General features: G+C 40.5%; 4 protein-coding genes, 1 long non-coding RNA gene and 1 pseudogene across 11 annotated transcripts; 3 read left to right on the forward strand and 3 right to left on the reverse strand.

Annotated features, from left to right (window-relative positions):
• Positions 1-318: 318 nt before the first annotated feature.
• Positions 319-59215, reverse strand: SPATA6L (spermatogenesis associated 6 like). 4 transcript variants are annotated; one of them, XM_030803318.1, is made up of 13 exons: positions 58582-59215; positions 58359-58403; positions 54036-54173; positions 47875-47923; positions 38288-38329; positions 27157-27281; positions 20494-20571; positions 16728-16967; positions 13501-13603; positions 9951-9985; positions 9027-9214; positions 2187-2280; positions 319-1154 (listed from the first exon to the last, which is right to left on the reverse strand). In XM_030803318.1, exons 2-13 carry the CDS (start codon positions 58395-58397, stop codon positions 1065-1067), a joined length of 1221 nt encoding a protein of 406 aa, XP_030659178.1. In that variant the 5' UTR covers positions 58398-58403; positions 58582-59215; the 3' UTR covers positions 319-1064. The 4 variants fall into 4 exon arrangements, with proteins under 4 accessions (XP_030659178.1, XP_030660170.1, XP_030659597.1 ...); XM_030804310.1 differs by lacking the exons at positions 58359-58403; positions 58582-59215 and adding an exon at positions 54301-54372; XM_030803737.1 differs by lacking the exon at positions 20494-20571 and having other exon boundaries at positions 58359-59215.
• Positions 24911-25648, forward strand: LOC100587201 (annotated as a pseudogene).
• PLPP6 (phospholipid phosphatase 6) lies at positions 54335-57397 on the forward strand. The gene has a single exon (XM_030805545.1). It carries the CDS (start codon positions 54426-54428, stop codon positions 55398-55400), a length of 975 nt encoding a protein of 324 aa, XP_030661405.1. The 5' UTR covers positions 54335-54425; the 3' UTR covers positions 55401-57397.
• Positions 59216-68603: 9388 nt separating the features above from the next.
• Positions 68604-71660, reverse strand: LOC115833547. Its single transcript, XR_004028981.1, has 4 exons — positions 71521-71660; positions 71171-71299; positions 70090-70194; positions 68604-68952 (listed from the first exon to the last, which is right to left on the reverse strand). It is a non-coding gene; the product is annotated as an uncharacterized LOC115833547 (long non-coding RNA).
• Positions 71661-71685: 25 nt separating this feature from the next.
• CDC37L1 (cell division cycle 37 like 1) lies at positions 71686-100465 on the forward strand. Of its 2 annotated transcripts, XM_030807464.1 has the most exons (7): positions 71686-72032; positions 76917-77198; positions 80525-80618; positions 89494-89609; positions 90151-90273; positions 94274-94438; positions 98081-100465. In XM_030807464.1, the coding sequence occupies exons 1-7, from the start codon at positions 71901-71903 to the stop codon at positions 98180-98182; spliced, it is 1014 nt and encodes a 337-aa protein (XP_030663324.1). In that variant the 5' UTR covers positions 71686-71900; the 3' UTR covers positions 98183-100465. The 2 variants fall into 2 exon arrangements, with proteins under 2 accessions (XP_030663324.1, XP_030662882.1); XM_030807022.1 differs by lacking the exon at positions 98081-100465 and having other exon boundaries at positions 94274-94853.
• Positions 100466-103218: 2753 nt separating this feature from the next.
• Positions 103219-133930, reverse strand: AK3 (adenylate kinase 3). 3 transcript variants are annotated; one of them, XM_003273880.4, is made up of 5 exons: positions 133580-133930; positions 114678-114797; positions 111304-111476; positions 110236-110354; positions 103219-105164 (listed from the first exon to the last, which is right to left on the reverse strand). In XM_003273880.4, exons 1-5 carry the CDS (start codon positions 133728-133730, stop codon positions 105044-105046), a joined length of 684 nt encoding a protein of 227 aa, XP_003273928.2. In that variant the 5' UTR covers positions 133731-133930; the 3' UTR covers positions 103219-105043. The 3 variants fall into 3 exon arrangements, with proteins under 3 accessions (XP_003273928.2, XP_003273929.1, XP_030664797.1); XM_003273881.4 differs by lacking the exon at positions 133580-133930 and adding an exon at positions 118610-120176; XM_030808937.1 differs by lacking the exon at positions 133580-133930 and adding an exon at positions 116509-116617.
• Positions 133931-144179: the final 10249 nt, after the last annotated feature.

Here is a 144179-nt window from a genome sequence, read left to right on the forward strand (position 1 = left end):
ATATTCAACATACATTTATAAAAACTCTTTACTGCGACCAGGCGCGGTGGCTCACGCCTGTAATCCCACCACTTTGGGAGGCCAAGGCAGGCAGATCATGAGGTCAGGAGTTTGAGACCAGCCTGACCAACATGGTGAAACGCCGTCTCTCCTAAAAATACAAAAATTAGCTGGGTGTGGTTGTGCGCACCTGTAATCCTAGCTACTCAGGAGGCTGAGGCAGGAGAATCGCTTGAATCCGGGTGGTGGAGGTTGCAGTGAACCAAGATTGCGCCATTGCACTCTAGCCTGGGTGACAGAGCTCCATGTCAAAACAAAAACAAAAACAAAAAACCCTCTTTACTGAGCAGTAACCTTTGTGGAGGGTCAGGTGATACAGGGACAGCAGCAGGGTGGAGGTGGGTAGGCAGGTTCTTGTTCAGTGCACACACCTATTACATGTGTTTGAAAAGTTAAATGTGATTCCACTGTACGGCACCAAATACTGGGTATAAAGCAGTGAGCAACAGAGACAGATTCTCTGATCTCATAAAGGTTTCATTCCAGTAGAAGAGACAGATTTTAAACAATCAGCCCAGTTAAAAATATAATAAGAAACTGTGTCATAATTTATGAAGGAAAAATGCCGTGTACTAAAGGGTACACATCACAGAGAGAGGGAGTGTCGTATCATAGAAAATCAAGAGCCTGGAAGGACAAATAGAAGTTATCCAGGCAAAGTCAGGAAGACATATTCCAGATGGAGAAAACAACATGTGCAGAGACCTCATGGCAGGAAAGAGCTCCGTGTTCAAGAAGCTGAAAGAAGGCCAGAAAGTTTATTAGATAAAGGGTGATGTTGCGGGCAGGGGAGATGATTATAAGAGGCAGCAAGAGAGCTGGAAGGCACGTGCATTGCCGTTATCATACACAGCAAGGGAAGAACGCGGTTCTCGGGTCTCCTCCAAGTCTCCTGTCCTCCACACTTTCTAGTTACTTCATATTGATAGGAGGAAACTGAAATTCTTTTAGCAAACCAAGATAAGGAGAAGCACTTAAGCTGCTTACTTACATAAGACAGTAGCTTAAAAATATCTCTGTTCATGCAGTGGGTATTTCTTCAGAGGGTAGCTTGGTCTTTCAATGATATAATTTACTTCAGAGGTAGCATCTTCCTACAATAAAAACAAATCCAGCAATTATGTTACCCATAACATAATAGAGACGGATGATAGCCAGATGTGTAGTTTTGCATGTAGGAGGTCTGTGCATCCCATTTATGCCGTTATATGGGGCTCACTATATATGTGTGTATATAGAATCTTTCTTTTTTTGTAGAGACGAGGTCTCATTATCTTGCCAGGCTGGTCTTGAACCTCCTGGCCTCAAGGGATTCTCCCTCCTCAGCCTCCCAAAGTACTAGGATTATAGATTTGAGCCCCAAACCAGGCCTTTGTTAAAGCCAATGACTTTGCAGAAAAGAAGTAAAGTAATTCACTACCCTTATGGTTAGGGCAAACAACATTTAGTTTTAAGTGTCATCCTGCAAATCTAGCATATGCCGGTATTTAATAAGTCAAGATGACTAATTCAACTACATGGCATCATTAAATTCAGCCACTGGGGGCACTGTTGTCCTATGTTTGAATTCTTTTGAGCTGGTGAACGGCCACTTAGCTGTGTGTCTGAAGCAGGGACAAAGCACTGGGAATACCTACCAATGGATCAGAAGCACTCCCCACACCCCTGTAAAAGTCATACAGCCAAAACCACCTTATTAAATCTTAGAACAACTTTCTTCCATGTTGTGGCCTTACATAGCTCACACACACAACTGTATTCTTCCCTGGATTGGGATTCATGTGTGCAGGGGAAAGGAATGCTCTGTGGGCCAGTTAGCCTGTCTTCTCTCAGTCCTTTGAAAGGACCTCTGCTTGATGAGTGCTGTGCACCAAATTAGCTGCTACTTCTCCATTGGATCCAAGCCCCACTGTCTCATCCTCAGGAAGCCAGCCCTGACTCCCAGCCATGTCAAATATCCGCTACCATTCACCCTCAGGACAAGAGGTAATCTCCTTGGTAAGCCTCACAATTTTCCACTTATTTCTGTGGTTATTTGATTAATGTCTGTCTCCCCGACTAGACTGTAGGTCCCTGTTCCCATATTATTTAGTGAGCAAAGATCTAGTTTTATAAGAAAGTCTAACCTTGTTTTGGTGCTGCTGCGCTCTGTGGGCTGTTAGAAGACTGCATACCCTCTCATGGATATTCTTCCATGTGGACTGAGAACCAGGATGGAACCTGCTCAACAGATGGAACAGGGTAGAATATTAAGCAGCTACTAAAAAGGACACTTAAAGCACATGACCATATGGATTGATATTTAAAACTTAATTATAATAAAAAACAGCAGCATGCAAAATGGTAAACATAGTGTGATTTCAATGTCTTTCTTAAACCTACCCATAGGAAAAGCACTGGCGAATAAAAACTGCTCAGATGTTAAAAATTTTTTGTGTTTCTATATGTGGCTATGAGTGATTCTTTTCTTCTTTGTACTTTCCTGTGTTTTTCAGATATTTCTCCCATGAACAAACCCTACTTTTACATTTAAAATTTTAATCCAAAAATTTTTAATATAAAATTTAAATCCAAAAAATTTTAATATAAAATTTAATCCCAGTAGTTGTTGTTTTAGGGAGAGATTATCACCCAGGCTAACGTACAATTGCATGATCATAGCTCACTGCAACCTTGAACTCTTGGACTTAAGCAATCCTCCAACTTCAGCCTCCCAGGTAGGGAGGACCAACTAGGTACATGTTGCCATGCCTGGCTATTTTTTTTTCTTTAACAGATAGGGTCTTGCTACCCAGGCTGGTCTCAAACTCCTGGGTTCAAGGGATCCTCCCACCTCAATCTCCCAAATAGCTGGGACTACAGGTATGCACCACCATGCAGAGCTAACTTTTAAATATTTTGTAGAGACAGGGTCTCCCTATGCTGTCCAGGCTGGTCTCAAACTCCTGTACTCCAGTGATCCTCCTGCCTCAGCCTCCCAAAGTGCTGGGATTACAGGTGTGAGCCACTACACCCAGCCTCCAATCCTGGTTGTTTCCTACCACCAGGACTTTATCTTATATCTCATTTACTTTAGGCCACCCAGACTCCAAACTGAACCATAGGTTTGACAGTCTCTTTCAGTTCCCCAAACATAGAGCATTTTCTACCTTCCATAGGCATTTGGCAACACTGTTCCCTCTTCTACCTCCCAACCCTAGGGGCTCACTACTCTTATTAACTCCTACCCACCCTTCAGAGTTCAGTTCAATTGTTGAGTTCTCAGCAAAGTCCTTTCTGAGCCCTCTCCTGTAGAGGAGGTCAGCTGCTCTGTTATATGCACTTGCAGTTTCATTTATCTATACCTCATTAATACCATTTGCACCACTGGACATTTTGTCATTATTTGGTTAATGGCGGTCTTTATTCCTAGAGTGAAATTGAGACTGAGACTCTTTGTTTAATAGCTCATCCCAAGGCAGAGTAGGAACTGAATAGCACAGTAAGCAGCTAATAAATATTTCTTGAGTGATTGAACTCATTCTCTCATTCATTCATTCATTCATCCATCCATTCATATTCAGGAGGGGGATGGTTACCAGATCCTAAAGTCTGAGGTATAACTAAGCTAAAAGTGTACATAGCAATTTGATAATGAAAGGCACAGATACAGTTTTCTAAAAACACGCAAAGAATTATAGCCACTTGGGGCCAGGCGCAGTGGCTCACACCTATAATCCCAGCAGTTTGGAAGGCTGAGGCGGGCGGATCATTGAGGCCAAGAGTTCCAGACCAGCCTGGCTAACATAGTGAAACCCCATCTCTACTAAAAATACAAAAAATTAGCCAGGTGTGGTGGTGGTACATCTGTAGTCCCAGATACTGGGAGACTGAGGCATGAAAATTGCTTAAACCTGGGAGGTGGAGGTTGCAGTGACCTGAGATGGGGCCACTGTACTCCAGCCTGGACAACATAGCAAGACTCTATCTCAAAAAAAAAAAGAAAAAGAAAAAATGATTCTCTTTAATTAATGTATGGTAAACACTGGAAATAACAGGAACATCTGGAAATCTAGTTGTTACTATGGCTACCATATGAATGACCGCCCTGTGCAGTTGCCCTTCTGCTTGGCTGGTTCCAGCCCACATCCAGGCCTCCATTCCACCTCTCTCTGTGACAAGCATGTCCCACAGGTTTTTCCAGGGAGACAAGACCAACAGTATGAATGGATCTACACAAATCCATTGCCAACCCAAGAAAACAACTCATAGTAAATGGATGCACCACCTAAACCACTGCCCATGTTTAAGACTACAAACATTATTTCTATGCTTCTCTAAGAACTTTTTTTTTTTTTTTGACCCAGAGTCTCATTCTGTTGCCCAGGCTGGAGTGCAGTGGAGCTACCTCTGCTCACTGCAACCTCTGCCTCCCATGTTCAAGCAATTCTCCTGCCTCAGCCTCCCAAGTAGCTGAGACTACAGGCATACGCCACCAAGCCCAACGAATTTTTGTATTTTTCATAGAGAGGGGGTTTCGTCATGTTGGCCAGGCTGGTCTTGAATTCCTGACCTCAAGTGATCCACCCCCCTCACTTCCCTAAGTGCAGGGATTCCAGGTGTGAGCCACCACGCTTGGCCCTTCTCTAAGAATGTTTAAGAGGAAGGAATAGAAATATGTTGAAGCTATAAATGAAGCTAGCATTTAAAAACAGCCACCAGCTAGATACTATAAATTCTTTTTCATAGGTCTAGAGTAACCAGTACCAAAGCAACTCTTACATTTGTTACCATTATTGTTACATGCAATTTATTTTACATTTGAAGATCTCGGAGAATGATGAGTCAACAGATGGGAGCAGCGCTGTGCCTTTACTACAGCCTTCTCCATGGGATCTACCTTCTCCTCGAGTAATGTGGAGACAGAAGATGTGCTGAAGGAGCATGACACTATTCAGATGGTGGATAGAGGGAACAGGCTTGGCAGTGTTTCTCCCTCCTTTAGTACTCCCATTGTTCACTCTTATAAAGTGTTTTCTACCTTGTCTATTAAAACCTTGGGTTGACTCTCACTCCAAAATTTGTCTCCCACCTCATCCTTATGACCTTGATCCTTACTGACTTCAGTACTAAGTTAGCAGAAACGCAACAGGTATTCTCATGCACCCTTGTGAACTGGACACAGAGAAAGAGTGGTCCTGATATTGCTGGTGTGAAAAGAACACTGAGTGAGTGGAGACACAGTGCTGGCAACCCCCAGTGTCCCAGGAATCTGCCGTGGTGATCACTCTAAAGCCAACGGGCAATGTGTTCTGCAAGGATATGAAGGGCATATCGCTCATTCAAAAGAACTGTTTTTAAAATATTATCTTCAGAGCCACTTCTCTAGTGTGAAGGTGACCAGCTGTCTTGGTTTACCTGGGGCTGAGGTGTTTCCCAGGATGCAAACTTTTGGTACTAAAACCAGGACAGCCATGGGCAAACTGGATGGCCTTTCTGTGGCTGTATTGTTCTTTGTCGCTGATAATCACGGCCTTATTTACAAACTCATAGTCCAACTAGGTCCCAAGTTACCAGTTTAGACAGACTTTGGGCACAAAGAATTTGCTGTCTCATCAGAGATGGCCAATAAAACTCTGGTCTGCAGCTAAGACTCATCTTTCTAAAGTCACTTGTGCCAACTCCCGTGACTAACGTCACAGAGCTCCTCACTCCTTCCAAGCAAAGCCCAAACTCCTTAGGTCAGCCAACAAAGGTCCCCCTCAAACCTTTGAGTCCTGGCACCAACTTTCTCCCAAACTCCTCTAACTGCTAGAAGCTGACAGTGCCCCTGCCTCCCACCTCCCATCACTCACCTCTATGAACCCCATCATAATCCAATCTTCTCCCCTCACGGCCACATGAAAGCATCATCTCCTCCATAAAACACTCCAGAAGTACTACCCTTCTTCTTTATACTCCAGTAACTTTTGGTCCACACTATTCACAAAGTGCTGCTTTGTAGAAAGCTCTTTGCATACTTCTTTATTATTATTATTATTATTATTTATATCCTCTGCTAGGTTGCAAGTTTTCAGAGATCAGGAGAAATGTCTTAAATGTTAGTGTTCCCATTCCAGGCCTAGAAGATTGAGTATCAATCCTGCTTTCCTTCTTAACCACAGATTTCATGTGCTCCCCACCCACATACTCAATTCCAATCCCAATTGATTTTGACTCAGTAAACACGAGGCAATTCTTCTGTTGGCCAGAGTTGAGAATTGCTGGCTTGCTACATAAAGACACTCAGGAAAGGCTGGCTGAATGAATGCATAAACCATCTCACACGTATTTAAAGAGAAAAGGGATCTCTCTCCTGATGGAATTGATTTCCTCCCACTATGTCTTTCCCCTGCATTTGGATTGTACTTCTGTTAGGTGCCTACCACAATCTATCTCGTATTCAGTGACATGGGGGTATGTCTGCCTTCCTGTCTAGTATGTGAGCCAGTGGAAAGCAGAGACATGTCATGATGGTGTCCATTGCCCACACCAGTTGCCCAATAACGGCATGCGCAATACAGTCTCTCACAAAAGCTTGCTGTACTGATTTTAAGGAGTTTGGGAGGTGTTATAGATACCAGGCACAGAGACAAAAACCATGGGTTTTCCCCAGTTCTGGCAGCTGAGAAGCACTTTGTGGCTGTATGCAGATGGATCTTTGATCATCACACCCATTTTAAAGATGAGGAAACTGAGGTTTAAAAGGTTGAAGCCAGGCACAGTGGCTCATGCCTATACCCAGCACTTTGGGAGGCCAAGACAATTGCTTGAGCCCAGGAGTTTGAGAAGAGCCTGGGCAACACAGTGAGACCCCATCTCTACAAAAATAAAAATATGAAAATTAGCCAGGCATGTCGGTGTGCACCTGTAGTCCCAGCTACTCAGGAGGCTGAGGCAGGAGGATTGCTTGGGTTGGGGAGGTCAAGCCCGCAGTAAGCTGTGATTGTGCCACTGCACTCCAGCCTGGATGACAAAGCAAGACCCCACCTCAAAAAAAAATTAATTAATTAAAAAAAAATAGGTTGAGTAGCTGTGTGAAATCACCTAGCACTTAGAGACACATGAGCGCTAGAACCCACATCTCCTGACCACTGCCAACTGAAAGTTCTTTCCACTCTTCATTCGAAATCAATCCTCTACAAGTCTTTAAATCCAGGATAACCTCCTGTGCTTTGCCAGCCTGCTGAATTCCAGGCTGGTGGCAAAAGCATAAGACAGGAGGGGATGGAGGCCAGGCACAGAGAGGTATAAGTGTGTCTCTGACCACCTGTCTCTGTGTGCCAGAGCCAGTTTTTGTTTGCTTGTTTGTTTGTTTGTTTGTTTTAAACAGAATTTCGCTCTCGTTGCCCAGGCTGGAGTGCAATGGTACCATCTCGGCTCACCGCACCCTCCGCCTTCCGGGTTCAAGCAATTCTCCTGCCTCAGCCTCCTGAGCAGCTGGGATTACAGGCATGTGCCACCATGCCTGACTAATTTTATATTTTTAGTAGAGACAGGCTTTCTCCATGTTGGTCAGGCTGGTCTCAAACTCCAGACCTCAGGTGATCCACCCGCCTTGGCCTCCCAGAGTTCTGGGATTATAGGCAGGAGCCACTGCGCCCAGCCCAGAGCCAGTTTTTTAAAAATCTATGTTGTATTATTTTTTTCTAATAAAGTAACTAATCAAAAGCTTGCCATACATTAATGGATTTTATTAAAATATTTGATCTGACTTCCTCAAATCCATGATTTAACATTTGAATATAGAGTTATTATGTCATTTCTGAAAAACACTGAGAATGGATCGCCACTTTCTTAGTCTACCTAAAGTTAATATAATTCCTGTAAACATTTCAGGGCCACTGTAGTTCTGGGATCTATTTACTCTGAGTGCCTTTGTAAGTAAATGTGTTATCTTGGTATGCAGAGTTGGCTTCTTATTCTCGTCACTAATAATGCAGAGAAAAGCAGATTGGCATATCCTTCATTCAAACAACAATCTTACAAATATTCTTTTCAGTGCCACTTCCCCGAAGTCAAAGTAACCAACTGTCCTGGTTTGCCTAAGACTCAAGGAATTCCCAGAATGCAGGACTTTCAGGTCTAAAATCAGGCAGACCCAAGCGAACCAGTGGTTACTCACCCTACTAGAGAGTGCCGTCTGGCAAATAAAGGCTTCTGCTCTTCCTCTCTGGCCTGCTCTCCAGACATATGCAAATGTATTTCTATTGTTTGTGAAAATAATGTAAACAAAGAAGTCATGTCTAGAAAAAGAATATATGCCCATATGTTCACATTTGTCTTTGAGTGGTGGGACTGGGGGTAATTTTTTTCCACTTTTTTTTCTGTAATTTTCAAACTTTCTGTGGTGAACATTTTTATACTGGTAAAATAAAAAGGTTTAGTTTTTTTTTGTTTTTTTGTTTTTTGTTTTTTTGAGACAGAGTCTCGCTCTGTCGCCCAGGCTGGAGTGCAGTGGCGCAATCTCGGCTCACTGCAAGCTCCGCCTCCCGGGTTCACGCCATTCTCCTGCCTCAGCCTCCCAAGTAGCTGGGACTACAGGCGCCCGCCACCACGCCCGGCTAATTTTTTGTATTTTTAGTAGAGACGGGGTTTCACCGTGGTCTCGATCTCCTGACCTTGTGATCCGCCCGCCTCGGCCTCCCAAAGTGCTGGGATTACAAGCGTGAGCCACCGCGCCCGGCCTAGTTTTTAAATTTATGACAAATAAAAATGGGTAGATAAATAGTACCTATGTCAAAGTTAGTTGTCTATCCATTTACAGCAAATATTCTGAGATATGCCTCTGACTTTTGGGTAGATTTTAAAAGAAATAATCATTTTTTCATATCAAGTTGTCACCAGCTGAATATTCCTAAGAAAGGAAGCTGGTGAAATGACCCAGCTTTACCCCTGCCAGGCCACAATGCACTCTTCAGGCAAACAGATGGGTGTTTGCCACTGACCTTTCTCTGAGAAGGGGCTGATCCAAGGGGCCAGGAGAGCTGGAATGCTGGTAGGTGGCAAATGAAGCTTTCCCGTGGAAATCAGTATCTCCTTGTTTACTGGATGAGGACTTTCCAAACTGACTTGAATCTAAACATGATGATGAGTCACTCCTTAAAACAATCCGTTCATCTGGCTCTTTAATAACCTGAGTGACAATATGCATTATTTAGTTGTAATTTTGCTTCTGTTTGCTTAATTTAGAGCAGGGGGTGGGGTTGGACAAGGAAGATAACTAGGGCTAAGATGACAGAATATTTGCCCCAGGGATCTCCTGCAAATAGAAGAGGATCTGGAGAAGAGAAGACTAGTGACAAAATGTTCAGGAGTTCAGACTGATAAAAATAACCAAAAGTCTGTATGTTTGGGATATATTAACAAACCAAAATAAACTCATGCTCTGAACTTTGATTTCTGAGGACTAGGGATTATTGGTCTGGGAAAAATGTAACTTTAACAAAATATTTAAGCGCTGTGGCATAAGAAGCACAGTATATTCCATTTTCTTTGCATAAATCTATTCTCATGTTGTTACACAGAAGTTTGAGCCTTCACTTTGACAAATCAAACTTCAAGAACAAGTGATTTGCCACCTCTATGTATAAAATTATTTGATTAGAGAAAAAGCAATGAAAATCACTGCCAATAAAGTAGGTATTGGGTCTACATACAACCTCCTTGGTAATTCTTCCTACTTACATGAGGATAACCCCTGAGCAAAGTATAACATGGAGTCTGGGCACATCTTCATACAAACACTAAACTACAGCAATTCCATCTAAGCAGACTAACTAGAAATATCCACCACTGATTGGAAAAAGTACAATAATTGACAAAAGATATCTGGAAGTAAATCATTTTACAAATTCTACTTCTAAAATTACCTTTACGTTAGCTGCAAGGCTGTCAAGAGAAGAAGCTAGAAGAAAGAGGAACAGACGTTTCAATGACTCATTACTACCATTTAGCCTTAAAACTGCCATTATATTTATTCTACAGCAGTACAAAAATTTTAGACAATGAATGAATTATTTAAAAACTTAAATGCTCCCTTGTAAGTGACACTATCACTTTTAAGTCTCCCTTGAGCCACTTCAATTCTCTGGGTTGTGGGGTTTTTTGTTTTGTTTTGTTTTTTGTTTTTGTCTTTTTGAGGTCAACAGTCAGGTTTTCTTTTTTTTTTTTTTTTTTGAGATGGAGTCTCACACTGTCGCCCGGGCTGGAATGCAATGGCACAATCTCGGCTCACTGCAATCTCCACCTCCCGGGTTCAAGCAATTCTCTGCCTCAGCCTCCTGAGTAGCTGGGATTACAGATGCCCACCACCATGCCCGGCCAATTTTTTGTATTTTTAGTAGAGATGGGGTTTCACTATGTTGACCAGGCTGGTCTCGAACTCCTGACCTCAGGTGATTCACCCGCCTTGGCCTCCCAAAGTCCTGGGATTACAGGTGTGAGCCTCTGGATGTTTTGTTTTCAATGACAGCACATATGGAAGGGGGAAGGGTAAAGCAAGTCTAAAGTGAATGAGTAAGTTCAATAACCCTTAAGCAGCCTGAAAAACTCGTATTTGAGCAGGCGCCCAGAACCTAAAAGAAAGTACTGTGTGTCTAATAGAAAATGTATAAACTCTGTCTCCTCTGACATTTTCTTTGGTTTTCATGGAATCCCATTTATGCAGGAGCTCTTGAATACATTTGTCCAAGGTAGACACAAATGTTAAATAGAGACAACAAATACGTAAAAGCTTGGAGAAATATAGAACATAGCAAAAATGGAAATCACTATCATGACCATAAATGATCGTGATAGGCAAGCAGACCTAATGGCGAAGTATGGCAAGGATGACTAGGAAATGAGGTAATAAAGACACAGAGAGAAAGTGAACACTAGGTTGGATTTTTCCAGGTTGATTAAAAAATGTTTTTAAAATGAGTATTCGTAAGGCAATTCTAAGGTCACCATGGCTTCCCCCAGTGTGACCAGGGCTCAGGCAATGACAAGGGACTTTTTCTGGACTGCCGATCCCCCTCCCCATGTCACTGGTAGATATAAAAAGAGATTTTTAAAGCCAGGCCATTTTCATATCCTTTGGGCATATACATATGTGTGTGCCACCTTGTCCCAGGAGCTCTCTTCTCTCCCACCCCCAGCTGGGCAGGAGTCAGCAATGCTAAGGCCCTTTCAGCTATAGCCACAAACCTGCCCTGTGGCCTCATAACCTCCTTCCTCCTGTGGCCTCATAACCCTGTGGCCTCATAACCTCCTTCCTCCTGTGGCCTCATAACCCTGTGGCCTCATAACCTCCTTCCTCCTGTGGCTTCATAAACTCCTTCCTACTGGTTTTGAGCCCTGCCTTTCACAGAGGCGCCTGCCGTCATTCCCTTGCTTCTCAAAGTGCAGTCCATAGACTAGCAGCATTCATATCACCTGGAAGCTTGTTAGAAAAGGAGACTCCTAAGCTCCACCCCAGCCCTACTGAATCAGAATCTGCAGTTTAACAAGAGCCCCAGGTGATTCAACTGCACATTCAGGTTCGAGAAGCACTGCTGTGTTCTCCCTTAGGCCTAGATGAATGACCTGACAGGTGACCTAAGCAACGGTCTGGCTTGAAAGCTACAGGGATTCCAAGGCTCTGAGCCCAGAGGTCTGAATGTCTTCTCTAAATGTAGGTATGCCAAAAACTTGGTGTGTGACCTTTACACACATCGTAATCTCCCTGGAACCTTAGTTCTCCACCTGCCAGGATTAAGAAAAGACAAAGGCCGAGACCAATGTGATGTGTGAGTCCCATCATAATAGAGCCTGCATTAAACCCAACTTGTCCTCCCCAGGAAAGGACATTTGCTGTTGCCTGATTTCACTGCAGTAGGGAAGACAATGCTGCTTTATAAGCTACATGGGTGATTTTCAATTCAAAGAATTTAAATTAAATGTCAGAGGTGATGAAGCACATTCTGCTTCAAACTCTGTACTCTGTCCTTGGCCAGCTGCTGTCAAACAGCTACCACAGTCTAAGAACACTGGCTTAAGTTTCCATAAGAGACTTAAAAGTGGCCCCTGAAAAGTGTAAACCTTTAAGCCTAAGATAAAGATCTGTATTGTTAGGGATGGCAATAGATAGAAAGTCCAGTACTACCAGCAGGCAAGAGAACGGAACCACCATTCCTTTCCAGCCTAAGAATTTTGATTAAGTTCAGGAATGACTGATTTTCACCTACACGACCTTCACTACTGGCATGATTCATGGATTTCAGTCAAAAGCCTACAAGGGATTCCTTAACCCAGTGACTCTCAATGTGTGGTCCAGGGATCTCCCCCAGGGGTCCCCAAGACCTTTTAGGAGATCTGCAAGGTCAAACTGTTTTCATAATAATACTAAGACATGATTTGACTGTTTCATTCCCATTCTCTCACCACTGCACAATGGAGTTTTCCAAAAGCTACAATGATGTCATGACATCACCATCATGATGGCTAATGGAATGTGTGCTAGTCTATTCTTTTTTTTTTTTTTTTTAGTCAGAGTTTCACTCTTGTTGCCCAGGCTGAAGTGCAATGGCACAATCTCAACTCACTGCAACCTCTGCCTCCCGGGTTCAAGCGATTTTCCTGCCTCAGCCCCCTGAGTAGCTGGGATTACAGGCATGTGCCACCACGCCTGGCTAATTTTGTATTTTTAGTAGAGATGGGGTTTCTCCATGTTTGTCGGGCTAGTCTCAAACTTCCAACCTCAGGAGATCTGCCCGCCTCGGCCTCCCAAAGTGCTGGGATTACAGGCTGAGTCACTGTATCCGGCCGTAGTCTATTCTTATATTTTAAAAATGTATCAGTTTTAATTTCTAACATGCTAACTACTGATATTATCCACATCAAGAAAAGCTCTTTGGGCTCCTTAATAATATTTAAGAACGCAAAAGGGCCTGAAATCTAAAGGTTTAAGAACAAACACTCTGCCTTCATCTAACTGCTTCAGATAGAGTTGGCTTCCCACCTTGCTGACACAAAATCTTGTAAAGCAAATGTTACATCTCCTGATCACCATCAATCTCCTGTTTTTTGACATCCAGAAAAATGGAAAGCCTTTTTGTTAGGCATCAATGGTGACTTTGCAAGGGGTTCACAGCAGGACAAGTTGCACTCTGCTTTCCCAGCCCAGCCAGGGAACAGCCAGGGAACAACTGCAACCACAGCACGCTCAGCACGCCGCTTAGAACGGTCCCCTTCAACGGCGAGGGGAACTCTCAGACAGAAGCTTCTCAGCTGACTCTGCTTCATGGGAACACTGCCCTGGAAATTCCACAGCTGGAGAGTACTTGAGAATTAGGCCAACAGTTCCGAACATAACCTGTGATTCCTCAGAATGAAAGAGTATACACAGGACCCATTTGTTGCCACAGGGAAATGTACAGGAGTAACAAGAAACTCGAGTACCTCTTCTCGTTGGAAACGGAAAGTCTGAAAACTTAGATTTTCTTCTAGACCTCCTCAAATGATGCTCTGAAATATTCTCACCAAAGGGCTTTGCACTGTCCACCTGAAAGTAAAGGAAAGAAACAAGACTGGAATCCACTATAGCTTCTAGTACTCTCCCCTCGTTACTGGAATGCCTGTCTCCCCCTCAATCACTGATTACATAGGCTGGAAAAAGAAGGCTGGAAAACCACCTAGATCACAGTCTCCAAGTTTGTTACACGTTACACCTAAAAGGAGAAACTGTTTTTCCTTCACTGAGGCTAGAACACGAGGACATAGGCTAAACATTAGCATAAAGAACTAAAGTTAGACACAAATTATATTCCAACAACTGGTAAGGATCCCGCACAGAAAGAGAGTAAGTGAAGCTTTATTTCATAATCCCTTAAAATAGGACAACGTTTCACAATCCTTAAACAGTATGAGTAGTGCTGGCCTAAGTGGGGTCCTCACTGACAGCAAGGGATTCCCGTAAGATGACATTTCTACTTTCCACATTCCTCTCTGTTCTGAGTGTCTACATTTTTGAGAAAAGAATAATGGTAGCTAGGCCGGGTGCAGTGGCTCACGCCTGTAATCCCACCACTTTGGGAGGCCAAGGAGGGCGGATCACCTGAGGAAGGCAGTTCGAGACCAGCCCGACCAGCATGGAGAAACCCCATCTCTACCAAAAATACAAAAATTAGCTGGGCGCGGTGGCGCATGCCTGTAATCCCAGCTACTCTGGAGGCTGAGGCAGGAGAATCGCTTGAACCCAGGAGGCAGAGATTGTGGTGAGCCGAGATCGCGCCATTGCACTCCAGCCTGGGCAACAAGAGTGAAACTCCGTCTCAAAAAAATAATAATAATAAATAATAATAATAATACCAACTATATTACTATGTTATTATTTATCTATGGTGACTGACCATATTTTCCTAAGGAAAAATTGGGTAACATGATCTGCAAACAGGTCAAAATACTTGAACTAGGGACTCTTCCAAATAGCTACAATATAGAGTTGCTGATTTTTTTTTTTACTTTTTGTTTTTCAACATTTTAATAAGGCAGGTTATAATGTTAATTTTCACTCTACTTTAATATATTGACTTGAATTTACAGTCTTTATAACATCAGGTTTTCTAAATTTTAATGCTTCTACTTAAGGAAACATCACATATCATTAGAAAATCTGACTAAATGAAAAAATTAAATATGTAAAATCACTGATAAAAGACTTTGGCACATAGGAAAAGCTGTATAAGAATTTGTTGGCTGGGCGCGGTGGCTCAAGCCTGTAATCCCAGCACTTTGGGAGGCCGAGGCAGGCGGATCACGAGGTCAGGAGATCGAGACCATCCTGGCTAACACGGTGAAACCCCGTCTCTACTAAAAATACAAAAAATTAGCCGGGCATGTTGGCGGGCGCCTGTAGTCCCAGCTACTCGGGAGGCTGAGGCAGGAGAATGGCGTGAACCCGGGAGGCAGAGCTTGCAGTGAGCCGAGATCGCGCCACTGCACTCCAGCCTGGGGGACAGAGCAAGACTCCATCTCAAAAAAAAAAAAAAAAAGAATTTGTTAAATAAAATAAGTATCAAGCAAGTTTTAATCCCCTAAGAAATCTACCAAGATTTTAAGATTACTTAGTTCATAATGGCATGCACTAAAGGTGTATTTTACAATAATTTATATCAAATGAAGTAAATCAGATATATTTTCAATGAAATGAAATAAATGAAGTCAATTCAATATTTTTATGGCTACATGTTTAAAGATTCATTGTTAGATTTTTGCCAGATGTCATTACTCAGGCCACCAAGACAACAGCTGTTGTGTATTTTTTGTAGAGAGCTGTTCTGAAGTTTCTAGCCAAACAGCTCTGTTTTACCTACAAACCAATTCTACATACAGTTATCTCAACAGCACTTTCACTTCGAGATTTACTACACTTCACAGTCTCTGCCTAATACACAAGCATCACCACTGGTGACTTTAAATCAAAATATCAACTTAATGATACTATCAATAGTTGACATTCTGGAGAATAAGTCATTAATTAGAACACAAACTGGTGTTCACGTAGACTACAAAATAATACAGGAATTTTTTTAATGTAATGTTAATTGGAATATATAGGAAAACTAATCTGTATATACAGTTTAATTACAACTTTGTGGAAAAAATAAAGCCTATGAATGCAAGCATAAGGCAGAGAAATTGCGTCAAATTAAATCAAACAATGATTTTATTATGCTGGTGAGCCAATGGATAATTTTTTTCTTGAACTTTTCTATGTTTTCCATTACTTTTATAGTAGCAAAAAAACTGTAGGCCGGGTGCAGTGGCTCATGCCTGTAATCCCAGCACTTCGGGAGGCCGATGTGGGTGGATCACCCGAGGTCAGGAGTTCGAGACCAGCCTGACCAACATGGTGAAACCCTGTCTTTATTAAAAGTACAAAAATTAGACGGGTCTGGTGGTGGGCACCTGTAATCCCAGCTACTCAGGAGGCTGAGGCAGGAGAATCACTAGAACATGGAAGGCAGAGGTTGCAGTAAGCCGAGATTGTGTCACTGCACTCCAGCCTAGGCGACAGTGCAAGACTCTGTCTCCAAAAAAAAAAAAAAATGTAAAGAGACTAAGAGAACTAGTGTGACTAAATTTGCCTACCACTACCTGAGGACAAAATCTAAGATGACTTTAATTAAGGGCTTTGAGTATCGCACAACATTGCTTCTTCCTGCAAACAAAACTTTTCTGGCTCTTCAACACATGGCCACTAAGCACCAATCTCATTAATAAAACTCATGTAGTTTTCTTTAAAACCGATGAAGCTTTAGTTTTGGATTGATACAGAGTGCGTGCCAACCTTCATTATGCATTTTCAACCTCTGTCAGTTCATTGACTCTTCAAGATAATGGCAAGTTATCATGTGTAGGCATTATACTCTGTTAATAATTTTCAAAAATTAAAAATAGGGATGGCTGACATTTACTGAGCAAGTCCCCTGTATAAGGTACCTTTCTAGGGGCTTCCTGACAATGATCTAGGAAATGAACATAATTTAATCACAATTATTATTCAATTCGAAGTACCTTTTTATTTAATATTATTCATTTGTTGTTATAGCTCAACCTTCCTTTATTCCACCCTCATCCGTATCCTCACTATTGCAAAATACTCTAAAAAATAATTTTAGGCTCACATGTCTAACAACAAATGGAGGCTTGCTTCCTCCAGAGATTTTGAAATTATTTCCAAGGTTCAACTGAGCTGGCTGGTCCTGGAAGAAATGCCTGGTAGAATACGGAGAGGGCGCCCGGGCTTGCATGCCTTTGGGCAGTCTGTTGAGATTATTCTCCTTTAGTTTCATCTTTATAGTACTTAAGGGAAATATTGGTTCATGTGATGTAGATAAAGGCCTTCGTGACTTATGTCTTTCTTCCTGAAATAAACAAAAAAAGAATATTTTTTAAAATAAAGAAAGAAAAGAAGAAAATTCAATCAGACTATAACTGTATTTAATTGAATTTTTAAAAATTAAGGTCAAAGATAGCACACCTCAGATTTATAAAACATAAACTTAAGAAAGGACATTTCTCTAATTTTTTTCCTGTTCAGTTTAACATCAGTAGTATTTATAACTTGCTAGTATAATGTATTCAACTAATTAACAACGAGATTTATTTATAATAGGGGGAAGTTAGAAAGTGTCAGACACCTCCAATACATAGAGAATAGAGAATTTGACACATACAGGGGTCTAGCAATTTCACTTCCAGGAATGTATTATAAGTAAATAACTATGGCTGTATGTATAGCTACAAAAATGCTTATGATAGTTTAAAAGTTAGAAAGCAACTGTATTGGTGAGTAAGCAATTGCGCTCAGTTGCAAATCCACCTCAGCTATATAATACTGGTCCAGGGACTCTACAAACTCCCTTTTTTGCTTTTCCAGCTGGTCTCTGTAGGCTCTGCCACTGGAAGGTGCTAGAGAAACTGCAAGGCTGGAGGACATACAGTGACTGGCTACTTCCAGTTTTGCATTCTATTCCTGTTAGCATCATTCCTGCAACCACTCTTCGCCTTAACAGCTGCAAATGGCTCCAGATTATAGCCTTTCCCCTATTAGGCCAGGACTAGCCCCAATGCACCCCTCCAGACACATCAGCAGCAGCTGGCCAGAGCCGCCTGTTCAGATTTGAGCCTAGACCCACAGGAACCTTCCTCCAAGCTCTTGTGGCACCAGCAGCGAGCAGTGCCACTCCTTTGAGATCTGAGTCCCAGCTCATCAGAGTCCCACCTTCGAATTCCTGAAGAAGCATCCAGGAAAGCAGCCCTTCTCCAGAGGTCTGGGTCCCATTTCTGTTCAATCCCTTCTTTAAGCTTCTGTGTTCTTGCTGACCCAACATCTTCCCTTTGTTTCCCCAGCCCTAGGGGTGGAAGCTGCTTCCTGCAATTACTCTGTCATTTCAGTGTTCCCCTTTTATCTTTCAGTCTTTCTTTCAACCCGTTTAGCCATTTTTAAAAATTAAATCTTTCTGTTACAATCACAAGTTTGGTGTGGTTTCCTGACTGGACCCTGACTGATATACCAGTTAAGTGCTCAACAAAAGGATAATGAATGGCCAGACAGATTATAGTATTTCCATACAATGGAATACTGTGAAGCCATGAAAAATTGTCCGGCACAAGAATACTTGAGGACATGAGAAAATGTTTATGATAAATTAAGTCCAAAAAAAGAAGGGTACAAAATAATATGCAATGCAGCGTTATCTCAATCTTTTTTAAAAGTGTGATGTGTGTACAGAATATACTAAAAAAAAAATAATGCTGATCTCTAAATGGCAAGAATGAGACAGGTTTTTTAAATTTTGGGTCCTTTTTGCTTATTTATCTTTGTTTTCTAATTTTCTAAAATAAAGTGATACTTCTGTTTTAAGAAAGAAGAAAAACAGACTGAGTACGGTGGCTCATGCCTGTAATCCCAACATGTTGGGAGGCTGAAGCAGAGGATCTCTTGAGGCCAGGAGTTCAAGAAAAAAAACAATGAAACTATTTGTTTAAAAAGTTAACACTGAAAGGAAGACCTAGGAAGTTAAAACAGCATTAAAATGGTAGAATGGAAGAGAAAGAAACACGAAAAATTGCTATGAACACATCACAAATAAATTGGAGAGAAGAGAGGATAAATAAGGCAAAACTAAAAAGCAGATAATGCCTTCCTTAAAATTAATCATTGGTCTCCCATTATATGAGTTATTATGCTGAGAGTTTTGATAGATTTGCACAGATTATTGGCCCTTCTTTCTCATTAAGTATTCTGTAACATACAGCCCACATTTTCAAGGTCTTTTCTAGGACCATATATGAGATCTGGGATAAGCATTTTGTTTCACTTACAGGTTTTACTCTACCCTGTCCCAAAGTATTTGGAGAAGCTTCACAAACTACCTTTATTCCTTCTCCATCTTGTTCTAGAAGGGATTTTAAGTGGCGACAACATTATATGCAATAAGGTAAAAGCAAAACAGAAAGAAACTGGGGTGAGGGAGACACTAGGACTGAAGAAAAGAGTAAAATTGAGGTAGTACACATGGATGTCCTAAGACCCTTCACGCTTACCAAAGATGGACCATGAATACAATCTGAGCATCAGCCTCAGCAAAAGAAAGATGGCCCCATGTTTACTGCAGCACTATTCACAATAGCCAAGATTTGGAATCAACCTCAGTGTCCATCAACAGATGAATGGATAAACAAATTATATTACATACACACAATGGGGTGCTATTCAGCCATTCTTTTTTATGTCTTGCAACAACATGGATGGAAGTTGAGGTCATTATATCAAGTGAAATAAGCCAGGCACAGAAAGACAAACTTTATATATTCTCACTTATTTGTGGGAACTAAAAATTAAAACAATTAAACTCATGGAGACAGAGAGTAGAATGATGGTTATCAGAGGATGGGAAGGGTCGTGGGGGCTGAGGGGGAGGGGGGATGGTTGAAGAGTACAAAAAAAAATAGAATGAATAAGATCTAGTATTTGATAGAACAACAGGGTGACTATAGTCGATAATAATTTAATTGTAAATTTTAAAATAACTAAAAGAATATAATTGGATTGTTTGTAACTCAAAGGATAAATGTTTTAGGTGACGGATACACCATTTACCTTGATGTGATTATTACACACTGTATGCCTGTATCAAAATATCTCATGTACCCCATAAATAAATACAGGTACTATGTACCCATAAAAAATTAAAATTTCTAAATTTTTATTTTATTTTTATTATTTATTTATTTATTTATTTTATTATTATTTTTTTCTGAGATGGAGTCTCACTCTGTCACCCAGGCTGGAGTGCAGTGGAGCCATCTTGGCTCACTGCAGCCTTGACCTCCCAGGCTCAGGCGATTTGCATGCCTCAGCCTCCCCCGTAGCTGGGACTACAGGTGCACACCATCATCCCCAGCTAATTTTTGTATTTTTGGTAGAGATGGGGTTTCACCATGTTGCCCAGGCTGTTCTCTAACTCCTGACCTCAGGTGATCCACCCGCCTCGGCCTCCCAAAGTGTCACCATGCCCAGCCTAAAATTTTTAAATTTTTGAAAAAGAAAGATGGAAACTGTTGTTCATAAGATCACAAGTAAATGTCATAGAACAACAATAACAAAAGCTAATTAGCCCACTTACATCAAATTTGTAATTTTAGCTTCTGAATCACCCTTCTTCCAGCTACATCATGCTGCCAAACATATGTACCAAACATACTCTAATATGACTGGCTGAGCAAACAGTTTGAATTATAGAAATTCAAACCTAGTAAAAACTTTCCAGGTTTCTACTTGTTTAGTTTCATGTAAACTTGATAAGCTGAGTTTAGGCAAAAATTCTTTAAATTTGAAAAAAAAAAATCCAGTCATTTCTATCACTAGATTTGTATTGTACTTACAAGAAATCTGTTTCTATGCAGAAACACACATTCTCTGATGGCTGTCCTTGTAGAAAACTCTATTTTGGGAGCAATGCCCTAAAAATAAAACAGCATTAAAAAAAGCAAATAAAATTACTAGAAACAGTTCTTTAGCCATCTCATTCTAACTCAAAATCATACAAGAATCTAACTGCTCTCCTGTGTGGCATAATCCACACACATGATCTAAAATATATATGTCGTAAGAATAGCTAAACACTTACATAATATATATTATGTATCAGAGCCAGGCCTAAGTAATTCATATATAATAACTCATCTAATCCTAACATAACCCCATGAAGCAGGTTTTATAACAGTATCTCCTCAAATAAGACACAGTTTAAGTAACATGTCCATCTAGTAATGAGGGCTATTAATTGAACCCAGGCATTCCAGCTCCAGTGTCCATGATGTTAGCTACTCTATTTAAAACACTGCACCATGGAATTGAATGAGATTACCTAGAGAGAGGTATGAATAGAGAGTCTTCCTCTCTACCTACCTGCTTTGAAAAACTTGCTTTATATCTTATATCAGATATTTATATTCATTAGATCTAATTCCAAATTAATTTTGTTGCGCTGATTTGATATTTCTATTTTTTGTTCTTAGTACCATACTGTCTAAAATATTGTTTTATATATATGTGTGTATGTATATACATATATATACACGTATATATATGTGTGTAAATATATATATATGTATACCCTATCCTGTTTAATTCTTACAATCCTATAGGGTAGGTACAATTACTATAATTATCCTGTTTTACAGATGATAAAACTGAAAAATGGGCAAAAACTGGAAACAATCCAAACGTCCTTAATGGGTGAACAGATGAACTGTGGTGTATTTACATAATGGAAACTACTCGGTAATAACAAGGAATAAATGAATGACACACACAACTACATGGATGGATCTCAACAGCATTCTTCTAAGTAAGAAAAGCCAGTCTCAAAAGGTTACAGACTGTATGATTCCATTTATGTGACATTCTCAAAAAAACAAAACTATGGTGATGGAGAAAAGACTAGTGCTTAGGGCAAGGGGGAGGGTGTGCCTATAAAGGGGTAACATGAGGGTGATTTTAGGAGTAATGGGATTGTTCTATATCCTGATCGTAGTAGTGGTTTTACAAATCTATACACGTGTTAAAATTCATAGAACTGTACACCAAAAAAGCATCAATTTTATTGTATAATAATTTTTAAAATACAACTGCTTTCCCCAAAAAACAGGCCTAAAAGAGACATTAAATGACGAGTTAATGGGTGCAGGAAATCAACATGGCACATGGATACATATGTAACAAACCTGCACATTGTGCACATGTACCTAAAACCTAAATAAAAAAAAAAAAAAAAAAAAAAAAAATAAAAAAATAAAAATAAAAATAAATAAATAAATAAAAAAAGAGACATTAAGGCAATTTTCCCAAATTTACAAGGCTTATAAATGGCACCACAGGGACAGGACCTGGATCTGACTAAATTACACAGTCTCCCTCTGACCCCATCGACTCACCAGTGGCCCCTCTGCATCACCTCTCTGCTCTACTCTCCCCCAGAGAACACCACCTGGCCAAGTTACTTCTTGCCCTGAGGGCACCTTCCTTCTCTTCTTTTCCATCCAAATTTTACCCATCTCTCAATGTCTGATCTCACTCTAACTCCTCCAGGTAAGCCCACAGTAGTCTCTCCCTCCAGTCTCTAATATTTCGTTTTCATTTATACAACTTATACTCAAGGTGCTTCCAAAACAGGGTTTGCCCCAGCTGAAGTCTTCGAGAGAAAAGACGCCAACACCCACTGCATGCTTATTACATGTGCCGGTGCTATTAAGGGTTTCTATACATATACCAGGTATTGTGCTAAACACTATATATTACCTCATCTAACACAATAATCCTGTAAGGGATGTACTATTACAGTCTCATTTTACAGATGAGTAAACTAAGGCACAAAGAAATTAACTTACCCAGTCTCATAGCCATTCATGACAAAACTAGGAATGAACCCAGACAATCTGATTCCACACTTAACCACTGTACATGCAGCTGCCTAATAGATTTTCAAATTCCTGATCCACTTTGCCCAGAGTGGAGGAAGGAAGTCCCCTGCTGGTAAGGAATCCACACTCTGTAATACACTTTTGTTCACCTTATACGACCTCCACTCCTTGCAATGACTTACAGACAATAAAGAAGAATGTATTTTCTTTTTCATACCATGCTGTTTTTAGCATAACATTATACTTTAGAGTTGAAATTCAGAGACTAAGGCCGGGCGCAGTGGCTCACGCTTGTAATCCCAGCACTTTGGGAGGCCGAGGTAGGTGGATCACGAGGTCAGGAGATCGAGACCATGGTGAAACGCCGTCTCAACTAAAAATACACACACACAAAAAAAAACAAAACTAGCCGGGCATGTGGTGGGCGCCTGTAGTCCCAGCTACTCAGAGAGGCTGAGGCAGGAGAATGGTCTGAACCCGGGAGGCGGAGCTTGCAGTGAGCCGAGATGGCGCCACTGCACTCCAGCCTGGGTGACAGAGCGAGACTCCGTCTCAAAAAAAAAAAAAAAAAGAAATTCAGAGACTATCTCATCCAGTCTCCTTACCGATGGAATGATGGTGATAATGGTTGGTCAATGAAAGGATTTAACATAATAAATAACATAATACATAAATAAAAATAATTTTTAAATGCTTTTTATGCTCACTTTACAAAGTCAGTCTTAACCTAACATGATAATAGATAATTGTGCAATCTTCTCATTGCCTCACAGGAAGACAGTATTATCTTTTATTATCTATTATCTAATAGATGAGACAGTAATATTATCTATTATCTGATAGATGAGACAGTAATATTATCTATTATCTAATACATGAGACTAGATAATATTGCAAAAATAAAAAAATTCTTGACCTCACCAGGAAATAAAAAATACTGTTAAGTATCAAGTGAAATAAAACAGCAAAATACAGAAATGCAAAGAAAAGCCACATGCTAGTGGAGGAAATAAATCTAATTATTAATAAATTGATAAATTAGGAGAAAATAAAGTGAATGATTTGTCTCACGTATATGTAATTCATTCTTACTTCCAACAATATTAATGAAAAGAAATCAGATAGTGGGCTGAAATAAATATGAGAAAATTGGCATCATTCAGTGAGTAAGAGTGCAGGCTCTGAAGCTACTCAGGCCAGCATGAGAATCCCTGCTCCACCACTCACCATTTCTGTGACCCTGAGTGCATTTCTGAAACTCTTTACACCAGCTTCCCTCCCCATTAAAGTGGGGAAAGAACAGCTGTCACCTCACAAGGTTAAGGAGGACTGAACAGGATAATCCACATAATGAGCTCAACACAGTTCCTGGTATACAGTGAGCACACTATTTTTTTTTTTTTTTTTTTTGAGATGCAGTCTCACTCTGTCACCCAGGCTGGAGTGCAGTGGCATGATATTGGCTCACTGTGACCTCTGCCTCCTGCCTCAGTATCTCAGTAGCTGGGGTTACAGGTGTGCACCACCATGCTCAACTAACTTTTGTATTTTTAGTAGAGACGAGGTTTCACTGTGTTGGCCAGGCTGAAACATTAGCTATTATCAAAGTGATGGCTCTTTTTTGTGGTATCTCAGAGGCAATCAGCTGCTTCAAGATGAAGCTGAAGGCCGGACACGGTGGCTCACGCCTGTAATCCCAGCACTTTGGGAGGCCAAGGTAGGAGAATCACCTGAGGTCAGGAGTTCGAGACCAACCTGGCCAACATGAGGAAACCTCGTCTCTACTAAAAATATAAAAATCAGCCAGGCGTGGTGGTGAGTGCCTGTAATCCCAGCTACTCAGGAAGCTGAGGCAGGAGAATCGCTTGAACCTGGGAGGCGGAGGTTGCAGTGAGCCGAGATCGCTCCATTGCACTCCAACCTGGGCAACAGAGCAAGACTCCAACTCAAAAAAAAAAAATTAAGTGTGTTATTCTTTCATCTTAAACACTTTTGAAGATTTGCAATGTGTCTAGCACCTAGATTATAGCCAGGGACATTGGTTAAGAGCTGTTGGAAACAAAACTAAAAGCAAACTCAACATATGTGATGTTTATGGCCCTCAGATCCTTAGTATTGTGTGATTCTCCCCCCTTAACATGTCTTTCTGAAATTGTCTATTAAAGCAGAGGAAACACCTGCCAAAGGAAGTATGTATTGCATTAATCAGGACATAACTAACATTCTCCAGTTCAGAATAATACTTATTTACTTGTGAAAACAACATGGATGTGATCCCCAACACAGAATTTTCATGACGCTTTTATTGTATACAAATAAATACATTAACAGTTATTTGGTTAGACATCAAAACAAAAACAAACAAACAAAAAAAGAGATGAAGCTGAATATTTCGTTTCCAGCCACTGGCTGCCAGAAATTCACTGAAGTGGATGATGAAAGCAAACTTCATACTTTTTATGAGAAGCACATGGCCACAGAAGTTACTAGTGAGATGCTCTGGGTGAAGACTGGGAGGGTTATATGGTCCAAATCAGCGGTGGGAAAGACAAGTTTTCCCCATAAAGCAGAGTGTCTTGACCCATGGCCACGTCTACCTGCTACTGAGAAGGGGCATTCCTGTTATAGACCAAGAAGAATTGGAGAAAGAAAGTGAAAATCTGTCCAGGGTCACAATGTGGTCACCAATCTGACGATTCTCAACTTGGTTATCATTAAAAAAGGAGAGAAGGATATTCCCGGACCGACTGACACCATGGTGCCTTGTCGCCTGGGGCCCGAAAGACATAGCACAGTCTGCACTTTTCAATCACTCTAAAAAAGATGATATCTGCCAATATATTGTAATAAAGCCCTTAAACAAAGAAGGTAAGAAACCTAGAACCAAAGCGCCCAAGATTCAGTGTCTTGTTACTCCACATGTCCTATAACACAAACTCTGGCATATTACTCTGAAGAAACAGACTACTAAGGGAAATAAGAGAGAGGCTGCAGAATATGCTAAACTTTTGGCCAAAAGAATGAAGGAGACCAAAGAAAAATGCCAGGAATAGATTGCCAACAGTGCAGGCAGCCCTCTCTGCGAGCTTCTACTTCTGAGTCCAGTCAAAAATAAAACTTTTTGAGTAACAAATAAGATCAGATCCTACCCTCCAAAAACCATTGCTATGGCAATTGGTTTTATTTTGATTTATAGAATGGTTGAGAGAAATTGAGTCCCTCTATCTATTCACAAATTGTTTAAAATATAATTTGATTAACTTAATTGTAAGAATACTTTACCTCTAATGCATGCAGGTATTTCCACACATTTAAAAAGCCCTTTCTCTAATGACTAACTGCATTTATAAATAACTATAAATAAAACCTCCTATAGGTTATTTTTCCTATTTATGACCATAAAGTTAAAGAGAGATAACACTCAAGAAAATATAAGAAAGTTTGTTTCTTTTTATCTTGAAACTTGGCTGGATACCAGCTCAGTGTTTGTAGATACCTTTTATTTAACAGAGAACTAGGCAAACCAAAGTTAATATAACAGAGTATCCCCTACCTGATTCTCATCAGTTTTTAATCCCTTTTAGCTTCTGAAGAGCAATATCCCAATAACTCAAAATAAAATAATTAAAGGCAAGCTTCTCACATGTACCATGGATTTAAATGATACACGAAGATCTTGGAGAAACAAAGATAGTTTCAGTGAAATTCATCAAACTCTCAAAGACAATGAAGGGCTTGGGATTATAGTCATTAGGAATTCTGATTAGGACAACCTTTAATGAATGTTTGCTGTTTGAAGTATTAGAAGCTCTGTCATGATAAGCTTCACAGAAACAGAGATCCTCACTGTTACATTAAATATATTCTGCACAGCACTCGCAACAAAGTAGAAATAATAACAAATTATAGTAATTGCAATTCATGGGGCAATATGAGAAAAGCTTACTATGAAAATATTTTTTATAATTCTCAAAGGCGTGGCCTTTTAAATGGAGATCATTCAAGTGATGTAAAAGTCAAGAAAATCGTCAGGGTTGCTGTGGGAATAGAAATCGTCAAAGACAACATCAAAATGAGTATCCCGAATTTAGGTTCAGATAATGCCCCCCAAAGAATTAAATTATCAGCGGAATATCTGCTATATCCTTCAAGATCCTTCAGTAATATCAATTTGCAAGCCTCTGTCAGTTTCCTCTCTGATTAATGGAGACCATATCTGCCTTGGCTAACTTGAGAATTGTCGGGAGGAAAATATCTTATGTAAAAAATTGAAAGCGCAAAATAAAGGTAACATAACTACTGTTGCTACTCTATCTAGTCATAATAGCTATAACTAAACAAACAAATCTTTCTGTTAATCTGCAACAAAAGGAGGCTTTTATAACTATGTGACAATATAAATATGGCAATGATTTTAGCCTGATTAGATAAAACTTCCACCTCTCAGATCAATACTAGAAATCAGTATAATTTGGTACCTTGAGTTGGGCATCTAAACAGAGCTACTAAACAGAACAGCAGGGGTACTAACCAAGATAAAGATCAAACCCTGTCAGGAATAAAACGTTCAGGTCCCAAGAATTTCTCTCCTAATAGAAGCCCAGATGAGCATGAATCACTTACTGGAAAACCCAGAGCCGTCTTCATGAGCACCTCCCTACACCTCCTAGGGTGCGAAGGTGTCAGCTTGGGCTCTGGGAAAAGAAAATCTCGTGTGTTTTCTTCATAGTAGGCCAACTCATCCCACACTAGAAAGAAAAGAGAAAAAGCAAAAATATCTGTATTTACACCTCCAAGCTTAACAAAATAAAAGTTCAGGCAGATGATGGCAGAGATGGCACTCAGGTAAAAATAGACATATTGATCCTAGCATGTGTTATTCAGGAGGAGACTAATTTCTACTACTTTTTATCTCGTGGATAGTTTTTTAAAGCCTTCCAAAGTCATAACAGAGAAAAAAAGACTAAAGAGACGTTCTACAAAACAGAACAAATAGGAAAATCTATCTTTCCATCTATCTCTCCAATTTTTCCTGCAACAAATTTTTGCTAATGATAAACCTTAAGCCAGGCACTGTGGATAGAACAGGAACAAGGTGGACATAGCATTGCTCACACAACTTCACAGTTTAGACTGGGGTTCAATGTGTTCTGTGATGCATGGATGCCAAGGCCCAGATGACAGCTACAGCTGTGGTTGTCAGCAGGGGTACCAACCCCAGGGACATTTTGGACATTTGTGGAAATATTTCAGGGGCAGGAGCCAGAGGTGTGAGGGAGTCCTGCAGTGCTCACTCATGCACATCACACAATCTCCCTCATCCCCAATGACTTTCTAATATCCTGCAAACATTCTTGCAGGCTAAAAACTATTTTATAATTGTCTGAGCCTAGAATTTAACTATGTAACTGAAAATAATTATGTAACTATGTTACATGTAAACACGAAGCTTTTTTTTTTTTGCATAATTTGGAAATACACTGAATTTTTCCAAGTACCGTGTAAATAGAGGAACAATTGTATTTCGTTTTGTTTGGATCTTTAACCAGACCCGTTTGATATTTTGGAAATCATGTCCCATCTAAATGCTTCATTATGCTTGACACTTACATATTAACATATACATTTTATTATAAACCACTTCCATTTTTCCTTTATATTACAGTCAGAATATTATATTAATTTTTACAGTGACTTGTATAAGTTGATTATATTAACTAGAAATATTTTCAGTATCATAAAAGGGATACTACAAAATACTTTTTACCAAAAGATCTTGGGTCTAATGGGATGAACAATTACTGAGCCGAAGGACAGAAAGCTACCATCTGAATCATCCTTGACCACATAGCAGGTGCCACACAAGTGATCTGGACTGAGAGTGGTCCCCACACAGAGGACCATCAAAAAAGTAACTGTAGCCAATGAGGCAGTTTTGCTATTTAGTGGCTGCCACTTTACTTATGAGAAGAATTCTGATGAGGGTTGCTTTGTTTTCAGTACATCGACTGTAGAACATAATTGACCTTACATCAAATAATATGATGTATTAAATTCTTCCTCCTACTAACTCCGTTTAATATTAATGTTTCGGTTCTACCGAGGAAAGAATCAAAGTGCAAAAAGAAATTATTCTATATTTTTCATCATAAATAGCATTTCTTTCCACTCGTGCACTCGCAGCCACGCTCCAGCCACAATGGATTGATGTTCCCTCCTCAGCAATGTACTTCCACCATGCATGCTCTCCTGCATTACTGCCATGGCCATAGTTGATCTCCCTGCCTCCATTCTCCTGCACTCAAATCCATTGTCCGCACACTGCAATGTTTTAAATACATCAGATTGTGCCTTTCTCCTGCTTAAAACCTTCCAATGGGCTTCCCATCACATTAGAATAAAATCTAACCACCTTACCCTAGACTTCAAGACTATGTAATCAGGCTTCTAATAATCTCTCCTAATTCATTTATTGCCACTCTCCCTCTTGATTGTCGTTCCCTGTCATCCCTTACCCTTCTTGCTGTCCCTCAAACATGCCAAGCTCGCCTCCACATAACGGTTTTGCCTTATTGTTCTCCTCCCTCTAAGATTCCCTCTCTGGGTCTCTGCATGGCTGGCTCCTTCCTATTGAATAACAGGCTTGGTTTAAATATCATCTAATCAGAAGGTGGCAACCCAACCCAAAAGAGCACTCCTTCCCAGACACTCCCCATCACATCACCCTATTTTACTTTCAACATAAGATTTACCACTAATTGATATTTTTGTTCATGTATTTATTCGTGATCTGCTTCCATCAAGGCTCCATGAAAACAGTGACTTTCTTTTCTGTACATTATTCTACTGCTAGCAGGGCTGTCCCTAGAAAGGTGTGAACTCAGAGCAGTTCAGTCAATACAGGGCCCAGCCAAGACAATCACACCTGAAAAGGGGGCCTCACTGTCAGTATCTTCAACAAGCCCCTTGAAATATCTCTAAAGATAGACACTTCAAAATTGAACTTCAATGATGTTCAGAGACTAGTGGTGAAGTGCAGCATCCTGGATGCTGCCCCCAAACCTGTAGAACAACGCTTGGGACATAATGGGTACCTGATAAATGCTTCTTAAATGAATGAACATGAGGACTAAAGTAAGATAACTTGCTTAAGTGCCAGCTTACGTTAGCCACTCAATAAGCATTAGCTACCCTCTTTGAGACTCAGTTTCCATACTATTAAAAAAAAGGAGACTAATGTTCTCTAAAAGCTTTTCCAACTCTTACCCTTCATTTATTTTTCAATAATTTATTTTCATTCATACATTCCAAAAACACTTCATTTATTGAGACCTCCTATGTAGTAAGACTTATAGACACTGGATTTATACTAGTGAAGAAGATAAATATAATCAATGCCCTCCAGGAACTTACAGTCCAAGAGTATTAAACAATTATACAAATAAATGTATAATTAAAAATTAAGTTCCATAAGAGAAAATTACTAGGAATAAAGAGATAGAGAGGGTAGGAAGACAGGAGGGAAGATGGGTGTAATTCTTTTTTTTTTTTTTTTTTTTTGAGACAGATTCTCACTCTTATTGCCCAGGCTGGAGTGCAGTGGCACAGTTTTGGCTCACTACAACCTCTGCCTCCTGGGTTCAAGCGATTCTCTTGCCTCAGCCTCCCAAGCAGCTGGGATTACAGGCATCCCGCCACCATGCCTGGCTAATTTTTGTACTTTTAGTAGAGACGGGGTTTCACCGTGTTGGCCAGGCTGGTCTCAAACTCCTGACCTCAGGTGATCCACCTGCCTCGGCCTCCCAAAGTGCTGGGATTACAGGTGTGAGCCACTGCACTCAGCCAATGGGTGTAATTCTAACATCAATTATCTCCTTCATTTACTAGTCTCATCCTGGCCTTCTTCATCCATGTTCCTCTTACAATGCTCCCTGTGACGGGCATAATTCTCCCACCCTTGTTGGCCAAAAACAGACTCTGCCTCCATCCAGAAACTCTGAAGTACAACCTGCAAATGGAAAGTGATGTGCCAATTTCCCCAGCTATCACTAGCAACAAAACACAACTTTCTCCTGAAGCCTATAGAGTTAAGAACTCTTTTTTTTTTTTTTTTTTTTTTGAGATGGAGTCTTGCACTGTCACCCAGGCTGGAGTGCAACGGCGTAGTCTCGGCTAACTGCAACCTCTGCCTCCCAGGTTCAAGCGATTCTCCTGCCTCTGCCTCCCGAGTAACTGGGATTACTGATGTGCACCACAAATTCAAGTTCTAGGGTCAGGCACGGTTGGGTTCAAATCCCTGCCCCACCACTTACCAACTATGTGATCTTGGGCAAATCATGTAAACTACTTAACTTCAGTCTCCTCTTCAAGAAAATGTAAAAACTGTGATTGTACCTGACCTTTAAGACTACTGTGAAGACAAATGACAAAGCCATGTAGAATGCACAGCATGGCACCTCACATTGCCTACCATTACCACGATTGCTCCGTGACACCAGCCCAGCAGCGGCCCCAGAACTGCTTTGGTTTCTATAAACATCATTATGTTCCTATCGGGAACAAACACCTAGATGCATGATATGATGTTCTACACAGGAGGCCTTTCCTTTTTCCTCTTTCCTTTCATATGCTTTGGCTAGTTCTTGTCCCTGCATCTAAATGATAGCTACTACATTATTATTCCTGTGTTTATCAAGAATTTAGATAAAAGTAAGAGGCTGGAAAATTGAAAGCGATCTCATACCCTATCTTTAGAATCACAGGAATAAAAATAGACTGAAACAGGGTTAGACAAATAAATAGAAGGCTATGAAGCTTCTCAAGACAGTCTCTCTGGTGTGGTCATTTTCTAGAAATCCAAACTGCCACCCAGTGTGAAAATGTCAGCACACTAAGAGGATGGTACAGCAAGAGCCTAGGTTAGAAATAATAAACATATTCACAGGCTGAACAAGTCTTATAGGTCAAGGGAAGTATCTGAAAGAACTCAGTGTTCTTCTTAAGAGCTAATTACACAGACAGTGACATCATCAATGGCAGCAACGAACTTCTCCCCCAAAAAGGAAACAAATGAGACTTTAAGAGAAATAACAATTTTAATAACAACATTGGCTGCAGGAATATCCAACATTTTTAGAGCATGTCAGAATTGACAGCGCATTTCCAGATACAGGATCACATTTGATTCCCTCTTTACAGATAAGGAAACTGAGGCTCTGAGAGTCTGACCTGTCATGATGCCACATGGCTAGTGATACCACACGGCAAAGTAGGAATTCAAAACCAAATAATCTGAGGCAAAAGTTCTTTCCTTGCTAATGCCTATAAAAGTATAAAAGCATTGCTATGAAAGTATAAAATATTGCTATAAAAGCATTGCTATAAAAGTATAAAATTAAGCTCTGTTAAGTGAATGGGTACCCACTAGAATAGGCTTTTACAGTTGGACTGAATATGCCTGACTTACCCAAAGTGAAGGTATTTGTCTCAGAGGTTAATAGAAAGTGTCAAGCTCACTGTGGAATAGGATCACGCTGCCCCCCTGTGTCCATTCCCTTTTTCCCACCTTTGTAAACTGAAGAACAGGAAAGATCTTTATTTCTTGGCAGCAAAGATCACTAGACTTCTTCATTCTTTAGCAGTAAAGCCATATGCACATCTGGATATTATTACTTGTATTATTAATTTACTTGTACTATTAACTTAATGATCATAACGTGTCTTTTGAGTATAAGTGTGTTTGAAAGCAATGAGAAAAAATATCAAGCAATAAATACAGCTAAATGAAAAGGTAACAATTCAGCCAATAGAGAAATTGGTCCTTGAGAACCCAAATGTGGCCCATGTGACCCCACAGTGCAGTCCACAGGAAACTTTAAGCAAAAAAAAAAAAAAAGAAAAGTTAGCTAGTATCAAGGATCAGCAGATCATGAGGGCTCACTGCCACTGCTACATGCCCGGTGCCACCAGCATCACACTAGGAAGACTGGCACAGTGTAGATCGTGTGCAAAGTATGCCTGTAAAAACATATGTTGAACAAAGTAATGGATCAATCTGTACTACATCCGAAGCTAACTAAAATCAATTGTTATTTTGAGCAATTCAAATTTAATTCCACTAAAATTACAATCTGAAATTGAGAGATTGTAAATTTAAAAAAAACAAGTATAACACAGCTCCCATTGTGCATCTGATTAATTTTTGAGTTATAACTAGTATTTATGCACTCAGCTAGAATATTCTGCAATCATTCTTTTCAAACAACTATTCTTATAACCTTCTCACAGGTGGGCTTCTGGTCACATGAAAAACATATAGCATTCCAAGACCTATTAAGTTTTAACAAGCAAGTTGCAGAATATATATAGTCAACATACATATAGGTGTGTGTGTGTGTATATGTTGAAAATACATATTCTGCAATTGACTTTTTAAAATGTAATATATCTTGCACTGTCATATGTCTTTCAAGAGACAAGAAAACCAACATTTAGTATATTCAACCAATCATAAAATATATACACACACAACTATATATACTAAATACTAATATATTCATGTTTATATATACTGTATTTAATATACAGTCATCCCCAAGTATCCACAGGAGGTTGGTTCCAGGAACCCTTGCAGATATGAAAATATCCATGAATGCTCAAGTCCCTGATATAAAATGGTGTAGTTGGGATGAGTTGGTTGAAGGTAAAAAGAGCATAATAATAAAAAATTAAAAATAAGAAATAAAATGGTGTAATATTTGCATATAACCTATGCATATCCTCCTGTATATTTCAGATCAACTCTAGATTACTTATAATACCTAATATAATGTAAGTGTTATATAATAGTTGTTATGCTGCATTGTTAAGGAACTAATGACAAGAAAAAGTCTGTACATGTTCAGTACAGACACAACCGTCATAGGCCTAACTACATTTTCGAGTCATGGTTAGCCAAATTCATGGATATGGAACTTGACAATCAGAAAGTCCAACTATATATAGGGTATGCGTGTGCATGTGTGTGTATTTTAGGGTTGGCTGAATATACTAAATGCATTTTAGAAGGTTTAAAAAGATACACATCAAATTGTTTTGTTCTGTTTTGTTTTGTTGAGACAGGGTCTCACTCTGTTGCCCAAGCTGGAGTGCAGTGGCAAGATCACAACTCACTGCAGCCTCAACCTCCTTGGCTCAAGTAACCTCCCTAGCCTCCCAAGTAGCTGGGACTATAGGCATGCACCAGCACACACAGCTAATTTTTTTATTTTCAGTAGAGATGAGGTTTCACCATGTGTCCCAGGCTGTACCTGAACTCCTGTGCTCAAGCAATCTGCCCACCTTTGCCTCTCAAAGTGCTGGGATTACAGGCGCAAGCCACCGTACCTGGCCAGCATCAAATTGTTAATGGTAATTACCTGTCAGGGATTGTTGAATGGGCTTTTGACATTTTATTTTACATACTTTCATGTTAGTTAAATTTTGTATAGTGAGATTACTTAGGTATGAGTAACTTTTTAAAAATCCATGTAAAATTAAGTAAGACCAAAGTGGGCATGCTTCTACTTTCTCAGCATACTAAAATATAATTTGCCAGCAGTGATATATGTTTGAACATAAAATTGGGTCAAATAAGAATAAAAAACTTATGGAAAAAAACTCAATGCCCTGATTTCAGCCTGTCACTTTTAGGCTGAAAAACATTCAGTGAGAATTTCTGAAAAGCAGGCAGGAGGCACCTGCTCAGTTCTGTCTACCTATGAAGGTAATGACATCTCCAAAAGCACCTATTCTTAAATTCACAGAGTGGGGTTCTTGTCTGTCTCCAGTGGCAGCCTTTGCCAAAGAACCAAGAAGCAGAAGAAAGAACTACAGACTCCTGGGTTCACTGCACTTCACTTGGGCCCTTGACCTGCTCCAGTGATATCCACAGCAGACAGGACTATGATCCCTATCGAAAGCCTCCTCAGTCCCCTCTGCTTTAGTTGAGACATTTGCTAGTCTCATCTTCCTTCTCCCATGCTCTCTTAAGAAAAAGAAAAGCACACACCATAAAACATCAAAATAACACAACAAAACAGGGAAAATATCACTGTTTTAAGCATAACTGATTTAAAACTTTGTTAAAAATAAGAATTTATACCAAAATCAACATTTATATCCAGACATCACTCCATAAATAATCAAAGGACAGTGACAGTCACTTTATACAGAAGGAAAGAAAGAAAACAAATCATAATATGGGAAAATGAAAATTTTTAAGAAGTTTTAAGTTTAAGGTTGTCACAGTCATATCTAAAAAGGAGATAGAACATAAAATAGGATAAAATATATTTTTATCTATTTATTTATTTAGATGGAGTCTGGCTCTGTGGCCCAGGCTGGAGTGCAGTGGTGCAATCTTAGCTCATTGCAACCTCTGCCTCCTGGGTTCAAGCAGTTCTCCTGTCTCAGCCTCCCAAGTAGCTCGGATTACAGGCACCTGACACCATGCCCAGCTAATTTTTGTATTTTTAGTAGAAACAGGGTTTCACTATGTTGGCCAGGCTGGTCTCAAACTCCTGACCTCATGATCTGCCCGCCTTGGCCTCCCAAAGGGCTGGGATTATAAGCGTGAGCCATGACATACTTTGCAAACACAACAAATCCAATTGACAGTATCCAGCATTAACTAGGATATGGGGAAGGGGCATGCCATGCACTCCTGGATGCAGAAGTATTGGAACCTTATTGGGAATCAGTTTACCCCAGTTTAAAAGGCATGGTTCAATCTAGTAATTCTATTATTTGTAAATATACCGAGAGAAATATTTTTATAAAAATGTGAAAGAAAAGAAAATCTAAATGCTCAACAATATTAATTTATGGATAACACCACCACTATGGAAAAATACATAGCTATTGAAAATGACAAGTAAACTATAGGTAATAATGTAAAGTAAGAAAAGTAAAACCCAAAATACTATGGAAATACTGTTTATAGACCTATAAAAAACACATACGTAAATTAATAAAATTCTTTATAGCTATCAAAATAATGATGTAGGCCAGGGGCAGTGGCTCACGTCTGTAACCCCAGCACTTTGGGAGGCCGAGGCAGGCAGATCACCTGAGGTCAGGAGTTTAATACCAGCCTGGCCAACATGGTGAAACCCTGACTCTACAAAAAATACACAAAAATTAGCTGGACGCGTTGGCAGGCGCCCATAATTCCAGCTATTCAGGAGGCTGAGGCAGGAGAATCACTTGAACACGGGAGGCGGATGTTACAGTGAGCTGAGGTTGCATCACTGCACTCCAGCCTGGGCAACAGAGCTAGATTCTATCTCGAAAGTAAAAAAACAATTTGAAAAAAAAGAAGATGTAGATTTATGCATTTAGAAATGACAACACAGGCAAGTCATGGAGGCTCATGCCTATAATCCCAGCACCTTGGGTGGCCAAGTGGGAGAATCACTTGCATCCAGGAGTTTGAGACCAGCCTAGGCAACATAGTGAGATACCATCTATGCAAAAAAAAAAAAAAATTTAGCTGGGCATGGTGCGCGCCTGTAGTTCCAGCTACTGGGAGGCTGAGGCAGGAGAACTGCTCAAGCCCAGGAGGTCATACCACTGCATTCAGTCTGAGTGACAGAGTGAGATCTTTTCTCAAAAAATATATATTAAAAAAAAATTAAATTTAAAAAATTTAAACAACAATATAACGGTGACATATAAGGGGGAAAGCTAATAACAGAAAAAAAAAGTATGCTATGTAAAAACTCCATATCTATGTGTTCTTGTATCTACAGAGAAATATCAAGAAATATGTTCACCAAAATATAAATAAAGATTCTCTCAGGATTACGTGATTTAGGAATGCTTTTTACAAGTAAAAATTATGAAGCTATTTTCATTTTGAGAAAGAAAAAAAAGCAGAAATGTGTAATAGCAAAGATCAGAGGAGAATTTTCGAGTTTCAGTGTTCTCTCTCACACACACACACACACACACACTTCTATGCCAACAACCCTAAAATCACCAGATAGCTATACTGAAAGACTATTTATAATAATTGTGCCACTGGGTGGCAGGTCCTAACCTCTCTCACCAGCTCAGGTCTTATGTCACTCAAGACACACTGCAAAGCAGAAATACCACAGAACAGCTTCCTCCTAGAATCTCCTGATTCTAGCACAGGGGTCACAGACTTTTTCTGTGAAGGGTCAGACTGCTAAATGTTTTAGGCTTTGTAGGCCATCTGTTCAAAACTACTCACCTCTGTCATTGCTCTGCAAAAGTGGCTATAAACACTACTTAAACAAATGAGTATGGCTATGTTCCAAAAAGACATGTATTTATGAATAATGAAATTTGAATTTCATATAATTTTCACATCACTAAATATTCATTTCAAAAATTATTTCCAACCATTTAAAAATGTAAAAACCAAAAATAGTTTGGCAGTTCCTCACAAAGTTAAACAGTTACCATATACCCCATTCCTAGGTATATACACAGAAGAACTAAAAGCAAATATACAACAATTTGTACATTAATATTCAAAACAGCATTATTTATAACATCCAAAAAGTAGAAATGTCTTAGTTTATTTTCTGTTGCTTATAACAGAATACCTGAAACTGGGTAATTTATTTTTAAAAAGCTATTTATTTCTTACAGTTATGGAGGCTGAGAAGTCCACGGTTGAGGGGCTGTGTCTGGTGAGGGCCTTCTTGCTGGTGGGGACTCTGCTGAGTAGCCACGTCACAGAGGGAGTCACATAGTGAGCGTGCTGAGCATGCTAGCTCAGGTCTCTCTTCCTTCTCTTATAAAGCCAACAGGCTGACCCCCATGATAACCCATCAATACATTAATCCATGAATAGATCAACCCATTCATAATGGTAGAGCCCTCATTACCCAATCCATATATTAAGAATATTATTCAGGCACAAAAAGGAATTAAAATCTGATACATGCTACAACATGGCTGAACCCTGAAAACATTAGGCTAAGTGAAAGAAACTAGACATAAAAGGCCAAATATTGTAGGCTTCTATTTATATGAAATGTCTAGAATGAGAAAATCAACAGAGACAGAATTAGTGGTGGCCAGGGCCTGGAGGAGGAAGGAATGGGAAATGATTGCTAATAAATACAGAATTTCTTTTTGGGGTAATGAAAATGTTCTAGAATTAGTGGTGATGGCTGTCCAATCTTATGAACGTACTAAAACCAACTGAATTGTACATTTGAAAATGATGAATTGTATATGATTTAAATTGCAATAAAAAATGTGGAAACCGTTTCCAGTTCATGGGCCATATAACAATGGCCTACAGGCTGGATTTGGCTGGGGACTATAGTTTGCCAACCTTGTTCTAGCATCTAACAATGAAAATGTCTTAGGGTTTTACACACACACACACACACCCCACAAATTAGAACACAGCCAAAGGCCAAAACTTGAAATCAGCTAAGCCCCGACTGAAAAAATTATTTAATAATTAGATAAAGTTATTAAAAAATGGAAAGACAAGGAGTCTGTTTAAGTTATGCTCCCTGCCATGAAACACCATAAAGTTATTATTCTGAAAATAGACAAAATGTAATAGATTGGCAGAAAAAAAGCATGTGTTATATAAACTTATAGACATATAAAGTTATATGTTATTTTCAAACACAACTCTTAAGTACAGTCCACATTTTGTCAGGCCAAATTTATTTTAAAATTATATTAAGCTAGTTTAGAAATGTATTTACTGGTACATTACCTGGAGGAACTAGCTGTATTAATTCAAACCTGGTTAGGAAGCCTAAAAAGGAAAAAATGAGATTTTAATACTTCCAAAAATTGTCACAGTCTTTCAATAATTAAGTTTTAAACTGTCATAAAACCCATTTAATAGTAATAATAATAAAAATAATAATTAAAAATAACTGCCAAACCAACATCAAATCAGGTATTTCTAGAATTCACCAATCAAGAGAGTGGAATGAGAGTAACAGAATTATAAAAATAGCATTTCCCTAGCCATAAAAAAGAACAAGGGTTCATGTCTTTTGTAGGATCTGGAGGCCATTATCAAACTAACGCAGAAACAGAAAACCAAATGCAGCCTGTTCTCACTTAAAAATGGGAGTTAAATGATGAGAACTCATGCACACACAGAGGGGACCAATACATACTGGGGCCTACTTGAGGGTGAAGGGTGGGAGAAGAGAGAGGATCAGAAAAAATAACTATTGGATACTAGACTTAATACCTGGATGACAATCTGTACAACAAATTCCCATGATACAGGTTCACCTATATAACAAACCTGCGCGAGTACCCCTAAACCTAAAAGTTAAAAAAAAATAGCATTTCACCTCCTGAAAAGTATTGAAAAAAAAATAGATGCAATATTTGTCTCCTAAAAGTGTATACAATAAATAAATAAGTGTATACATACATAGAGCTCTAAAATAACAATGCAATTTTCATCTTAAATATTCAAAATCCACTTGTTATCTATTAACATACAAAAGTTTATCTTGCTTACAACATTGCGCAATATGTCTATACAAATTATACATAAAATATAACTTTTTAAGGCCAGGCACGGTGGCTCGTGCCTGTAATCCCAGGACTTTGGGAGGCTGAGGTGGGCGGATCACCTGAGGTCAGGAGTTCGAGACCAGCCTGGCCAACATAGTGAAACCCTGTGTCGACTAAAAATACAAAAATTAGCCAGGCTTGGTGGCAGATGCCTGTAATCCCAGCTACTCGGGAGGCTGAGGCAGGAGAATTGCTTGAACCCGGGAGATGGAGGCTGCAGTGAGCCAAGATTGTGCCACTGCACTCCAGCCTTGGCAATGGAGTGAGACTCCATCTTAAAACAAAACAAAAACAAAATATATATATATATATAAAACTTCTAAACTTTTCTTGAGTTCAAAATATATTTATAAATAGTGAGCCTATGTACAATGACAAGAATAAAATTAAAATAAGGACAAGAATAAAATTCAGATCTTTAAGATAACTTAAATGATATATTAGGTTGGTGCAATTATAACAATTAAAAAATCAATAAAGATAATTCTCACAAAATAACATAAGAAGTGAAAACATTTTAGTTTTTTTTTTTTTTTTTTTTTTTTTTTGAACCAGGGTCTCGCTCTTTCACCCAGGGTGGAGGGCAGTGGTGCAATCTTGGGTCACTGCAACCTCTACCTTGCAGGTTCAAGCAATTCTCCTGCCTCACACTCCCAAGTAGCTGGGACTACAGACGCATACCACAATGCCCAGCTACTTTTTGTATTTTTAGTAGAGATGGGGTTTCACCATGTTGGCCAGGCTGGTCTCAAACTCTTGACCTCAGGTGATTTGCACACCTCAGCCTCCCGAAGTGTTGGGATTACAGATGTAAGCCACTGTGCCCAGCCGTGAAAACATTTTAAACAGACAACAAAAGTAAAATTCTAACTTTGTAGATTTACGAAAAAATTTTGAATTTATAGGACAAAACTTCAATGACAAGAAACTTAAAAGCCAAGACAGCCTGAAACTTTAGGCTTTCAAAATGAGAGGAGGGAATATATATTTGCCAACCATCACCCCAATAGTAATTTAAGCACTTAGTTTGATTCAGCCTCTAAATTTTTTTTTTATTTTTTTTATTTCCACAGGTTATTGGGGAATAGGTGATGTTTGATTACAAGTTCTTGGCCAGGCGCCGTGGCTCACGCCTGTAATCCCAGCACTTTGGGAGGCCGAGGCAGGCGGATCACAAGGTCAGGAGATCAAGACCATCCTGGTCTAACTCGGTGAAATCCCGTCTCTACTAAAAATACAAAAAATTAGCCAGGCGTGGTGGCGGGCACCTGTGGTCCCAGCTACTCAGGAGGCTGAGGCAGTAGAATGGCGTGAATCCGGGAGGCGGAGATTGCAGTGAGCTGAGATCGCGCCACTGCACTCCAGCCTGGGCGACAGAGCGAGACTCTGTCTCGAAAAAAAAAAAGTTCTTTAGTGGTGATTTATGAGATTTTGGTGCACCCATCACCCGAGCAGTATACACTGCACCCTATTTGTAGTCTTTTATCCCTCACTCCCTTCCCACCTTTTCTGCCTGAGTCCCCAAAGTCCATTGTGTTATTCTTCTGCTTTTGCATCCTCATAGCTTAGCTCCCACTTATGAGTGAGAACATACGATGTTTGATTTTCTATTCCTGAGTTACTTCGCTTAGAATAATAGTCTCCAATTTCATCCAGGTCATTGCTAATGCCATTAATTCATTCCTTTTAATGGTTGAGTAGTATTCCATCACATATATAATGGAATATACACACACACACACACACACACACACACACACACATCACAGTTTCTATATCCACTCATTGATTGATGGGCATTTGGATTGGTTCCACATTTTTGCAACTGCAAATTATGCTGAATAAACATGCATGTGTAAGTATTTTTTTGATAAAACGACCTCTTTTCCTCTGGGTAGACAGATACCCTAGTAGTGGGATTGCTGGATCACATGGTAGTTCTACTTTTAGTTCTTTAAGGAATCTCTACACTGTTTTCCACAGTGGTTGTACTAGTTTACATTCCCATCAGCAGTGTAGAAGTGTGACCTGTTCACTGCATCTACGCCAACATCTACTATTTTTTGATTTTTTGATTATGGTCAGGCTCTAAATTCTGTATAGTCAATTAATTCTCACCATAACTCTATGAGTCCAATGCAATGACTATCCTCATTTTTATGAATGAAGAAACTAAATCTCAAAGAGGAAACTATAGTAACGTGTGCAAGGTCACACTGGCTAACAGTGACAGGGCTGTATTTGAACCCAAGTAGTCTGTTCTCAGGGCCTGTCCTCTTATCCACAAGATACTTCATTGAAAAATCCTATTCTTCCACAGAGCAAGTTAATTAGGATGCTTGATAAAATAACTACACCTTTTAATTGCCTTCTGGAATGGCATCACGTAATTCATACTTGCTTTAAATATCAAGGACAAAGGAAATCATTAATGAGCGACCTAGAGAACTGTTCTTACGTCCTCTTATGCTTCATTCCACCTCCCAGGGTTAATATTGGGAAATGAAATGAAAATATCCCAATTCTTGCAGGATCATTTGAAATGCTGAATTTTTTTCTGAATTTAAAGAGGCTTGAGAGAATCAGTGTTCTTAGAAATGTGACCCATCTCAGAGAGATGTTTCACCTTCCTGCTTTTTAAGATTCAGGTAGAAATATAAATGCTGGAAATCAACTTGGGTATTGAATCTACTTTTTAAAAGGTCAAATGCCAAAGGCATCATTTTTTATACCCAATTGCCTTGATGGCTTCATGAGACACATACTTGCTCAGTGACTACCCTAACCTATGCTACCTCTGTAGGTACTGACTCACTCTTTGCCTAATTTCAAACTCTTTAATCTACCTGGTATGTCAGCCTGAGACCTAGCCTGCTCCCATTCTGACTTCTACCCAGGATGGCCTCAGCTCACTCAGTACTTATGTCTGGTTCTTTCTCTATATTCTGCTATCATCTGTGACCTTGGTCCTAATTCTTTCAACTGAGTAACATCTCAGTTGAAAATTTCATAAAGCTTAAAAATGTAAATAAAAGTCACACCATCCCCAAACTTTTCACCCTTAATACATTGGGAAAACAAAAGGGCAAACTAAACCTAAAGCAAACAGAGGAAAGAAAATAATAAAGATTAAGCAGAAAGTAATGAAATAGAAAACAGAAAAGCAACACAGAAAATCAATACATCTAAAAGTTGGTTGTTTAAAATGATCAATAAAACTGACAAACCTTTAGCTATACTAACCAAGAAAAAAGAGAAAAGACTCAAATTACTACAATCAAAAATGAAAGAAGAGATATTACCACTGATTTTACAGAAATAATTTTTTGTTTGTTTGTTTTTGAGATGGAGTCTTGCTCTGTCGCCCAGGCTAGAGTGCAGTGGCACAATCTCAGCTCACTGCCACCTCTGCCACCCAGGCTTAAGCAATTCTTCCACTTCACCCTCCCAAGTAGCTAGGATTACCCTCCCAAGTAGCTAGGATTACACGCAAGCACCACCAAACCCAGCTAGTGTGTGCATGTGTGTGTGTGTGTGTGTGTGTGTGTGTGTGTGTGTGTGTATTTTTGGTAGAGACAGGGTTTCACCATATTGGCCAGGCTGGTCTTGAACTCCTCAGCTCAAGTGATCTGCCCGCCTTGGCCTCCCAAAATGCTGGGGTTACAGGCATGAGCCACTGTGCCCGGCATAGAAATAATTTTTTTTTTTTGAGACAGAGCCCTGCTCTGTCACCCAAGCTGGGGTAGAGTGGTACGATCACAGCTCACTGCAGCCTCAACCTTCCTGACTCAAGCAATCCTCTCACCTCAGCCTCCTGAGAAGCAAATACCAAAGGCACATGCCACCACACCCCACTAATTTTTGTCATTGTTGTTGTGTAGATGGGGTCTCCCATAAAAATATTTTTAAGGGAATACTATGAACAACTTTATGCCAACAAATTAGACAAATGAAATGGAAAAACTCCTAAAAAGACACAAACTAATAAAACTGACTCGAGAAGAAACAGAAAATCTGAAGAGACTTATAATGTGTAGAGAGATTGAATTAGTAATCAAAAAACAACCCAAAGACAATCCCAGGTCCAGATGGCTTCACTAGTAAATACTACCTTAAGAATTAACACCAATTATTCACAACCTCTTCCAAAAAAATAGAAGAGGACAGAACATACCCCAACAGATTCCATGAAGTTAGCATTACCAAAACCAGATGAAGACATAACAAGAAAACAAAACTACAGACCAATATCTCTTATGATTGTAAATCTGAAAATCCTCAACATAATACTAGCAAACCAAATCCGGCAACATATAGAAAGGCTTATATACCATAAGGTTGGTTTAATATCTAAAAATCACATATCAATGAAATAAAGGATAAAAATCACATGATCATCTCAATAGATGTAGAAAAGGCATGTGATAAAATTCAACATTCCTTCATGACAAAAACTCAATAAACTAGGAATAAAGAGGAGCTTCCTCAACCTGATATAGAGCACTTATGAAAAACCATATTTTAATATTACAACTAATGGTGAAAAACTGAATGCTTTTTCCCTACTATCAGGAAATAGATAAGGATGCTCACTTTCACTGCTTCTATTCAATACTGTACTGGAGATTCTAGCCAGGGAAATTAGACATGAAAATGAAATAAAATGCATACAAACTACAAAAGAAGAAGTAAAGCCGTTTCTATTTGCAGATGACATAATTTTGTATATAGAAAATCCTAAGGAATCAACAAAAAACTACGAAACTAATAAACAAGTTCAGTATGTTTTCAGGATAAAATATCAGTATATAAAAATCAATTGTGGGCCAGGCGTGGTGGCTCACGCCTGTAATCCCAGCACTTTGGGAGGCCAAGGCAGGAGGATCGCCTGAGGTCGGGAGTTCAAGATCAGCCTGACAAACGTGGAGAAACCCCGTCTCTACTAAAAATACAAAAAATTAGCCGGGTGTGGTGGTGCATGCCTGTAATGCCAGCTACTAGGGAGGCTGAGGGAGGAGAATCGCTTGAACCAGGGAGGCAGAGATTGTGGTAAGCCGAGATCACACCATTGCACTCCAACCTAGGCAACAAGAATGAAACTCTGTCTCAAACAAAAACAAAAACAAAATCAATTGGATTTCTATAAACTTGAACAAACCTGAGAATGAAATTTTTAAAAATTCCACTTACAATAGCTTCAGAGTACTTAGGAATAAATTTAACCAAAAAATGCAACACTTATAAACTGAAAATTACAAAACATCGTTGAAAATAAATTTAAAGGCTGGGCATGGTGGCTCATACCTGTAATCCCAGCACTTTGGGAGGCCGAGGTGGGTGGATTACCTGGGTTCAAGACCAGTCTGACCAACATGGAGAAACCCCGTCTCTACTAAAAATACAAAATTAGCCAGGCATGGTGGTGAATGCCCGTAATCCCAGCTACTTGGGAGGCTGAGGCAGGAGAATCACTTGAACCTGGGAGGCAGAGGTTGCAGTGAGCAGAGGTCGCACCATTGCACTCCAGCCTAGGCAACAAGAGTGCAACTCCGTCTCAAAAAAAAAAAAAAAAAAAAGGAAAAAGAAATTTAAAATAACCTAAATGAATGGAAACACATCCCACATTCATGTTTCAAAAATATTGTTAAGGTGACAATACTCCCCAAATTGATCTACAGTCAATGGAATCCCTATCAATATCCTAGATGGCTTCTTTGCAGACATTGACAAGCTGATTGAAAAATTCTTATGGAAACTCAAGTGACCCAAAACAGCAGTCTTGAAAAAGAAAAACTAAGCTGGAATATTTACACTTCCTGGTTTTGAAATTTATTACAAAGCTATGGTAATCAGGATTGTGTGTTGGCATAACAATAGACATATGAATCAATAGAATAGAACTGAGACCCTAAAAGTAAACCCTCACATTACTGTAAGCTGAATTTCAACAAGGGTACCAAGACAATTCAATGAGGGAAAGAATGGTCTTTTATCAAATGGTGCTAAAACAAATGGATACCCATATGCAAAAGAATGAAGTTGGTCCCCAACCTCACACTGTCTACAAAAATCAACACAGTATAAATCATCTAGATGTTAAGAGCCAAAACTATAAAACTGTTAGAAGAAAACACGGATGTAAATCTTCATGACCTTGAGTTAGGCAATGGTTTCTTAGATACGACACCAAAAGCACAAGCAACAAAGGAAAAATAGATAAACTGAAATTCATCAAAATTAAAAACTTTTGCATTTCAAAAAATACCATCAAGAAAGTGAAAGACAATTCTAGAATGGGAGAAAATATTTGCAAATCATATATCCAACAAAGGTCTTGTATCTAGAATATATAAAGAACATTCACAGGCCAGGCACAGAGGCTCATGTCTGTAACCCCAACATTTTGGGAAGCCCAGGAGAGAGGGTCACTTAAGACCAGGAGTTCAAGACCAGCTGGGCAACATAGTGACATCCTGTCTCTACAAAACAAAAATAAAAACAAAAAATAGCTAGGCATGGTGCTGTGCACCTATAGTCCCAGCTACTTCAGAGGCTGAGGTGGGAAGATTGCTTGAGACCAGAAAATTGAGGCTGCAGTAAGCTATGATCGTGCCACTGCACTCCTGGCTAGGTGACAGAGCGAGACCCTGTCCCAAAATAAACAAAAAAATAAAGACAAATGACCCCATTAAAAAGTAGGCAAAGGACCTGAATAGACATTTCCCCCAAAGAAAATACACAAATGGCCAAATATCTCATGAAAAAATGTTCAACATCATTAGCCATCAGGGAAATGCAAATCAAAACAATGAAGTGATACCACTTCACACCCACAAAGATGACTACCAATCAAAATGACAGATAATAACAAGTGTTGGCCAGGATGTGGGAATATGGAACCCTCATACATTGCTGGTGGGATGTAAAATGATTCAGCTGCTTTGGTAAATAATGTGAAACTTCTTTAAAAGGTTAAACATACAGTTACCATATTGAAACGGGAAAAGCTCCCTTTTCCCCCTCTCAGGACGTGCGATGGGGGTGTGGCTCGCTTCAGTGCTCTGCTGCTCAAATCTCTAGAGGAGCAGACAGAGGGGGGCAGGCTGTGGGGTTCCGATCCCATGGCACTATCTAGGGGTGAATGTTTACAGCTCCTGAAGCCCCAGTGGGTGTGTGTTACAGGGTGCTCTTTTAGTTTGCCGTCTATAGGTGGCTTGTGTTAGTCAGCTCAATTAGACCCTCTACCTTGTGGCAAGGACAGAGGGCTTTCTGTATCCCCGGGTTTCTTGCCTTGGTGTACTGGAAGAATAGGATCACACATGGGCTTGGAGAATGAGTGTGAGGTTTTATTGAGTGGAAGTAGCTTTCAGCAGATAGGGGAGCCAGAAGGGAGATGGTTTTCCCCTGGAGTTGGGCCACTCGGCAGCCCCGGCTGTCCTCCAACTGCCCCGGCCAAACTCCGTGTCGTTCTGCCAGTGCCAATGTGCTCCTCTTGATGTCCAGCCACCTCTGTCTCTGACTTGCTAGGGTCTCTGGCTGTTATAGGCACAGGATGGGGGCATGGTGGGCCAGGATGCTCTTGGGAAATGCAACATTTGGGCGGGAAAGCAGGAGTGCCTGTCCTCACCTAGGTCTGTGGGGATGGAGCCCTAGCCAGGGACCACACCCTTCCTGTACCCAGCACTTCCCTTCCCCCATCCATATCACTTAAAGGTACCACTCTCTTCTCTTCCCAGCACTCCTGTATCAATATGACCCAGCAATTTCACTCCTAGGTATATCCAAGAGGCATTAAAACATACGTTCACACAAAAACTTACACACAAATATTCACAGCATCATTATTCATCATAGCCTAAAAGTGGAAACAACCCAAATGTCCATCAATTGATGACTAGAAAAACAAAATGTAATATATTCATCCAACAGAATACTATTTGGCCATACAAAAAATTAAGTTCTGGCACATGCTATAATATGGATGAACCTTGAAAACATTACACTAAGAAGTCAGTCACAAAGGAGCACATGTTGTATAACCTCATTCATATGAAATATCCAGAACAAGCAAATCTATACAGATGGAAGGATTAGTGGTTACCTATAGCTTAGGAGGGTTGGTGGGGAATAGGGAGTGATTGCTAATGGGCATAGGGCTGCTTTTTGTGGTGATAAAAATACTCTAATTTAATGAAATACACAAAAACAATTTTTATAAATAACCAAACAGAATCATACTATCCATTAAAGCCCATCTATATTTAGTTATTTTTTTTTTTTTTTTTTGAGATGGAGTCTTGCTCTGCCACCCAGGCTGGAGTGCAATGGCACGATCTCGGCTCACTGCAACCTCCGCCTCTCGGGTTTAAGCGATTCTCCTGCCTCAGCCTCCCAGGTAGCTGGGACTACAGGCACGTGCCACCACACCCGGCTAATTTTGTTGTGTTTTTAGTGGAGATGGGGTTTCACCATGCTGGCCAGGCTGGTCTCAAACTCCTGACCTCAAGTGATCCACCCGCCTTGGCCTCCCAAAGTGCTGGGATTACAGATGTGAGCCACCGTGCCCAGCCAAGCCCATCTATATTTAGAAAAGGGTATGTAACAGAATCAAAAACGTGATTCAAATTTTACATAGGCTGTCTTGAAATAAATATTTATCAAACATGAACATATCACAGTTTAGAAAAGAGCAGAGCTTTAAATCTGTGAATTACACACAATAGTCTTTTGGTTTTTTGTTTTGTTTTTCAGAGTACCTACTTTCCAAAAGGTCTACTACAGCTCCAGGATCTACTGCACTTTCAAATACCTGCAGAGAAAAATGGGGAAAATAAATTTTCAAAGTTGTATTAATAAGTGCATATAAAAACTGTAAATGCCAGGCGCAGTAGCTTACACCTGTAATCCTAGCACTTTGGGAGGTTGAGGTGGGTGTATTGCTTAAGCTCAGGAGTTTGAGACCAGCCTAGGCAACATGGTGAAACCCTCTCTCTACAAAAAATACAAAAGTTAGCTGGGCATGGTGGCTCATGCCTGTATTCCCGGCTACTTGTGGGGCTGAGGCTGGAGGATCACTTGAGCCCAGGAGACAGGGGTTGCAGTGAGCCGAGATGGCATCACCACATTCCAGCATGGGAGAAAGAGCGAGACCCTGTGAAAGAAAGGAAGGAAGGAAGGAAGGAAGGAAGGAAGGAAGGAAGGAAGGAAGGAAGGAAGGAAGGAAAGGAAGGAGCTGTAAATTATATTCTTCCAAGCAATTAACATATGTAAAATCCAGTCACATAACATTTTAGAACTCAACAGATGCACCTTTAATAGGTATCTGATTAAAAGTTCAAAAAGTGATTATAGAATGAAGGATAATTAACACAACAATAAGAAGTGCAAGAAAATCTCAATTAGCTAAATCTACCACATGCTAAAAATATCATCAACTTGACCTAGCTCTACTGTTTGGTGCTAAAAGCCTATCTTGAATCAACCTCAAAGAGTCTTGTTTGACCATCTAGAAAAACATTCTGTATACTAACAGATACTCATTAAATGTTAACTAAATGAATGGTTTCTCTCCCTAGGTAATTGGTTGTGCTAAAAAGGAACATAAAAAGAAATTTTACCTATGTGTAACACAAAAGAAAAGCCAAGTACTAGCAGCTACACTCCCATAGAATAAGAAAGAGAGAAGAGTCTCAAAAGTTTTAAGTGTTATCTTGAAGCACAAGAAAAACATTGTAATATCTGTCTAGCCATTGCTAAATCTTTATATTTTGTTCTTGAAATAAAAGGGCCTGGGATAGGATTGAAATAAAGGTACACCCTGTCTTTCCCCCTAAGCTCTACGCCCTAAGAAAAACAAAACATTTTCAGCAGAGCTTGATTTCAGGCTTTAAAGTTCTGATCTAAATGGTATTCAAACTTAAACAAAAATGAAAGTGTCTCATATAATCAATTTTTGTCCCACTGACTTGGATTTATCAAGCAAATGTGGGTAAGTGGGGTTTTTTTTTTTCCTAAATTATTTTAACAATCCTTTCATTTTACCCATTGTTATGGGTTGAATTGCGTCCCCCAAAAATTCATGGGATGAAGTCTTAAACCCAGTATCTCAGAATATGACCTTAGTTTGCAAATAGGGTCACTGCAGATAAAATTACTTAAATTAGAATAAGATCATACTGGGATAGGGTAGGCCTCTGATAAGACTGGTATCCTGAGGAAGGGCAAAAATTTGAGCACAGAAACTGTTTTTTAAAAAGAAAAAAGAAAAGAAAAAAACTTTAGGCAAAAGTAAGTTTATTCGAGCAAGGAACGATTCATAAACTGGGCAGCACTCAGAACTAAAAGAGGTTCAGAGACCTCCACTGCTGCATTATGGGCAGCAAGCTTTTACAGGCTGACATGAAAATAAGACAAAGAAAATATATTTAATTGGTTGGAGTGGAAAGACCCTAGTTAGAGATCAGTTGGCAGTTTCTGATAGGTAAAGTCTCTAGTTAAAGGTTAGTTGGCAGTTTCTTATTGGTAAAATGTCTAGTTAGAGGTTCATTGGTGGCATCTGTTTGGTAAAAGTCTCTAGTTTTACTATTTACATTGGGCTTCAGTTTGCTTACATAGGAATTTAAAGCACTGGAGCCGCCCCAGCCTAATGACTGACCCCACACCCAATTTTTTTAACAGTACACACACAGAGTGAATGCCATGTAAATATTGGAATTACACTGCCATAAGCCAAGGAGCTATACCAGAAACTAGGAGAGAGGCCTGGAATAGGTCCTTCCCTAGTGCCTTTAAAAGGAATATGTCCCTGCTCGCACTCTGATTTCAAGAATTTTAGCCTCCAGAACAGTGAGACGATATGTTTCTGTTGTCTAAGCCACTCCATTTGTGGTACTTTCGTATAGCAGCTCTAGGAAACTAACATATCCATATCTAAGGATTTTCTGAAGTTTGATCTTGGGGAGTAAATAACCAACATGAACTGCTTAAACAATGGCTCATATATTCTTATGAGTAACTTCTTTACCCAAATGCTTCAGAAAATTCCATTTTGAATTAAACAGAAGATCCAAGGAAGAGAAAATTTTTTCACTACCTGCTGAAAGTAGTTGCAGCTAGAGAAGGGAACAGATACAAGGAAGCTAAAACCAACAGGAAGAAAGGAATATGAACCCAAACAACTCATGCAAGAGGACAATTAATTGACTGAATTTTATGAAATGAAAAAGTGTTTCCATGATTTGTTTGACTAGTAATCTCAAACGTACAGCTTTTCAACAGAGCCATAGTGGCATCTGAAATGTGACTCAGGCTCACTCTTCTCTTTGACAAATCAAGGAGGTTGGAATTATCTAGTTGTGTGCTTCTACGATTTTGTACCTTTGGGCTTCTTATAAAAATATTTTTTAAGAATTTTACAGGCCAGATGCAGTAGCTCATGCTGTAATCCCAGCATTTTGGAAGGCCGAGGTGGGCAGATCACGTGAGGCCAGGAGTTTGAGACCAGCCTGGCCAACATGGTGAAACCGTGTCTCTACTAAAAATACAAAAATTAGCCTGGTGTGGTGGCAGATGCCTGAACCTGGGAGGCACAGTGTGCAGTGCCCCAAGGTCTTGCCACTGCACTCCAGCCTAGGTGACAGAGCAACACTCTGTCTCCAAAAAAAAAAAGGCTTCTACAGAGCAAATTCAAAATTGATATAACTAATAAGAAAATTATTGGGATGGGGGAAAGACTGCAGTTTTACCACCAACTTTTTACCACTTCTAACATCTAAATGGGAGAACTAAGTTCCTTTAGATTCTGAGTGTATGTTCCAAGGTAATAGCCATTTATTTCTCTCCTTATTTATCCAGCCAGTTTGGTACAATCTTTGTTTAAATTAATAGGTTGTGATTTATAAAAATGTTACATGCAACCTTAGCCCTTCAGAAAATTGATCTTCATCTCCTCTCTCAACCTCAGGTTGAAACAGATAGGTCACTTTATGGGCATCACTTTCCAGACCTTTAAAAGTGACACGCTCAAGTCTCACGATACAAAATCAATGTGCAAAAATCATAAGCATTCCTATACACCAATAACAGACAAAGAGAGAGCCAAATCATGAGTGAACTCCCATTCACAATTGCTTCAAAGAGAATAAAATATCTAGGAATAGGCCGAGCGCGGTGGCTCACGCCTGTAATCCCAGCACTTTGGAATGCCAAGGCGGGTGGATCACAAGGTCTGGAGATCGAGACCACGAGACCATCCTGGCTAACACAGTGAAACCCCGTCTCTACTAAAAATACAAAAAAAATTAGCCAGGCGTGGTGGCGGGCGCCTGTAGTCCCAGCTACTCAGGAGGCTGAGGCAGGAGAATGGCGTGAACCTGGGAGGCAGAGCTTGCAGTGAGCCAAGATCGCGCCACTGCACTCCAGCTGGGCAAGAGCAAGACTCTGTCTCAAAAAAAAAAAAAATAACCTAGGAATACAACTTACAAGGGATGTGAAGGACTTCTTCAAGGAGAACTACAAACCACTGCTCAATTAAATAAAAGAGGACACAAACAAATGGAAGAACATTCCATGCTCATGGATAGGAAGAATCAATATTGTGAAAATGGCCATACTGCCCAGGGTAATTTATAGACTCAATGCCATCCCCCAAGCTACCAACAACTTTCTTCACAGAATTGGAAAAAAGTACTTGAAAGTTCATATGGAACCAAAAAAGAGCCTGCATTGCCAAGACAATCCTAAGCCAAAAGAACAAAGCTGGAGGCATCACACTACCTGACTTGAAACTATACTACAAGGCTACAGTAACCAAAACAGCATGGTACTGGTACCAAAACAGAGATACAGACCAATGGAACAGAACAGAGCCCTCAGAAATAATGCCACACATCTACAACCATCTGATCTTTGACAAACCTGACAAAAACAAGAAATGGGGAAATGATTCCCTATTTAATAAATGGTGCTGGGAAAACTGGCTAGCCATATGGAGAAAGCTGAAACTGGATCCTTTCCTTACACCTTATACAAAAATTCATTCAAGATGGATTAAAGACTTAAATGTTAGACCTAAAACCATAAAAACCCTAGAAGAAAACCTACGCAATACCATTCAGGACATAGGCATGGGCAAGGACTTCATGACTAAAACACCAAAAGCAATGGCAACAAAAGCCAAAATTGACAAATGGGATCTAATTAAACTAAAGAGCTTCTGCACAGCAAAAGAAACTACCATCAGAGTGAACAGGCAACCTACAGAATGAGAGAAAATTTTTGCAACCTACTCATCTGACAAAGGGCTAATATCCAGAATCTACAATGAATTCAAACAAATTTACAAGAAAAAATTAAACAAGCCCATCAAAAAGTGGGCGAAGGATATGAACAGACACTTCTCAAAAGAAGACATTTATGCAGCCAACAGACGCATGAAAAAATGCTCATCATCACTGGTCATCAGAGAAATGCAAATCAAAACCACAATGAGATACCATCTCACACAGTTAGAATGGTGATCACTAAAAAGTCAGGAAACAACAGGTGCTGGAGAGAACGTGAAGAAACAGGAACACCTTTACACTGTTGGTGGGACTGTAAACTAGTTCAACCCATGTGGAAGACAGTGTGGCAATTCCTCAAGGATCTAGACCGAGAAATACCATTTGACCCAGCAATCCCATTACTGGGTATATACCCAAAGGATTATAAATCATGCTACTATAAAGACACATGCACACGTATGTTTATTGTGGCACTATTCACAATAGCAAAGACTTGGAATCAACCCAAATGTCCATCAGTGATAGACTGGATTAAGAAAATGTGGCATATATACACCATGGAATACTATGCAGCCATAAAAAAAGGATGAGTTCCTGTCCTTTGTAGGGACATGGATGAAGCTGGAAACCATCATTCTCAGCAAACTATCGCAAGGACAGAAAACCAAACACCGCATGTTCTCACTCATAGGTGGGAATTGAACAATGAGAACACTTGGACACAGGGTGGGGAACATCACACACTGGGGCCTGTCGTCGGGTGGGGGGGAATGACGAGTTAATGGGTGCAGCACACCAACATGGCACACGTATACATATATAACCAGCACGTACACATGTACCCTACAACTTAAAGTATAATTTAAAAAAAAAAAGTGACACGCTGTACTCTGTAGCCTTCCTTCGTCCCAGATCTCCTTCAGTGACATTGTTTGGGGCAAAATCATTAGACTTATTAAGGTTAAAACTGATTCCATCTCCAAATTCCAAAACAAAAATGTTAAGAGATTGTCAGTGATGACATAGTAACAACATCAATATTCTATGAAATAGTTTAGTGTGAAGAAGGCTGGTAATGTTTTGACTATTTATATGACCATGTTATTCACCAGAATGGAATCTAGCCTTTATCACTGTAGCTAAATAATCTAGGTAGGATCTGAGGAAACAGTAAATCCGAACAGTCTTTTTGTTACAGGATTTTAGTTACAGGATTTAACTAATTTCATTTTTTTCATTATTTTTCTTGGTCTAATACAGGTTTTTCTAAGGTCCACGGTTTATTAATAATCCCTTTCATAAATGTAATGCAACTACCTCTAACAACTCCAAAAACATTCAGAAATGCTCTCTTTGCTCCAGTTAAAAAATGCCATGGGAGTTCCAAGAATAGGAAACATCAACCAGGGTATTTAGCACTAGATTGACAGAACTTGGCTCAGACCTGCATTACAAAAGCAAGTGTTCCAACCGTGGTTTTGCTTCAAGGCCGACTGCGGTTTGGCATTGTGCTGAAGTGCTTTCGGATAATTTTTTTAAAAAGGAAATTTACAAAATAACGCTGTAAGAACTGTGTTCTTTATAAGAACTCTTAGGTTATTTTTAGACAACAAAAGCCAATGAGAAAGTCAAGATCACCTTTTCAAATCTCATGCTCTGCTGAATCATAATGGGGAACGCAGAGGGAAAGCTGTTTGTCTCCAGGTACTGATTCAGGAGGTAGACCCCGAGGTACACATCTTGTTTGTCAGGCAGGAACACTCCTGGGCAAGAAATCTTAAAAAGAAAGAAAACAACAAACAAGAGAGAGAAAACAGGCTTTGCTTTGTTTTGTTACACGGGGCTCTATTTCTCTTAAGCTCCTACAGACACTGACATTTTCCCCGTCACCTCACGCCCTCACCTGTACCTCCCAACGCCAACATCCTCCCCTCTGCTCTCCTCACATCGGAAATTCCAATTCCCTCCCACGTCTCCACCAGGTGTCACAGTCGCGCTCTCGCCGGCTCCTCTCCCCGCCCCTCCGGGATGGTAGTGCGGAAGCGGAAGAGGCTGCAGGGCCGGGAAGCCTCTGTTTGGTCCGGCCAGGTCCCGGGGTCCGGGCCGCCAGCCGCGATGCCAAGTCCCCGGAGGAGCGTCGAGGGACGGCCGCTGGGCGTCTCCGCTTCAAGCAGCAGCAGCAGCCCCGGCAGCCCAGCCCATGGCGGCGGTGGCGGCGGCAGCAGGTTTGAGTTCCAGTCCCTGCTCAGCAGCCGCGCTACGGGCGTGGACCCCACCTGCGCCCGGCTCCGTGCGTCGGAGAGCCCAGTGCACCGCCGCGGCTCCTTCCCCCTGGCCGCGGCGGGCCCCTCGCAGTCGCCCGCGCCTCCGCTGACCGAGGAGGACCGCATGGACTTGAACCCGTCCTTCCTGGGCATCGCCCTGCGCTCCCTGCTGGCCATCGACCTGTGGCTGTCCAAGAAGCTGGGGGTGTGCGCGGGAGAGAGCTCGTCGTGGGGCAGCGTGCGACCCCTTATGAAGCTGCTGGAGATCTCGGGACACGGCATCCCCTGGCTGCTGGGCACCCTCTACTGCCTGTGCAGGAGCGACAGCTGGGCCGGGCGCGAGGTGCTGATGAACCTGCTCTTCGCCCTGCTGTTGGACCTGCTGCTGGTGGCCTTGATCAAAGGGCTGGTCCGCAGGCGCCGCCCGGCCCACAACCAGATGGACATGTTTGTCACTCTCTCGGTGGACAAGTACTCCTTCCCCTCGGGCCATGCCACAAGGGCCGCCCTGATGTCGAGGTTCATCCTGAACCACCTGGTGCTGGCCATTCCACTGAGGGTGCTGGTGGTTCTGTGGGCCTTCGTCTTGGGCCTCTCCAGGGTTATGCTGGGGCGGCACAATGTCACCGACGTGGCTTTTGGCTTTTTTCTGGGCTACATGCAGTACAGCATCGTGGACTATTGCTGGCTCTCACCCCATAATGCTCCGGTCCTCTTTTTACTGTGGAGTCAACGATGACACCATCTCATTGATTATGGCACCAGGAAGTCTGAAGGTTTCCACATTCGATGATGCCAACCTAAACCAGCAGCCATCCCGCTTGTCCCTCTTGGGCATTTCAGGCTTCCTTTGGGATTTCAGGTGTGCTATCATCTTGATGTGCTGCTAGGCTGGAGCACACGCTGGCCATTACTGAACACAGCCATTTTAGGGAAAGCAAAAAAACCCCAAAAATCCTCTATTGTATATTTATTCAACAACTGTTTATGTCTCCAGGACAACTGCAAAGAAAACAAGCTGAGGTGGTTTATACCGTTGCTGTTAGAAGTTGGTATCAGTAAGATTTGTGTTTTGTGGTAATCCCTAAATCAACATATCACTTGTAAACTGAACTTTGAGAAAGAAACATGATGTTCATTCTGTAAATATACATGCAGATAGGCCATGTACTAATCCTAGTCCTTTCCCTGAGGTAGATTTTAAACAGTATTTTTAAAGTCCAAGACATAGGTTTTTCTAGTTTATTCCCTGAAGATCTGTTGCCACAGTTGGGAGATTTCTTCTTAATCCTGATTTTCTTGGTAAGCTTTTTTACTTTATTATCTCTTTAATTTATTATCTCTATCCATATTTCTGGATCGGGTAGTGGGAAAAGAGATTATAATACTTGTCTTTCTCTCCTCTCCCTCCATCCCTCAAAAGATCTGTATGTATTTCCCACTACTCCCTAACTGTCTTTTAGCATTCAGAGAAAAAGCCAAGAACTTGCTTAAAGAGGAATCACTTAAAAGGTAGGCATATCTAAGATGCTCATAGAAAAGGAAGAATGGGACATGGCCCCATGCTTGTTTCTGTTTACAACCTACCATGGCATGAGAGAGGGCAGAGAAACTAAGTTGCTGGGGAAAGTCAGAGGAACTGAAAGTTTAGGAATAGGCTGACCACATATTATGCCAGTGACCAGTATGACAGGAGATGGGGCCCTGCTGCCAGTCATCTCCACTGAATAAAGAATAATGCTCCTCTATCAGGGTAATAAAATGGGGAAAAAGAACGTCTTCTCTATGCAAGAATGTAAGCTTTCTCGTGTATACCTGTATGCTACAGTTTTTCACATGGAATTCCGTTTTCTGAGGTACAGCACATTTTAGGTAACAGTATTTAACTTGAAATTCATCATGGGAGTCTGCTGCTATACCAGGCACAAGATAAAACTCCAAAATTTCTGTTTACATTGACCTTTACATTTAAAGCTGTTCATCCATGGTGCCTCCCCAAATCATAAGACCAAAGACCACCAAACGCAGGGTGGACTCTGCTCATTATTCTTTGACCCAGAAAGACTGGAGAAGGTATGTGCTTTAAGTGCTGCTATACCTGAAAAGAAATCCTTTAAATTACCTATGGAAGTGATGTCCTCAGATAATCTGAATGACTATTTTGGCATTTATAAATATAAATTATTATGGACTTTGATCTGCCATACTGAGGTTCGGAACCTGGAGAATGGCTGTGATAAGTAGGTTTTAACTGAGTGAAAGCATGAGCTTGTTCAGAGTGAGGGGCACACTGAAAAAGGAACAGCCATGCCTCAAAATCAAATCATTTGCATTCCCACAACATCCTGAACACCGACTACCTCTTCACTTGCTAAAGCAGCTAAACTGTGAAGCTCTAAGTGGTTTGGGTTTGTTGTTTAACCTTAGCGAGATCCTTTGTTTTAACTGCAGCAATATTCAAGCCAGATATTTGGAAGCAAATGATATTTCCTCTTGCAGTGTCCACAAATCTGAATATTAGGGGCATGAAATTAGGCTTACCATCTGGTTCGTAATTACAATTTTGGAATTCCCTGTTTTAGTTGCTGGGGCCTGAGTTTTCTAAAGCATAGATCATTTCACCTGATGTTTTTGAAGCATCCTAAGTACAGTAGAGTAGAAAACTGATTTCTTTGTTAATTGTACACTGAAGAATGCCTTTTAAAAATCAAAATAAAATTAACCAATAATGGTGAATGAAGTGAGATGAAAACTTGCTTAATTTTTGCCTTGATGAGGAGGGAGACAGATTTATCACTTAGCTTCTCAAGAGTTCCTTCTTCCTGCACAATTTTTAGAGCTAAAAACTGGTATAGCACGACTAATATGGTCTAGCCGTATTTGCTGTCAGCAAAGTGGGACAAATCCAGGAAATTTTGATCACCTTTCACACCCACATGTATGATGAAACCACAGCAGCTGCCAACTGTATGGAGGCCAACCAGATTCCATGACAATTTCTTGTTAGCATTGTGCTTGTAATCACAGCCAGCAGAAAAAGCCCCTAGAGGAAAAGCGGCATGACATTCTGTTACTAACTACATGGAAGGATTGGAAAATGGAAAGTGAAATAAGAGGGAATGACAGACCCCCAAGTAGAAACCATGGAGTCACTCTGCCACAGCCTTCACTTAGGAAAGATTTGGTAATTACAAAATATTTGTTGATTGATTTCCCTTTTGGAATTAGCAAGCCAGAGCCATCACTAAGGGGAAATAGCCTAGAAAATATCTGATTGGTTCATAGAGTTGGCAAATAATCAGGAAGTGATGGAGCTTTTTTAAATTATTCCCTGGTTATTTAAAGAAGTTTAAAATCCTTTCACAAATCTTTATCTAGGAGAAGAAAATAAATCCTACCTGGACTTAATGCAGGGTTGTTTGAAAAGAATTTAAAAATTCATGATAAAGATAAGGAACATGTTAGCTTTAGAACAGAAAAAAAAAAAAAAGTGGGAACAGGCGGAGCTGAATTAAAGGTTAGGAAGTCAGGGAAAACCAATATGGAGAATCTTAAGGACAAAGGTACGATCTGTCCCAGAAGATAATGATGTGTTTGTGGTAAGTGGGGGATGTGGGGGAAGAGTTGTTGAAAACCACCTGAGACTATTTAGAGTCCGACTTGAGGTTAAGGAGGGGGGAGTTCATCGATCTCTTACCGCCCGGATCTGCAGCTCCACCACCACCTCCAGAGGCATCGTTCCCTGCGTGGGCGAAAGGACTGGAATGAAAAGATCCTTTTGTGCGGAGCCTTGGACCAATTTTTCTTAGTTTAGCTGAATCCCTAGAGCAAATGTTCCCAGAAGCTTTCCCAGTCCCACCCCCTTCTTCCCCCACCGTCCCCCCCAGCCCAGGTCCCTCCCACCAGGACGGGTCTCTCACGCTCTGGAGTGCGGGAGTGCAGCACTCTCAGAAGCTGGAGTGCAGGCTTCCAGAAGGCGGAAGCGTGGCGTTGCCAGGGACACTCAAACGCGCAGTCTTCATCGTGGAACGCGCGCGAGGCCCCAGCGCAGTCGCGCGCACTCACTGTGCGCCGCTTGGAGGCGCGGTCGCTGTTGCCCACGCAGTGCCCCCAACCAGAGAGACTGGCCCTGGCTGGCGTGGTAGGCGGATAGAGAAATGCTAACAATCCCGGATTTCTTTCCATCAGCTCCCGCTATCCCCAATTACCATGTTAAAATGTGTACCGTTTCCATTCTGAAAGTAGAATGAGATCGTAGGTCTGTTATAATTTAAATAGTACACATGTTTAGTAGCTGCACGACCCCAAGCCTTGTAGTTTCTGTAACAATTCTCATTTAATATAGTTACCTGTTCCTAAAAATACTCTTTTGCTTATTAAATGTTATGTTTGCTTCGGAAAACATGGCCACCGTCAATAACAAACGTGTGCTAGTTAGAAATATAAGGTTAATTCTTAAACATATTTAAAAGTTACGTATCCCCTGTTAGCAGCAATAGAAATATGTCAGTCTTTCCATAACGGTGTCCAGCCTTTTCTGGGGTTTAGTTTAAGGCAAGCATTGAGTAGCCCAATGGGTAGTTATTGTATTTGCCAAAACCACAGTTACACTGTAAAAACTGTCAGAGGTGGTGGGCAGAGCAAGAGTTCTGAATGAGTAGGGGACATTCACTATATCTAATAGACAAAAATGAAGGAAAGGAGCAGGTAGTGGCTCCTTCTAGAAATCCAAAAAATCTAGGAAGGCCAATGCTGTCTCTGAAAAAAAATTAAAAATCCTAAATTATGTTCAGTCATTTATTACTAATATTTTGCATTAGAGAGTTATACAATTGGAAATAGTGCAGAAGGATAGTCAAGACAAGATTAGGTATTCATTTTGGTAACTGGAGTTTATTTCCCTGGAAGGGAAAAACTTGGTATGATGAAGAAGGGCATATTGTATCCTTATCCAGTTCCTAGTGCTGTGTCTCTCTGCATACCAAGAGATACAGGTGGGCACCTGGCTACCTATAGTGTCCAGATCATTGATTTGTCACTCACAACTTGCTGACACCCAGAGGGATGTGGGACAGGACCTGTGATGATCCTAACAGGTAGGTCACCAACACCAATGCTAAGAAATCAAGGAGAGTGACAAGCAAAACAAATTAATAAATAGCCAGAGTTGTACTGGGAGAGAAGAATCAGTCTTTATTGAGGATCTGCAAAGTGCTAGGCACATTGCGTATGCTAATTCATCTCATCCCTACAATAACTCTATCGGAGATATTATCCCTATTTTACAGATGCAGAATCTGAAGCTAGACAGCCTTTTACTAAAAGCCACAGACCTAATAAGGGAGCAGGCACATTTGAATCCAGGTGTGCCCTACCACATCACTGGGTCTGCAATATAGACATCCTGTTGATCTCTAGAGACACAATGTTCCATTCTGTGCTCTTCTTAGTCTTAACTCTTGATCTAACATGTGTGCCTTGCTTGGCTGCTAGGGCACAGCTCTCTTCTGGTTTCCCTCCAACTTTCTGGCCATTCTTTCTTTGTCTGTTTATCCTCCTCTGTCTAGCTAAGCAATGTTTCTAGGTCCTTTGCTTTCCTCACTCTATACCCTTTACTTAGAGTGTCATCCATTGCAGATATTGATTAACACACGTATACAGATTTACATACCCCACCAAGACCTCTCTTCTGCTGCCACTGACAAGGTGGAATCTCAATATCATATCTTATATCATACATATAAATATATGTATCTCCTCTTTGTAGCAACTGCCATAATAGCAGTTTTACATTTGTTCCTGTGACTGTTGATTACTATTTGTCTCCATAATCTGTAAACTCTGCATGGCTAAGTGTTTATACCCTAAATAGGATAGAAGATAATAAATATTTTTGAATATTAAATGCAGAGATGGTCAAGCCAATCTGTGGGGGTTAATGTACATGGATAAAGAGAGGTCCCATCACATGGGGTAAAAGAAATCTTAGAAAGGACCAAGCACAGCTACTTCTGCTAATCTGCTATGGTGATATTAAATGAGTTGATGGGGATACTTCACACTCTCCTAATTGTCCACACCATGGTTACCTGAGGCTCTCAGCTGCTGTGGAGATGTGGCAGTTGCTACATACCCAGCGCCTCTCACTCATCTTGCAAAGTTGTTTATCACTGAGGCTGTCCCCCTGTGCCGGGGGCCAACAAAGCCTTTTAAGGATTGGACTGTCACCACTTCAAGAGAAAGGCTTTATTACCTGGGTAGGTACCTCTTGGTTGCAGCAAACAGATTTCAATGAACAACCGCTATTTCCAGAGAGTGTCTGCAGTGCAGCTTGGCCAGCAGTGACATCAGCATTGCAGAAATGATACAGCAGCACATCCTGTTCACATCCTGGCCCCAGACAGGAAAATGAAACATGCCCCAAATGGGGATTTTCCAAAGAGTAAATTAACAAAGAACAAGAATATAACAGATAATTATGGCTGAGATTTTTTTAACTAAAAAAAAATTAATTATAAGACAAAAATCATAAATATTTCAAATAATAAGTGTATTCATATGAAAGGAAGAAACTATTAAAGAGACAGCACTAGTGGGAAGGGTATGGGAAAACACATTGATGGGAGTGTAAATACATACAATGTATTCGTTTTCTATGGCCGCTTAAGAAATTTAGGGGCTTAAAGCAAGACAAATTTATTATTTAATTTTGTGAGAAGTCCAACACAGATCTCACTGGGCTAAAATCAAGGTGCCAGCAGGGCTGCATTCCTTGCCTTTCTGTTTTCTTACTTTTCCAGAGGTTGCTCATATTCCTTGGCTTAAAGTTCCCTTCTTTCATGTTCAAAATTGGCTACATAGAGCCAAGTCCTTCTCATGCTGCCATCTCTCTGGTTCTCCCTTTCATTTTTTTTTTTTTTTTTTTTGAGACAGTCTCACTCTGTCACCCAGACTGGAGTGCAGTAGCACGATCTCAGCTCACTGCAACCTCCGCCTCCCAGGTTTAAGCGATTCTTCTGCCTCAGCCTCCTGAGTAGCTGGGAGTACAGGCACGCACCACCATGCCCGGCTAATTTTTGTATTTTTAGTAGAGACAGGGTTTCATCATATTGGCCAGGCTGGTCCTGAACTCCTGATCTCGAGTAATACACCTGCCTCGGCCTCCCAAAGTGCTGGGATTACAGGCATGAGCCACCGTGCCTGGCCTCCCTTTCACTTTTAAGGACCTTTGTGATTGCACCTTTGTGAAACACTCAGATAATCCAGGATAATTTCCCTAATTTAAGGTCAGCTGATTAGCAACCTTAATTCCATCTACAACCTTAATTTCCCCTTTACCATGTAAGGTAACATATGCACAGGTTCCAGGATTACAACGTGGATATCTTTGGGGGCCATTATTCTGCCTACCACATATAACTTATCTGGAGAGCAATTTGATAATGTCTATCAAAATGTTTGACTCAGCAATTCTGCTAAGAATTTATCCCATGGGTTTACTTTCATCAAAACATATGGTGCACAATTATTTCTAGTTGAAAAAATGCTGGAAACCAACTAAATGTTCATTAGGTAAGATCAGATTAAATCAGATATGGTTTAGCCATATGATGGAATATTATGCAGCATGGAAAAAGAATGAGGCAGACAGAGCTATATATTCTAACAGTAAATAGTCTCTACAATATAGAGCCAAGAAAAAAGAAGGCATAAAAAATGTATACAGTGTGCTGCCGTTTGGGAGAGAAGGAGAATATTGTATCTACATATATGCTTAGAATATCCCTGAAAAGATATGCTAGAAGCTGCTATTAATGTGTGCCTCTGGGGAGGGACCTGGGGTTAGGGAGGCAGAGAGGAAGTTATTTTTCATTGAATATCTATAGGTACTTAAAAAGTATATTTTTGCCAAGTACTTGCATTATTTAATCCAAAAAGGAAACCACATTAAAACAAGTAGAAAATGTAAAATAATAGAAAGGATTGGTCTGGGAATATAGAAAGGAGCAGGAACTGGCTTCCTCAGCTTTTAGAGCTATATCCTATATACTGCATGCCATAAAAATATCCATGCAAGTGTGTCTGCCACTTCTGCTTCCAGTGCAGGGCTTCTTATCCTGTGATTCCTGGCTATCTCAGGGGTCTTAAACGTCCTGAAATGATAGGCAACATTTCCTACATGTGCATATATGCATTTTTCCAGGAAAAGAGTCTGTAGCTTTCATAATCTGAAAGGGGAAATATTAGTCAAGTCAGGTTTTACAGCACTGTTCAGTGCATGCTGACTCCTCTTCCTGCCATCGGTTCCCCATCTACAGCATAAAGAAAGGCTACCTGGGTTATCAGACAAGGTGGCAGGTAAGAAAAGAGGGCCCGTTCTCTCCATCATATCCATACTCCCTTATTAGAGCAAAAGGACAGCTGTATTTCATAAGTGATTAAAAAAAAAGACCCTCAAACTCCTGTTCTAAGCCATTTGTTTATGTCTGGACTCAACAGACTCATTTGTCAGGCCCTACAATCTTTTGAGCAGTGAATTATTCATTAGCAAGTATGAATGACACCAGCAGACTGAGTTTCCAAAGTGAGTTAGTCATTTGCATTTGTAAGAAATGCCTGAAAAGGAAGAAACACAAAAACGAAAAAACACCCAAGAACATGAAATGATCTGGATTATTTCAGTAGTAGTGCATTTCCAGGTCACTGATTTTTTATTTCTTTTAAAGCATGGGCCCAGTCTCAAGAACCAAGAAATAATTGTCTTATATTTGGCCTTCTCCAAAGTCTTTCTCTAAAATTTTCTGTAATAGTTTAGTTTTCTCAAACTCTGATATACAGAGAAGAAAGTTCTACCTTTCTCACTTTTGTATATATGAGAAAGCTCAATGAACTACACTGAGTTCTTTCCTTGGTTCTAACAAACTGCATAAAGATGAAGTATAGCAGGGCGCAGTGGCTCACGCCTGTAATCCCAGCACTTTGGGAAGCTGAGGTGGGCGGATCACCTGAGGTCAGGAGTTCGAGACCAACCTGGACAACAAGCGAAACCCTGCCTCTACTAAAAATACAAAAATTAGTGGGGTGTGGTGGCACACGCCTATAATCCCAGCTACTTGGGAGGCTGAGGCAGGATAATTGCTTGAACCCGGGAGATAGAGGTTGCAGTGAGCTGAGATCGCGCCACTGCACTCCTCCCTGGGCAACAGAGCGAGACTCCATCTCAAAAAATACATAAATAAAAAAGATGAAGTGTGTATATACATATATACATACATATATATGCACACATATATACATAGATACATATATACACATACATATATACATACATACATATATACACATATGTAATTTATATATATTAATGTTAATGTCCTTTAGGCAAACTTTACATTAGCAGAATCTGGCTGTCACCATATGAATTCACTGATCAATTCCAGCCCCACTCTGCATCATTATAGGTACATTATATGCTTCCCTATGTGATTCATAGGAAGTACCTATGAAGCACGTTTACCAAGAAAGTTGTAGTTGAATCTAATCAACTACACTGAGAGTTGCACTGTCCGATAATAAAAATATGGTAGCCATTTATAGCTATCTAACTGAACTAAAACTAAATACATTTATTTATTTGGAGATGGAGTCTCGCTCTTGTCACCCAGGCTGGGGTGCAGTGGCACAATCTTGGCTGACTGCAACCTCTGCCTCCTGGGTTCAAGCAATTCTCCTGCCTCAGTCTCCAGAGTAGCTGGGTTTACAGGCACCCACTGCCACACCCAGCTAATTTTTTGTGTTTTTAGTAGAGATGGGGTTGTTGTCCAGGCTGGTCTCGAACTTCTGACCTCAGGTGATCCGCCCGCCTCGGCCTCCCAAAGTGCTAGGATTACAGGTGTGAGCCACCGTGCCCGGCCAACTAAATACGTTTAAAATCCAGTTCCTCACTTGCATTAGTCACATTTAAAGCACACATACCCGTATGTTGCCAGTGGCTACTGGTATTAGATAATACAGGCAGAATATTTCTATCATCACAGAAAGTTCTAATGGGCAGCATTGCTCTAGAGTTAACTTCACTTAAAGGAAATATGGAGGATAGGAAAACATGTTAATGACAACACAAGGAAGCAGGCAGACATATTTATAACAGAACATGGGACATTCCAGCACATACGTGCAGTCCCAGCTACCTGAGAGGCTGAGGTGGGAGGATCACCTGAGCCTGGGTGGTCGAGGCTGCAGTGAGCCATGATTGTGCCATGCACTCCAGCTTGGCCCACAGAGTGAGACCTTGTCTCAATAAATAAATAAGTAAACAAACAAATAAATGAATAAATACAGCCGGGCGCAGTGGCTCACGTCTGTAATCCCAACACTTTGGGAGGCCAAGGCAGGTGGATCATCTGAGGTCGGGAGTTCGAGATTAGCCTGACCAACATGGAGAAACCCCGTCTCTACTAAATATGCAAAAAACTTAGCTGGGCATGGTGGTGAATGCCTGTAATTCCAGCTACTCGAGAGGCTAAGGCAGAAGAATCGCTTGAACCTGGGAGGCAGAAGTTTCGGTGAGCTGAGATCCTGCCATTGCACTCCAGCCTGGGCAACAAGAGTGAAACTCTATCTATAAATAAATAAATAAATAAATAAATAGAATCTGGGACATTCTATAAGACCCCTAACCCAGTTAATCTGCAATAAGTCAATGGCATTTAAAAAAAAAAAAAAAAGGAAGAGGTGAGGGAACTGATCTAGATTAAAAGATACTTAAGAGACCTCATAACCAAATGGAATATGTGGACTTTGTTGGGACATTAATTCAAACAAACCAAATGTAATATTTGAGACTATCAGGGAATTTTTTCTTTTTTTGAGACAGAGTTTCGCTCCTGTTACCCAGGCTGGAGTGCAATGGTGCAATCTTGGCTCATTGCAACCTCCGCCTCCCGGATTCAAGTGATTCTCCTGCCTCAGCCTCCCCAGTAGATGGGATTACAGGCATGCACCACCACGCCCGGCTAATCTTTTGTAACTGTAGTAGAGACAGGGTTTCTCCATGTTGGTCAGGCTAGTCTCGAACTCCTGACCTCAGGTGATCCGCCTGTGTTGGCCTCTCAAAGAGCTGGGATTACAGGCATGAGCCACCACGCCCAGCCTATCAGGGAAATTTGATTATGGTTTGGGCATTAGATAACACCAAGCAATTAATTTCTATATATATGATAAATGGGCATTTTATATATATGATAATGCCCTTGTGTTTTTGTAAGGCAAATATTAACATTGTTCAGAGACATATATTAAGGTATATAGTGGTAAAATGATTTAATGTCTAAGATTTTGCTATTAAGTATTCCACTCAATGAATAAAAGGAATAGATAAAGCAAATGTTGTAAAATCTTGATAATTATTGACTGTGGGTGATGGATGAATGGGGTTTCTGTAATTTTATTCTTTTGTGTGTTAAAAAAATACTCACAAGAGGCTGGGCATGGTGGCTGACACCTGTAATCCCAGTGCTTTGTGAGGCAGAGGCCAGAGGATTACTTGAGGTCAGGAGTTCAAGGCCAGCCTGGACAACATAGTGAGAACCCATGTCTACATTAAAACAAAATTAGGTGGGCATAGCAGCGTGCACTTGTAATCCTAGCTATTCAGGCGGCTGAGGCGGGAGGATCCCTTGAGCCCAGATGTTAGAAGCTGCAGTGTGCTATCATCTTGCCACTGCACTCCAGCCTGTGTAACAGAGCACAATCTTGTCTCTTAAAAAAAAATCATAACAATTTAAAAAAAAACTTTAACATATAAAATTCCCTTCAATATAAGTCTTACACATACTGGAAAGAGAAAATATAGCGGATCTATTCACCTCAAATGCAGATGAGATAAGAAAATTATTGTGGTGTGTAATAATACTTTACAAGTAATTCAGAGGGACATCCACTTAAAGGGGAAAAAGTAGTGCTGGGTTTTTTTGCCTTTTTTTTTTTTTTTTTCCAGACAAGAGTCTTGCTCTGTTGCCCAGGCTGGAGTGCAATGGCACGATCTCGGCTCACTGCAAGCTCCGCCTCCTGGGTTCACGCCATTCTCCTGCCTCAGCCTCCCGAGTAGCTGGGACGACAGGCACCCGCCACCACGCCCGGCTAATTTTTTGTATTTTTAGTAGAGACGGGGTTTCACTGTGTTAGCCAGGATGGTCTCGATCTCCTGACCTCATGATCCGCCTGCCTCGGCCTCCCAAAGTGCTGGGATTACAGGCATGAGCCACTGCGCCCGGCCAGCGCTGTATTATAATAGTGATCTCTGCATGAATATCCAAAACAGGAGCTGACAATTTGAGTATTTCTTTACATATACACACTTCTCAAGAATTTTCCAGGAATCTTCCAAGGAAGGAATCAAATTGCAATTGCACAGCTTTTAACAATCTTGAAGTCATTAGGGATGTGGACCCACACATGGGTTCTGTTTCGCCCAACTTTATTAGAGCTCATGAGTCAGACTCATATGTTACTCTTTGGCTTGTGCTTTGATTTACTGGCATTTGTAGGCTCAATGCTTACATAATGATGCAACACAAGTCCTTCCACAAGGGCTGCCCTTGGGCATTTTGGACTACATAGTCTTTCCATTTAAAAGTAATTTCTACTCAGAAAAAAACCTAATTTGCTCCTTTGAGTTTCAGCTGGCTAGCTCTATGTCCATGGGAGTAATAGGCAAATTATGACCCAAAGCAATTTCCAAGGAATTTTATTTATTATCCAAAATAAGAAAGTAGAAGAGTATGATTAAGTTCCAAGACTTGTTTAAAAAGTGTCTACTGGAGCTGGGCCTGGTGGTACATGCCTGTAATCCCAGCCACTTGAGAGGCTGAGGCAGGAGGATCTCTTGAGCCCAGGAGTTTGAGACCAAGCTAGGTAACACAGCAAGAACTGTTTCCAAAAATAAGTGTTTACTATGCCAGGGCACAGGATTCAGATCCTGAAGTCAGCAATGGCTCAAGATGAGGCTACTTCTGATATCGTTATATCCACTCCTTATCTCCTACCAAAATATACTTCTTTCTATTCCTTTTTCACCATCTTCTGCCTTTATTTAACCTTTCCTTTTATTCTTATTTCCATTCATTCATTCTCTATCCATTTATTCAGCCCACATTTATTTTCTACTGTAAGCCAGGTACTTTTCTGAGCCATGTAAGTACAAGAGTGAATAAGAAACAATCTGTGCTCTCATGGAGCTTACATTCTACTGGGGGAAGAAACATAATAACTAAGTGAACATAAAATAATAGTATGATGAGTAGTAGAAAGGAAATATAGAAGGTGGTAAAATAGAACAGGTTGAAGAAATGAGAACCTCATTTAGACTCACTGGCCAGATTGGCCTGAGAGTATGAGATTTGGTCTAAGATCTAAGAAGAAAAGCATGACCACTAGCAAGCCTTTCAAAGTAAGAGAAAAGGCAAAGGGAATAGCAACTCGAAAGGGCCATGAGTTAGGAAAGGAACTGCCATGTTTGAGGAACTGAAAGGAGTCCAAGAGAGATTTTGGGGTGGGAGAGGGCAAGGAAGGTGTTAGGGAGAGGGTTTAAGAAATGACACTCAGGGCCGGGTGCAGTGGTGCACACCGGTAATGCCAGCACTTTGGGAGGCCGAGGCGGATGGATCACCTGAGGTCAGGAGTTCAAGACCAGCCTGGCCAACATAGTGAAACCCCATCTCTACTAAAAATACAAAAATCAGCTGGGTGTGGTGGTGCAGACCTGTAATGCCAGCTACTCGGGAGGCTGAGGTAGGAGACTCGCTTCAACCCAGGAGGTGGAGGTTGCCGTGAGCTGAGGTGGCGCCACCGCAGTCCATGCACTCCAGCCTGGGAAACAGAGCGAGACTCCATCTCAACAAAAAAAAAAAAAAAAAAAAAGAAAGGAATGACACTCAGGAATTAGGCTGCCACTAGGTTTCACAGGAACTTTATCAATTATGGCAGAGAATGTGATTGCCTACCTTCCTGCCACAAACTCTTCCTCCTTGCTAACAGAACTCCAGTTTTGTTTAGGTAGCAATGCATCCAGCTCCAGACAACAAGTCATAATTTATTTAAGCCAGTTCTGGCCAATAAGATATAAGGATTTCACTAGAAGTTTTCGGGAAATATCTTTATTCTTCATATGAGAGCCACAAGTGAATTAAGCTGTTTTGCCTCCTTCTCTCTCTTCCTCCTTTAGCTTCTGCCATATTTTGATGTGATGTCCGGAGCTGTAGCACCCATCCTGCAACCATGATGTAACAAGCCTGAAGATGAAAGTAAACAGATTTAGGATGCTGGGGAGGAGGGATAGGGATTGAAAGAAACTGACTTTTTTTTTCTTTCTTTCTTTTTTTTTTTTTTTTTTTTTGCAACACAGTCTCGCTCTGTCACCCAGGCTGGAGTGCAATGGTGCGATCTCAGCTCACTGCAACCTCCACCTCCCGGGTAGCTGGGATTACAGGCATGCACCACCAGGTCTGGCTAATTTTTCTATTTTTAGTAGAGATGGGGTTTTGCCATGTTGGCCAGGCTAGTCTTGAACTCCTGGCCTCAAGTGATCTACTTGCCTTGGCCTCACAAAGTGCTGGGATTACAGGTGTAGGCCACCACACCTGGCCTGAACCTGAATCTTTAATGACATCTTCGAACTGCTAAGCCTATCCTGGGATCATTGTTTTTGTTAAATACGCAATAAATGTCCTTATAGTTTAGGTTTCTTTTAGCTGGGGTTTCAGTTATTTGCATTGAAAGCATATAATTGATATAGCAGGGGTGAGACATGACGTGATTTATGTATTTTTTAAAAATCTCTCTGGCAAGAGTATGAAGAGATTGTAAGGAGCAAGAATGGAACAGAAGCATGGAAGACTACTGCAGTAGTTCTGAGAAGCAATCATAGTGTTCTGGCCTAGGGAGTATGCAGTAAAGCAGGAGAGAACATAGATTCAAGATGTATTTGGGGGTAAAAACAGCAGGACTTGCTGTTGGTATGAGAGGTAAAGGAGAGGGAGGAACTAAGCCTGAACTCTAGGTTTTGGACTGGATGGTGATGCCATTGATTGACACGGAGAAGACCCAAAGAAGTTTGGGGAAGGGGGTGAGATCAAGGGTTTGGATGTGTTAAATTTAAGATGTGTATGAAACATTCAAAAAGAGATGACAAATCAGCAGGTAGACATGAGTCTGGAGCACAGGGGTAAGGTCAGGACTTGGATTTCAATTTGAGAATTATAGATACACAGATGTTATTTAAAGCCACAGGAATAGACAAGATTCTCCTCACTGGCCAAAATATGAGGAACTCTAAAGTTAGAGGTCAGCTAGAAGGAAAGAAGACTGAGGAGAAGTAGTGAAAGAGGTAGGAGAAAAACTAACAGCATTAGCGTTTATATAGGGCTTACTTTATGCCAGGCACTATTCAAAGCACTTTGTGGCTTCATGGAAGCAAAGAGAAAAATGTTTTTCTTTTCTTCCTCCCTTTCCAGTCTCTCCTGTGACTTTCACCCCTAAATTCAAAAGGTTTAGGTACAAAAGTGATTCTCAGCTTTTATTTGTAATTAATTTTATAGTAATCTTGTACTGTTATGATCTTGTACTGTTATAATACTATAATTATGGTACACATTCATTGGAAAAATATTCAAACAGCATAGTACAGGGAGGCTAAATGTAAAAGTAAAGATCCTCAGAAGCTTTCCTTCCTAGGCTCACCCGGCAGAGGTAATCATTAACAGTTTCTTGTATATCCTCCAGGAATGTTCTGCACACACACACACACACACACACACGTAAACAAATACCATCCCTCTCTCTTCTCCTCTCTCTGTATACGTACGCATATGTTTAATTCTGCAAGTTGCTTTGTTTAAAACTCAATACCTTTTGGAGGTATTTACATATTAGCATATTTGGATACAATTTACTTTTTTAAAAACGGGTAATATCCCATTGTATTAATATTCCATAATTTAAGTTCCTCTATCGATGGACAATTAGAATGCTTTTTTTTTCTTGCCACACACACACAAAAATTGCTGCCAGAAATCTTTGTAGTAAATCTTTGGATATTGGTGCAAAAATAATTGTTGCATACTTTCTTAGTGGTGAAATTGCTGAATCAATCCGCTCAAGCCTCTCATATTGTCAAATAACTCCTCTTAAAAGGTTACACTAATGACATTCTCACATCATTTCCTTACGTCTTGGTACACATTTGCTATTAAGCGACTTCACAAGTTTGCCAATCTAAATACATGGAAAAAAATGGCGTCATGTTGTTTTTATTTGGGTCTCTTTATGAGTAGGGCAGCAAGACCTGACTGTTAAAGGTGCAAGTTTTGAAGTTAAACTCCCTGGGGCTGGATCCTACCTCTTCCTTGTAAAATGTGTGATCTCGGGCATGTTGGGTCTATTTCCTTCTCTCAAAAAAAGGGGATAAACGGAGTACATATCTTTAGGCTTAAACAAGATACGTAGGCATACAGGAAGCCCTTCTTATGCGTTCGCTGCTAGCGGTACTGATGCTAATTTTTTTGAAGCCGTGCTCGCTCCGGTACTTTATTTTTGGTGTACTCCTGCAACCAACCAAGTTTCGCAGAATTCTGTTGTTGCCTGTAATTAGAAATGAGAGGAAAATTGGCTCCGCTTGTTCAAAATTCTCCTCTCTCCGTCTCAACTCTGCCTTAGAATCACTGGTTTAAATGTCAATGTAAAGGAATGAGTTGCAATTTTCAAGCAACATGCAAAGGGGACACCTGGTCCGAGTACCTCCCGGCGGCCAGGACCCGCCGTTTTCGGTATAGGGAACACCAGATAACAATATATAACGTTACCTAACAAACGTTTCTCCACCCATAGCGCCATTAGCGGTTAAGTTTGCAGTGCCGAAAAGCTGCAAGAGAACGGGGCTTAAAACATGAATATAATTGCGGATCCATCCCCTACACGCAAAGGGCCGGGACGCGCCTCCACAGCCCCGCCCCAACAGGAAGTGACGCACCGTGCCGACTATTTCTTCCGCTGTCCGCCGGTGGCGAGGCCCAGGCTATCGCGGGGTGTGCAGCGGCGTCGCGGCCAGTAGAGGGATTCTGGGTAACGGCCCCGGCCCCCGGCTGGGGTTCTGGCTCGGCGCAGCAGGTTCCACTCACGCCAAGTCTGTTGGCAGTGGCAGTTGTAGGGCCGGGGGCGGTTGTAGGACCCGGAGCAGCCGGACATGGAACAACCGTGGCCGCCTCCGGGACCCTGGAGCCTCCCTCGGGCCGAGGGTGAGGCTGAGGAAGAGAGTGACTTGGACGTGTTCCCCAGTTCTCCCCGCTGCCCGCAGCTGCCGGGCGGCGGCGCCCAGGTGAGAGGGGGGCCTGCGTTCTGCGGAGGGATGGAGTGGTGCTGTCGCCAAACCCCTGGAATGCCGCGTCTCCCAGACCCTCTTCTACGCCTTTTTCTACGCCCACCTCACTGCCGGGGACCAGGGACCTGGGACCTGACGCCTGATGCCATCCCACCCCTTTATAGCATCTTCGGAGGGGAGACGGGGTGGCCATATATTACCAACCTCCACCTCCACGCACACCTTTTCTTTCACCTTGGCTGATTCCTATTCACCCTTGGAATACCTTCCTCCATCTCCCCTTCCTGACAGCACCCAGATTTGGGGCGGCTCATGCTGTAACATTGACCCTTTGTCCTCTTGTGAGAGGATTTCCCCGAGCACTTTATTCTGTTAAAGGCTCTAGCATACTTGTGCACGGTTGATAGGAACAGGGAATGATTGTAGTTCAACATCCCACTGAGTCCTGACAAAGATTTCACATGCGATTTTCACCGATATTGATAACTGAGTGAATTCTTTAAACCTCGCTTTTGACGCTGGCGTACACCTCTCCCATTCGCGTGACCATCTTTGCCTTACTGTTTTCTTGTTTAGTTTTGCTTCACGTCATTCTCCAGTGAAAATGTGTACGCATATACTTGTCTTTTCCTTCAGACTTCTCTTAGGTTCCTGGTATTGTGTTTTCAATCCAGCATTCCTGCCTTCCTGCCATTGAAACGTATCCAAATGTGATACACTATTAAGGATTTTTCAGGGACCTATCTTAGGGGGTACTTACATACTCGCATCACCTTGTCCTGTTTTTTTTCTCCGAATCCGTGTGTGTTTTGGAAGTATATTTCAGGATCACAGATTAAACACTAATATATTCAATGGATCATAAGTGTCTGCCGCCTTCTTGCAAAACGGGGTTCCCAAGAGTGTAACAGATTTAATAGTGGTTTTCCTCTCAACTTATTTTGCTAGATGTTAATGAGGATGAGTTAAATTGCTTGCCAGTAAGCGTGACATTATCAATCTTATGCCCAGCTAACAGGGTTAGTTGGCTTCACGCAGAGAAAAATGCTGTTTCATAACCACTGTCTGTACTTTGGCCAGCTAGTCACTGGGGAACTACAAGACATTTTTTAGGAGGACAGAATGAGAGTTGATGGGTCCATCATTAGTCACCCACTAATTTTGGATCACTAGTGTCATCTTTATATACAAAATATATTATAAGCACATGATGTGTTAGGGAGGAAAGAAGAGTGAACAACAGGTGCCATTGTCATTATTGAAGGCATATGAAGAGAAAAAAGGGTGTCAAGAATTTCAGTGCATTGTGGTTGAATTACAGAAGTAATCTAGAGGAATATCTGTATGTTAATTTCTTACTTGTGCACTTCTAAATTTGTTTAGCTGAAAGAGATTTTAGAAGTGAGTAAGCTTATCTCATTAAAAGTGATTTCCCTGTGGCCATATAACTAGTTAGTGGCCAGGTTAAAACTAGAACCCACTTATGACTCCTAGTCCAGTATATTTTCCCACCTACTGCACTGCCCACCGTGTGAAGTACTATAAAACTTTGTCTGAAACTACCTTTAAATGGTATTAAAATTTGCAAAGTGGGCCAGGCGCAGTGGCTTACGCCTGTAATCCCGCACTTTGGGTGGCCGAGGCGGGTGGATCACCTGAAGTGGGGAGTTCAAGACCAGCCTGACCAACATGGAGAAACCCCGTCTCTACCAAAAATACAAAATCAGCCAGGTGTGGTGGCGCATGCGTGTGATCCCAGCTACTCTGGAGGCTGAGGCAGGAGAATTGTTGGAGGCAGAGGTTGCAGTGAGCTGAGATCACACCATTGCACTCTAGCCTGGGCAACAAGAGCAAAACTCTTGTCTCAAAAAAAAAAAATTTTTTTTTTGCAAACTGATTATTAATTCTAAGTTCATGTGTTTATTACAAACCTACTTATTGGTCTTGCTGGCTTTAAGACTTAAATTTTTGGATTGGAATATTTGGAAAAAATAAAATGTTTAATTGATTAACATTTTATAATCCTAAAAAACAGCTTTGGCTTAATTTTGTCAAATAAGGGGGAGCTAGACTTCTCAATGTAGTATGTGATATGTAGTTCTTAGATCCAATTAATGTAAAGGCAGATCATGTTTAATGTCCCTCTAAAACTTCCATATGGTCATAGATTAGAATGTTACCTAATATTTTATTTAATCATCTGAATACGTGTTGGATAGTTTGCCCAAATGGCCAAATGTTGTCTGGGTAGTTTGAGGAGAATTAAGACATCAATTATTTTTAGAATTGTTCAATTTAAGAAAAGAATATTTGCTCCCAAATAATTTGAAAATGCAAGATAATTTCTATTTATCCATATTACCGTATTACTTTTCTTGATATATTGTCTTTTCTTTTTTTTTTTTTTAGACGGTGTCTTGCTGTGTTGCCCAGGCTGGAGTGCAATGGCATGATACTGGCTCGCCACAGCCTCCGCCTCCCAGGCCCATGTGATTCTCCTGCCTCAGCCTCCTGAGTAGCTGGGATTACAGGTGCCCACCACCGTGCCCAGCTAATTTTTTTTTTTTTTTTTTTGAGACGGAGTCTTGCTGTATCACCCAGGCTGGAGTGCAGTGGCGCAATCTTGGCTCACTGCAACCTCCGCCTCCCGGGTTCATGCCATTCTCCTGCCTTAGCCTCCCAAGTAGCTGGGACTGCAGGCGCCCGCCACCACGCCCAGCTAATTTTTTGTATTTTTAGTAGAGACGAGGTTTCACCATGTTAGCCAGGATGGTCTCGATCTCCTCCTCGTGATCTGCCTGTCTCGGCCTCCTGAAGTGCTGGGATTACAGGTGTAAGCCACAGCTCCCGGCCATGCCCAGCTAATTTTTTAAATATTTTTAGTAGAGACGGGGTTTCGCCATGTTGGCCAGGCTGGTTTCGAACTCCTGACCTCAGGTAATCCACCCGCCTCGGCTTCACAAAGTGCTGGGATTACAGGCATGAGCCACTGAGCCCGGCCAAAAGAAGTTTTATATACGAAAGTTCTTACATCTTTTCTTACAAAATAAGTTTTATAGCTTAATTTTTCTCCTTTTCCTGGTCCTGTTTTAAGCATAGCTAGTCTACAGTTATTCTTGATCCTATTCTAAGATAACAAAAAGTAAAAATAAATATTTTATTTGGTTAGTTAGGGACATGGTTTATAGTACCTGGGCTCCAAACCTGCTGAATGAGTAAATAAAACATCTGAATAGCAACAGTGTCCACATTTGTCCCAGTACAAACCTGAGTTTGCCTGAAGACTCAGCTAAGAGGTAGGGTCCTTGGTTACTACTTGCCTCAGAATTGTTTGCCACCACCAGTCAGTAAACAAATAAGCATGATATTGTATGAAAAACACCACAATAGAAATATGCATAACTTGGGTCGGGAGAGACTGGGTCAGAAAAAGTTTAGGGCATGCCAGAATCTGGATGAAGATAGGAGTTTCTGTAGGAGTTACCATGAAGAAACAAGATTGCCAAATTGAAGTGAGGGACAAGGGTGGGAAAGGGAAGAATAAGCAAACAAGTAGAAGAGCAATGGGAACTGAGTCTGGAGAGGTAATGGGAAATGACATCGCGAAGGGCTTTGCCACAGAGTATGTACTTTATCCCAAAGCTAAGAATGAAAAAAAAGATCAGATTCATTTTTTGGAAAGATCACTCCAGTCTAGTGGAGTGGAGAATGGCTTGGGATAAGAGTCTGCATTTGTATGATTCACATGTGAAATTATAAGGGCTTGAATAGTGATGCAGATATGGGAACAGATTGGAGAGAAATTATTCTGAAGTTGATCTACATTTGACTAAGAAGTCATAAAGAATGTGCCTTCAGCTTTTGTTTTATAGAGCCAAGGAATATAGGGTATTGAATGTCTATCACAGTACTTTACATGTAGTAATTAAGTAAATAAAACTACTACTGCTTCGGAGTAGTACGGTCAGCAGGGTAGACCATTGTCACTTTTAAGAAATGTAACTTTGCGACCAGGCGCAGTGGCTCACGCCTGTAATCCCAGCACTTTGGGAGGCCAAGGTGGGTAGATCACGAGGTCAAGAGATCGAGACCATCCTGGCCAACATGGTGAGACCCTGTCTCTACTAAAAATACAAAAATTAGCTGGGTGTGGTGGCACATGCCTGTAGTCCCAGGTACTTGGGAGGCTGAGGCAGGAAAATCACGTAAACCCCAGAGGCAGAGGTTGCAGTCAACTGAGGTCGCACCTTTGCACTCTAGCCTGGTGACAGAGCGAGACTCCATCACAATATATATATATATATACTTTGCCTGTTTTGATTAGGAATAAATTAAAGGATATCTGTCTGATATAATCAGTTATAAATATAAATATCCAATAAGACCTTGTCAAATCACCAAGGATTGAAAAAATACAGATAGAAAGTAGAAACCAAGAAATGATTACTTCTAGATAAAAGGAGGTTTTTTTGTAGTGAAGAATTTGGAGAACAAAATTATAAAGGCCTGGTTTGTCAGCATGTTGAGTATTGAGGTGATGAACTAGATTTAAGCTTTGTCCTCATTATTCTGCTTGTTCAGGATTATGAAGACTATTAATTAAATGTTTGTTAGGCACTGGCTTTATGCAAGACACTGTGATAGTTACCAGGCTTTTTGTTGCTGTTGGTTGTCAGGGGATAGGCATAAATTAACAAAGAAGTTTAAAAGTAGTTGATGAAACAAGGACTAAGATATAAAAACGTGACTGCAGACCTAGAACACAGGATATACTATATACCAAAATATTGTACAGAAATCCTTTGAATTAAGAAAAATTGAACTGTGCTGCACAAACATCCATTGCTTTCTTCATTTCTTACAAATACTGTTTTTATCCAGATGTATAGTCATGGAATTGAATTGGCTTGCCAAAAGCAGAAAGAGTTTGTGAAGAGCTCTGTGGCGTGCAAATGGAATCTTGCTGAAGCTCAACAGAAACTCGGTAGCTTAGCACTGCATAATTCTGAGTCCTTGGATCAGGAGCATGCTAAAGCACAAACAGCAGTATCAGAACTGAGGCAACGGGAAGAAGAGTGGCGACAGAAAGAAGCAGCTCTGGTACAAAGAGAGAAGATGTGTCTGTGGAGCATGGATGCCATTAGCAAGGATGTTTTTAATAAGGTATGACCTTTTATTGGGCCATAATGAAAGAAGAAAAACTGAAGTGTTTGTACAAACCAGTTGTGCGTATTTGGTAGCAAAACAGCAGAATCTCATAAACAGTGTTCAATTTTGACAGCTTATGAAAGGTGCTTGAAAAGTTTATGAAAGTCAAAAAGTCTCAAAGCTCTTGCTGTAGAGCTGCAGACTCCAGGCAGTTAAGTGACCAGTCTGAAATACATATTTATGTAAATGTACTGCCAAATATTACATATATTAAAGAACATTCACAAAAATTTGATATAAGGATGGGAAAATATATCAGTTATGAAATATTTTCCTCCACATCTCATATTTTGTACCCCCTACGTTGATTATCACTACTTTAGAGTACCTTTAATGCAACCACCTTATTTTTAGAAATGAAGAAACTAAGTGGAAAAATAAGTAGAGTGACTTGATAACTTAGTGATGGGTTAAATGTGAGAAGTTCCTAACCGTGGGATTGAGAGATAAGATAAAGAGAAGTGTTGAATATCCTTTAGTAAGTGCCTTTAAGAATGAAGGCTTAGACTTTTAAAATCCCATATTTTTCAAACTTCAGGGTTTTATACCTCAGTTTTCCATTTGAAAACTAGAGTTTCTAGAGGTTGATTTTCAAATGCATGAAAAAGGGAGAAAAGGCAAAACTTCATGAACTAGTGTTTTAAATGTGGAATAAAATGATATTTATTGAAAAATAGACCAGGCTTAGTTGTCCACGCCTGTAATCCCAGCACTTTGGGAGGCCAAGGCAGGCAGATCACTTAAGTCCAGGAGTTCAAAACCAGTTTGGGTGACATGATGAAACCCTGTCTCTATAAAAAATACAAAAATTAGCTGAGTATGATGGCATGTGCCTGTATTGCCTTAGTCCCAGCTACTTAGGAGGCTGAGGCTTGAGGATTACTTGAACCCAGGAGGTAGAGGTTGCAGTGAGCTGAGATTGTGCCACTACACTGCAGCCTGGGCAACAGTGAGACCCGTTGCAATTGGCATCTGCTTTCACCTACTCTCATGAACTTTTTTAGTTGCCTTTCCCTGGACCAGCTCTAGTTCTGCTACAGCAGTCAGTAACACACATAGATAAGTGTACATCGCCACTAGCCCTATCAGTACTTTAACAGTGAGTCATATCTTTCTCGACTTTCTCTGTGCCTGTACTAATTTATATATACTTTTTCTCCCCCTCCACAATGGGATCATTCTTTATCTGAGTCATTTGCTATATCTGTATATATTGTTTTAAGGGGTGTGTCTTGTGTTATTTTCTGCTCTGCATTTATATCCCAAAACTATTTAAAATAATTTTTTTCTTCCAGAAGGAATGTTCAAAGTAGTATTTCTTGTTTTGTAAAGTTAATGTCTCTTCTTTAACACAGTGGTCACAAAGAAAATATTTTCATTTTGTCTTTGCTTTTAATTATTTCTTTAAACTTAGGTTCTAAGACAGCCTACATTTATCTCACAAATTAATTAGGACTATCTTTATGTTCCAGTCATTTGCTCAAAATCCTACACTGGTTTTTGTCTGGGAGCTTGAGACTTGAGAGGACTGGTCTAGATCTGCGCTATCCAACTTGATAGCCACTAGCCACATGTGCTATTGAGTGCTTGAAATGTGGCTAGTCCGAATTGAGATGTGCTGTAAGTGTAAAATACACACCAGATTCCAATGACTTAGTGCCAAAAAAAAGTAAAATATTAATAATTGTTTTTGTATTGCTTACATGTTGAAATGATAATAGGTTGGATATGTTAAGATAAATAAAATAATTTATTAATGTCATCTGTTTCTTTTTGCTTTTTAACGTGGCTAATAGAAAACTTCAAATTACGTTTGTGACTTGGGTTGTATTTCTGTTGGACAGTGCTGGTCTAGATGGCAGACTGTATGAAGAAAAAATCTTTTATTTTGAAATATGTAAACTTTTGAGTGCTCCCTGATTATAAACTGGCAGTGATCTAGTTTGCAATTTTTATTTTTGGCAGTGATGATAACGGTATAAATATGATCACAGAATGTTCTAAGAAACTTCTGCCAGTTTTTCTAGCTAGATACAAACTTTATTCTTGGTATATTTTATGACTTATTTAACTGAAAATTAGTACTTCCTTAATAGAAATTTGTACTTGACTTTAAAAATCAAACTGTTTGGTGTCTTCTAAGAAGTTTATTAGAAATGCAACAAAGGGCCAGGCACAGTGGCTCATGCCTGTAATCCCAGCACATTGGAAGGCCAACGTGAAGGGATTGCTTGAACCCAGGAGTTCAAGACCAGCCTGGGCAACATAGCAAGACCTCGTCTCTACAAAAAATTTAAAAATTAGCTGGATATGGTGGCAGACACCTGTAGTCCCAGCTACTCTGGAGGCTAAGGTGGGAGGATCACTTGACCCCAAGAGGTTGAGGCTGCAGTGAGCTACGATTGTGCCACCGTACTCCAGCCTGGATGACAGAGCAAGACCCCATCTCAAAAAAAAAAAAAAAAAAAAAAGACACGCAACAACAACGTCTATTTCTGGTTTATGTCTTAATAAAGAATTTACAGTAAATATCATTTATTCTCTATGTGCTTTGAATTTCTGAGTTTATTTCCAGCAAGAACTCGAAAGATTAGGCAAGAGTTGCAAATATTTATAGAAATTAAATAGTGCACAAGTAAATTATGCATGTAAAATATAAAGGATGTTTCCATACCTGCTTTTAATTGGGAAATTCAGCTCACCAAAAAGGTTAATTCAGTTGTTTTTCTGTATGATTTCTAAGATGAACCTATATCCACAGCTATATCATATGTATTTTTTTGTGAGATGGAGTCTTGTTCTGTTGCCCGGGCTGGAGTGCAGTGGCATGATCTCAGCTCACTACAACCTCTGCCTCCCGGATTCACGTGAGATTCTCCTGCCTCAGCCTCCCAAGTAGCTGGGATTACAGGCGTCCGCCACCACGCCCAGATATTTTTTGTATTTTTAGTAGAGACGGGGTTTCACTATGTTGGCCAGGCTGGTCTTGAACTCCTGACCTCGTGATCCACCCACCTCGGCCTCCCAAAGTGCTGGGATTACAGGCGTGAGCCACCACGCCCGTCCTCATATATCATTTTAGACAAAATTAATAAGACTCCCATACAAGAAAATTTTAATTTTTAAAAATAGTTTAACAGATGAATTTAATCATGTAATATCAGTATGATACTATACCACATATATTGTCTATAGGAAGAATTGCTAGGTATTCAGTATCTGAGAAAGAAGATTCAATTAGAATTTAAAATCTGATTTAAATTTCTAAAATTTTTTCTTAGAGTTTTATTAATCAAGATAAAAGAAAAGACACAGAAGATGAAGATAAATCAGAATCATTTATGCAAAAATATGAGCAAAAAATCAGACATTTTGGTAAGTCTACTACTTGGATTTCTTTCTTTGTAATGTTTGGTATCATATGTACATGTACAAAAAATGGATTTATAAAAAGAGAGCCAAAAAGAAAAGTGGCAAACTCCAATTTTGTAGCTACTTCGGGCACAGCTGTATAGATCTTGTTTTAGAATTTTTTTTTTTTGGTTATAAATAAAATTAATCGACAGAGCAAACCAAATGGTAAAGAGAAGCAAAAGTATTATTATATAGTATACTACCTTTAAGACAACTTTATGTATTCCATAGCCTCTTTCCATTTCCCAACTAGTCTTTGCTTTTTTCTTTTTCCTCTTTGCTTCCTTGGAATCTGATTGCCTTACGGTTAAAAGATTATTCATTTTTTTTCAGGTTTTGGATATGATGCTTTATAATTCAGGCAGATCCTTGAACTGTTACTCAGATAAATATAGTAATGGAAATGTATATATAAAGAACTGAAAAATAGGTTTTTTCTATTGGGGAAAAAGGGTAAGAGGGGGGTTGATACAAGTGAAGGCTTCCCAGAGGAGCCAGCATCTGAGCTTGATTTCGAGGAACAGATAGGAGTTTTTCCTGTATAACGGAGGCAAGCCAACAGCAACAGCATGAGACGGGCAGTTAGGAAACAGCATGGTGTGTTCCGAGAATTATACGCAGCATGATACCGCTGGCATGAAAATGCTACTGGGAAGTGTTAGCAGTTAAGGTTTAAAACTTTTTTTTTTTTTAATTCCAAGTAGTATGTTAATTTAGTAAACATGGTTTTTATTTGTAATATGTTCATGAACTTTTTAAATGGCATTTTGAAATCTTTTTCCTATTGTTGTTTATTTACCCAAAGTTTTTTGAATTTCATTTATGCTTCAGTTATGTCAATACAATAAATATGACTTTCAATTTTTTCCCTTCCTTTTATGTAATTTATTCATAAAATATTCACTTTGCTCATACTTTTCATTTTAAAGAAAAAGACTGTAGTTAACTAAAGAATAGTACCCGAAGAAAAAGACAAAGTTTTTCTACATATAATCAATGTGGTATTATTTATAATAGAAAAAAATGAATACACAAGCCTCCCTTGGACAGATAGTAAAATCTTAAAATGAGCAGAGCCTTGAGTCATAAGGATAGAAGGCAAAAAATTTGCACATGAATCTTAGTTGTGATATGTGAATTGCCACTCCCGCCTACAGTCCTTGCTTTCTAGGCCCATGTTTTTCTGCTGAAGGAAAAATAGTATCATACACTGATTGCTCTTTCAGAGCATGTACTGCATCTGGTGAAACAACATTCCTCAAGGTGTTTTCACCCAGCTGGCACTCTGAAAGTTGGTTGCTTTGGAGCCATGAGAAACCTAGTAAATGAGAAGCAGTTCTTTCACTTTTGCTGTAAGCTGAGTGCCTTGTTCAGAAGCAATTTTGTCTAGGAAAATATCCAAATATCACAAAGTGTTGTAACCCATCTGGCACGATGTATCTTCAGCATTTTATAAAACCTGCTTCTGGGTAGTGATGTTCGTGATGAGAACAGTGAATTTCATGAACCCTACAGTCTTCATTTGCTTTGCTGTAAAATGAGTTTCTGGGTCAAAAAATAGTGTGATATGGTGAATAATTCATTTAGTAAGACTACAGATGTGTTACTGATTAGAAGCATGGCAAGGAGGGTGGGCACTTCCACATCTAGAGTGGGCTCGTTCAAGTGAGGAATTACCAGTCCCTCTGAGATGAAGTGGGACCAGGGTAATCAACCTGCTACTTGATGGCTGGCTGATCTCTGCAGTGCTTTGTGCCATATTGAGATTTTGGTGTTTTTCGCTACTAGCAAATTAGGTGTTCAGTGGCTAAACTGGATTAGGATACTGGAACATCCTTGAGGGGAAAGTCTACACTGTCGAATCTATGCATAATCACAAACCTATGCCACCATGACCCCTGAATTTATGAAACTATTGTGCAAATAATGAGATAGTTGAGGAAAAAAACTGACTTAACATCCACAGGTGATTAATAAGCAATCATTTTGCCGTTATGTGTTGTGAACTTCCAATATACTATCTTGTAATAAATATCAGAGCCTTGCTGTTTTCACACCCAGCCAGACCAATAGCCGTTCCCAGAGTCACATTGTGCCTGTTTCTTACTGAAAATGCATATTGACTTTAACTTCAGAGGAGATATATTACTTGCCACAGCACATTGGATCCCCAGGAATGTTACAAAGGTAGTAGGCTCTCAAAATTTTCATGTGTTTTATTTCCCACTCTGGAATAGATATATCTTAACAAGGGACCTGGAATACCTGCAATTTCCGCTTTACCAAGTTCCGTCAGTGGAGAGTGGACCAACTTGTAGTCATGGGGAATGATGAGATAATAATCCCTGTGGACTGAATTATGGCACAGAGTTGATAGAGGTGTGACACAAGTGGCTATGCCTGCTTGATGGAAGATTTCTGATGTATGCTTATTGTGATGAAAGAAGAAAGCTTACCAAAATGATGACTATATTGGGATAGTCCTTTATTTTGTTTTTTCGTTGTTGTTTAACTTTTGTTTTAAATTCAGGGGTACATGTGCAGGATGTGCAGGTTTGTTACATAGGTAAGCGTGTGTCTTGGGGATTTGTTGTACAGATTATTACATCACCCAGGTATTAAGCCTAGTATCCATTAGTTATTTTTCCTGATCCTCCCACCCTCCGCCCTTTGGTAAACTCCAGTGTGTGTTGTTCCCCTGTATGTGTGCATGTATTCTCATCATTTAGCTCCCACTTATAGGTGAGAACATGCGGTATTTGGTTTTCTGTTCCTTTGTTAGTTTGCTTAGGATAATGGCTTCTGGTATACTCTTCTAAACACATCTGCAATAGGAGATGTAATTAAAGCTTCCAGTTGGACGCTTTCTGGACTTCTATTGCATTCCAGACTCTTGGATGACATAGGCCTGGTGTGTGTGGAGGCCGTATAGGGCTATAGGGGCTTTACACCCGTGCTTCTCTGTGGTCTTATTTGTACTTACATTCTTCAGAGTTTTTCCTAACTTTTTCCCTTATACAATTGTTGACTGCCTTTCTTGTGCTGCTTTTACCCTTCAATTAGGTGGAATTTACCACCTAATGGTAAATGGTACAGTATATCATGGAATATTATAAAGCATTGAAATCTGATTTTTTCCTCTACATTTGTATTTAGTTTATTAATTTAGTTAATTCACATTTTATAAATATAAAATATTAATTTAAAAACAAAGGCTTTTATCTCTTAAATTTCACAACCGTTATATTCAAAGTTATATGCATGTTTGACATCACTGGCTTTATGATCATCAGAGCTGCTTTTTGAGTCATCTAATTTTCAGAGCACATCATCTTCACTTTCAGCCAAAGTTAGCTGTGATTCAGCTTTTTTTAATCTGTGTAGGATGTTGTCACTGGAAATTTTACCAAGAGCTATAAAAATTTGCACAAATACTATGATAGGATTTTTTTCGTTTGTTCTATGAATATTTACAACCTCTTCAATGTAATTGTTTATTGCTTTTACAAAACATATCAATATCTTATTTTTGAAAAACATTTAATATAAAGCACTCTTACATATGAAGTGAAATGATTAGAAAATGTATATGATTTTAATTTTTTTTTTTTTTTTTTTTTTGAGACGAAATCTCGCTCTTGTCCCCCAGGCTGGAGTGCAATGGTGTGATCTCAGCTCACTGCAACCTCCGCCTCCCGGGTTCAAGCGTTCCTCCTGCCTCAGCCTCCCGAGTAGCTGGGATTACAGGTGCCTGCTACCATGCCTGGCTAATTTTTGTATTTTTAGTAGAGATGGGGTTTCACTATGTTGGCCAGGCTGGTCTTGAACTCCTGACCTCAGATGATCCGCCCGCCTCGGCCTCTCAAAGTGCTGGGATTACAGGCGTGAGCCACCATGACAAGCCTTAATTTTGGTTTTTTAAAAAGTCATTCAAAAATATGCCTGGAAGGAAATATATTAAAATGTTAACAGTAGTCTCTTGTGGTAGAATTACAGATAACTTTTATTTTCTGGATTTTAAAAATTCTTTACAATAAATAAACTTTATTTTTATAATCTGAAAAAAAATTTTTCAAAGAGTTTATCCTAGGAATCAAAATGGCTTAACGTTAGAAAACTCATTAATGTGATTCACTATATTAACTGATCATAGTAGTATAACCACAGGACTTGGTGGTCAATTTGATGTGGGAGAAATGGAAATGTCAGAGGAATTTCTAGAATGCTTGATTTGGTAACATGGAGCCTAGGAAGCATTGTAGGATGGCAGAGAGACAAGTATGGGTTTGGTTTCAAGTAAGATGGGTTTACGTGCAGGCATATCAGTAGAAATGCATATGGTGGTAGATGATTGGAAATATAGGAGATCTGGAGTTTAGGAATATGGGAAATGATCATACAGCTTTCCTCAGGTAATTCACAAACTAGCTGGGAGATTTTTAGTACACAGAGAAATTAAAATGAATTAGTGTAGTTTGTTAAAATATATCATTCTAAGCCTGGCATGGTGGTCCTGCCTGTAATCCCAGCACTTTGAGAAACTGAGGCTGGAGGATCACTTGAGCCCAGGGATTGAAGACCAGCCTGGGCAACAAAGTGAAACCTCATCTCTACAAAAAAAAAAAAAATTCGTCAGGTGTGGTGGCTTATACCTGTAGTCCCAGCTACTGCAGAGGCTGAGGTGGGAGGATCTCTTGAGCCCAGGAGGTTGAGGCTGCAATGAGTTGTGATTGCACCAGTGTACTCCAGCCTAGACAACAGAGGAATACCCTGTCTCTCAAGATAAATAAATAAATTAATAGTAATAATAATTCTATAAGTATAATGAAAGAGGGAAGGGAAATCAGTAATAAGGAAGGACATGTGTATTTCAGGACCATTTTAGGAATCAGGTGGCATATCGAAGGTTGATGATGGATTGAGATTTAGACGTTCACTAGGGAAATACACAGGTTAAAGCATATGATTAAAATATCTAAAGTTGTCAAAGTGAGGTTTTCCAAGCATTCAGAGAAATTGTTTGGCTAGTTTAAATGACTATATTATCCTTAACCAAAGGATTAGCTAAATAAACATTTTGAATGGAGGTTTATCATTTATCGAGTATTTACTATGTCTCAGGCACTGTTGTAAGTGCTTTATATGAATTAATAGCATTTAATTGTAATGAAAATCCTGAGTTAGGTACTATTTTTAGCCCCATTTTACAGATGAGGAAATGGAGGCATATAAAGGGGCCTGCAGTAGTAAAATGGTGAAGCCAGTATTTGAACCTGGGCCGTTTAGCTCTAGTCTGTCTTCTCAGCCACTGTCTTAAATTGTTACTCTCCATTTGTATACAAGTTTGTTTACAAATTCCAAAATAATATCAGTAATTTGAGGTATATGCTGTTCCACTGAGTTGTTGATTCTCTTTATTTTATGTGTTTATTTTTTGAAACACAGTCTTTTTCTGTCACCCAGGCTGGATTACAGTCACAAGATCATAGCAACTGCAGCCTCAATTTCCTAGGCTCAAGCAATCCTCCTGCCCCAGCCTTCCAAGTAGCTGGGACTACAGGTGCACTCCGCCACGCCTGGCTAATTATCTCATTTTGTGTGGAGACAAGGTCTCGTTTTGTTGCCTAGACTGACCAAAAAACTCCTGTGTTCAGGTGATTCTCCTGCCTCGCCCTCCCAAAGTGCTGGGATTACAGGTGTGAGCTACCACGCCCCACCTGTCTTTATTTTGTTCATAAAATTCCACACTCTTTATGCAAAGGTCTGTATCGACTACCTGTAACTGAACTTCTCAATTTCATACTAATTCAGTGTGCATTTTTGAAATCAAGTGATAGTATTTCTCAGATTAAAAAAAATGCATTTTCAATGTCAAGTGTTAATTTGTCTCAGGTATTAAATAGGTAGTTAAAAAATATTAACATTTGGCCAGGAGTGGTGGCTCATGCCTGTAATCCCAGCACTTTGGGAGGCCAAGGCGGGTGGATCATGAGGTTAGGAGTTCGAGACCAGCCTGACATGGTGAAACCCTGTCTCTACTAAAAATATAAAAATTAACTGGGCATGGTGACACACGCCTGTAATCCCAGCTTCCAGGAGGCTGAGGCAGGAGAATCGCTTGAACCCAGGAGGCGGAGATTGCAGTGAGCTGAGATCGTGTTGCTGTACTCCAGCCTGGGCAACAGAGCAAGATTCCGTCTCAACAAAAAGAAAAAAAAAATTAATATTTAATGATACCCTTCCCCATGGCCCCAAGCGTCAGGAACCCTTTCATGTTATCCTTCCTGCAAAATAAACCAGAATGGATAAGGCTTTTGATATTTCAGTGAGTCATAATGCTGCCATGAAAAAGTAAACAAGAGGAGCAATGCTTTATCGTGGATGGTAGATAGAGTTGAAAATATTACCTCTCCAGAAGTGTAAAAAAGCTAAGGCAAAACTGCTTCATAGGATTTACTTTATGGGTTCAAGTATTAGAAATAAGATTGTGCTTTCTTTAAATCTGAGTCCCAGGAATCATTAGGCCTTTTTTTTTTTTTTTTTTTTTGAGATGGAGTCTCGCTCTGTCACCCAGGCTGGAGTGCAGTGGCACAATCTCGGCTCACTGCAAGCTCCGCCTCCCGGGTTCACCCCATTCTCCTCCCTCAGCCTCCTGAGTAGCTGGGACCACAGGTGCCTGCCACCTCGCCCGGCTAATTTTTTGTATTTTTTTTTTAGTAGAGACGGGGTTTCACCGTGTTAGCCTCCTGGGTTCAAGCGATTCTTGTGCCTCAGCCTTCCAAATAGCTGGGATTTACCTGCCACCATGCCCAGCTAATTTTTATATTTTTAGTAGAGACAGGATGGTCTCGATCTCCTGACCTCGTGATCCGCCCGCCTCGGCCTCCCAAAGTGCTGGGATTACAGGCGTGAGCCACCGCGCCCGGCCATCATTAGGCTTTTTTAAGAGATAGCGTCTTGCTCCGTCACCCAGGCTGAAGTGCAGTGGTGAGGTCATAGCTCACTGCAGCCTGCAACATCTGGGCTCAAGGTGTCCTCTCACCTCAGCCTCCCAAATAGCCAGGATTACACCACACCTGGCAATATTCTTATACTTTAAGAAGAGTTTTAAGTAACTTCCATAGTCATTCTGTTTCTCAGAACTTCAAATGACCTAATCATTATGTCCAAAGCGTTGGGGAAATAACTTTATAAAGCTTAGAATACTCTATGAGAAAATGCTACAGTCTTTATCCTTTTTTTTAATCCTTTTAAGAGATGGGGTCTCGCTGTATTGCCCAAGCTGGAGCACAGTGGTTCCATCATACCTTCTGCAGCCTCTAGCTCCTAGGCTCCCAAGTGATCCTGCCCCCTCAGACTCCCAAGTAGCTGGGACTGCAGGTGCACACTACCATGCCCAGCTAATTTTTAAGCTTTTTCTGTAGAGACAGGGTCTTACTACGTTGCTGAGGTTGGCCTGCAACTCCTGGACTTCACCATTCCTCTGGCCTCAGCCTTCAAAAGTGCTGAGATTACAAGCATGTGCCACTATGCCCAGCTTATCTCCTTTGAGACAGAGTCTCTTGCTCTGTCGCCCAGGTTGGAGTGCTGTGGTGCAATCTCAGCTCACTGCAACCTCTGCCTCCTGGGTTCAAGCAATTCTTGTGCCTCAGCCTTCCAAATAGCTGGGATTTACCTGCCACCATGCCCAGCTAATTTTTATATTTTTAGTAGAGACAGGGTTTTACCATGTTGGCCAGGCTGGTCTCGAACTCCTGACCTCAGGTGATCCGCCCACCTTGGCCTCCCAAAGTGCTGGGATTGCAGGCATGAGCCACCGTGCATGGTCCTACCCCCTTTTTTTAAGTGAGGAAAAAATGAATCATTTATTTTTGATTGACTCACGTTGTTACTGTGTATTCTCAGTAGGACATTTGTCTTCAGTTTTGTTCTTTCTTGTGTACTGATGTGGAATTAAATATATAGGAGTTCATTTTGTGCCTACAGGAAAAGTTTACTGCTAAACTCTTGAGTCAGCTCTACGAAATTTCCATGAATATCCAGACTTCTTTGCATGAGTCTAAGGAATCTAAACCTAACATTGCTATATTGAATTTATTCAGTTAGCCAGGCACAGTGGCTCATGCCTGTAATCCCAGCACTTTGAGAGGCCTAGACAGGAGAATCTCTTGAGGCCAGGAGTTCAAGACAGCCTGAGCAACATAATAAGACTCTCATCTTTATGGAGAAAAAAAGAAGAGAAAAAAAGAAAAGAAAAAAATCTATTCAGTTATGACTGACTGGACAACCTTAAAAAGTCAACACTTTGCTGGTTCCGTGATTTCTCGGTGGTATTGACTTTGACCAAATTTCCTACTAATTTAGATAAAGGTGTAGATATAACTTAAACAGTATTTGGATTTCTCTGACATCTTGAAACAAAATGACAACCATTTTCAAATATGCTTAACTAATATTTAAAAGACTTTGTTTATAACAGACATCATGAGTAAATGGCTTACATAACTAACTCTCAGTTTGCCCAAGACTGTGGGCATTCGTGGATGCAGGACTTTTTAATATTGAACTGGCTACTCTGGCCTGATTAATTATCTGAACTAAAACTTTCTGTGAATTTTAGGAGCTATTTCCAGTCTACTAAGTATTGCTTTAAAGAGTATTGTCCCTCACTTGCTCTTTTACCATAATCTGTTGCTCTGGTAATATGAATTGTCTTTAAAGAGAATCATTTAAAAATACCATTGAGAGATTAATGAATTAAGAATGGTTGGTATTTCTTCCCTTATGGGAAGAAAGAAAATGTTTGACACTTATGGTTCAATTCCTTTTTTTACAGGTATGTTGAGTCGATGGGATGATAGCCAGAGATTTTTGTCTGACCATCCATACCTTGTATGTGAAGAAACTGCTAAATATCTTATTTTATGGTGTTTTCACCTAGAAGCTGAGAAGGTATTATTATGTGAACCTTGAGTTTCTGGGAACCTTAGTGGAAATCTGATTTCATACTTTACTGATGTTTTGTTTTGTTTTCTACATTAAGTCCTTTAAAAGAAAGCAGGAAGGTCATTAGATGGAATTACCCTTTCTTGCTTTCAGATCTACTTGAGTTTAATGTGGGATTTTGCTGTTGTTGTTTCAGTTAGCATACAGAAACTTTCCCACTATGCTTTCTCTGCCACTCCACCCCCATCTCTCTTGTTTTCATATTACTATAATCCTTTTCAAACTAATTTGAAAGTCGTATTTTAAAAATCCAGACAGTAATCATGGTATTAAATCAAGTTCAGAGCATAGTCTTCCTTTAGTTCTTCTGGTCCACATACCAATAATGAAAAAAACCTAAGATATACTCTTTATATGTTTGTAAAGTATTTGACTTACAGCTTAAGAGAGTAAAATCAAAAGTATTCTAAATATTCAAAGTTTGAATCAGTATGCCAATTAAATATATTTATGTATTTGTTTCTTACATCATTTAAATCTTTTTCAGAAAGGGGCTTTAATGGAACAAATTGCACATCAAGCTGTTGTAATGCAGTTTATTATGGAAATGGCCAAAAACTGTAATGTGGATCCAAGAGGGTGTTTTCGTTTATTTTTCCAGAAAGCCAAAGTAAGTAGTTATTTGATATTGATAAATGGGAAGATTTGGTCCCAGCTGAGACCTCTTTGTTCTATTCATATCAATAGAAGCCATCTAAGCAGGATGCCACAGGCTAAATTCTGTAGATTTTCTTGTGAAAAGAAACTTTATATTGCTAATTTCTTGCTAATTTAAACTTAAAAGAGCTATATAAGAGGCTGTACTACAGCATGTGTATGAAATTGAGACCCATTTAAATGAATGTGTGTATTCAGGAAACTTGTGTTCCATCATTAATTCATTCAGTAAATATTGAGTGCCTAATGCAAAGCACAGCTGTTTCAGATGCTCAGGATGCATTATTGAGCAAAATAGATACAGGATTCTTCATGTGTAGAACTCAACAGTTTAATGAGAAATCAGACTTTACATTAATGGATGTGTTTAAACTGGTGTTTAATAAAAGAAAAAATAGGAAGCAACCTAAAAATTCAGCAATTAAGGCAATAGTTAAAAATACCCATGGTGCATAGAATATTATGCACCCTTTAAAATTATATTTATGGAACTTTTGTAATGAGCTGAAGAAATGTTTATGCTATGAATTCACAGGAAGCAGTACATACTAGATGATGTTGGCCATGTTGAAGAAAAATAGATGTCTAGAAAGATTAAGTACCTTTCACACTCACAAGATTTGCAGTAATTTAAAAGCTGCCCAAGAAGTAGAGCAATAAGAATTTGCGTTCACTGCTAGTGCAAGTATAAATTGGATCAACCACTTTACAACATTTCCTAGTAAAGTTGAACAAGTGCCTGCCTTAACACCCAGAAATTCTCCTAGAAACACCCTAGAGAGTAGATTCTCAAGGTGTGGTCCAGGAACCCCTAGGGGCTTCAAGACCTTTTCAGGAGGTTCTCTGTCGATACCATTTTCATAATAATACCAAGATGTTATTTTTAATTTTCATTTTCATTCTCTCAGTAGTGTACAATAGAGATTAATGCGGAAGTACAAATATGAGAATCTAGCCATCTTCTGTAAAGCTAGACATTAGATTTAGAAAAACTGAAGGAAAAAGCATCTCTCTTCTCACTAAATTTTTTTGTTTTGGAAAACAATTTTTTTTAAATAAAAATGTTATTAATGGTAGTGTTATTAATGGTAGTGTAATGAGTTTGTCATTGTTATTTTTAGTTAATGTTTTTAAAATTCCTCAGTTTTCATTTCTAACAGTAAATACTGACACATAAAACTCACATAAACAGAAGCTCTTTAGGGTCCTCAATAATTTTCAAGACTGTAAAGAGAAACTTACACATATGTACTAGATTGCCATAATGTTTATAGTAGATTGTAATAGCAAAAAGTCTGGGAACAATGAATAAATTGTGGTATAGGTTGAGTATTCCTAATCCAAAATCCAAAACGCTCCAAAATCCAAAACTTTTTGAGCATCGACATGACACTCAAAGGAAATACTCACAGATTTTGTGTTTTCAATTTAGAGATGTTCGCTGGTAAGTATAATGCAAATATTCCCAGATCTGAAAAAATTCACAATCTGAAAAACTTCTGGTGCCAAGCATTTCAGATATTCAACCTGTATATTCATTCTATAAAATACTAGCCAACATCAGCATGGATGGAAAAACAAGAGAGTGAATGAAACAAACCACAGAGTGATGTATCTGTTTAGATAGATACTAAATGGATATATCTAGTATCAATGTTCATATTTTGTATTTTTTTATAAAGTATTTTTTTAATGACAGGCAGAACTAAATAATATATTGTTGAAGGATACATATATAAGCAGTAAAACTAAAGCAAAGGAATAATTTTAAGAAGACAAAAGTTACAATAATGATAACCTCAGGGAGGGAGGGGGAATGCTCTTGGGAACTGGTTTCTAGGATACTAGTAATGATCTATTCCTAAGTTCTATGGGTAAATAATGGGGGTTTTGCTGAATAAACTGTGCGTATATCTTTTACCTGCTCTTCTGCACATAGGATATATTTGAACATATACAATTGGAAGTTAAAAGGAAATATACCAAAAGTTTAACTTTGGTTATACTTGTGTGGTGGAATTATAAATAATTTCCATTTTCTTTTTCATGTACTACAATGAACATTTCCTTTTATAAACATAAAATTATTATTTTTATATTAAAAAACTGTCAATGTGGCAGTAGTCCTAACTTAAATACCCTAAACTCTTCTGAAATGCAACCAAAATATGAAATTTTCCTGAAACAATTGAACTTTAATAGCAAATGCTTGACTTGATATTTTAGCTAGGCTGCTTGTGGTGACTAGTCTAAACTTCTGTTTGTTTTTAGAGATAAGGTCCTGCTCTGTCACTCAGGCTAGAGTGCAGTGGTGCAATCGTTGCTCACTGCAGCCTTGAACTCCTGGGCCCAAGCAATCCTCCTGCCTCAGATTCCCAGGTAGCTGGGACTACAGGCAGATGCCACCATCCCCAGCTAATTTTTTGTAGAGACACAGTCTCACTGTGTTGCCCAGGCTGGTCTCGAACTTCTGGGCTCAAGCTGTCCTCCTGCCTTAACCTTCCAAAATGCTGGGATTACAGGCATGAGCTACCACACCCAGTCTCTTCTAAATTTTTACTTGACACTTAAGAGTAGTAAAAAACATACTTTCCTTTTTGTCTTACATTAATGGATGTGTTTAAACTGGTGTTTAATAAAATAATGGAACATGGCCAAAACATATATATTGTTTGACATTTACTTTAACAAAGTAAAACGAAAAGGCACTGGTCTTCATTGTAGGCTTAATAATACTTTTGTCTAAATTATGAAATAATCACTTTCATGGTATGCTTACTTTGTTCCAGGGACTATTCTAAGCACTTTACATGGATTAACTCATTAAATCCATACAACATTTTGTGAGGATTACTATTGCTATCTTATGGGTGAAGAAATTGCCATAAAGAAATTAAGCAAGTGGCCCACAAATTACTTAATAATACAAAATATGTCATCACTCTATATCTAAATCCCTAAACCTTAAGCATGCAGTGAGGCCAGCAATTGTGCCTCTTAATTTTCAGAAAGAATCCTTTTGGATATGACATACTCTGTGTCCACACAAGTTCTTATGAAGTGAGCTGCTAAAATGTAATTAAGGAAATTCTTCCTAAATTTACAAGAAGATAGGATGGCAGCACAGAACATTCCCTGCATTGTTTCAATAGAAGCTGATGCTAATAACTAATCCACAGGTTTTAACCTGATTACGCAACCTAAAATCCATTTGAAAAGATCTCTTCCACTACTTGAACTTAAAGCCTGCATTCTATTGGTAGGATAAATCTCTGTGTCATTTCTCTATATTCAGAGGAAACATAAACAGAGGCAGCTGCCAATAGGGAGTTGCCTAAGAGTTCCACTCCCTCGACCTAAGTTATCATATTTTTCTTTCCATAATATTGAAAAGAAGGTACTTGCTTAACTAGAACAAGAAGATAGTTCCATAATGACGTTGACTGTTGAATTCTATTTGGTTTTCGTAGCTCTTTTAAGTATGGAATATAGAGTTAGAAAATTACTAGGAACAGGTAATAGTGCCCCCTCATTAATTGTTGGAAAATTAAAAGGTTTTAAGAATATCCCTTGATTGTTTGGTAGTGGGAAGAAGATAGAATGAATTTGACAGATTAAATGAGGACTATTTTGGATCCTGTTAAGGATCCAGATAAATCAAGGAAAATACAGAGAAAGCCTTCTTTTTAGTTGTGTGCATATGTATAGGGAGGGGTTGTTTTTTTATTAGCTTATTTTGCTGAAGCAGAAGGAAATGGAGCAAACCAATTATTAATGTTCCTATAAATCAGGTAGTTTTCACAAATGTGACAGGGATCATGGTGGCTTCTATATTTAGACTATTCACCTTGTCATTACTTCCTCCACTTCAAACCTGTTATATGCTTTCTGGAATTTACTATGTCTAGAAATCTTGAAGAACACAGTCTTTGTTTTTTTTTTGTTTTTTGTAGGCAGAGGAAGAAGGTTATTTTGAAGCATTCAAAAATGAACTTGAAGCTTTCAAGTCAAGAGTAAGACTTTATTCTCAATCACAAAGTTTTCAACCTATGACAGTTCAGAATCATGTTCCCCATTCTGGTGTTGGATCTATAGGTTTATTAGAATCCTTACCACAGGTAAGTTGGAATAGTAAATATTTATTTTATAAGCATATTCACATAATTTTTGTTATTTTGCCCCACTCTTTTTTTTTTTTTAATATGTGCTACCATTTTAAATATTCCTGCCTCAGAAGATAACTGTTGAATCTTACTTCATGCCGTGTTTTGGTGCTGAATCTCACCTCTTAAGTATTTAGAGATACCAGATATCCTGTCCTTTTAATATAGTAGTGATTAGTTATACCTAACCATTCTTAAGAACAAATCTTAGCTATTGATCATCTCAATCATAAAGTCTTCAAGATGGCTCCCTCAGGAGCTTCCTTAAAACATCTCATCCTGAGTTAGAACTATGCCATTTTGAATTTTTTAGGACGATTAGCTTCAAAGTGGACATGCACGTGGAACCAGTGTGGTCTGTTGCTTAAGTTTATTTAGTATTTTCTTGCTAAATGTTGGGTCTACCAGATATAACATTTTTAGAACACATTAATGTAGCTGATAATATTGTATCTGGTAATATTGGCCAACGGTTTGAGCCTCTTCGAAGTCTTCAGTGGTTTGATCAAGATAAAACCATGTCATATAGGCAGCATGAAAAAATTTACATCAAAAAGGAGAAGTGATTAGACCACTGGTCTGCCTGATGCTAGTTGGGATTACAAGTTTAAGTTATTGTTAGATAATTCCTACCCATTTGATTTTACTAGTAGCACTTTAATAGAGCCTAGTCATCTCTCATTTCCAGGCTCCAAGATTTTAAGACCAGCTTTAGCCAGTTTAATCTGTTGTCTACATTGTGAGAAGGAAAGTCTTATTCAAAAGACAATGTGAGGAGAGTCCTATATTTAGTTTTAAACCTCATAAAGTGCTAAAAATTGGGATTTTCAATGGCTTGACCTTATGTCACTGTAATTTCACCATTCCAATTACATGTATGTCCTTTAAGGAAAGCGATTGATCATATTTACCCTAGTCAAAAATATTCTCAGGAGTCTCTGAGCCTACTCGGGCTCTAGAGCAAGCCTGGAAAAAAAAAAAAAGGCTCAAGGATGGAAATAATAAATGTTTGATTTTTAAATAATTAGTAATGTTCCCCCTTAGACGTTTAAAGAATACTCCCTCCACAAATTCCTACAGATTATCTCTTAATTTTATTTAAATTCAGTGATGATTTTTCTCTTCAGTTCCTAAGAAGTAGCCCATAGGGAAGTAGTTTTTCCAGGGCAATTCTGTGACCAAGTCACTGTGAAATCCAATATATAAACCTGCAATTAAAATGTCACATAATGCATGGGAAGGAAAAAAGAGACTTTGGAAGGATGTAACTGATTCTAAACGTAAGAGGGAAAGGTACACATTATAGTATCTTAAGCCTATATTATCAAGAAGTTGCCTCTGGTTTGAGAGAAGTAAGTCCTTGTTATTATTAGATAGCAACTATATATTACATAGCAACTAATATCAGGTGCTAGGCATCCCTTATAGTCATGGGGGGACTAGAATTATACAATTCTGACACTTTTATATTGCTGGTATTATCAGGGTTATTCAGATTTAATTAAGCTGGGCTAATCTCATGGTGGGAGACCAATTCCTTATGGTAAGTAATTTGAGCATCCTGGTGTAGTCCTTCTGAAGGATATAAGGGCTGGATAAAATTTCAGTTAGATGCTTGCTACATGTGCGGAAGGGATTATCGACTAGTTGAGGGAAATAAAACGAGAGGCCACCTGAAGGACCAAATTATCAGTTTAGAGGTTTGGAAGAAAAATCTTGCCATAATAATAATATCCCATTTTTATATCAGTTTATAGGTTGCAAAGCACTTTCACACATATTATTTAATCTTCTCAAATACCCTGTGATTCATTTTCATTCATTTTTATAGATGAGTAAACTGAAATTCATAGAACTTAAGTAATTTGCCTGAAGTCAACACAATAAGTGATGAATCTAATATTCTACTTTTGGATTTCTATTATACTTCACTGCTCATTCACCTATACCACAGACTGTGAATCATATGTGTTGAGAATGTTACTAGATGAAAATATGGGACAGTCAATGAAATTTAAGTATAGGTTAGGTTGGGTATACCGATTCCTTCTTATTTTTTAAAGTCTCTGTATGATAGTATCTTACAGTTCTTAGGAAGATGGGTGGATGAGTTTTAGAGAATCTCCTCAGCCAATTCTATTATTCAAAGTTGTGCCACGGAAAACTGGAGCCCAGTCTTAATAGAGTAATTGTAAGCTCTGTTCCAGAGAATTAGGCTTGGATTGTCAGAAAAAGGTCTTAAAGCTGTTTTTTTGGAGAATGAGACAATGTAACAATAATATTGGTCATTTTTGATAAAGCTTAAGTGTGGGTAACCATTTAGCTTTTCATTTCTTTTTTTTAATAATTGACAGCAATCGTGTGAAATAAGCCAAATACCATTCATTATCCTTAGTTTTGAGAGGTCTAATCCGAGGCCTCTTGGATATAGATATAATAACAGTTACTTTAGGTTTATCCTATAGGCTAGCTTTTAATTTTACTAAATTGTGAATTTTGTTCTCCTTGAGGCTTGCTTTACTAGAGGCAGGATTAAAACTGAAGCCCAGTGTGAGTGTCCCAGACCTCAGTCAGTTGTCCCTGCTACTTCCTTCAGAAAGACCTGATTGGGAATAATCCAAACTCCAGCTAGCTTTTTGACTTTTAGAATAAAGGAATCTCACAAAGTGTTGTACTTTCTTAGGAGTATCTTTAGAAAACCCTGCCTCCCAGCCTCCTATTGGATGGTGAGGTTTAAGACATCTATCCTGTTTGACTACTGTCCTCATTGGTGTTTATTAAATAAAATAAATATAAGTAAAACTAGCAATACATGTGGTAAAAGTCTTAAGTAACTAGCAGATATTCCGAACAATTGAGTAGACAAAATTGAATTGGGGAAGAATTTTCTAAAGTTCTGGGTCTTTAGGGCTATACCCTTATTCATGGTGCTTTAATAATGGTTTTATTTTTGCATTTATTGAGTAAGATTTTACGTTTTCTATTCCCAGTTTTTGAAATTGACAAGCATAACATTTATGAGTTACGCTTGTTTAAAAAATCCCATTGTTTTATTCTCAGTTTAAAAAATAAGGGTGTAAATACCTCTCAAAAGTGTACAGATTTCTCACTGAGTTTGTTTTAACCTTTGGGAAACCACAATAGACCCTGAAGATATCCGTAATTTTTACCCAGTCAATTTTTTTCTTTATTCAGATGATTTGCAGTTTTAGTATTTACTGTTGTAATTAGATGGTAATCTTAAAAATGCATTGCTAACTTCAAACCATATTTAAATTATCAGTAGCTGTGTATATATGATCACATGGAAGGTGTAGCCTTGCCTTGTATGATTAAACAGAGAAGAAAGGTGGTATTTGTTAACATTTCTGTTTTTTACATGTATCATTCTTTTATCACATCTCGTAGGTGATAGCATCCTATTTTTTTCTTTATTTTCTTGGGATTCAGCCCAAGTCTGTCTCCAAAGTCCATCTTCTTTCCTACTACTCTACTGCAGAGAAATAGAACTGTGAAACTGAATATGTATGTACTGTCATAAAACTGGTTATAATGTGTTCTTTTTCTCCCCCCAATCTACCTTTTCTTTTTCCCCAGAATCCAGATTATCTTCAGTATCCTATCAATACAGCTCTCTGCAGCTTAAACTCGGTGGTACATAAAGAAGATGATGAACCCAAAATGATGGACACTGTATAATTTGGTTAAGACTGCTGAGGCCGAGTGCTATTTTGTTACAAGAAAGGAATAACTTGGCTATTTTCTTGACACTTTTATGGGTGCTGCACTTTATTTTTGTTTGGTTTTTGATGGGAGGGAAAGAGTACTGAAATGTTTTGTAAATTTTTTTTAATGTGCTGCTAGGTTTTTTGTTTTGTTTTGTTCTAAAGAGAGGAGTGGTACCATATGTTGCAGGAAGTCAAACTGGACTTTTTGTGGCTACTAAATTTGCCTTTAATCTTATTGTTCTCAATTTTGGAATCAAGTATGAAAATCTGCACAAATGCAATGTTTACAGGAACTGGTTGATTCTGGGAGGCATCTGCCACAGTCTCTTTTTATATGGGTATGTACATGTCCTGTTCTACAAACATGATTAAAGATAAAAACACACTTGTATCCCACTGCTAATTTAGCTGTCAAATCTGGTGTTTCATCACATTAAAAGCAATAAATCAGTAGTTGGTAATGTACTTTACTAAATAAGTTGGGGGGGTACAATTTTTAAAAGTCTTAACTCTTAAATGCTTGACTTTCGACACCATCAGTTAAATCCTTGACTATAATACAAATTTGATATAGACATTACATTTACCCTCAAATGATTCTCAAAACTATATTCCTTAGAATTTGATTTTACCCTGCTGACTTTAAGAGTTATAGTAATATCAAACGTGATGAGCTAATGTAGATTTTCTTTTTAAATAAGAATAACTTCAAGCTCACTCTTAACATAGTCTGGGATCTCTCAGGGAGTAAGTTTTAAAAGAATACTAATGGCTTGTAAGAACAAACAGGAATAATAATCTGATTTTTAAATTTGTGGTTATTGTTTCACTCTCATGTAGCCTTTTAATTTTTTTTTTGGTTTATTTTTTGATGTAGCGTTTTTAAAAAGGACTCTTAAAAATGATTTTTTTTTTGAAGGCAAGAGAAATCTTTTAGTGCTAACTGCCTTGAGCTGCCAATTACCTATTTCTGAGAATTTGGTGACTCTTATTGGTAATGACGGCATTTACAACATTTGGCATTTCCCCTTTTTCAGCTCAGTTACCATAGAATGCTTCTAAGCTTTACTACTTCCTCTGTAAGTCATTTCAATTATGCCAGGCTATTTGATGATTTCATTTATGTAGTATTAGGTAACAAAGCTAATTATGCTATCCTTATTATTGAAGGATTAATCTTATGACTTAAACATAAGCTTTGGTTATATTTGGGTGTAGTCTTTGGCTAAGTACCCATTAAGACTAGTAGCAAACACTTGGAAGGTGGCTAACTGGGATTGGGAATACATGTCTCAACTTGAGAAACCAAATAGTGCTAAGGGACTCAGGGTGATCAGACCTGTGACCTTGGCCTCATTTGTATCTTGTTTTAACTGAGGTGATCAGACACTTAGTACCCTAGAAATGGACTGGAATTATTGAATCTTCTTCTGTAACATCACAATCTTCCTGGTTTTCAGAATAAAAGTCTTTTTGTGCTTTTGATATAAATATATACTCTATAATAAAATGTTTGACTAATTTATATAGTAGTGTTTGTCAGCCTGTACTTTTTTTTTTTTTAAACCCATGACACCTAGTCGTAGACATTTTTTTCTTTTTGTTCTGTTCTGAAGCAAGCTCTTATTTTTCCCTTTCTACCAAATTGAGAGAATGGGCAGACACAGGAGCCATATTCCCAGTTTCACAGAAATGTTACTTGAATTATTATTTTCCCTTTCCCAGGACTTGCCTGTAAGCATTCAAATTGTTTTGAATTTCATTTTGCCTTCTTTAAGTTAGAGGTATTTAATGACTGAAGACTGGTGGGAGAGAAAGTATCAACAAACTGAGTAAACTATTCTTGAGGGGTACTGAAAAGATGTTCTTTGAAACTTGATTTATATATTTTTACTTGCAAAAGAAAATGCTGTGTTTTGAGTATGAAAGTGTGATTGGGTTTGTTGTGGGAACCACTGACTGATGCCATAATTTGCACTTAAAGGCTATAAATTACATAGTTAGCCATACTTCAGTACCAGAAGCAGTAAATTGACATCCTTGAACTAATTCCTACCTTTTTTTTGTTTCTGAAGAAATAAAGAGTATACTAAGCAAAGGGATAATTAATATTTCAGGTTGGACAATTTACCCTAAACAAACCATGGAAAGTGCAAACACATGAATGAAACATTTTTTTACATCAAAGTATCATCAAAGATTCTTGTTTCATTTGATAAAATTAATATTTGAATAAAAAAATTTTTAAATCAAATAGCTGTCCATTTATTCTCTGTTAACTCAGTGTCATTTTTTCAGTGGTAGTGAAGATAATACTGCCTTAAGATTATTACTCTTAGGTAAATGGGTAACATTCTCTTCCAATTATACCATTAGTGGGCTCTTTTAAATTTTGCCTAATGAGCTCACAATCTCTTATAACTTCTCTTTAGGAAAATCAGGTCCTCCTCTTCTTTCAGACTGGCATATCATATTACCCTTTTAAAAATGAATGAACGGCTGGATGCGGTAGCTCACGCCTGTAATCCCAGCACTTTGGGAGGCCAAGGTGGGTGGATCGTGAGGTCAGGAGATCGAGACCATCCTGGCCAATATGGTGAAACCCTGTCTCTACCAAAAATACAAAAATTAGCTGGGCATGCTGGCGCGTGGCTGTAGTCCCAGTTACTCAGGAGGCTGAGGCAGGAGAATCACTTGAACCCTGGGAGGTAGAGGTTGCAGTGAGCCAAGATGGCGCCATTGCACTCCAGCCTGGCAACAGAGTGAAACTCCATCTAAAAATAAAAATGAATGAACATGCTGCCCAGAGAACATGAATCTGTTTTAGTAAGTGGATTTTCTAACAGGACGAAAAAAGATGATTGTAGGTTTAGGCAAGGTGATCCTGAAGTTAACCTTGGGGTATTTTCAGAGAACAAAATGTCAGTTTACTTTTCTAAGTCAGTCATGTATTTCAGTTCTTAAATTGGGTGGGACAGAACCGAGGTATTTGTCTGGGTTTAGGTTGGGCTTTCCATTTCAATTTTGCCATTATAGCAAACATACTTTTAACAAAACCCTTAAATCCATCCATTTCTCATCTGTAATGGACATGTATTACAATTGCATAGTTCTGAGAAGTTGATTTATCTGAAAATTACTTACTCACTATGTGAGCCAAGGGGGTTGGGAGGGGGACACAAGGGTGAATATAAGTTCATTATGGATTGTTTACCATCTAATATGAAGTGAAACCATTCTCATAAGCTTTGAAGAATTAGACTTGTTTGATCTTCCCTAAATAGAGAAAATGATTTTTAAAATTCCCACATCTTCCACATAGTTAACAGCACGATTCTTCATGTTATTTACACATCAGACATTTAACTTGGAATCCTTTAGAAAAAGATGACACAGTGCTGGACTGATTTACACTTAGGCATGACAGTTTATTCAGTGCTATATATGGAAAAAATCAGTGTTTATATCATTTAGTGAGCTAAAAACTAAAAAGCAGGAGGGGGATAAGAGCTCTACAAAGCATACTGGCTTTTATCAGAAGCTTTAAGCACAGCTACACTATTTTAACTGTTTAAAAATTTTTTAATCATAACTTCCAAGATGAAAATCTTTAACTGCAAAGATAGGAAAGCTATTATCAGGGCCTGAGGATTTATTTTTATTTTTATTTTTATTTTTTCGTCAATGAGAAGACACAACATATTCTAAAATACAAATTCTTGCTGTTGGTTGCAAGTATAGCAATTTAACATAACTTGAGATCTATAATTACAATGATTTGCTGTTAGTATAGGGCAGTTTTGTCACAAGTTATGAGGATCCAAAATATCTTGCTAGAATGCCATTATATATAGCTGGGGGAAAAGTAGCCACCAGGTGGGGTTTAGAAATTTGAGCTAGTATTTAAACTATTTGAAATGGAACTGACAGAAATTTCTGGATGGTGCTAACAACTGCCAGTTTGCATTTCCCACAGTACACTCTACTTACAAAAGGTATAGCAAAATAACTTTTACTCTATAAAATAAATGGGTTGAGGTGCTGTTCTCACTGGCTTTTTTTGAGACGTAGTCTCCCTCTGTTGCCCAGGCTGGAGTGCAGTGGCACAATCTCGGCTCACTGCAACCTCCACCTCCCAGGTTCACGCCATTCTCCTGCCTCAGCCTCCTGAGTAGCTGGGACTACAGGCGCCCGCCACCACGCCCGGCTAATTTTTTTTTTTTTTTTTTTTTTTGTATTTTTAGTAGAGACGGGGTTTCACCGTGTTAGCCAGGATGGTCTCGATCTCCTGACCTTGTGCTCCGCCCGCCTTGGCCTCCCAAAATGCTGGGATTACAGGCGTGAGCCACTGTGCCCAGCCTCTCATTGGCTTTTAACAAAAGTATAGTAGTTTCTCCTAGCCATGGCATTCAACTCCATACATGTATTTCCATGTGGTACATAAATCTTAATGATGGTCATTACAGAATTATGTTTTTGGGTGGGAGCAGTGGCTTACACCTGTAATCTCAGCACTTGGGAAGCTGAATTGAGAAGCACTTGGGAAGACTGTCTGAGGCCAGGAGACTAGCCTGGGCAACATATCGAGACACTGTCTCTACAAAAAATAAAATTAGCCAGGCATGGTGGTGTATGCCTGTAGTTTCAGCTACTTGGGAGGCTGAGGTGGAAGAATTGCTTGAGCCCAGGAGTTCAACGTTACAGTGACCCAATTATGCCACTGCACTCCAGTCTGGACAACAGAGTGAGGCCCTGTCTAGAAAAAATAAAGAAAAAAAGTTGTATTACAGTCATATGCATTCCTAAAGTAATGAATGTATGTGCAAAACTTTGGGCTAAGTGTTTTGGGGGTGGGGAGGGAATGGTCACAGGAAATAAGTCTTAATTCTCATAGCCATGTTCTTCCACTCCTCACTTTGATTTCCAAATCCCCTAAGGGTATTATGAAGGCCGGTATGGCTACCATAGCAGGAGATGAAGTACTGCATAAACTGAAACCAGCCTATGGACTGTTTTAAGATCATTTATTAGAACAGTCATTCAGAAGCCATTGAGACATCAGGCAGCAGAAAGGAAGGTGGGATGGAGCCGGCCCTGTGAAGGACCAAGGACAAAGTAATAGCCACAGTTACGAAATTTCATTTTATTCTGATAAAGACTAATGTATGCTTGATAATCTAGTGATAATCCGTAAGTTTGGTATTTCACAACATTTTTTAGAAAGCACATAAGATTAATATTCAAATAAGGCATTATAGGAAGTTCTATAAAGAATGAAGTGTTTACTATAATTCTTTTAAAAAACCTTGGTTCATCTTGAAAGATCGATGAATTTTTTAAATATCAGAAGAAAAGGGAAACAAAATTTCCCCCCTAAAATACGTAAGAACCACTTACTGGCACTTGTAGTTTAAGTACCTGGGAAAAAAACGGAACAGATGTTTAAAGGCAATAACAGCTTGTAAGACGGCTTGTTTCATTTGATTTGGCACCAAGTAAAGTAAGAGTAAATATGCCATGGAAGACATAATCAAGTTTTTCCTCCACCTCTCATATTTCCCCACTTCTACCAGACCACACAGTACATCAGCAACCATCCTTTAGGTTCCAATTTTTAAATGGCTGCTCAGATGACACCAATAGAGTTCTTTCTCCTTAAAATATTGTGGCAGTGAATGCTAACGGGTATCAATTTCTTTGATCAGGAACAAAGAACTCCTTCAGGAAACTCACTTACTTTCCTGGTCCTTGTTAACCTATCATGTAAATTCTTTTTATTGGTACACCTGTTTAACTAATTATGATTGATTGCTATTTATGCCAAGGGAGCATCTCCCAGGCACGCCTCATCTGTTTACTAACGACAAAGTATGCTTACTTTATCTACATAGTGCCATGGGTTTTCTCTTCTTTCTTCTCTTTTTTTTTTTGGCGGGGGAGATGGTACTATAACTTGTTATTTATCTGGGCAGATCATACATTTGGATCAAAAAGAAAAACCAGCAAGTAGATCCTAAAACACATTTCTTAACCTGAGTCACATCTGAAAACATAGACTTTAATTACATTTTGTTGAAAATTCATTCAACTTTGGTGCTTGTAAAAGCACTTATGTCAATTTTTGACATAAATCATAACCCTCAGTACATAGGTATTTTCAAAGGAAACAAGTCATCTTAAAGTAATATTTTTCTATATGCTAATTGATACATTTTTATAGCAAATTGAAAATTCTGAGTAAACCGAAAATATGCTTAACAACAAAATAAATAGAGCACATATGGTTAACATATACATTTCTTAGTGTAAAGGCAGCAGTGAATTTGTGTCTCACAATAAATCTGTAAATCCAGTTGCTTTCTTTCTGGAATTTTATATAGTGTCTCACCATGTTCCATAATGCTGGAAATGTCTTTTTTGGCATCAATCTACGCAAAAATTTCTGATTACGTATTTTCTCCAAATGACATGTAACTTTTTTTAACTTTTCCAGAAAAATATGGAAACTTCATCAACCACTTGTTAACTGAACAAAAAGTTAGATTACTACCAAATGCTCTTTTAATTTTGCTCTAACATGTTTTGAAAGTTCAGACATCGCTGATGTTTTTGAGGATAACTGCATACAACACACTGGATGATTTCAAAGGAAGAATCTTAGTATCCGAATCATCTGGCACATCCTTAGTATCCAGAATAAAATCAGTAGAAATAAAAGTCATATAATTTTCAAAGAATTCATACATACTAGAAGTCTTAGGAAAAGCAGCTTCTAAATGCAAGGACTAGGAAGTTTGCCCATCTTACTATTAATAGTTACACACATTTCTCCTCATGGAGTAACTGAAGCTTTCTGGCTTGTTTGTGGAACTTTAGTTTGTAGGAAAGCATATACATAGGGCCAAATCTTGTTGGTTTCTGTTCCGGAGAATGTTTCCAGCACCCCTTTTTTCCTAAAGATGAAACAAAACCAAAACAAACAAACACAGGTCTGAGTCTTCCTAATAAGCTCTTTCAAAGCCTTTCTGTAAATGATGATAATGTAGATATAGGAGTCTTGGTAAGCATAGGTTTGTGTAATCAGGAGAGAAAGGCACTTGGCTGGGCATTGGAAAATTTAGATTTTAGTTTCAGTTGTGCTCTCTGGCTTACAAAAATGGGTGCTTAAAAAAATAACAGCACCTATCATCTATTTTATTTATTGAACATGCACTGTGTGTCAAACGCTGTGCAACATGCTTTACATATTATAGTTCGTTTAATCCTTTCCAAAGCTCAAATTTTCTTATTTTACTAATAAAATCATCCCTTTGTAATGTAACTTAGCCCAAATCACCAAGTTCGTAGTACATTTCCAAACAGAACCTATAAGATACCAGAACACCCGTCAGCTTTTTTTTTCTACTTACTCCTTTGCAAAAGCTACTGTCTAATACTTGAGTATCTTTCCTTTTTGCCTAGGCCAACATTTATTTTCTCCTCTATTCCACTCTTCTGAATATTAACAGAAAGGGGAATAAAAAGTGTTGGTTTTATTGGGTTTCCTGTTGACTGTCTTCATTTCTTCCCAGGCAGATATGTCTAGCTTGTCACTAGCCCAGCAGCCAAAGTCTACTTTATTTACTCCAGTTTCCTGTGGATAATATGGTGAGGAGTGAGGTCAGAATCCTGGGGTTGCTTTCCAAGCCACACAGATTCCCTCCAGAGATTCTGGCCTTCCTCTTGCTAACACCCCTCCTCTAACCCATGCGTACACCTACACATATACGCCTACACACATATGCACTGGTTTAAAGGCTGCATAAGGACAACCTAAGAACTCTGGTTTATTACTTTGTGAAAACAGGATCCCTCATACCTTTGTAGCCCTTCTTACTTGGTTTTCAGGGGTTTCACTAAGGACAGAAGCATTCTTTTCTTGATACCTCATAAAATTTGCTACAGTTAACTTAAATAACACTCACTGTTTTCTCCGTAAGAAACATCTGCTAAGGAAGGAAATTATGCAAATACAGCATTCTTGGGATATTAGAAACCCTCTGCTTCTAAATTCACTGGCACCTGGTACAGCTTTCAAGGGAACAAGCTTCTTAACTGTTGTAAGCCTCTTGACGAGCCACTTTAAAAATCAAGCCAGCCTCACAAGTGGGTTAATTACTGAGGGCACAATTGCAGACGCCTATTCGATCCTAAAGGGCACAATTGCAGACGCCTATTCGATCCTAAATCGTGGGTGAACATTTGTCATTTTAATTTCTGTGTAATAAAATGGAACCAGGTTCAACAATTGGTCCTCCAAAGAGTAAAGGCATCATGTTGTTTGGAAACACAGACCAATTACTCTATAATGTCCCACAGCTAAGAGGTTTTTTTTAAAACAACCAACAATACAGCTGTCAGCATTTTTAAGTAACAATGCTGAGTATTACTAACATTCTTGCAAATAAACTTTCAGTTTTCAGTCAAGTCTCCCCCGAGTTCTATGTGTGGGAGCTGAGAATGAAAAGACTGAATTAGGCCGGGTGTGGTGGCTCACGTCTGTAATCCCAGCACTTTGGGAGGCCAAGGAGGGTGGATCACTTGAGGTCAGGAGTTCAAGACCAGCCTCGCCAACACGGCAAAACCCCGTCTCTACTAAAAATACAAAAATTAGCAGGGCATGGTGGCACGCGCCTGTAGTCATAGCTACTGGGGAGGCTGAGGCATGAGAATCGCTGGAACCTGGGATGTGGTGGCTGCAGTGAGCTGGGATGGCACCACTGTACTCCAACCTGAGAGAGAGTGAGACTCTGTCAAGAAAGAAAGAAAAGAAAAGAAAAGAGAGAGAAAGGAAAGAAAGAAAGAAAGAAAGAAAGAAAGAAAGAAAGAAAGAAAGAAAGAAAGAAAGAAAAGCAAAGCTTGAATTAACAGCAAGAGGCAGCAAAAGCCAGAAGCAGCCTAGAAAGACTTCTAAAATATCTCCTAAGACAGGGACCCGTGTCATTCACTTCATCTTCACAGCCTTCCTCAACTTCCCTTACTACATTTTTTTTTTTTTTTTAAGACAGGGTCTCACTCTGACACCCGCGCTCTGGACTGCAGTGGTGCAATCACAGATCACTGCAGTCTCAACCTGCTGGGTTCAAGCAATCCTCTTACCTCAGACTCCCCAGTAGCTGGGACTATAGGCGTGTGCCACCATGCCTGGCTAATATTTTTTTTATGTTTTGTAGAGACAGAGTTTCACCATGTTGCCCATGCTGATCTTGAATTCCTGCCCCTTGGATCCTCCTGCCTTAGCCTCCCAAAGTGCTGGGATTACAGGCATAAGCCACTGTCCCAGGCCCCTTCACGTATTTTGATATTTTGACAGAACAAATCCCAACAACCCCTGGTACTTCACTGCTTTGGGGGATTATCATTCATAGCCTTGCAGTGGTGGTGTTATCTGCCCAGCAACAATGCATTCTCCCTTCCTCTGGTTACTTTTGGGAAACAACCTCTCCACCAAACTCAGTCGACGAGGTTCAGGAGAGACTGTCCCCACTCCCCATCTTCAAGGATGGACATGATCAGAGCTAATCGGTGCCAACCCCAAGACTTTTGCTGGCAAGAGTCTCTTTGCTGCTGGGGTTTCTGACTGGTAGGAGGTAAACTGGAAAGTTGAGGGGCTGCTACACAGGGAGGGCACACCTGAGACTGAAGCCAGCATAGGACAATGGAGCTGAGCGACTGAGGCCTGATGATAGGTGTTTTTGAACACCTGGACCCATCCATCTATCTTTGACTTTTTAGTTACATTACCAACAAATTCCCCTTTTGCTTAAGCTGGTGTGAATTAGGTTCTTAGTTAATATAAGCACACATCACACTGTATAATAAATACTGTTTACCCAGCTGCCCACCTCACCCACATACATAGCTTCTTGGAGCCTGACAGGGACTGGATCTAATTGTCCATGTGGACCAAGGGCCTAGCACAGTGTCAAGAGAGTAAACAATAATTGCTGACAATGAATGATTTAATAGACACCAGGGCTGTTGTAGGACTTTCCAGGATCTCTCACTTAATTCCTTTAACAATCCTATAAAGCAGATGCTATTTAATATTGCCTGATTTTACAAATAAGGGATTTGTGGCATGGAGGTTAAATAGCTTGCCTAGGGCAAAAGAGACGGTAATTTTCAGAACCAGCCTCATTAAACAAATGACAAAATTATAGTAACAGCTACTATAAAAAATGGTTTGCCAACCTTGTAATTTTATGCTCCAGAAACAATTAAGATGGTTTGAAAGGCCAGGCATGGTGGCTCACACCTGTAATCCCAATGCTTTGGGAGGTGGAGGCAGGAGGGTTGCCTGAAGCCAGGAGTTTGAGACTAGCCTGTGCAACATGGCAAGAGCTCCAGCTCTAAAAAATTTTTTTAATTGGCCAGGTCTGGTGGCACGGGCCTATAGTCCTGCCTACTTGGGAGGCTGAGACAGGAGAATTGCTTGAGCCCAGGAGTTCAAGGCTGCAGTGAACTATGCTAGAACCACTGCACTCCAACCTGGGTGACAGAGTGAGACCCTGTCTCTAAAATAAATAAGTAAATAACAGTTTGGAAACTATTGCTTCAGATTTTTACTGCTTACATACCCTATTACAACAGCAATAACAACAGCTAACATTTCTATAGTGCTCTCTATGTGTCAGGCACGGTTCTAAGAGTTACCCATATTAATCTTTCAAACCTTTATTCTCTTCCCTAATTTATAGAGGAAAAAACAGGCAGAGGTTAAGCAGAAGGTGAGGGTGAAGATGGTAAGCTGGGACTTGAAGTTAGGTATTCTGGCTCCAGAGTCTGTGTTCTGCCCAAGATACTGTCCTGCCCTGATCAGGATCGGTATTCAGTAAATACATAAATGAAAGGGGAGGCAGGAAGGTTCAGTAAGAAAACTGGACTATTTCTTAGCCTAAGTCAAATACTCATTAAGTACAGTTCCTATACGTGTTGCAGACAAAACAAGAGCAGACAAAACAATGTTAAAATGTAAGCTTTTAAAGACTGCTAGCCAGTTACATAGTCTGAGGGATTAGCTGCCACCTGAGATTCTTCCACGCCACAGCATCCTGTATTGGCAAATGTGGTGGGCAATATTAAGTTTGCCTCCCCAGCATTCATTCCAGCCCTGCCTCTGCTACCAACAATTCCCAGCTTACCATGGTTCAATGCAGGATTTTTCAGCTTTATGATGGTGCAAAAGCAACATGCATTCAGTAGAAATTGTACCTCGAGCACCTGTACAACCATTCTGCTTTTCAATTTCAGTACAATATTCAGTAAATTATGTGAGGTATTCAACACTTTGTTACAAAACAGGCCTTGTGTTAGATGATTTCGCCCAGCTGTAGGCTAATCTAAGTGTTCTGAGCACGTTTAAGGCAGGCTAAGTTACGGTGCTTGGTATTTTCAAATTACAACGGATTTATCAGGATGTAATTTCATTGTAAATTGTGGAACATCTGCACATAGCAGAGTATGGGTGAGGCTGCCACACCACCAACTCTAGATGTGGACTAGTCAGTGGCATCAGTGTAATCCTTCCCACCCCAATGTCTGGTTCTCCAGTAGGCAGTAACCCAAGCCTGTAACAGTTAGTGCCAGGCATTCCCTGACTGCAGTTCAAGTTGGCTCCATCGGAGTGGTGCTCTGGGCTTCTATTCACTGGAGGAAAGGTTACCCCTCAGCCCTTCATAGAAGAGGAAGCCCTGGCTGTTTCTGCAAATGCCTGCTACCATGCAGGAAGCCTAAGGACAAAGCCAATACACACACGGGAAGGCAAAACCAAGAGAACGGCTACACTGATCAAACCCAGGTGGGACTGAAGCCCAACCTACCTTCTGGACTTCTGTTACACAAGCTAATGTATTTCCTTTATTACTCAAGCCCATGTGAACTGGGTCGTTTGGCATTTTAGCATTTCAGCTGTAGAGGAAGGAAAATCAAAACTAGACTTAGTGCACCATTATGCAAGAGAAGTTCTGAAAAGCAGAAACTCACTGGTAATATTCCAGGACTGGCTTTGTTTGGTCTTCATATGCCTTTAGTCTCTTGTTAACCGTCTCTGGTTTATCATCCTCACGCTGAATGAGAGGCTCCCCAGTCAGGTCATCAATGCCCTCAACAGGATTAGAAGAGACTAGTATCAGGTATCATATTTCTGAAGGATATTTTCATAAGCAGTTCAATTATTTTTAAACAGACATCTCTGTGCAACTGCCAAGCACAAAAATGTGCTAACTTTTAAATAAATGGAATCCAACTTCAAGACAGATCATTCCAACAGAAACAGGGGACGCCAGTTTCATTTCCACAGTTATCAGTCACTTTAGCCTCAGAGTAAAACGTTTTCTTTTTTTTTTTTTTCTTTTGACACAGAGTCTCGCTCAGTCGCCCAGGCTGGAGTACAGTGGCGCGATCTCAGCTCACTGCAAGCTCCGCCTCCTGGGTTCATGCCATTCTCTTGCCTCAGCCTCCCAAGTAGCTGGGACTACAGGCGCCCGCCACTAGGCCTGGCTAATTTTTTTTGTATTTTTAGTAGAGACGGGGTTTCACCGTGTTAGCCAGGATGGTCTCAATCTCTTGACCTTGTGATCCACCCGCCTCAGCCTCCCAAAGTGTTGGGATTACAGGCGTGAGCCACCGCACCCGGCCTCTTTCTTTTTAATTTAGCAGGACTCAGTTGGCTGTAAAAGGTTTTCTAAGCAGCCTCTAAGTAAGTTCATATATATTCAAAAAGATTCAGCTATAAACTGGGAATTTCAACTGCAAGTCCTAAATAAACCAAGGTGCCATGAACCTCTATCAGCCCAACTCCTAACACACTCCTTGGCAGAGTAGGAAATCAACAAATGTTTTTGAATGAGTAACAAACCCCTGTTGCTCCTGGGGCACCTTTAGCACCAAGCTCAGTGGACTAGATCAGTCAACTATACCAAGTAACCTGAGAATATACCCTCAGGAGTTTTGGTCAGTCAGAGGATTTCCAAGTTCACTAAACTTGGGTCTGTTAGGGCAAGAGGACTCAGGGACAGTCTGCTATGTGACAGTTCCACGACAACTACTCACCACAGTTTTGGGAGGGTTGAATTCAATGTTGTAGACTCGGCCACTGGCGGGATGAATCCAGCGAGCAGTAAGGCGTTGTTTAATGACCTCAAAGGGCACATTCAGGTTGATCACTGTGTCAATCTGATAAGCTCTATCTAGGGCTTCTGCCTGTGGAAGTGTCCTTGGAAAACCTTTATAAAGTAAAAAAGAAAAAGAAAAAAGAAAGGAAGTACGGGGTGGGGGGTGGGGGGCAGGTGGCGAGAGAAGAAAGAAAAAGAAAGAATTAATGTTGGACAATCTGAACAAAAGGAATGAGGCTCACCAGGCAGGCTGATCACAGCTGCAGTGCAACTGTAATGGTTACCTGTCAACTTGACTAGGGCATGAGTGCCCAGATATTTGGCAAATATTATGCTGGGTATATCTGTCAGGCTGCTTTTCTTATTCAATTATCATGTAAATAGGCAGACTGATAAAGTACATTGCCCTTCTTAATATGGGTGGGCCTTATCTAATCAATTTTAAGGTCTGAATAGAACAACAGGCTGACCCTCACCCAAATAACAAAGAATTCCTCCTGCCTGCTACCTCTTACAGGGACACAGGACTTTTCCTGCCTTTAAACTCAAACTGAACTCATGATCTTCACTCAAATTCTAGGGGCTGGCCGGGCCCAGTGGCTTACGCCTGTAATCCCAGCATTTTGGGAGGCCGAGGAGGACGGATCACCTGAGGTCAGGAGTTCAAGACCAGCCTAGCCAACATGGTGAAATCCCATCTCTACAAAAATACAAAAATTAGCCGGGCATGATGGCAGGTGCCTGTAATCCCAGCTAGTTGGGAGGCTGAGGTGGGAGAATCGCTTGAATCCGGGAGGGAAGGTTGCAGTGAACCAAGATCCTACACCATTGCACTCCAGCCTGGGTGACAGAGCAAGACTCTTTCTCAAAAACAAACAAACAAACACTCCAGAGGCTATTTCTGAAATATGACAAAATGAAACTAAAGTCCAGCTAAAGGAAAACTATTAATGCAAAAGGACAAAACCCTAACAGATAAACAGATGTGTTATATAGCTAAACAATGTGGTTCAAAAACAGAGAGACAGGCAAATGTACCTGATGAGTAAATTCAGAAATACACCCAAGCATATTAGGGAATTTAAAATAATACTTTGATTACAAACTTTTGACTTTGCAATGTTGTTACTAAGGACATTTTGTCCGGAATACCAGAAAAAAATTAAAATTAGTAGAAATTATATATTTTCAAAAATGACAAAAGTTAGGCCAGGCATGGTTGCTCACACCTGTAATCTCAGCACTTTGAGAGGCTAAGGCAGGAGGAGGACTGCTTGAGCGCAGGAGTTTGAGACCAGCCTGGGCAGTATAGCAAGACCCCTTCTCTATAAATAACAATACAACAAAATTAGCAGGGCGTGGTGGTGCATGCTTATGGTCCCAGCTACTCAGGAGGCTGAGGCAGGAGGATCGCCTGAGTTCAGGAGGTCAAGGCTGCAATAAGCCATGATGACCCCAGTGCACTCCAGCCTGGTGACAGAGCAAGACACTGTCTCCAAAAAAAAAAGGTGACAAAGGTTAAAATTGCACATGCATAATTTGTTAGAGCAAAGATATTGTCTGAAAAATTACATTTTCTTGTTAACAATGAAACGTGGAAAAATTTGCCAGTGACCTAGACCTTACAATGTGCTAAAGTGACAATGACAATGACTAAAACTATACCCAGGAAACCTGGATTTGGGAGAAATAATGGCCCTTTCCTGGGCAGCATCACCAGCCTACCTTAGTTTACCTTGTTCCTGCTGCCAAAGATAACCTGTCTGTCCACCCGTGTAATCCTACTCATTCCTCGAGACCTCCCACAAACCGGAAAGTTTTTCAGCCCCTTCCACCTCATAAAGAAGCAAGACTTTTCATTAAACTTTTTAAAACAAAATTTTGAATTCTGAACCATGCAACATATTTTGTTTTAAAAAGGAGAAGACGCCAGGTGCGATGGCTCATACTTGTAATCCCAGCGCTTTTGGAGGCTGAGGTGGGCAGATCACTTGAGGCCAGGAGTTTGAGACCAGTCTGGCCAACATAGTGAAACCCTATCTCTACTAAAAATACAAAAATTAGCCACGTGTGGTGGTGGGCACCTGTAATCCCAGCTACTCAGGAGGCTGAGGCAGGAGAATCCCTTGAACTGAGGAGGAGGAGGTTGCAGTGAGAGGAGATTGCACCATCGCACTCCAGCCTGGGCAACAGAGCCAGATGCCATCTCAATTAAAAAAAAAAAAAAGTGCCTACTTCTCCACTACATTACTCTCTGTTCACATCAACTTCTTTTTCTTTTTCTGAGACAGAATCTCACTCTGTCACCCAGGCTGGAGTGCAGTGGCGTGATCTCGGTTCACTGTAGCCTCTGCCTCCCGGTTCAAGCAATTCCCCTGTCTCAGCCTCCCGAGTAGCTGGGGTTACAGGTGTGCGCCATCATGCCCAGCTAATTTTTGTATTTTTAGTAGAGATGGGGTTTCACCATGTTGGCCAGGCTGGTCTTGAACTCCTGACCTAGGTGATCCGCCCACCTTGGCCTCCCAAAGTGATGGAATTAAAGGTGTGAGCCACTGCCTCGGGCCCACATCAACTTCTAATTTACCTCTGAGCACTTGTATCTGTGCTTATCCAAGTTTTTGCTTACTTGTTTACTACTTGCCTTCTACTAGAATGTACTTTCCACAAGGACAAGGACTTCAGAACCTTCTTAGATAAAGCAAGCAAGTCAGGGCTGCAGGGCTTGGCAAGGGCAGCACTGAGTGCACGCATGCCTGTGTGCGAAGGTGGGTGAATGGGGTTGAGTAGGAGAGAAGACTAGATTAGCTATCCTCTTCCAAAAAAGGATATTATGACTCAGATCTTCTTGAAGAAAAGGCTTATCCCAAGTTTATCCCAGTTTTAGTGAGAGCTCAGGACTCAACTGAAACAAATCTCTTTTGTGTCCTCTCTATATTAACAAAACTAAAAATCAACGTACCCTCAAGGATTCTGCCATACCTCTGGCTAGGGAAAGTTTATAGCTTATTGTAAATTACTCTTGGGTCTTGCTTCTTCTGTGGTGATCCTCCCATATCACAAAATATTCTCAAAGAAAGGGGAAAGGAACTAAAGTTACATCTGAAGGGAGCTTAGAAATCATGCAATTCACTTCCCTCTTTCCATTTGGATATAGAACTGGTCCCAGAGAAGATGACTGGTTTCAGGATAGTCCCAAGCACCCCTCTCCCCAAACCACCATCCTTGACGTCTGTCTGAAGCCCATGAAATGCTCATTCTCCTGCCAGCACTCATTATTTTGGGCAGGTGAAATGTTCAGGAGACTCCACTTACCATCCAACAGCCAGCTATACTGGGTGAGATTTTTCAGCTCATGAAGGGCCAGCCGAGTCATGACATCATCTGGGATGAGTTTCCCTTGGTCAATGAAAGCCTTGGCTAACACGCCAATTTCTACAGCAAAGGGGGGAAAAAATCAGTAAGTGCATTTGTTTTATCCCATTCCAGGCACCTCGGAACGAGCTGCCTAAAGGGGAAGTCTGAATGGCATACTCATCTGAAAATGTGCATCATCAACTTTTCTGATAAAAACAAAGGTTACGGCCGGGAGCAGTGGCTCATACCTGTAATCCCAGCACTTTGGGAGGCCGAGGCGGGTGGACCACCTGAGGAAAGGAGTTCAAGACTAGCCTGGCCAACATGGTGAAACCCAGTCTCTACAGAAATAAAAAAATTAGCCGGACACGATGGCGGGTGCCTGTAATCCCAGCTACTTGGGAGTAGCTTGAACCCAGGTGGGAGGCAGGAGAATCGCTTGAACCCAGGAGGCAGAGGTTGCAGTGAGCCGAGATCGTGCCATTGCACTTCAGCCTGGGCAACAGAGTGAGACTCCGTCTCAAAAACAAAAACAAAAACAAAGGTTACAAAATAATCTAAACTTCAGATTCTTCATTATGGAAAAATATATAAATGTAAATATATAGACAGAAAAAATATTGCAAAGGTATAGACCAATATGTTAATAGTAGTTATCTCTGTGTGATAGAATTGAGTGTTTTTAAAAATATATATGTACTTTTCTGTATTTTCTACCAGAAAAAATTATGAAATAGCTGAAATTATTTTCTTTAAAAATAAGAACTTGAAATCACCATTATTTTGAAATGATTCCGTTTAAATGCCTGCTATCATGTTATTAGAGAGACTTTTCCAATGCTGTAAAACAGGTGCTGCTATCGTGACACAATTCAGTTTTTAACCAGATTAGTATTGTGATTATGTTATATTTTTACTAACAAAACACTCTGGAAAATGATTTATGAACAATTTAATAATATTACCTGCAACTGTATGTCACTCTTATGCAATAGTATTTTAATTTCTTCATGTTCCCTTACCAAACTATTTCTATACCTTCAGAACCGTAATACCATCATAATCTGTGTATCTACAATTTTATGTTCTTTTTGTCACTTAGCATTATTTAATAAATACTTTTCGGTGGTTTTATATAGTCATTTTAGGTAACCATATTACACTCCAAATACAAGATATTTAGAAATAAATATATAAAACTACACTTTATGACAGCAGTACTGCTGGACATTTAAATTGTGTAAATTAGTCTTGATTTTTCCTCATCACCAAAGACTCTTGTTTTTTTGCTTTTCTTTTATTTTATTCCTCTTTGGGATTATTTCCAATAAATAAATTCCCAGATGTCAGATTAAAGGGTCAAGGTATATATGAACATTTTCCTAACTCTTGGTATGAATTGCCATACTGACCCCAAAACAGATTCTAAATTGTCAGATTCATGAAACTTTAGATTTTTAACCAAGAACATATTCTAAATTGTCAGATTCACGAAACTTCAGATTTTTAACCAAGAACAGTAACTGCATGGACACAGGCTGTCATGAGGCAGGTGTGCAGCTAGACTGGCAGACTGCACTTAGAAGAGGGCTTGGCGGATGGAGAGCTCAGGACTCACTAAAACAGCCTTATACTTAATGTGTGAACCTCTCTGTCTCCAGGCTTTTGACCACTGCTCTGGGGAGGGCCAGCTTCAACCTCATCAACAGCATTTGGAAAAAAAATGTAAAAACATGCAATTCTCTAGGGCCAAGTCCCAAAAAAACCTGTTATTGGCCTCTCCCCTCACCTCTCACTCTTCAGGCCAAGCCCTCTTCTAAATCCCCAACCAGCTGCAACAGATGGGTTAGAAGATGGGGTTAATTAATAAAGTACTTAATTTTATCAGTATATGAATAGCTGTAAGAAAAGATTCTCTGCCCTTGCCACTTCTATACAATATTAGAGATTCTAGCCAAGGCAATTGGTCCAGAAAAAGAAATACAAAGCATCCAGATAAAAAGAAGTAAAACTATGTCTAAAGCCAACGGTTTGAGATCAGCTTAGGCAACATGGTGAGACCCCATCTCTACAAAAGATTAAAAAATTAGCTGGGTGTGGTGGCACATGGCCGTAGTCTCAGCTACCCAGGAGACTGAGGTGGGAGGATTGCTTGAGCCCAGGAGGTCAAGGCTACAATAAGCCATGATCATGCTACTGCACTCCAGCCTGGGCAACAGAGTGAGACCCTGTCTCAAAAAAAAAAAAAAAAAATCACAGAATTGAAAGTCCAGAAATGACCTGTCAAATTTATAGTAAACTGATTTTTAATAGGATGCCAAAATAAATGAATGAAGAAAAAGTAGTCTTTTTAACAAATGCTCCTGGGACAAATAAACATCCAGGTGAAAAGGAATGAAGTTAGACCTCTACCGTGTATAAAAATTAACTCAATATAGGTCATAAACCTAAATGTAAGCGCTAAAGCTACTAAACTTTTTTTTTTTTTTTTTTTTTTTTTTGAGATGGAGTCTCGCTCTTGTCACCCAGGCTAAAGTGCAATGATGTAATCTTGGCTCACTGCAACCTCCCCCTCCCAGGTTCAAGTGATTCTCCTGCCTCAGCCTCCCAAGTAGCTGGAATTACAGGTGCCCACCACCATGCCCAGCTAATTTTTGTATTTTTAGTAGAGACAGGGTTTCACCATGTTGGCCAGGCTCAAACTCCTGACCTCGTGATCTGCCCGCCTTGGCCTCCCAAAGTGCTGGGATTACAGGTGTGAGCCACTGTGTCCAGCCTAAAAACTCTTAATAGAAAACACAGGTATAAATCTTCATCACTATGCATTAGGCAATGGTTTCTAGATATCAAACCAAGGGCACAACTAACAAAGGAAACAAATAGATACATTAGACTTCATTAAAATTAAAAACTTTGTGCTTCAAAGAACACCATTAAGAAAGTGAGGCCGGGTGCAGTGGCTCCTGCCTGTAATCCCAGCACTTTGGCAGGCTGAGGTGGGCAGATCACCTGAGGTCAGGAGTTCGAGACCAGCCTGGCCAGCATGGTGAAACCCCATCTTTTTTTTTTTTTGAGACGGAGTCTCGCTCTGTCACCCAGGCTGGAGTGCAGTGGCGCAATCTCGGCTCACTGCAAGCTCCGCCTCTGGGGTTCACGCCATTCTCCTGCCTCAGCCGCTCGAGTAGCTGGGACTACAGGCGCCCGCCACCACGCCCGGCTAATTTTTTGTATTTTTTAGTAGAGACGGGGTTTCACCATGTTAGCCAGGATGGCCTCGATATCCTGACCTCGTGATCCGCCCGCCTCGGCCTCCCAAAGTGCTGGGATTACAAGCGTGAGCCACCGCGCCTGGCCGAAACCCCATCTCATAAAAAAGAAACGAGACGAAACGAAACGAAACGAAACGAAAAGAAAAGAAAAGAAAAAAGAAAAGAAGTGAAAAAACAATGCATAGCATGGGATGGAAGAAAAATTTTGCAAATCATGTATCTGGTAAGGAATTTGTATCTAGAATATCTAAAGAACTCTTACAACTCAACAATTTTAAAAAAATGTTAAATGGGCATAGGATCTGAATACACATTTCTTCAAAGATATACAAATGGCCAATAAGCCCATGAACACAGATCAACATCCTTAATCATTAGGCAAGTCAAATGAAAACCACAAGGAGATACTACTTCACATTCACGAACATGGTTATAGTCAAAAGACACACACAGGCCTACCCTGGAGATATTGTGGATTTGGTTCCAGACCACCACAATAAAGTGAATATGTGAGTCACACAAATTTTTTGGTTCCTCAGTGCATATAAAAGTTACAGATTTACATTACATTGTAGTCTATTAAGTGCAATAGCATTACGTCTAAAATAACAATGTACCTACCTTAATTCAAAATAGTTTTATTGCTAAAAAATGTTAATGATCATCTGAGCCTTCGGAGAGTCTTAATCTTTTTGCTGACAGAGGGTGTTGCCTCCATGGCTGATGGCTGCTGACTGATGAGGATGGAGGTTGCTAATCGATGAGGTGGCTGTGCAATTGCGTAAAATAAGACAACAATAAAATCTGCCTCATCAACTGACTCTTCTTTCCACCAAAAACTACTCTGTAGCATGCAGTGTTGTGTGATAGTATTTTATCCACAGTAGAACTTCTTTCAAAACTGTAGTCTATCCTCTCAGACCCGCTGCTCCTTTTTCGACTAAGTTTAAGTCATATTCTAAACCCTTTGTTGCCATTTGAATAATGCTCACAGCATCTTCACCAGGACTAGATTCTACCTCAAGAAACCATGTTCTTTGCTCATTCATTAAAAGCAACTCCTCATCCGTTCAAGTTTTATGAGATTGCAGCAATCCAGTCACATCTTCAGGCTCCACTTCTAATCCTAGTTCTCTTGCTATTTCCACCATATGTGTAATTACTTCCTACATTGAAGGCTTGAACCCCTTAAAGTCATCCATGAGGGTTGGAATCAACTTCTTGCAAACTCCTGTTAATGTTGACACTTTGACCTTCTTCCTGAATCATGAGTGTTCTTCCTGGCATCTAGAATGGCGCATCCTTTCCCTAAGTTTTTCTATTTACTTTGCCCAAATCCATCAGAGAAATCACTATCTATATAGCAGCTGAACCTTATGAAATGTATTTTTTAAATAATAAAACTTGAGAGTTGAAATTACTCCTTGATCCAGGGGCTACAGGATGGATGTTGTGTCAGCAGGCAGGAAAACAACAAGAATTTCCTTGTACATCTCCAGCAGAGCTTTTGGGTGACCAGGTGCATTGTCAGTGAGCAGTAATACTTTCAAACAAATCTTTTTCTCTCAACAATAGTTCTCAACAGTGGGCTTCAAATAGTCAGTAAACCGTGCTATAAACAGATGTGCTGTCATCCAGGCTTTGTCATTCCATTTACAGAGCACAGGCAGGGTAGATTTAGATAATTCTCAAGACCCTAGGATTTTTGGAATGGTAAATGAGCACCGGCTTCAACTTAAAGTCACCAGCTGCATTAGTCCCTAGCAAGAGAGTCAGCCTGTCCTTTGAAGCTTTGAAGTCAAGCACTGACTTTTCTTCTCCAGCAATGGAAGTCCTAGATGGCATCTTTTTCCAACAGAAGGCTGTTTTTTTTACATTGAAAATCTGTTAGTATAGACACCTTCACCAATGATCTTAGCTAGATTTTCTGGATAACTTGCTGCAGCTTCAACATCAGCACTCGCACTTTCATGTTATATAGACGGCTTCTTTCCTTAAACCCCATGAACCAACCTCTGCTAGCTTCAAATTTTTATTCTGCAGCTTCAACACATCTCTCAGCCTTCAATGAATTGAAGAGAATTACGGCCTTGCTCTGGATTGGGTTTTGGCTTAATGGATGATGTGGCTGGTTTGATCTTCTTTCCAGACCACGCAAGCTTTCTCCATATCAGCAACAAGGCTGTTTCACTTTCTTGTGCTCCAGTAGGAGCAGCACTTTTAATTTCCTTCAAGGTCTTCCTTTGCACTTACAACTTGGCTAACTGGTGCAAGAAGCCTAGTTTCAGCCTGTCTTGGTTTTCAACATGCCTTCCTCACTAAGCTTAATCATTTCTAGCTTTTGATTTAAAGGGAGAGATGTGCCACTCTCTTCCTTTAACTTGAACACTTAGAGGCCACTGTAGGGTTATTAATTGGCCTAATTTCAATACTGTTGTGTCTCAGGGAATAGGTAAGCTCGAGGAGAGAGAGACAAGGGAATGGCTAGTTAGTGGAGCAGTCAGAACACACATAACATTTATCAATTAAGTTTGCCATCTTATATGGGTGTAGTACATGGCACCCCAAAACAATTATAATAGTAACATCAAAGATCACTGATCACAGATCACTTTAACAGATATAACAATGAAAATATTTTAAATATTGCAAAAGTTACTAAAAATGTAAAACAGAAATGGGAAGTGCACACGTGTTGGAAAAATGGGGCCAATAGCCTTGCTTGACACAGAGTGGCCCCAAAACTTAGATTTGTAAAAAAAAAAAATACAGTACCTGTGAAGCACAATAAAACAACATATGCCTTTAAAAACAAGTGTTAGGCCAGGCACGGTGGCTCATGCCTGTAATCCCAGCACTTTGGGAGGCCGAGGCAGGTGCATCACTTGAGGTCAGGAGTATGAGACCAGCCTGACCAAAATGGTGAAACCCTGTCTGTACTAGTAATACAAAAATTAGCTGGGTGTGGTGGTGCACGCCTGTAGTCCCAGCTACCTGGGAGGCTGAGGCAGGAGAATTGCTTGAACCTGGGAGGCAGAGGTTGCAGTGAGCTGACTAGCTGCCACTGCACTCCAGTCTGGGCGACAGAGTGCAACTGTGTCTCAAACAAAAAAATAAATAAAAACAAGTGTTGGTAAGAATGTGGAGAAACTGTAACCCTCATATATTGCTGGTAGCATTATAAAATGGTGTAGCCAATTTATAAAACAGTGTGGTAGTTTTTTTAAAGGTTGAACACAGTTACCAAGCCCTGTGTGGTGACTCACACCTGCAATCCCAGCACTTTGGGAGGCCAAGGAAGGAGTTTCACTTGAGGCCAGGAGTTCAAGACCAGCCTGGGCAACACAGCAAGACCATGTCTCTACAAATATATATATATACTTTTTTTTTTGAGATGGAGTTTTGCTCTTGTTGCCCAGGCTGGAGTGCAATGGCGCAATCTTGGCTCACTGCAAACTCTGCCTCCCGTGTTCAAGCGAGTCTCCTGCCTCCACCTCCTGAGTAGCTGGGATTACAGGCATGCGCCACCACACACAGCTAATTTTGTATTTTTAGTAGGGACAAGGTTTCACCATGTTGGTCAGGCTGGTGTTGAACTCCTGACTTTGGGTGATCTACCCACCTTTGCCTCCCAAAGTGCTGTGATTACAGGCATGAGCCACTGCACCCAGCTTAAATAAAGTTTTTTAAATTAGCTGGGTGCTTGGTATGTGTTTCTAGTTCCAGCTATTCAGGAGGCTGAGGCAGGAGGCTGAGGCCCAGGAGCTCAATGCTGCAGTCAGCCATAATCACGCCACTGTACTCCAGCCTGGGTGACAGAGCAAGACCCTGACTTGCGGGGAGGGGGGTGGGGAGGAAGACAGTTACCATAAGAGATAGCAACTCCTCCCCTCGCTATATGCCCATGAGAAATAAAAACATATGGCCAGCTGTGGTGGCTCATGCCTGTAATCCCAATGTTTTGGGAGCCAACACAGGAAGACTGCTCAAGCCTAAGAGTTCCTGACCAGCCTGGGCAACACAGCAAGACCCTACGTCTAAATAAAAAAAATACGGGCATGGTAGTGCACGCCTGTAGGCCTAGCTACTTGGGAGGTGCAGGTGGGAGGATCGCTTGGACGCAGGAGTTCAGCGCTGCTGCTGTTGAGTTATGATTGCACCACTGCACTCCAGCCTGGGTGACAGAGAAGAGACTGTGTCTCTTAAAAAAAAAAAAAGAAAAAGAAAAAGAAATATGTCTACACAAAAACTTGTAAATAAATGTTCACAGTGGCATTATTTAAAATAACAAAGTAGAAACAAGTCAAATGTCCATCAACTGATGAACAGATAAATAAAATGTGGTATATCAAGACAATGGGATATTATTCAGCAAAAAAAGAAATGAAGTACTGATACATGTTACAGCATAGATGAACCTTCAAACATGCTCAGTGAAAGAAGCCAGACACAAAAGACTATATATCGTATGATTCCATTTGCATAAAATGTTTAGAATAGGCAAATCTGGAAAGACGATTAGTAGTTGCCAAAGGCTGGGAGGGTTGGGGAGAAATGGGTAATGACTGCTAATGAGAACAGCGTTTCCTTTTGGAGTGATAAAAATGTTCTAAAATTGATTGAGGTGATGGTTGGACAACTTTGGATATGCTAAAAACCACTGAATCGTACACTTTACAAGGGGTAATTGTATGGTATGTGAATTAAATCTCAATACAGATTTTGTTTTTTAAAAAATAGAACAGATGAAAAATTCCCAGTAAGAAAAAAAAAAAACCACTCATAGTCTCATCACTACTCAGAGATAATTATTGTTTTTGTTTTTTTAAATTTTATTATTATTACACTTTAAGTTTTAGGGTACATGTGCACAATGTGCAGGTTTGTTACATATGTATACATATGCCATGTTGGTGTGCTGCACCCATTAACTCGTCATTTAGCATTAGGTATATCTCCTAATTCTATCCTTCCCTCCTCCCTATTGTTAATGATAATATAAAAACTTTCATTGCCTGTGGTCCCAGCTATTCAGGAAACTGAGGTGGGAGGATTGCTTGAGCCCAGGAGGTCAAGGCTGCAGTGAGCCATGACCGCACTACTGCACTCCAGCCTTGGTGACAGAGCAAGACCTTGTCTCAGGAAAAACAAAAACAAAACAAAAACCAGGTATTTTGAGTTCTGTTTATATATAGATAGATAATCCTATGTGTAGTCTAATAATCTGTTTTTCATTTATCACGAACTTTTTTATGTTTGTATGATTTAATTAGAACAAGAAAGACATTGAGAATAGATTGATATCTTAAACATTCTAAATAGATTTTTGTGGGATAAGAAAGAATTGTTATTTTTCTCTTTTGTTTTATGTGTTAAATATATTATCTTGTATATGGTTATTGTGAAAAAAATCTAATTTTAAATTACAGTACTGAATGGAAGTTACATGAGTTTTTATCTTCTCAATTATAATTGCTCTGTGAACTTCCACTTTGATAATTATGGACCCAGTTTCTGCTACCTGATCTGCACATCTTTTGATTGCCTTACTTGGCTGGAAGGATGGTCTTGTAACGGTTGATGTTGGTTTTACCTACTGATATTGTCATTCTTTCTCAAATGTAAAGTGTTTTTATTTTATTGTTCTTGTTGTTTTATAATTTTTACTATAATTTCAGGGATATATGTGCAGGTTTGTTACATAGGTGAACTTGTGTCATAGGGGTTTGTTGTACAGATTATTTCATCACCCAGGTATTAAGCCTAGTATCCATTAGTTATTTTTCCTGATCCTCTCCCTCCTCCCCACTTCCATCCTCTGAAAGACCCTCTATGGGTCCATGTGTTCTCATCATTTAGCTCCCACTTATAAGTGAGAACATGAGGTATTTGGTTTTCTTTTCCTGCATTAGTTTGCTAAGGATAATGGCCTCCAGCTCCATCCATGTCCCTGCAAAGGACATAATCTTGTTCATTTTTATGGCTGCACAGTATTTCATGGTGTCTATATCATGAACTTTCTATATCAATAAGCATTTATCCACAATATTTATTAAAATCTGGAGCCTATAATGCTTCAATTGAAGCTTATTTAAAAAAAAGACTTAACTCCTTAATTCTGAGTCTAAGCAGTTTACATATTACATTTCAAATATATTTACCCCTCCCAAAATTATATGCAAAGACTCTTAACCAGCATGTTCTCTGGAGATATGGTAAACTTTTATCCATTTGATTACCTACATTTAATATTACATCTTAACAGACTCCTCATAAAAATTCTAGAGTGGACCCTTGAACAACATGGGTTTGAACTGCATGGGGCCACCTCTTCCTCTCCCACTCTTAGGCAACAAAACTGACTCCTCCTCCTCCTCAGTCTACTTGATGCGAAGACAATGGCGATGAAGATCTTTATGATGATCCGCTTCCATTTAACAAACAGTAAATATATTTTCTTTTCTCATGATTTTCTTTTTTAGAGACAGGGTCTCGCTCTGACATCCATGCTGGACTGCAGTGGTGTGATCATAGCTCACTGCAGCCTCGACGTGCTAGGCCCTAGTGATCCTCCCACCTCAACCTCTCAAGTAGCTGGGAAAACAGGCACACACCACAACGCCCGGCTAATTTTTTTTTTATTTTTTGTAGAGAGGGAGTCTTGCTTTGCCCAAGCTGGTCTTGAACTCCTGGGCTTAAGTGATCCTCCCATCTTGGCTTCCCAAAGTGCTGGGATTACAGGCATGAGCCACTGCACATGGCTGATAATTTCTTAATAACATTTTTTTCTCTCACTTGGTTTATTATAAGAATACAGTATACAATACATATATAAAACATGTGTGAATCAATTGTGTATGTTATTGGTAAGGCTTCTGGTCAACAGCAGGCTATTTAAGTTTTGGGGATGTCAAAAGTTACATGTGGATTTTCGACTACACTAGGAATCAGCAGCCCTAACCCCAAAGTTGTTCAAGGCCAACTGTATTTCCTTTTTTGATTCAAAAAGTAACAAATTTGGGCACTTCCACAAAACACAAAAGGCAGTTTAGAAGTAAATTATTTATAATAAGCTAATTTTCTACAAAGTTATACACAAAAGTAGGAAAAGAAGGTTAGAGAAAAATAGGGAAACTCAAAATCAACTTTTAAGGATAATAACTACAAATCCTAAAACATGGAGACATTAGTACGAGAAATAAATGTTTATATTACATAAAAAGCCATTTTAAATTCTGTATCTCCCTTTAAAGTTTCATGTTACCCAAATCAACCACACCTCATATCTGAATGAGCTTATTCAAACTTACTGTTTGAGCAGTTATGAAGCACAGAAGAGGGACCTGACCAAACTGTAAATAACGGTTCTCTCTCTCTCTTTTTTTTTTTTTTTCAAAGAGCCAGTGCTGTGGCATGATTATAACTCACTGCAGTCTCAAACCCCCGGGCTCAAGCGATCCTCCCAGCTTAGCTTCCCAAGTAGTTAGGGCTATAGGCAAGCGCCATCATGCCTGGCTAATTTTTTTTTATTTTTTGTAGAGATAGGGGTCTCACTATGTTGCCCAGGCTTGTCTCAAACTCCTGGACTCTAGTGATCCTCCTGCCTTAGCCTCCCAAAGTGCTGGGATTACAGGGGTGAGCCACCCCCCAACCAGCAGTTCTCTTTCACAGGTGCCAAGAGAAAAGGCTACAGAGAATTAATCTAGTTCCTGCCAAAATGCTTTTAGCATTATATAAATGACATAAAACTTAACTTTAAAAATGTGTCAAAACAAAATAAAACTAGGAGAATGTCAGGAAATTAGTTAAATGATAGCTTTACACCCAATCAAGGGCTTAAAAAAAAAACCTTTCTCAAATAATAAACACTTGAGTCAACAAAGTGGTTACCTCTGGGAAGCAGGAAGGAGATGTGCATGGAAGGGGAACTGGAGAGCCCCCAAAGTCCTTGTTTCTCTCTGGTGATGGGTAAATGATGTTCATTTTAGTATTCTTCTAACCATACACAGACCTTATAATACTCTGATGCATAGAATATTGCACAAGAATTTTATTAAAAATGAAAACCTCCCTTGACCATTGTTCCTCCCGCTAACCATCACTCAATCTCTCTCCTCTTCAGTGAAGCATCCAGAAAGAGTTCCTGTTCCAGGTCTACACTCCCCTTCCCATTCACTCTGCTTCGGATAAATTCTGATTTTGACAACTACATAAATGCCCACCTGGGTCCAGCCTCATCTTATTTCTCCTCCTCCCTCATCCTCCGCATTGGCACGTTACCCTGAAACCACACCCCCAGCAAGGAGCTCTACATACATGGATCCTCCTAGCCTTTACCCAAGCTCCATGGTAAGCTCTTACTGATTTGTCAACACACATCCTAAAAGGCCCTTCATGGTCAAGTGTCCCTCAACCTCCTAGAGAACGGGAAGCTCCCCCTCTGGACTTCCAAATGTCACAGACTTGTCTCTATTGCGACACATATCACTCCAATGACTACCTGTTTACATGTTGTTATAGACGGAATTATGTCTCCTCTAAATCTGTATGTTGGAACCCAGCCCCCAGGGTGACTATATTTGGAAATAGGGCTTTAAAGGAGGTAATTAAGATTAAATGAGATCATAAGGGGAGCGCACTAATCCAATAAGCCTGGTGTCTTTATAAGAGGAGGAGGAGACATCAGAGATGCCTGCTTACAGAGGAAAGGCCATGTGAGAACAAAGTGAGAAGGCAACTAGACAGGCCAGGAAGAAGGGCCTCACCAGAAACCAACTCTGCCAGTGCCTTGTTCTTGTACTTCTAGCCTCCAGAACCATAAGAAAATAAATTATGCGGTTTAAGCCCCCCTGGTGTGTGGTATTGTGTTACGGCAGCCTGAGCTGACTAACACACATGTCCATCTGCCCACCTGCCCTCATGCCCACACTCTGTGAGCACCTAGTGAAATCAGTTGCTCCTGTGTCTCCACTACCTAGCACATATCTGATGCTTAAAGGATCCATGGATAGTTGCCTGAATGAATGGTTAGATAGACAGATGGATGAAGAGATGGATAGATGGAGAGACAAGCTCCCCGGATTCTACTAGATTCTAGCCATGGAATTTTAAAAGGCCTAACTTATTTTGTTAAAAAATACCCATCTAGCAAAAGCCTACTTTCTTTGAGACGGTATTATAACCAGGCTTACCTTTTAAAAATTGTCCTTTAAGTTATTTAAACAAACTATGGTACACCCATAAGACAACAGAAAAAGAGAAAACAACCCAAATGTTCACCAACTTATGAATTGATAAATAAAACACGCCCCATCCATAAAATGGAATTGTATTCAGCGATAAAAAAGAATGAAGTACTAAACATGCTATAGTGTGGATGAGCCTTGAAAACACTAAGCTAAATGAAAGAAGCCAGTCAGAAAAGACCACATATTGTACGACTGCATTTGTATGAAATGTCCAGTATAGAAAACTCAAAAGAGACAGGAGGTGAGTTGGTGTTGCCGGAAGCTCAGGTGGAGGGGTGTGGGGTAGGAACAGAAGTGACTGCTAAAAGGTATGAAGTTTCTTTTACGGGGTGATGGGTATGTTCTAAAATTGATTATTAAAGAAAAAATATTAATTTTTTAAAAGGTTGGGCACTGTGGCTCATGCCTGTAATCCCAACACCTTGAGAGGCTAAGGAGGGGAGGATTACTTGAGGCTAGGAGTTCATGACAAGCCTGGACCAACATGGTGAGACCCCATATATATATGTGTGTGTGTGTGTGTGTGTGGTGTGTGTGTGTGTGTGTGTGTGTATAAATAAATATATAAATAAATGAATAAATATATATATATGTATTTTTTTTTTGGGGGGGAACAGATTCTCGCTGTGTTGCCCAGGCTGGAGTGCAGTGGCACGATCTTGGCTCAGCGCAACCTCCGCCCCCTGGGCTTAAGCCATTCTCTTGCCTCAGCTTCCCAACAGGTGCCTGCCACCATACCCAACTAATTTTATTTTGTATTGTTAGTAGAGACGGGGTCTCACCATGTTGACCAGGCTGATCTCAAACCCCTGACCTCAAATGATCCACCTTCCTCGGCCTCCCAAAGTGCTGAGATTACAGGTGTGAGCCACCATGCCTGGCCAAAAAAATATTTTAAAAAGAAAAAAGAAAAAAATTTTTTAAAGAAAAAATATATTAATTTAAAATTGATGAAGGCCAGGTGCGGTAGCTCACGCCTGTAATCCCAGAACTTTGAGAAGCCGAGGTGGGTGGATCGCTTGAGGTAGGGAGTTCGAGACCAGCCCGGCTAACACAGTAAAACCCCATCTCTACTAAAAATACAAAAATTACCTGGGCATGGTGGCTCACGGCTGTAATCCTAGCTACTCAGGAGGCTGAGGCAGGAGAATCACTTGAACGTGGGAGGCGGAAGTTGCAGTGAGCCGAGATCGTGCCACTGCACTCCAGCCTGGGCAACAGAGCGAGACTCCATCTCAAAAAAAAAAAAAGTTGATTTTGGTGATGTTTACACAACTCTGTGAATATATTAAAGTCCACTGAGTTTTATACTTTAAATGGATACATTATATGGTACGTTAATTGTATCTCAATAAAGCTATTAGAAAAAATGAAATGGGGCACCCCATATGTAAAGCAGTATTGTTAAAGGCATAAAACAGTATATACAGCATGCTATAATCTGTGTTTTAAAAAACACATACACAAAGAGAAGCATAGGTAAACATTTGATTGTATAAGCATAAAATATCTTGGAAGAATCTTTTCATGAAATATCCTTTTACATGTTTGGAATTGCCTATTACAAATTAAATGTTTTACCATTCCAAAAAAAAAAAAAAACTCCACTCTGCCATCAGTATCATCCTAATTATGCAAGCCTATGTGCCACAGGTGTACATAATAATGTTTTGTTAGAAATACAGAATCCAGGGACTGACAGAAGTCTTGAAGATTATCTACTACATTCATCTCTCCCATCATATAGGTGAGAATAAATGAGATTCATAAGGGCTGGCTGTCTAGTCTAGGGTTATGTCTCCTTTTTTTTTTTTTGAGACAGGGTCTCACTCTGTCACTGTGAGTACTGTGGTGCTATTACAGCCCACCGCAGCCTCGAACTCCTGGGTTCAAGCAATCCTCTCGCCTCAGCCTCTCAGAGAGCTGAGACTTCAGGCACGTGCCACCACATCCAGCTAATGTTTTTATTTTTTGCAGAGACGGGTTCTCACCATGTTACCCAGGCTAGTCTCAATCTCCTGGCTTCAAATGACCCTCCCGCCTTGGCCTTCCAAAGTGTTGAGGTTACAGGCATAAGCCACCACACCTAGCCAGGGTTACGTCTCTGAGAAGCGCTATGCTACAGTGCAGTTTCTCAGCCTAAGCAATCACACGTCAACCTCACGATTTCTACCATAGTTGAACTATTATTCACCATATAGTTTTTCTTTACTATATATTTCTTTACTATATAGTTTTCTTTAAAGTGACTTAGCTTTAAAAATTAATAGCTATAATTTTCATGAAATACAGCTTTGATGTGCTAGATTTGTGTCTGTTTGTTTCAATTCCGCTTTGAAATAAATAAGTTTTTGTCAATCTAAAATGTCTATCTCATGAATCTCATGGTCTAATTCATGTCTATCTCATGAATCTCAATGTGGGAAATACTGCATAGAGAAAAGAGTATTTAACGTAGAGAAATCTACGTTTTCAGCCTAATCCCCCAATAAATACTGTTTACTATCAAGCAAGTTCTCCTGAACTCAGTCTCCTCATCTTTAAAAGAGAGGCCTGACGGCCGGGCGCAGTGGCTCACGCCTGTAATCCCAGCACTTTGGGAGGCCGAGGCGGGCGGATCACGAGGTCAGGAGATCGAGACCACGGTGAAACCCCGCCTCTACTAAAAATACAAAAAATTAGCCGGGCGTAGTGGCGGGCGCCTGTAATCCCCGCTGCTCAGGAGGCTGAGGCAGGAGAATGGCGTGAACCCGGGAGGCGGGGCTTGCAGTGAGCCGAGATGGCGCCACTGCACTCCAGCCTGCGCTAAAGAGCCAGACTCCGTCTCAAAAAAAATAAAAAAAATAAAAAATAAACAAAAGAGAGGCCTGACTTTGGGAGGCCGAGGCGGGTGGATCACCTGAGGTCAGGAGTTGGAGACCAGCCTGCCAATACGGCAAAACCATCTCTACTGAAAATAAATTAGCCAGCCATGGTGGTGCAAGCCTGTAGTCCCAGCTACCTGAGTTGGGAGGCTGAAGCAGGAGAATCGCTTGAACCCAGGAGTCGGAGGTTGCAGTAAGCTGAGATCGTGCCACTGCACTCCAGCCTGGGTGGCAGAGTGGGACTCTGTCTCAAAAAAATAAAATACAATAAAAGAGAGGACTGGACTAAATGTCTTAAGGTCAGATTCAAGTTCCCTGACTCCAAGTCTCAGTGATGACCTACAGTTATTCCAGCTTTGCTACTGTCAGTGAGTTGCCTAATGTTTCCAGTGTCCTTATCACATCTCCTGGGATGATTTTAAACCTTAGCTATAAAATACAGCCATGGGTTATAAAATATAGCACCCTCATGAAAGAATGACTGGAAAGTAACTTGGCACAATCCTTCTGTTGTATTATTTGATAGTACCATATTTGTAGAAATTCCATACTAGGAATTTATTTGAAGGAAATAAGCAAAGAGTTGCCAAATGTTTATGTGCAGGGATAGTCATAACAGTATTTATTACAACAAACAATGGTTAACAATATACATGTCCAATAAAAATGTTTAATAACTATACAACTTTGATAAAATTAAACATCTTTCTTTTTGAGACGGAGTTCTGCTCTTTTCACCTAGGCTGGAGTGCAATGGTGCCATCTTGGCTCACTGCAACCTGTGCCTCCCAGGTTCAAGTGATTCTCCCGCCTCAGCCTCCCAAGTAGCTGGGATTACAAGCGCTCGCCACCATGCCTGGCTAATTTTTGTATTTTTAGTAGAGACAGGGTTTTGCCATGTTGGCCAGGCTGGTCTCGAACTCCTGACCTCTGGTGATTCACCCACCTCAGCCTCCCAAAGTGCTGGGATTACAGGCGTGAGCCACCCTGCCCAACTTTAACATCATTTTTAAGACTGCTTAATGATGTGTGAACATGCTCACTATAAATGAGAATAAAAAAGTAACCTATCACTTAGAATATGACAATTTGTTTTTAGAATATAACCATTTTGCAAATACAAATGCCACAGAAATAAAAAAGAAAAAGAAAAAAAAGAATAAAAGAAAATGCACCCAAGGGTTAGTTATAATCATCTCTGTGTGGCAAGGCAGAATTATGAAGGATCTTAATTTACCTTTTTTATATTTGCATGAAATAGATATAGTTTCCTTCTTTTATAATAAATATGCTTTACTTTTTTTTGTTGAGACAGGGTATCACTCTGTCACCCAGCTTGGAGTGCAGTGGCACAGTCTCGGCTCGCGACAACCTCTGCATCCCAGGCTCAAGTGATACTCCCACCTCAGCCTCCTGAGAAGCTGGGACCACAGGCGCGAGCCACCATGCCCAGCTAATTTTTTGTATTTTTGATAGAGACAGGGGTTTTGCCATGTTGCCTAGGCTGGTCTTGAATTCCTGACCTCAAGTGACCTGCCCGCCTCAGCCCCCAAAGTGCTGGGATTACAGGCATGAGCCATCGCGCCAGGCCTACTCTCTTAGACTTTGGTTAACCTGACCCCAACCAGTAGCAGTATCTGGGACTGTTTAATGTTACCTAACTACTTCAATATGTTGCATTAACAACATTTAGCAAGCAAGTCAAGCAACGTTTTTTCTTTCTTTCTTTTTTTGAGATGGGGTCTTGCTCAGGCTGGAGTGCAGCGTTGCAATCTCGGCTCACAGCAACCTCCGCCTCCCAGGTTCAAGCGATTCTCTCTCCTCAGCCTCCGGAGTAGCTAGGACCACAGGTGCCTGCCACTGCGCCCTGCTAATTGTTTTTGAATTTTTTATAGAGACGGAGTTTTACCATGTAGCCCAGGCTGGTCTAGAACTGCTGAGCTCAAGTGATCTGCCCGCCTCGACCTCCCAAAGTGCTGGGATTACAGGTGTGAACTGGTTAAATAAATCATACTAGATTCAGAAAATACATACCTACAAAAACAGAATGAAATGGATTTGTCCATTTTCATGTGAAATATATCCCAGACACAAAGTGAAACCACACTGGTGCAGAGTATATACACATAGTATGATCACATATTACATACAAGAAAAGATACATGTTGGCCGGGAGCGGTGGCTCACGCCTGTAATCCCAGCACTTTGGAAGGCCAAGCCGGGTGGATCACGAGGTCAGGAAATGGAGACCAGCCTGACTAACACAGTGAAGCCCCATCTCTACTAAAAATACAAAAAATTAGCCCGGCGTGGTGGCAAGCGCCTGTAGTCCCAGCTACTAGGGAGGCTGAGACAGGAGAATTGCTTGAACCCAGGAGGCAGACAGAGCAAGACTCCGTCTCAAAAAACAAACAAACCAAAAAGAGAAAGAGAGGAAAAGAGAAAAGATACATGTATCTGCGCTTAAAAAGTAAACCTTTCTAGAAGGAAACTCTGTCCCCCTCCGAAGAATGGGACTGAGGTAGGGAACGAAAGAGGGCGTTGTTTTTTATGCTATGCACGTCTATCCTGTGTCCTGGCCTTACAAAAAAAAAAAAAAAAAAAGTAAAAAAAAAAAAAAGACAGAAAGAAAAAGGCCTTGTGTAGGCATTATTTCTATGTAAATGGATTTCAAAATGAGTTTCAAAACGGGTTCTATTTTGAAAAGTAAGGTCAACATTTTTTGAGAAAAAAACTCCTGCTATTGGCTTTTCAAAAACAACCTTCTTAAGAGAGAATTTACATACCACAAATTCACCCATTGTACAGTGTAGATTGTTAACTGGCTTTCGTGCTGAGCTGTAAGAATTTATTTGGCATAAGAAACAAAATATTTTATATAACCATGCACAAGAATAGCCTTCGTGTCTACGAAATCTAGGGATATCAAAATGAGGTAATTTTATGACTGCCACAAGGGTAAATAATACTTGGCCTTCGGAATATGGGGGAAAGGTCAGAACTACAAGATCTCATAGAGCTTAACCACACCAAAAAAAAAAAAAAAGAAAACATGAAAGAAAGAAAACAAAACAAAACAACAGAACGAGCAAACTCTAGCAGGGCTAATACCAGTCTTCTAAATGCACCAGCACGTTGAATAAGCTGCAGCTCGCTCGAGGGACCCCCAAGAGTGGCTGCCAGGAAGACTTGGGCCTCTGACACAAAGCCCGGTAGTTTCCTTTCATCTCTGAACTCCGAGCTTGACCTAACTTTCCAGTCCCTTCCCCCACCGCCACCCCATAACCCGCCCGAAGCGGCCCACGGAGGCCGGAGGTTTCGGGGCGCAGTCGCTCAGCAGCCCGAGGTCTCTGTCCCGGGCGGCGGGAGGGAAACGCCGCGCCCGCAGCCAGGGACCCGCGTGCCCAGCTTCGGCCCCTCGCCCGCAAAGTCCGACCCGAGTGACAGCGCACGGCCGGCCCCGGGCCCAGAGCTCCCACCTGTGCCCCGCAGCATGTTGTCCCGGAGCAGGTCCCCGCTGGAGAGGTGCTTCAGCTCGAAGTGTGTAGTGATGCGCGACGACACGGTGCCCTTGCCCGAGCCCGGGGCCCCCATGATCACCGCTCGCAGCAGCCGCGCGGACGCCCCCATGGCCGCAGACTGAGGCCCGCACCGCGCGGGCACCAGGGCTTTGGCCTGGCCTGCGCGCCGGCCGGCTGGGAGCGCCGCTAACAGGCGGCTACTGCGGTTCCCAGGCGTTCCCGGAAGTGAGCCGACAGCCACTGGGGCCGCCCAGACAGCGCCGGACCCCGCTGCTGCACCCGCCTCTAGGCGACCCCGGCGCACCCCCCGCCCGCACCCGGCGCCTGGCCCCGCCCAGCCGCGCAAGCCGCGCCCTCTCTGCGCTCGCTCGGCCGCCCAGCTCCCACCTGAGCCTGTTACGCGGCCCGTCTCCACCGGCCGCTGGGCCCGGTTCCCCTCCGCGCCCCTCTGCACCCACGCCTACGCGCCCTCCACTCAGCTCAGATCTACCTCGGCGCCTCTCCGCGACCCCGGAACCCCGCGCCCTGTCCGGCCCATTCCCAGCCCGGTAGACCGCGCTCCCCTCTGTCCGACCTTGGCAACTCCTGCGCGCCCCCTCCCCACCTCTAGTCGCCCCTTGGAGCCGCTTGGTTTCGGAATCCACCCGCATCCACCCCTCCAACAACCCTTTCGTAGCCCTCGCCCCTAGTCCATAGCAGGCGCTGCCCTACCCAGTCCCTGCGGGACACACCGCGCTCCCTTTCGTGCTCCAGTGATAACCCTTGTCTCCGCTCCACCTGGCGCGCACTCGAATCCCCCCTCCCCTCTACTCCCCTGGACCGCCAGATCCCCCGCTTCTGCACCTACTCCCGCCTTCGCCCTTCCCTCCTTCCTCCTCCTCCTCTGCTGCCTGGCGCCCTCTCTTCCCACTCCCTCTCTGTGTAGAATCACAGGGAGTGACCTTGAGCCGAGAGGGCCTACCTCATTTTACAGGAGAGGAAATCCAGCTTTCATTGAGTGAGATTCTTTTATAAACAGCATAAAAGAGTGTGTGAAACTGTGGAGGCAGGCTGTTGTAGATAGGCGGTCGGAAAAGCTTTGAAGAGATGGCATGTGTGCTGAGTGCTTAATTAGAATATGGAAGAGAGAGACACCCTTCCTATGTCCAGTTTTAGGGAAAGGCCCTAAAACTGGAGGTTTGGCATGTTTCAAGAATGGAAACAGAGGACAAACATTCGAGTGAGTATCATTTTGTCTGTAAAATGGGCATAGAGGATTAGAATGGAAGAGTTAAAATAATGTAGTACTTAGTGCAATGCCAGCTACAGGGTCAATGTTCAATAATGGTTGTCCATTTATTATCATTGCTTTGTGCTGGGACACTATGCTAAGGCAGAAAGAAGGCTCTCTGAAAATAAACACAGTTACCATTCTCCTCAGGGGTCCAGAACTGATTTCAAAGAAGATAGAAATGACTTCAGGGCGAGACAGTGAGTGAATCTTAGCTGAGTGAATTGATGGGGGATTTCAATAGATAGACAGCCTGGTACTTAGAAAAAACATTAGCCTTTACTCTCTGATGTGGAAAAGAAAGAAAGAAAATACATACCTTGTACATTTTTTTTTTCTTTGAGACAGGGTTTTGCTCTTGTTGCCCAGGCTGGAGTGCAATCGGCTCACCGCAACCTCCGCCTTCCGGGTTCAAGTGATTCTCCTGCCTCAGCCTCCCGAGTAGCTGGGATTACAGGCACGCGCTACCGCACCCGGCTAATTTTATATTTTTAGTAGAGACAGGGTTTCTTCATGTTGGTTAGGCTGGTCTGAAACTCCCGACCTCAGGTGATCCACCTGCCTTGGCCTTCCAAAGTGCTGGGATTACAGGTGTGAGCCACCGCGCCCGGCCTCGTTTTGTTTGTTTGTTTTGAGACGGGGTCTTGTGTGGTCGCCCAGGCTGGAGTGCTGTGATGCGATCTCAGCTCACTGCAAGCTCTACTTCCCAGGTTCAAGTGATCTCTTACCTCAGCTTCCCGAGTAGCTGGAATTACAGGCACCGGCCACCACGCCCTGCTATTTTTGTATTTTTAGTAGAGATGGGGTTTCACCATGTTGGCCAGGCTGATCTCAAACTCTTGACCTCAAATGATCTGCCCGCCTTGACCTCTCCAAGTGCTGGGATTACAGGCTTGAGCCACCCCACCGTGCCCAGCAGAGCTCATACATACTCATTACTAAGCAAGACAGAATGAAAAGAATGAAAATAAATGAATTAAACATTGAATTCATGTAATTGGGAAAAGGACATCAAAATAACCCATGGAAAGCAGAGGAAGGGATGAAGTAAACAACATAAATGAAACGATGAGAAAACTTAAACAGAACTAACTAAAGAATGAGCAAGTCTGGACAAGTACAACTTATGCAATACTAGAAAATCTGAAGGTGTGAAGAAAGTACTTCTAATCTCCAAAGCTGGGAACATAGGAGGTTCCAGCCCCAAAATAAACCGGAAAGAAAATCCTGGGGAAATTTGGTTTAGAAAAAAAAAAATGTTCAAACAAACAAAAATAGCTGAGGAATCATCCTGTCATTGCTGGGGAGAAAAGCTGAGTGTGGTGGTCATATTAACAGGCCCACAAAACACCAATCAACTTTGGCTTTGCAAAAGGTTGTTGATTACAAATGAGTAACTGCCAGTCTGTGAAATCTCCTGGCAACTGTGCCTGGCATAGTCTTTTCGCCATTCACAGGCCTTTGTATGGATCTGTTCCCCACTGCCTACCTTGTTCCAACTGAAAAACACTGAGGTCAAATTCATTCAAATTCTAATTTAATGACCAAGTGTTTATACAGATTAGTTTGAAGCAAATAAAGCCCAGATGAGTGCTTTGCACGTAGTGGGCACTCAATAGGTTTTTGTTGATTAAATACTAAGAATTCCTGTTATGTCACTTTTGTTTGTTTTTGAGACGGAGTCTCTCTCCGTCACCCAGGCTGGTGCAGTGGCTCGATCTTGGCTCACTGCAACCTCCGCCTCCTGGATTCAAGAGATTCTCCTGCTTCAGCCTCCCAAGTAACTGGGACTACAGGCCTGCACCACCATGCCCAGCTAATTTTTGTATTTTTAGTAGCAGTTTTGCCATTTTGGCCAGGCTGGTCTCGAACTCCTGACCTCAAATGATCCTCCTGCTTTGGCCTCCCAAAGTGCTGGGATTACAGGCGTGAGCCACCATGCCCGGCCTTTGTCACATTGAAGACTGAAATGTTTAAGGGCTCTACAATGTACAACTGAGGGGGAAATGATAGGCATGTGTCATGGGTTGAATTGTATTCCCCCAGGAGATATATTGAAGTCCTAATCCCCAGTACCTCAGAACATGACCTTACTTGCACATAGGGTTTTTGCAGACATAATTAGTTAGGATGAGGTCATAGGGGACGATGGTCAGCTCTTAATCCAATATGACCTGAAAACAGCGGGAGAATGCCATGTGACGTTGGAAGCAGATATTGGGCTTATACAGCTACAAGGCAAGGAACACCAAAGATTGCTGGGGACACTAGAAGCCAAGAGAAAGACCCGAAGCTGATTCTCCCCTAGGATCCTTGGGAGAGAATAACCTGCCCTTACCTTGGCTATGAATTGTAGTCACTAGAACTGTGAGAGAATAACTTTCTACTGTTTCAAGCCCCCTAGTCTGTGGTAATTTGTTACTGTAGCTCTAGGAAACTAGTACAGCTTGTTTCCAAGAAACATGTATATGTGTTTGTATGTTGCTTCACACTATGTGTTACTTAGGTGAGAACAAAAGAATAGGAGGGTTCGTGTTTGAGAAATAATTACTAGGATTGTAGTGAGACAAAGAGAAGGAAGGTGCATCAGTTATCCACTACTATAAAAATCCACTCCAGGCCAGGTGTGGTGGCTCACACCTGTAATCCCAGCACTTTGGGAGGCCAAGACAGGAGGATCAGTAGAGTCCAGGAGTTTGAGACCAGCCTAGGCAACGTAATGACACCCCTTCTCTACAAAAAAAAACCAAAAAAACAAAAAAAGAAGAACATTAGCCAGTGTGGTGGTATGCACCTGTGGTCCCAACTATTTGGGAAGCTGAGGTGGGAGGATTGCTTGAGCCTGGAAGGTTGAGGCTGTAGTGAGCTGTGATCACACCATTGCACTCCAGCCTGGGCAACAGAGCAAGACCCTGTCTCAATAAATAAATATCCTGGTCGGATGTGTTGGCTCACACCTGTAATCCCAGCACTTTGGGAAGCCAAGATGAGCGGATCACTTAAGGTCAGGAATTCGAGACCAGCCTGGCCAACATGGTGAAACCCCTGTCTCTACTGAAAATACAAAAATTAGCTGGGCGGGATGGTATGTGCCTGTAGTCCCAGCTACTCGGGAAGCTGAGGCACGAGAATCACTTGAACACTTGAACCCAGGAGGCAGAGGTTGCAGTGAGCCAAGATCATGCCATTGCACTGCAGCCTGGGTGACAGAGTGAGACTCTGTCTCAATAAATAAATAAATAAATAAATAAACAAAAATTAGCTAGGCGTGGTGGTGCACACCTGTAATCCCATCTACTCAAGAGGCTGTGGCAGGAAAATCACTTGAACCCAGGAAATGGAGGTTGCAGTGAGCTGAGATCGCACCATTGCACTCCAGCCTGGACAACAGAGTGAGACTTTGTCTAAAAATAAATAAATAAATAAATAGATAGATAGATAAATAAATAAAATAAATATCTGGGGGAAGAATGTTCTAGAGAGAAAAAGAACAAAGGCAAAGGTCCTGAGGGAGGAGTGTGCTTGAGTTTCCAAAGAAGCCATTCTGCCTGGAACAGAGCAAGAAATGAAAGTTATTCAACAAGAAAGCTCAGGGAGGTAATGAGGGTCCAGACCTTACAGGGCCTAACAAACCACTGTGGCAAATGGTATTGTCCAAAGACGGCCACAACGCCCACTCCCAGTTCATGAGCTTATCTTCGACACTTCTCCCATCAAGAGGTGAGGTCCCTGTCCCCTCCACCTTTAACTGAATAGGCTTCTGTGACTGTTTTGTCCAGTCGAGCATGGTGGAAGTGATATTATGTGACTTCCAAGGCTAAGTCATAAAAGACAAAGCAGCTTCTGATTTGTTCACCAGGACATTCATTTTGGAAGCCTATGGCTGCCACATGGGGAATCTGACTGCCCCGAGGCCAACAGGCTGTAAGGAAGTCCAGATTAGCCCACTTGGAGAAACCACTTAGGGAAGTCATGAGATGACATGGAGAGAGTAGTGCTTTATTCCCTGGGTGTCCCAACTCTAGCCGTCTAACTGCACTTGTGTGAGACACCTCAAGCCAAAACTATCCAGCTGAGCCCTTCCTAAGTTCCTGAACCACAGAAGCCATGGGAGAAAATAAAGTGATCATGGTGGTTTTAAGTAATAATGCAAGTGAGAGAGGATGATGACTTGGGCTTGCATGGTATCGGTGATGAGAGCTAGTTGGATTCTGAATACCAGTATTCATTTCCTAGAAATAATCTCAAACTTATAGAAAAGTTGCAAATACAGTACAAAGATTCTTTTTTTCTGAGCCATTTGAGATGCCCCATCATTCTTGAATACTTTCATGTATGTTTCCTACAATGACATTTTTGCATAACCACAATATAACTTTTAAAATAAGAAAAAAATCACATGACTAACATTTAATCAGACCTTATTCAGTTTTCCCCAAATGTTCCACTAATGTCCTTTATAACAGAAGTTATGAAATCATACAGTAAATTTTAGTTGTGTGATTTTCAAAATCACACATTGCATTCAGTTTCCATGTCTTTATTCTCTTTCACTTCTCTTTCAATCTGGAGTAATTCCTTAGTCTTTCCTTGACTTTTATGACCTTGACACTCTTTGTTCATTGTTTTTTTTTTTTTAACTTCCCGTACTATGCCAATGTAATGACCTTGACACTCTTGAAGATTATGGGAAGGTTATGTTGTAGAACACCCTCTCTTTGAGTTTATCTGATGATTTCTCATGATTCTATTCAGCTTATTCATCTTTGGTAGAGAATATTACAGAAGTAGTGCTGTGATTTTGTTATGTTCTATCAGATGGCATATGATTTTAATGTGTTGCATTATTGATGAGCTAACTTTGATCACCTAGTTAAGGTGGTGTCTGCAGGATCTCTCCACTAGGATATTACTCTTTTTCCATTTGTAATTAACAAGTATTCTAGGCCCGGCACGGTGGCTCAGGCCTGTAATCCCAGCACTTTGGGAGGCTGAGGAGGGAGGATTGCTTGAGCTCAGGAGTTTAAGACCAGCTGGGCAACAATACAAAAAAAATTAGCTGGGCATGGTGGCCCAGCCTATATTCTTAGCCTCTCAGGGAGTGGGTTGAGTGGGGTGCTGAGGTGGGAAGATCACTTGAGCCCAGGACGTGGAGGCTACAGGGAGCTATGATCGTACCACTGCACTAGAGCCTGGGCAACAGAGTGAGACCCTGTCTTAAAAAAAAAAAAAAGTATTCTGTGAGAGGGTAGTTGAAGTTCAGACTTTGTAAATACCTTATCTTTCATCAAATTTTTAATTTACTATCTTACATTTATTTATATGGTTTCTTATTTTATTAAGTGGGTTGTAAGCCATTGTCATTATTATTTATTTTGATGTTCAAATCATTTAAGATTTGGCTAATGGAATCTCCTTCGTGTTAGCTAGCATCTGTGTCCTTTTGGCATGTGCCCATTACTCTTTGTGCACTTCTTTACTTTCTGGCATAAGAAGGTCCAGGTTCATCTTGTACTTCCTGGACCCAGCAACACATTGAAATGGCTGAGATCAACCATTTCTCCAAGAATCCCTGGTTTCCTTTAGTGGAATATGGAATTTAGAAACTCAGACCCGTGCATTCAGTGTGCTGATTACTATTAATGTGTTGCTGCTTTAAGGCCCTCTCAGAGAACAGAGCTAAGGAATATGTAACTATGTTTGTATTCATTTACACACACGTTTACATCTACATTTATTTCTATGTTTATCTATGTATTATTGAAGCCATGAGTTTACACTGATACCTTCAGTTCTGATCTAATATTCTAGGATTTATTTTCATTTCTTCCCTTCCATCCTTCACTACAATCCTAGTCTTGTCTTCTCCTCATACATTGAAGCCACCAATTTTTATTTTATTTTATTTTGTTTTATTTTATTTTTTTAGAGACAGAGTCTTACTCTGTCACCCAGGCTGGAGAGCAGTGGCATGATCACACCTCACTGCAGCCTCAACCTCCTGGGCTCAATTGATCCTACTGCTTCAGCCTCCCAAGTAGCTGGAACTACAGGCACATGCCGTCACTCCCAACTAATTTTTATTTATTTATTTATTTTTAATTTTTTTTAGTAGAGACAAGGTCTTTCTGTGTTGGCCAGGTTGGTCTCAAATACCTGGGCTCAAGGGATCCTCCCACGTCAGCCTCTAAAATATTGGGATTACAGGTGTGAACCACTACATTCAGTCTTCTTTTATTCTTATCTGCCTAACACACAGTAACACATTGCTTCTGGATTTTGAGTTAGTGTCTCTAACAGACTCTCATGTCCTTCATGTATCCACATTTATGGCCAGCCACCCTGTGTATACCCAACCTTCCATCACCACTGCCTACCCTTTCTCCATGCAGATGTCCTCCTCACCCCACCTGGGTTACAGAATTCCATGCCGACTACTCATCAGCCTGCTATATGGACGCTCTTATCTGGCTGGGGCTCTGACACTCTATGCTGGACCAGACCACCCCCTCCAAAGACATCCTTCTCACCACTTCTGGCCTCTGATATCACAGGCCAGGCTGCTTATGACTATGAACATTCTACTCACTCTGTGCAGACTCCAAAACCCTGAGCCACACTGTACTGCCCTCTACATGGAGACATCTTCCTCACTCCACTCAGACTCTGGCACTTGTGCCGGGAAGCTCTCCTCTGCAGATGCCCTCTTCTTGCATATATTTTAAATGTAGACCCAACAGGAGTCCCTGGTGGATTCGATGGATTAAAGTGCGGGAAAAAAAGAGATTTCTCCTGAGCTACTGGGAGAATAGAATTGTCATTAACTGAGATTGGGATGACTATAAGAGAAACAGGTTGGGTGAAAATATTAGAGTTGTTTTGGAATAAGTTAACTTCGAGATACCTGTTGGACATCCAGGCAGAGAAAATAAGGAAGGAGGCAGATGTATAAATTTTGACCACAGGGTAGAGGTCCAGGCTGGAGACATAAATTTGAGAGTTGTCAATATGTTTAAATTTATGAGATGGTACAAGCTCACTAGGGAGCAAATTTAGAGAGAAGTCTGAAGTCTGAGATCTGAGGTTCTCTAACATTTTGAGGTTGGAAGATATGGAAGAAACATTGAAAAAGCCTGAAAGAGAGGGAGAGGCCAATTAAGAAGAAAATTGGGTGAGTATGGTGTCATGGAAGTCAATTGAAGAATGTGTTTCAAGAAGAATATGATGAAATGAGTCAAATTCTGCTGATAGGTAGGACTGAGAAGTGATTGAAAATTATTTCTAGGCTGGGCACCATGGCTCACGCTTGTAACCCCAGTACTTTGGGAGGCTGAAGCGGGCAGATCACGAGGTCAGGAGTTTGAGACCAGCCTGGCCAGCGTGGTGAAACCCTGTCTCCACTAAAAATACAAAAAATTAGCCAGGCATGGTGGCGACTGCCTATAGTCCCAGCTACTCGGGAGGCTGGGGCAGGAGAATCGCTTGAACCTGGCAGGCGGAGGTTGCAGTGAGCCAAGATCGTGCCACTCTACTCCAACCTGGGTGACAGAATGAGACTCTGTCTCAAAAAAAAAAAAAGAGAGAAAAAAGAAAATTACTTCTAGTTGTCAAAAAAAAAAACACTTATGAAATAAATTACATTTCATTTACAATTTATAGATTTAAAAAATGAGGATAATTTTGCCCCAAATTCCATAACTATTCAGCAGCTAAATTAGTGATTTCAATTTGTACTGGGTGCATATAGGAAATGCTTTCTCTGAGGAGAAACTTCTGGGAGTAGAATTCAAATTATCCAGACAAGGATGTTAGAGAAAAAAGAAAGATAAGGGCTAGACAAAAGTCAAGGAACAGAACAGAGAAGGTGGAACTCAGATACTACAATGCCATATTTTTTAACACTTTGCAAAAGAAACAGAAGAGGGAGCCTTAGAGCTAAGACAATTTTATTAGGACGTTCACTTGGAAGGATAAATAAGAATATCTGGGAAAGCCCTAAGAAAGGTGGACAATGAGGAAGCCTGTACAATAAGAAAATAACATCGACACATATTTTAGTCTATTCTATGTCCTCCTCACCCGACTTGGGTTACAGAATTCCATGCCAACCACTCATCAGCCTGATATATGGACACTCTTATCTGGCTGGGGCTCTGACACTCTATGCTGGACCAGACCACCTCCTCCACAGATATCCTTCTCACCAGTTCTGGGCTCTGATATCACAGGCCAGGCTGCTTATCGCTGTGAGCATTCTACTCACTCTGTGCAGACTCCAAAACCCTGAGCCACACTGTACGGCCCTCTACATGGAGACATCTTCCTCACCCCACTCAGACTTTGGCACTTGTGCTGGGCAGCTCTCCTCTGCAGATGCCCTCTTCTTGCATATATTTTAAATGTAGACCCAACATGAGTCCTTGGTGGATTCTGTGCTGCTGTCACTAAATATTAAGACTGGATAATTTATAATGAAAAAGAAATATATTGGCTCACAGTTCTGGAGGCTGAGAAGTCCAAGATCAGGTGCTAGCATCTGGTGGGGGAGAGAGAGAGAGAGAAGGAGACCATGTCCGAAAGCCTCTTTATTAAGGCACTAAACCCACTCAGGAGGGTGGAGCCCCATGGCCCCAATACTTCCCAAAGATCCCACCTCCCAACACTGTCTCAATGGCATAAATTTCAACGTAAGTTTTGATGGGGACAAATGTTCAAACCCATGGCAGCACATGAAGAAAACAGAATAGAAAAGCCAAAAATTTAAAAAAATAAGAAAACCCCAAAATAAACTTAATGGCATCTGGAAGTCTAATAAGTGGTAAAGATGCCATCTCAAATCAACAGAGAAAAAGACCTTCTTAATAAATAGTCCTATGATAAATGGGTAGCCAGTGGAAGAAGATACAATCTGTCTTAGTCTGTTTTCCATTGCTATAACAGAATACCTCAGACTGAGTAATTTATAAAGAAAATAAGTTTCTTTAGTTCGTGATTCTGGGGTCTGGGAAGTCCAAGAGCAGGGTGCCAGCATCTGGTAAGGGCCTTCCTACTATATCATAATAGGACAGAGTGAGTCACATGGCAAGAGAGCAAGAGCATGTCAACCTCTCAGGTCTGTCTTCTTATAAAGCCACCAGTCCCATTATGGAGGCCCTACCCTGATGACTTTATCTAATCCTAATTATCTCCCAAAGGCCCCACATCCAAATGCCACCAATCTGTAAATTTGGGAGTTACATTTCCCACACATGAAATTAGGAGGGCATGTTCAAACAAGAGCACCATCAT

Source organism: Nomascus leucogenys, chromosome 1a (genome assembly GCF_006542625.1).
Source record: "Nomascus leucogenys isolate Asia chromosome 1a, Asia_NLE_v1, whole genome shotgun sequence".
In the NCBI taxonomy this organism is placed as follows: domain Eukaryota; kingdom Metazoa; phylum Chordata; class Mammalia; order Primates; family Hylobatidae; genus Nomascus; species Nomascus leucogenys.

Coding starts and splice junctions, on each gene's coding strand:
- PLPP6 (XM_030805545.1), top strand. CDS start 54,426: ATGGTAGTGCGGAAGCGGAAGAGGCTGCAGGGCCGGGAAGCCTCTGTT.
- SPATA6L (XM_030803318.1), bottom strand. CDS start 58,397: ATGCCTCTGGAGGTGGTGGTGGAGCTGCAGATCCGGGCG. Junction 47,924..54,035: donor AGAGCATGAGATTTGAAAAG/GTGATCTTGACT, acceptor TTTTCTCTGCAG/GTATTTGAAAGTGCAGTAGA. Junction 27,282..38,287: donor AATACAGCTAGTTCCTCCAG/GTAATGTACCAG, acceptor TTTTCTTTCTAG/TGTGGGATGAGTTGGCCTAC.
- CDC37L1 (XM_030807022.1), top strand. CDS start 71,901: ATGGAACAACCGTGGCCGCCTCCGGGACCCTGGAGCCTCCCTCGGGCC. Junction 77,199..80,524: donor GCAAGGATGTTTTTAATAAG/GTATGACCTTTT, acceptor ATTTTTTCTTAG/AGTTTTATTAATCAAGATAA. Junction 90,274..94,273: donor TATTTTTCCAGAAAGCCAAA/GTAAGTAGTTAT, acceptor TGTTTTTTGTAG/GCAGAGGAAGAAGGTTATTT.
- AK3 (XM_003273880.4), bottom strand. CDS start 133,730: ATGGGGGCGTCCGCGCGGCTGCTGCGAGCGGTGATCATGGGGGCCCCG. Junction 110,355..111,303: donor TCAACCCTCCCAAAACTGTG/GTGAGTAGTTGT, acceptor AATCCTGTTGAG/GGCATTGATGACCTGACTGG. Junction 105,165..110,235: donor CCAGTCCTGGAATATTACCA/GTGAGTTTCTGC, acceptor TTTCATCTTTAG/GAAAAAAGGGGTGCTGGAAA.